Source organism: Corapipo altera, unplaced genomic scaffold, assembly GCF_003945725.1.
Source record: "Corapipo altera isolate COAL_440 unplaced genomic scaffold, ASM394572v1 69, whole genome shotgun sequence".
Lineage (NCBI taxonomy): Eukaryota > Metazoa > Chordata > Aves > Passeriformes > Pipridae > Corapipo > Corapipo altera.
In genome coordinates this window covers 1,326,112-1,451,707 of record NW_020884908.1, presented here as the reverse complement: position 1 = coordinate 1,451,707, position 125,596 = coordinate 1,326,112, and the positions used below count along the sequence as shown (strand labels likewise).

The window sequence follows — 125,596 nt, the reverse complement described above, 5'->3', positions numbered from 1 at the left end:
GTCTTTTCACTGTGGGAGGATCAGAGCTACCCCAAATAATGCCATAAAAACTGGGCTTTTAAAACCCCAGAGCCTGGATAAGTCAAGAAGTATCTTATCAAACCCAAACTGCAAACTGTGAACTCTGCCCACAGGACACTGGCTGGGAAGATGGGCAGCAAAAAGCAGTACAGCTTTACAGGTGATGTGGTCCAGCCTCATCATCAAGTGGCAGGGGACTTGCAGGTGGATTTCTTTCAGTTTATGCTCCCAACACTTCTCTTTTGCCTTCAAGGGGGAGAGGACGAATCACCAAGCCTAAGGAAAGGCAGAGGGAATAGCTCTGCAGCCTAGCAAAATTTGAGACACACTGTGATAATGGAAGAGACTAGGTTGTGTCCCAGTTGTTTATCTGGAATGACCACTGAATTATTTCCTTGGGAATGTTTCACCTGGTAGATCTGATAGACTGGTGAAGCTTCAACAGGAATGCCCAGTTTTCAAAGCCCTTCTTTACAGCTAGGTTAATGGAGATTGGGCTGTTTATTCATGGAACCTGAGATTCTCTGGGGATAATTTACAACCCTTGCCTCCCCTATGCCTTACTTACCAGGTGCAGTGAATGCTATTTGCAGGTGTGAATTGTATGGGTGGCCTGAGGTCACACTAATGTGAAGAATTTATGTGGAAGATTGCCTGTCAATATGTTTGGGTGGAGAAATCCAGAGAATGGATGCTATAGGAAGAAATATATATACATTTTCAAATTCTTTCATCATAATATCATAGCATGCACAAACTGTGCTTAAAACTTGGGCTGTACAGCTGAATGTACTGCAGGGCAGAGACTGTGTGCCTCATGCTGCTTATAGAGCCGTTTGCCATTCTTTCTAGCTGCTCATCAGTATGGACAGAAGTCTTCCCTCTGCTCTGTAAAAGGTTACTCCTGAGCAGATGGCCCATGGTTCCTAGTACCAACAGTACACATCTTTTCTCTATGGCTTCTTGATGCGTGCATCAAATAATAGATTTTGCTTGGTGGTTGCTGAGGGTATCAGAATTTTTCTCTTCTATATCTCAGTTCTCTCTTTCCTCAGAGATAGTGGAGGAATAAAGCATATAGATCTCACCTTACTACAAAAACCTGAGTTATTCTTGAGATTCTTCTTTCCTTGAAGGTTTTTTTTCCCAGCAAAAAGTGCCTGCATCTTGCTCTAACCCAGTCATTTGCCTGCCTGTGACAAAATCTCTAAACTCAGTATTGGAAAATAAGTAAGTTACAGTAAGTAATGGACTAAATTGTGAGAAAAGTTTCCAGGGAAAAGCTGAGTTTGAACTTTTAGTCCATAAATTCTCATGACTGATCAGTCTTGTGTGACAGATAGGGTTTGCTTGGTGTGTGCATTTCTTACTGTCCCTTTCCCTAACATTTGAAATTGCCTGTCATGCCTGAGATTGAAGAAGTTTATCATATTTCCCAGCCTTTTTGAATACACACATTATCTGGAAGCTATTCTGTTTTCTAAATCAAATTTCATCCTAATCTAATGGCTGAAGAGGCTCTGCATCCGCCAGATGAACTACACAAACCACAGCATGTTGTCAGTAATGACATTCAAGCTGTACTCTGCTCTCTTGTTTAGTCTGGGAAACCCATGGTACTCTTCCACAGGCCACAAGACTTCAGACTAGATAGGAGAACCACAAGGAATAAGGTAGATGGAAGCACAGCAAGCCTGGTGGAGACTTCTCTCCCAAAGACAGGGAAGGGATGTGTCTTTTTGTCTTCACAACATCACTTTACTAAGATGGTTTTATGCATCTAATTTACATTGCAGCTAGTTGTCCCATGCCTAGATTTCTGAGAGAGGTAAAGCAAAAACCAATGGTCCACATGCACCTGAAATTTAGGTAACAAGCTTGTTTGAATCCAGTTTTCTCATCCACCAAATAATTAGTGGCTGGCTCCACATAGTGGTTTCTCATGTAATTCCACTGAGTAGGGGTTTGGTATTTGGTATTTTCTCTCTCAAAATAGCATTGCATTAGTTTTTCCAGTGAGGTGCCATTTGCAAGCCTGAACGGTCTCACAACCTTTGCCTTTGCAAGCATCTGGACAGTAGAGCAGTGAAAGATGGCTGGAGTCCATCAGGCCACTGCCAGTTCCACTTGTAGCTGGAGAGATTAGGGATTAGAAAGATGGCTGTGTTCTTGTGTACATCACCCAGTGCGATATCAGGTGTCTGCAGGGATGGGGATAGCATATCAGTGAGTGAGTTTGCCCTCTATTACCTTAAAGGTCCTCTGAGATTTCTTATTAAAAAACCCAGCAAATTGCTAAATGTATGAAAACATTATACCAATCCAAGTCAGTGTCTGGCAGTTAAATAACCCTGCATATCCCACAGCCTTGGCTTAGGAGTCATATGACAGACAAACTTTTGCACATGATTATGGAAAAGTGCTCTGACAGTCAGACCTCTTACTTCATTTCCCTCTCTGGAGCCTTTTTCTTGGTAGGAAAAATCTCACAAAAGTTTTAAAACCTCCTTTCTGCTGCAGCTGCATTATTTTCCTCAACTCTCAGCTATTTAGCAGTGTCTGGAGACACATAAACTTATCCCTCATGCTCCTTCAGCCCTAAACACATAACTGATCATCTCGAGTGTTTCTGTTTGTGTTGGAGAACATACATGCTGATGGGAGTATAGCCATTGACCTGCACTTTTAGGGTGCTACGATGCCAAAGATAATCACGTGAAACATCTTTCAGATGCCAGCCTACCTATCCCCTCACTCAACTCATCATGAGCCATTTTTAAAGCAGAGGGCTAAAAGAAGAAGAAAAAGGCATATGCCCCCTTTTATTCCCAGCTTCCACCTTTGTGGGTGACCCTTTTCCTGCACAGCCCCTGCCTGTTGCTCAGCCAATGCCTGAGTTACTGACAGGGCTGCAGAGCAGCTTCAGATGCAGTTTGCTAAAGTTCAATACTGGAGCTTCACAAGAATCCTCTGGCAAAGGAAAAAGACCAAAGGGACTGTTGGACCTTACTGTTTGCTTGTTTGTTTCTACAAAGCCCTTTCCAATATTTATTTGTCCATCTGAAAGTGAGTATTAATTTTCAGCACTGACTGAGGACTTTTAAATCTGTGACAGGTCTGCTAAAATGATCTAATTTCAGTGGTTGTGATGAATAAAGTTTTACTGTAAAACCTTTGTTAGTATGTGTGTGCTGCACAGAACTGTGTGATTTTGTATCACCTCATTAAGCTATGACCTCCCTGTGCTACTCAGAGGCTTTGATTTCAGTTGTGTAAGCATCTGTGTCAGCCTGAGAGGAAGCCAAGCTGATCCACACAAATAATGCTGGGTTTGTGTACTGCAAAAAGCATAACTAAACTCAGATCAGAAACTCTCTGACACTTGTTAACAACAAGGTGGGTTCCTATCTGCTTCCAATCTGGTCTCTGCAGGATGTGCAGGGTTAAGCCTGCACAGGCTTGTAGCTTTCCATTCAAACATGATTCAATAACTGGTACCAACCGCCATTTCTGGGAACCACATGTACTTCTGGGACCAGACAGTGAGTGCTGATGCTCCTTTGAAAGTGCCAGCACATGTGACTCCAGCTGCTGAGTCTCCAGCTGACAGCACCAACAAAGTCTCTCCTGGCACTGAATGTCCTGCTGTTTCTGGTAAGCTCTGTCTCATAGTGCAGAGACCATGAAGCTGTAGATGGAGTGAGTTGGACTGTCCTTGGTCGATCTCTGCATGGACCATTTGTAAAAATAAACAAGGCATTGGACAGGTGTTTAAGAGGGCAGTGGAGGAAAGGAGAGAGGAGACAGAAATAAGATTCCTCCTTCTTGAGGATGTATGTATAATGTATAAGGGCAAACTCAGTCAAGATCTGATGGGGTAGGACAAAATCTTGTCTGATTACATAGTGTTAACAGCTTCCCCAGCTAGTGCTTGCCCTCTTGACACCCAGCTGATAGTTTGCAGTTGCACAGGAAGACCACAGTATAGAAACAGCTGCTGTTCATGTGCATGGCCATGGAGTGGGACTTCGGGCTCTGGGATGTAAGGAGTCATATCTGTCAACAGACACTGCAGCAAGCAACAGAATGGCAACCCGATGGCACACAGGATGAATAACTGACATGGTGAACGTGTACATGTGCACATGCATCTGGGTACTACTCTTTTAAGCTCTTATCTCTACCACAGGGATTTTTGATAACCTGCCTCGGTTGAGAAGCAGATGGGTACGCTTTTAACACTTGCATTTTCTATTGATAGAAGTAATATGCCAGAAGTGTGTGCACAAAACATCTCAAACATCTATTCCTACAGAAAATCAGATTTTTATAACCCCATCTTTTTGAAGACAGCTAATGATAAGAGTTGTATACTCAGTTGTGCCACTATTTAATTCTAAGTTTCACAGACTGCAAGTGTTCTGTCTTAAGCTTTTTATCTCTACGTATGTCCCTCACTTTTCATAGATTTTCAAAAGGACCACTCTTTACAGAAACTAGTCTGGCTCGCTAACAAAAGAGAAAGGAAGGTAAGGTTCACACTTTATAGAGTGTAAAACTCACTCTGTAATCACATCCTTTCAAATCATTGATGCACAGGCCATTCAGACCTCAACAGAAAAAAAAAAAAAATTTATTCCAGATACTTGTAGAGGCACAGCCAGCATTTAGAATGGTGTTGCAAGGAGAAGCTAAGAACCTGTATGTTTTCATTTAGTCTTTGGTCTACAGATCTGTATTAAGATGAACGAGGAAGTCTAATGTATGCACAAGCACTGCCATAGGGAGGTCTGACTGCAGCTGTGAATCCTCACAGTGCTCAGCTGCAGCTGTGTACACAGAGCCCATGTGGAAAGCTGGATTTGTTCTAGCCACCAGCAGGCCAGTCATGTGGAATGCCGCTTTGTCCTAACTTAAACTCTCCGTGCTGCTGTTGAAAACATGCCTCAACAACACACAATTTATTTGGCATCATATGGAAGCAGGGACTGTTAGTGCCCTCCTATTGCTCCCACTTTGAGGCAGCCAAGGTCTTGGAGCCAACTACTTCACACTGATCCGTCTTGGGCAGAGTTTTCCCTGCTGGATTTTCACTTCAGTATACACACCTTGTTTTGAAATTGCCAGGGCTGTTTTGACACTGTGCAAACCCACAGTTAATGTTAGGTCAGCTATGTCCTGCCATGGTAGAAAATTAAAGCCACTGCTGTGAAACAGCTGTGCAGAGTACTTGCTGAGAGCACTTGCTACTTCATTCTTAATAGTGGTGCTTCCCAATGTTGCTGCCAATGTAGTAGTAAATGTTTTATGCACCCATCTAGTGCTGACAGAAGGGCTGCATTCTGAGCAGTTTGCACAGGGAGGTAAGCAAAGTAAAGCCATTAAAATATGCCCTCTGTTCAGAGTACCCACATCTTGTTAGCAAGGACATCCACACATCCACCTGCACAGAGACAGTGCTCAAAATAACTCAAAATTTGGGTTAACTCTCAATTAAAAATGTAGATGGCAAATCCTTTCTTCCTATGAAATGCCAGGTTGGCAGTATCACTGGACCTAGGGGCAGACAAAATGCTCCTTTGATGAAGGATCTATTCTAGGCTGCGTGACAGACTCCCTAGAGAGCCCACTACAAGGCATTTCAGGCAACGCTTTCCATAACATTTTGCCCTGGTTTGGATCTACTTACTGGCATTGACTTCTTGTGAGAAGTAAAGCACTTTCAGGTACTCCTGAAAAGCCTGTGCTGTGGGCAGATGCACACTGAGGGAGATCCATACCTCTGCTGAGTGTTCACATGCTGCCTCTTTTATCTTGGTCTGTCCCATCCCATTAGTTGCCTGCTACCATGAGCCAACCCAAATGCTGCCCTAATACCCTCTCATTCCGAAAGCTTAGGGCCAACCTTGGTAATTCTGCTGGGCCAGTGCTTCAGGGAAAGCTGGCAGTATAACTCATCAAATGAACTGAGTCATTCTCCATGTATATCCTAAAAGGATTATGACTGATGGTAATTGCTTGTAATGAACAGGCACCCATCTTTTCCAAAAGATTAACTTCCATTGCACAGGGGTGAGGTAATCTGCACAGGTTTATATCATACTCCTTGCTTATGCCCATCTCAATTGTAAGATGGATCTCCTTCCTCAAAAACCTCATAAAATGCCTAGCTCTTGTCTTTATTTCTAAAGCCCCAGTGGATTTGTTAGACAGATGCATGGCTAAAGCAAAAGGTTATTTCATGTATAAAATGCAAAGTAACTGGCTTGATAGTCCCTGGAGCAGGGAGAGGGCTCTGTTGGCATGGAAGGAAGCTGTTCTGGAGGGTGGAGGTAAGAGTTCTATACACCACTGGAAAGGCCACAGCACAGATACAGGACACTACATACTCTGACCTTGCAGGAGGGATAAATGAATACACACCCTGATGTCCAGCTTGTTCTGGCCACCTTTCCTCTGAGCATTGCTCTGATGCACAGTAAGGAAAATGTTCTCTGATGCACATGTCTTGGGCAGTACCTTCTGCTAATATACACGAGGAAGGCTGTCATCACTTCTGAAGCTCCTGATCTCCTTGTTAGGGTGCAGAAAGTCAGCAGCTACCACACATTGCCTCTTAACCACTGGTTGCCTCTCCCCCACAGAACAGAGGCTGGAACATAACCTTTGGCATGCTTTTGCAATCCTACAAGGCTGTCACAGCTTCTTTGCTGCTGAGGAAAGAGCAGGAGAGAGTAGCAACCAGTGCTGGCTATGGGTGTGGAGAGGCTGTAGATGTACTACATGGATGTTTCATGCCAGTGGAGGCAGTTACTTAGGGCTGCAGGTCTGCATGCCCAGGAAGCTTATCAAATTATCCTTGGATCTACATCCCCCTCAGTAATCAAGGCTCCCCTGGCTGTTCTAATTACAAACTGTCTTTATCACAGGTTAATAACTAAGCTGCAAGCTCTCAGTCTATGGCAGCACACTATGGCAGCAAAGTCTTGGAGCATTTTGTTCTTAAAGCATGTGCTATTTCTGTGTGGTTTGTTTTTTGAAGAACAGAGATTTCAAGTAGTAGGAGAAGCAATTATTAAAAAAAGATACACTCAGGAGGTCACTAGGCTCATAAAATGAAAATCTGACCTGTTTTATAAAAGTTATTTCAGTATTTTTTTCCCCAACCAGTCACTGTGTGTTTCAGTGTTATTACCTGCTTCCCTATTATCACGATGGTGCAACAGTAAAGTCAGGCTAAGAAAAAAAAGAGCTAGTGGATAAGCTGTCACATGTTACCACTTCTATTGTAGGGTTCTGAAAAGTGTCCACACATTTATTAGGCAGACAGATCTTCAAATACCAGGTAAGTCGACCCATGTCCCCGCTTTGGCCTCCCTCTTGCTTCCTGGCTGCTTTGTGCCTTCACTCACAGGAGCCCTGGCAGATAGAAGTTGCACACCAGCACGTGCAAGTTGTTGTGATCATTTCAGCAACCTATTTTCCTAACAGTCTTTTGGAGCCACAGCTTTTCCATCCTGAGAGATTTAAGTGTGGAAGGTGACAACAAGGCATTTCCGCAGCCATGCAGACACACACAAGCACACAAGTGTGCTTCCCTGCAGTAAGGATCAGGACTAAAGTATTTAAGGGATCAACCTAATAAGCTTTGGAGATTCCCTAAGTTATGGTGTGTCTAGAGGGTGTTTATTTTTCAGCTCCTAGGAAGTGCTGTAGGAATTACAGTGGGAGGTTTGTGTTCCAGCCAGTGAACACAGACTTTGGTCTGTGCTAAATCTCAGTATTTGCCTGAAATTTTAATAGGAATAAAATAATATTAATGTTTTGCCACTGGATTCAGTAATAGCAGTGGCATCTAATTAGTTCCCGTCACCAGAGGGCATTGGAGGACAAGCTGATTTTTAGAAAGCACAAGCCCTATCCCTTCAGTTAAACCAGTGAATATTAATGATGCCGGCAAGCCTAAGACCTCCCTCTTGTTGGCACAAAATGAGCAACTCTGACAGAAGCAAACAGAGAATGGGGCCCTGGGTTAGCCCCGTGCAGAGCTGCAGGCTGAGGAGCATCTCCTCACTTTTCCCCCTGCAGCTACGAATGCATCTGAGCACAAATCAGGAACGTGACTTAATAGTGCTTCAGAGATTGCTGTGCAGCCAAGTCACAAGTGTGCTGGGATGGCTCTGAGGTACCAATCACTCACCAGCAAAAAAATGCCAACACTTAGCAATCAGCCTCTTGGGGTCCCCAAGTGGGTTGTTTTGGAAGGCAGAGTGCAAGAGAGGCAAACAAAGTGTCTGGTGATGCTTCTCCTGGAATCAAGGGGCTGGGGGGCAAATTTGAACTGTCATTCCATGGCTCCCTGGGCCAGCTGTCTTGTAACACACCTACAGCACACATGGAGGTTGCAAGGCTCTTCTGGGCTCCAGCAGTTTCCTTCTGGTTCCTAGGCTGATTCATTAAATTCACTTCTACGTTAAATACAGGCTCAGAGGTTTACAGCAGAAGAGGATTTGCTTAGACTGTCCCACTTGACTCAAGGGTATCTCTTCAGATTAGCAAGGGAATAAAACCAATCTGAGCCTGGAAAGAGCAATGGAAAGTACTTACTTTGTCTGGCGCCAAAATGGCAAAGATATTTCAGTTAGCACAAAGAGATACCGTGCATTAGCACCAAACAACGAGCCTTTCTGTGCATTGTGAACACTTCTAAATGGGAGGGAGCAGGCCAAGTGGCCCTGGTCTCTTATCACTGTAAAGTAGTGATGCTAATTTATAAACTACGACTGTGGCAAATTTATGCTCCATGTCAGATCCCCGAGGGTATGAGATCATTGATTTCAATTAGAGAGTGAATGCTGCTGTGTAACAGTCAAAGCCCTTTCAGTCAAAGGCAGGGGTTCCTGTGCTTTTCAAGCAGGGTCAGCTCAACACTCTAGTAATAATGTTCCAGGTTATATCAGGCAATAGTTTAATTTGGATTATATTTGACTACTGTGTTTTTTCTTTAGACATGTATTTTGTTTTAATTCCAATTTTTGTTTCACTTCATTCTTGCAATATGCTAGTCACCTACCACGGTCAAGGGAAAGAAGGAAAACAATGGGGTATGTTTATTTGCTGTTTTAAATGCAATGTCTTGTCAACTGTACAAAATACAATAATCAATGTATGGATCTTTACAGTACATCACATATTCAACAGCATGTCTGCAGTACCAAAAATGCTACCTCATTCATTTATCTTTAAAAGGCAGGTGGTCTTCAAAAAATCCTATATTCTGTATAAGTTACTTTATTCGAAGTTTATAATCTGGAAAGACACATTTTTTCATACACACTACGTCCTTAATGTTTTTGTATAAACAATAGAACAGACTCAAAAATACAAAAAGCAGGGATTTAACAAAGCAATGTGTCTACCAGGATACCAGTTTTTTGCACTGATCTTAATACTTTCACTAGTGTGCTTTTAGCAGAAAAACTATTTCAAGAAAGGCCAAAATTTATTTTTAGACTGAATTTTTCTTAATGTATCTTAAAGCACATGAAAATATTTTTTTTCTCCATGTAGAATTAGTGTTTCAATTATATTTGGAATATTAGTCTTTTTTGCCCATTAAAGAGTTAACCTCTTTCTGCTCCTCTTCAGGGAAATGTGGGATTTAAAGTGACAGGTAAAAATCTTCAAATAATACTAAGCTAGCAAAAACCAAAAATGAAATTTTGGTTAGGAAATAACACAATAATACCCATAGGAAATTAAAAACGGATGCATTTCCAAAATTATCTGAAATGCTTTCGTTTCCTTCTGAAGTAGCCTAGATCATGAACGATGCTGAAACTCTACACAGCTTGAAGTACATCTCAATATTTTCTGTCCACGGTCATGCTATGCTTATTTCAGGTTGTGGGTATTTTATAACTCTGCTTATACAATCATGCCTACGTATGGTAATGCACCCATAGCTTTATCCACCAGGGAAACTAAGCACAATTTATATGTTGATGCATTTGAAAGTTAAGATAGTTGAAATGTTGCTTCCCTACCTGCAACTCCAGATTTTGTCAGGCAGGCATTCCCCCACCATTTTATTTATTGTTCTGTTTATTTTCTCCAGTCATTTTTCTTTTAGATTACCCGAGCAAGGCTTCCTAAAGGAGCAGTTACAGTCAGAGAAAATGGACCAGAAGGCAAGTCTTGGGCCTCCTCCAGGGCAACAATGGGTCCATACGGGGTTTGTCACAAATTCTGAGAGCAGGAAGTAAATTTGCCATCGACAGACTTTCAATTCTTTCTTGCTTGGTCCTTTTTATAACACATGTTGACAAGTAAAGTGTTGTCATGTCTGAAGGTGTCGCAGTGCCTGTGTCATGGGCAAGGACTCCAAAGTGGAAGCACCAGTAAGAAGAGGAGAGCAAGGACAGGAGCAGTTTGCACATGCTATTGATTGCACAAAGAAGAACCAGGCCACTGAAATCCAAGGAATTGAAGTGTGTAAGACTGGTTAGGAATGGGAAGAAATGGGAAATATTATATTTCATATTAATGCCACATATAATGTGCAGTTTTCCACAAGCATCCACTTCCTCAGGAAAATAACTAATTTATTTTAGGAGATGAGGACTTTTTCTGTCGGAGGGGTGAGAGAGTGCTGTGGAATGGAAGGAAATACGATTGCCATGGGCAGCAGGGAAGAGTGCAACACACTCATCTCAGAGGCCCCGGATCACAATGGAAGATATTTATAACTCTGTCTCTGAAGAAGATGAAAGTAGTTCTTATGCTGAGAAACCAAAAGCATTACCTAAAAATAAATGTCCCAAGTCAATGCCACCTATTTCTACATTCCCTGTTTCAGAGCTGGCTAAATGAACACAGATATCAAGAAACATCTGTGTTGTTAAAAGAGTGATAAGGCCTTTCTGGAACTGGAATAGCTTTTGCCCTAAAATCTGCTAATTTATCAGCTGTTTTTCTGCACTCTGCAAGACCATCTCTCTCTGAGTTGAGAAAGGCAAATCAGTCAGCACAAGGATGTTAGCTGATCCAGACAGTGACTGGGGTAAGGTGACTGATGAAAGCCCATGGTAACTGCACCCTCATATTGGTTTAACTCCTTCCAGCCTCCATATAAGCATTACCAGGTTATGCATTGAGCTGACACTCCTCCACTTCTGTTTCCACCAGAAAACACAGAAGGATTTTCAAGCTGAATGAGGCTGAAAACTACCCCCAACCAGACTATCTCATTCAAGGATTTCAAAGCAACTCTCCACACGACTTCATAGAGTTTCACAAAACTCCTGATTTGTAAGCTGTTGAACCCAACTGGGGTGTCCAGAGCCACTGCTGAGTAGGTGGAGCTGGGAAACTCTATCACATCTCCGTTTGGCTATGGAGCAGTCTGTGCTTAGAAAGAGTGCAGAGTAAAAGGAATAAACAAAACCCCATAGACAATATACTTATCTCTCAGCTGCCGTAGATTCAGGACAGAAATGGCTGACAGTGGGTCACTACTGCAGATCACTTCTGTCCTGGTTTGATTTCCTAAGCAGCCAGCCTGCCTAAGCTGGTGAGCCTGATAAGTGAACCTGATTTGAAACTTGTTTTCTTTCTATGAGGAACAGCTGGGCCATAGTCTCTTGTTCCTTCTCTATTGGTGCAATCCCACAGAAATGCAAGCTGTCCCCACCTTGCAAGTATACCTCTCTGGGCCTTCATTTCTGTAAAAGTCTTCGTTTCAAGGCCTTTCAAAGGTCTTCATTCTAAAAAGACTTTTCAAAAAGGTTCCCCTTAATAATCCCTGCTGTGGGAAAACTGGATTTTAAAGTGGATTCGGAATCTCCATCTAGCTGCTTTTAGACTGAAATTTTCATCTGTCTCTACTCAGCAGGAAGATAAGTGAGCAAATGTCATGCAGGAAATATGCCTTAGAGCTGTGGTCAGAAACCATCTCTGTGTTCAATTCCAACCGATCACAAACGTACAAACAATAACTAGATAGTCTAAACAGTATAATAACAAACTCACTCTGTGTGACAGTCACCTGCAGAACAAAACCACCGATCTCTCTTGACAGCCAGATACGTGCAGGCAGCCGTAACTCCCAAAGAGGTAATTTCTTAAAGTACAGGAGAGAGGCTTCTACTCAGGAAATTCCAAGGGTTCCTGTGGCTGAACTAGAGGAAGGCACACACCAGTAGTTCTGGCATACCCCAGCAGAGGGCAATGGCAGATGTACATATGAACCTGGCGCTGCAAAGCACACCTACAGTAGAAAACTAAGATCTCCCCTGCCTGTCAGATCGTCACAAGCTCGGGAATCAGCGGTGCTAACAAATGGAATAAATCCTATCTAGAGCTGAATCAAGGCCCAGTAGAAGATCTGGCAGGGTGTAACGAGCCAGCAGCACGAACACAGCTTTCTAGATCTGTCCAGAGTGACAACAGTATGTGAAGTAAAGAAAGGCTTCAGCAGGATTTTCGTTGTAAGATCAAAACCCACATGTGGTTTGGCTTTCTCGTTGTGCTCTTTTCAAGAAGACAGATAAGTGTATGTCTTCTTTGGCACATCCTCAAATGCAAACCAGAAAGACTAAGCTGGAAGTGGTTAGTGTAGAGGAGGAAATGGCAAACAGGTAAGGTGAAGACTCAGACATCAGGAAAAACCCTGGCTGCTTTGTCGCTGTTCATGGAAGCATTTTCGTTTTGTAATCTCAGTGTTAGCCTTAGGGTTCTCCTGAAAGGGACAGAAAGCAATTCAGAGCAGACTTTGTTAGGTATATGTGTACCTAAACATGAGAGCCACAATTTGAGGCTGTTAAAGATGGACTCTCTTCTGCTGGATTTTTGCGCTTCTAAGTATAAAACCTTGTCTCAATTTGGGGCTGAAAAATAGAAGCATCCAGAACCAGCAACCACTTTAAAAAACGCAAAAAATATGGTATGTCACATGCACTAAAATGCAGTGACCATTCATTAATTATGCAGGCGTGCCACAAAAGCATGAAATAATATCTATTTTGACCAAGGAAGGATGTGAAGAGATGTTTACAAATCCTTTCACGACAATAACCTGCAATAACAAGTAAACAGCGACAGGAGCAACGGCTGCTGTAATATTGCTGTCATTTGTTGTGCCTGCATCAGCAGGTGCTGTGAGGGAAAATGACTGTCGGAGGAGAGAGAGAAGTATGTTGCCAAGCAACACGAGACCCCGGTCAGGGGACCCCCTCCCCTTCCTGGGAGCAGACAAAGCTTCCCCGTACAACTGCTCTGAAAGCTAAGCCGGCATCCATCAGGAGAGAATGGACATGCTGCAGAGTGAGCAAGCAGGAGAGGGGATGAGAGACTCTAACTGGTGAGGAGAAGCCGTGGAGACCAGGAGAAGAAATGGCAATTGTGCCAAGGAGGGATGCAGAAAGGAGCTGAGTGGATAGACAGAAGCCAAACCAGGATGGAGTGGCTGACCTGGGAGTGTGGCAGATCCGATAGCACTTGGACCAAACCCCACTCCCATGTGGAAAGGCTGGACCTGAGTGGAACTGCCCTGGCTGGAGAGATGGAGGAGCAGAGAAGAAAGATGCTCTGGAGAGGTTGTTTTTCTTTTTAAAACATGCCCATGTAAATATGGCACTCACAACGTCGGTAACTTATGTTATTTTTCTCAAGGGAGCTGACATCTCGGCCCTGCATGCTCCAGAACCTGCCAGATGAGTCTGGAATTCAAAGCTCAAGGGCTGCAGCCTTGGTTACTCTCTCTACCATTAACCTCCTCTGTTAGCACAGCCAAGTCACACAAGACTTCCAAGTGAATCTCAGGGAATCGGGCATCCCTCCTGATAGAAATCTGGGAGCAGCTGAATGTGTAACTACAGCAGGCATCTTGGAGGACTATCAGTTTTTCGGTTATGACGATGACTGGAGCTGCTACATTCCCTCAGTAGCCGGGGTCCAGCAAGCATCACTCTGACCCCAAAAGCCAAGACTTACCAAGTGTTTCAGAAAAGCTGCAGGTGCAGGCAATAAATCATGGCACACAGTTGTGACTGTCCCTAACACAAGCCATGCTGAAGAGCTGACCAGGCTGGATGGCCTGGCTGGAGGACCAGCTTCCTGAGCAAATGCTGAGATCTGCCTCATAGCCTAAAGGCATCAGATAAGGCTGAACATAAGCACAATTTACCTCCTGATTCCTAAGCACAGCTGACTTCCACAAAGATGAAGTAATACTTCTGTGTGGATGACAAGCCTGCCTCGAGTGGAAGTGGTTCACTAATTAAAATAGCTGATTGTCCAAGGTTAGGAAGTCAAAAAAAAGCAAGTGTTATATTATCAGAAATCTACTAAGTGTTGTGAATGGAGACAAGGGATGTACAGCCAACACGTCTTCAAATCTCTTGCTGAATCTCCATTAATCCCCTGCATCCCAGATATCAGAGCAGTTACGTTGGCCTGGGGATCTGCTTCCAGTTGGTCAATACCAACAGGAAAATCTTTAAACCTCCTTTTGATCCAGAGATAAGTCGTGCAGGCTCACAACTCACAGACCAGCCCTTGGTTCTCTCAAGACCACCTGCTGCAAACTGGAGGCACCATGTGCAGAGCCAGTAAGACTGTGCATTGCGGGAAGCGTTCTGACTTCTGGAAGCACCACTGCCTCCCAGCTCCCATTGCTTATTAATGAATAATTACTTGTGGCTGAAATGATGCCAATTTGTATCATACTTTATTATATATCTTGCAGTCAGGCAAATGATCATGTTGGTCCTCAGCAGCTTTAGCCTGTGAGGTGTGGAGCGTAAGCCACGCTGATTTCCATAGGGTGAAGGATCTGGGAGAGCGGCTTCTCATCCAGGCATAATTACATGAACTGGTTAAGTGTGACTTTGCCAAGCTCTCTCCTCAGACACATGACTGCAAGGCTTACCACATCCTATCTCCAGGCTGGTAGGTTTTGCAGCACACATTAAATTTCTCACAAGGAAAAGTCAAAGGAAAGAGTGGCTTTGTGTACTGCATTTCTTCCTCCTCTGCTGCTAACAGGCAAGGTTTGCAGAATTCATTTTTTGTGTTAGGCTGTACTTCTTCTCTGTAGATTTACTGCTTGTTCCAGAAACATTCAGGTTAAGAAGAGGAGAAGGTCTCAGACATGGGAGGTGAGGAATAGTCGCCCCCTACCCAGTTGCATGTCAAGGTATTCCCTGATCACCACTGCTCTTGTATAGCAGTGCAGGTGTGCCTGTATGTGCCCCATTTTCCTGAAGGGGTTCTCCCAAGCCATTGCCCTCCTGAGCTCCTCAGAGCTGAGAACAGGTGAAGGTTTTTTAGCAGAAAAGCACTGTTTCAACAAAAGACAACCCCACACTGTAATTACATAAAGGTACTTTTTATAACAATCTAAATTCTGGTTTTGCTGCTACTTTGAAAGCCTACTCTTATTACAATGGGATATTATGCAAGATTGACACAGTTTATATTTTATATACATATGCAAACCCACATTATTCTCTATCGCAGTCCAGAATTGCAACCCAGATATGTTCTTGCAATGACCAAAGTAAAAAAATGTAATGATCCCCAAAGGCCATAAGGAGATCCAAGAGGCCTGTGGGCATTCGGGAATTTATGTGCTTAAAGCACATCAATCTTTTGCACACCCAGATGAGAACAGTATGAACCAATTCTTTCCTGACTTATATTCGATATTGATGGAGGTGACTTAAGGCCGTGCAAGGTGCAGTTCAGGGAACAATTTAAACCTCTGGCTACTACTCTGTTTAATCCTTTTAAATCTGCTCTGCCACCACCATCAAAAATAGTCTGATCTCATGCCAACAGGGTCCCAAGAACAGGGATGGAAGATGAGGATCTGTTGTGGAAACACTGTCACAAACCAAGGACTCTGAACAACCAGACATTAAACAGAACTGGATAAAATGCACTATTCATCCTTCCTCTGAGACCCCCCCCCAAAGTATATATGAAATAACCCCAGACAAGGGGTTACAACTGGTATTTAGGAGGCAGAAAGAACAATTAAAGAAATAAGTATATTTTCTTCCTCTTTCACCTGTCTCATAGTTCTGATAAATTTAAAGCCTAAGTATGACCCAGTGCTACACAGGCCCATGTTCTCTGTAATATATTGTTGAAAAGCAGAGTAACTTAATAAACTGCAGAGCCCACTACTGTTCTTGCTGTAGCTAAACTGCTTTTGATACATGAGCCAGTCTCATACATTGTAATAGCATTGATTTACCCTATAAATGTTTCCAGTGAAATACATCAGAATTCAGGTATGTTTTCCCTTCCAACCATAGGGGCCTCTCTGTTCTTCAGAGCCTGTCTTCTAGGAGGTATTCTGGAATAAAAGATGCTGCACTGCCACTTGTGACTGGTCTTGAAGAAGACACACCCCACTACAGACTGAACATCGCCCTTTGCAAAGGTCTTTTCAGCTCTTCCAGAGACAAAAACTGAGCAGCTTTGACAGAGTAGCTCCACTAAAAGTGCTTATTCGATCAGCCTGGTTTCACGCTCAAAGTGCTTTTCGTCTCACTGCCCCAACCATCTGCTCTCTCGTGACAGCAGCTCTGCCACCCTGTGGGGATCTGCCTTCGCTGCTGGTCAGCAGTAGCTTCTCTCCAGAGAGAAAGAAGAGCCAGCCCCTTTGGGGAGGCCTGTCAGGGTCGCACAGGTCAGCAAGAGGGCAGGACCGCTCATTTGCTTTAAACCCCGGGACTAGGCAGACTTCCAGCTCTCACACGCAGCTGCTGGTGTGAAACTATCAAGTGCTTCCCCTACCCAATGCCTCGGTTTCTAGTGCACTGAAATACAGTTAGAGAAGCTTGTTTTCCCTGTAGGGCACACATACAAAGTATGGTGCCTCAATAAAATACCATTCTTTTAAAATAGAAAAGACCTTCATCTGCTAAGATACCACAAGGGTCACTGGCTTTTCAGTGTTTAAAACCTCTCTTCTTGTTTTGGAGAGAGTTTTGGGTAGCTGCAGAAAAAACCATGCATTTACAATATCAGAGCTAAGCAAAGCACATATGAAATACATGCAAGTGAAGAAAATGCGAAATCAGATTGCATTCAATCAGGAGCAAGCTCAGAAATCAGACACAGACAAGGTGTCAAAATGTCCTGACATAACTGGATAAATAGCTTGGTCAATCCTGGCATCTATTTACATACATCATAAAATTTTGGGCATCTGAGGCACTACTTGTATTTCCAGAATCATAAATAAGCCCAACCTTGTTTTGTGGGGGATCTGACTTCCTATTCTAGCTTACCCCAAGAGGAAGCATAACACAGGCTGTGGACTGCATATGACTAAAGGCATTATAAATCTATAGGCAACTACAAACTCTCTGCTACCAGTGGAAAATGAACACAGTGTTAAGCAGACCCTAGTTCAGCCATAATGGACATGTAACTTAGAATATTTCTCTGGATTTAACACCATGCCCTAAATTGTATCCCTGCCTACTTTTCATCACTCTTTGCTGGATTTTGCATATCCATTTCCATTTTGAAATTCACATCTTTTGTATAAAGTTAGAAAAAACCCAATAACTTCAATGTCATCTGGTCTTAAAAAGTTGTGGTTTTAAATCCTTGTGGTTTTAACTTTTCAAATGACCAGCTCTGTCAGTTTTCCTTCACATCCCTCTATCAGCAGGGTGACAATGCTTTGAGCACTTCTGAGACAGCTGCTAAAAACACAGACTGTATAGTGAGAAAGTCAAGCCCATGCTACACCAAGAACTACAAGTAAAGGGCATAAATCAGCAATTAAAGAGTTACTAAGTACAAACATCCACCTACTGTTATTACAGTATGTCTGCTCTTCCAATCTTTAGAAAGAACTATGTACTGAATTAATACCCAATAAATAACCTTGCAAAATTTGGCAAGGGAAAATAACCGATTTAAAATATTTTTGTGTGTGCGTGTGTGTGTGTTAGCCCTCAAAATTAGCAAGCTGGACAAAAGGCAATGGTATCTCCCACTTTAACCTCATCTGGAGGCAAAGTGGATAGATAATACTGAAGCCAAAACAAACATCACACTGATTTTGTTCCAGTGGTCTCATGGGACCATAAAATCTAATGACATTAAGCTTCCTGTTACTTAGCACTAGATGATGAAAAAAATCGTTCCTCGAGAGAATCTCTCCCAGTTTTAAGACTAGGCACAAGCTATAGGAAGTGTGCTCCAGGCAGTAAAACCAGGGGATATATTTCTTTCTGTCTTTCTCAGTTGTTTTACCCTTTGAACTGTCCTGAACAATTCCTTTCTGCGTGCTGACTACTCGAAAAGTTGTCGCCGTGCCACCCGGCAGAGCCTGTGCCGTACATGTCCGGCAAAACCCGTAAATCAAGCGCAGGGGCAGCACAAAGCTCCGCTCCTCCCTCGCTTCTCCTGCACCTGCTGCTTTCAAGTGGCACTGCGAGGGATGGAGGCAGCCCGCGCCGTACCAGGGGCTCTACAAACACAGAACAAAGGGGCTTCGCCCCCAAAGAGATTGCAACTGAAATCTAAGGCATAAAGGAACAGCTGAATCCACAGAGGCAGGGGAGTCTGGTTTTGTTCTCCCCGCGCTTTAACACAGGCAAGAAACAGGCAGGGCTGAACTTTTGCAGGAACAAAAAAATGGCCATAATTTTACACTCTTGTTTTAAAAACTAGGCTGTTTTGTTTCCAGGGCAGACCTTTGTCGCAGTGCTGAAAAGAACTCTAATTCTCCCACCTGTTGTTTTTCCTCATTGCTCACTCGAACTCTCCCATACATACATCCTGTTTGCACACGGAAACTGCTGGGAACATGGCTGGTGATTTAATTTTGCTTGCGGCTGTCTCTCTTCTTTCCGCCTTCCAGCAATGTAAGAAAGAGCTGTGAGTTGTATGGCTGGGGTTTGGGGAGTTTTCCACTGGTTTTTAAGTCCTGGAATTGATTTTGTGATAAATTGGTTGCTCTCTGACTTAGAACTCGTAAGATTTTTTCACAGGAGCATTGTTTACCCTCTCTGTAGTCTGAGAGGCAGTTGGCTTAGTGGGACAGATTACTTTTCCCTCGGGGAGAAACTATTTTGTTTTGAATTCTCTTTTGTTTGTTGATTTTTTGGAATCATACTATTATCAGAGCTTGTAACTGGCTGTAAAGTTACCTCAAAGCCACATTGTGTCTTGGTTTTGATTCTTATTTAAGCACCTATACAACTGAAAACCTAGTAAGTGAGAGTAAATTTGTAAAATCAAATACAACAGTGCTGGACTGAAAGCACTGCAAAAGAATGTTTCCAGAAATAGGGATATATGCCTAGTATCTGAAATGAAATAAGAAAGCAAACCTTTACACCAGGCAACAAAAACACGAGCTATTCCATATTATGTTCTCATCACTCCATTTCTTTAAGATCTAAATGGACTTATGTTATGCCCTGCAGATATGCCTCTGAGAATCAAGGAATAGGCTGCCCGGGGAAGTAGTAGAATCACCATTCCTGGAAGTGTTAAAAGGGCATGTGGATGTGGCTCTTGGGGATGTGGCTTAGTGGTGAACATGGCCGTGCTGTGTTAACAGTTGGACTGGATGAACTTAGAGATCTTTTCCTACCTTAATGATTCTCTTTTATGACTAGAAGTGGGCGAGCCTGAGATGTTGGTTTTGCTGTGTATCAACCTAAAACTGCAGTATGATTTTTAATGTTTGTCATTATTTTCTTTGAAACATGTTGATGCATATAGTTGTGTTTATACCAGGGAAAAGATACGTTTTGAAGACATTTGTGCTATGAGATTTAAAGCAAATTAAAAATAATTACCCTGCCTTTTTTCCAAATATCTATAGCACTGCCAACTTACCTAAGCAACCTATCAATGTGGCTTGATTGTTTGTTTGTTCTCAAAGCCTCAGCTACTGAAACAACATCTGTACCCAGCAGGAAGAAAAAGCTTGAGAATCTGACCCTTCCAGTTTAAAAAAACCTCAACACAACAGAAGGCAAATGTAAAGCACTGAAAATTTACATTCTCTTCCTCTGTCATCAGATCAACTACAATATACCCTGGGATCTCTTTCTATCTGTATAACCCTGTGTCTACCTGGTGGCAATATTTGTCATCAACTTTCAGGAAAGTTCAGCTTGCCTGCCTTTATTTTTAACATAAAAATGTGAAGGATTAAAACCAACAAAACAAAAAACCAGACATTATTTGGAAAAAAATTGCAGCTCGAAAACTCAAGGAGTTTGTACAGATACTGAGAATTTGAAAGGAACTGGAAAATACCTATATTCTTCCTTATGATGGATAACCCATATTAGTTAATCTTAGTTAAAATCACAGAAAAGATGATATAACCTGGGGTTTAATTTACATTGGCAGTCTGACATCAAGCCCAAAGAGAAACCTGTGCAAGACTCTGATCAGCTGACCTGATTTAAACTATCACAGCTTGGTGTACTCTCAGCATGCTTTCTAGCATGGGTAATACAACACAAATTAATTTATGGAAGTTCAAATTAATGTTGTGAAACCAGGGCTGCAAGCATGTGTTATAACCAGTTCATGCAAGGGGAGCAGCCCAGCATGTGACTGCTTGCTGTGAACTACATGTGACATACACAGCACTCAGTGCACTGTTTGCTCTTCTGTCTATTCTGCTGAACCTCCAGTCCTGAGTTAGGAGAGTGCTACTGGGCAATACCACCTCCCTGAAGCAGTGGTGGGAGTCGGGTTTCACATAGCAGCCATCAGAGGTACAAGATTTTGTGTCTCAGAACCACGAGTTATTCAAAGAATCAGGTCAGTCGAAGATTAAGTGGTGCGAGAAATGCCCCAGGGTAGAAAGAAGGAGCAGAAACAACGCAGGAAGTGGTTTCCAGTCACGAATCCAGTTTTAAGCAGTTGAGATTTGCTTGAGATATTAGTGTTTTGTAGACTGATGGGAATACAAGGGCATTCGATGAAAGGGCAGAACGAATCTCAGTCATTGATACAGAAAAGAGTCAGGGACACAGGAGTCTCACTACTCCTCTATTTTGAATCATTTCTCTGAACTAGCAACTTTTAAAATAATTTTTAGTATTTCCAGGGCCTGGCAAGACATTATTAAAAAGTATTTGATTTGTTTTTTTACGGACTGCGAGGCCAGGCCATGCAAATTAATATGAACTATCATACACTGTGATACAAGTAGCAGCTTCTCTGTAGGCTTTTTACACATATAAAATGTTTGAGAGTAATATTCCTTGAAAGCCTGCTTTGTCCCATGTTTTCAGAGTAAAACTATTAACTCAGTAACCATAAATGCCACCTGAAGATAAAAGCAAAAAAAAAAAGGCTAACAAAAGCAAGTCAAGCATACTTTGTAACTACCTCAGTCATGTAATTTCGCCTGTTAGAACTGAACAACTTGATACGGGGGAAAAAAAGGCTATGAAAATCTTTATGTACTCCTGCTGCACTGCTTTCAGGAGTCCTCATGACAGCACCTCCAGTGAGAGGGGCAGAAGAGCTCACCATTGCTTTGTTATTTACTCCAGCCCTTGTTAAACCATCATCACAAAATGTAAATTTGGAGTTACATGAAAAGCTTCCATTGACCAGGGGGGAACTAAAAGGCAAGTCCTATGCAGTTAACAAAACCCACAGTAATTATTTCTCTCCTGAGATCTTTTTGCCTCCCTGGTTGGCATCTGTCTAGTTCTGCACACCGGGCTCACCTTTTCTTGTAAGATGACAGACATGACTTTTGTTCTCCTGTTACGCAGTGCCATGGCTTGGCTTTCACTGGTGTCCATTTGAAGCCAAGTCCCCATCAATCACAGCAGAAGCCACTAAATAAGTGCCTTTTATGATGGGTGGCTGTACTAGCACACTAGCACAACCTACCTCTGCTTGCATTCAACCAGTCTCCCATGTCCCAGTCTCTGGCCCTCAAACCTTGTTGATTTGCCCAAGGGCAAATCAAATTACAGCTGAGGCCAGGGTTGTAGCACAGCCTTGATGATTTGCTTTGGTTAATTGTACTGAACAAACAAGGATGATTTGGCCTCTACAGTGCCTTAATCTTCTTATTTTCCCCAGTAAGTTTATTTTGTCCAGCATCCACTCAAGGCTTTTTTTATAAAAACTGATTTGGATGTCATGAGCTACCTTGGCTTGCCTTAGTTCCTCAGTAGAAAAAACCTAGTCCCAGACTGACTGTATGCCTAGAATGGCTCATTGCAGCCAGAAAATAAGGAGCATATTGCTGGTTAAAAATGCCATTGCACAAAACACTACAGCTCACCTACCCCTTTGACAGATAAGCCAGGCAGGATTTCCCAGCATGTAGCATTTGTCATAAAACCAGATCATTTTGAGGGCAACAAAAGTTAAAAAGCAACTTTTCAGTTGTTTTCAGGGAAAACATTTCTCAGAGGTAATTCTTATTCTTCTGTATGTTTCAATCTCCATGAAGAATGTTCCCTAAACCCTCTCCAGTGCTATTCTTCCCTTCTGAAAGGACTGCAAGGCGGCAAATAAGAAATGAAACATCAGGCATGACCACCAGGCTCTGTGGGGGCAGAGAGGGTCCTGCTGGATGCAAATACAATGAAAGGTCCTGTAAACGTGCCTTGTAGAGAGACAGCTGAGCTGCTCTGACTAGTTTCTGGAGAGAAAGGTTGAGAGGTCACTTGAGCATAGCCTGTAATTACTTATATGGGGAGAAGACAGATGGCAAAACGTTTTTTTGGGCTGAGGGCTTTGGCCACAAGGCTAAGACATAAAAGATGCATAGGATAGCACCACTAATACCTCTAACTGTATTTTAGTGCCACTGCTCCCAGAAGGGAGGATGGAAGGTATGTTCTAGGCTCTCACCATAGACAAGCCTTTTTAGTGGACTCAGGTGGGTGCCTGGTTTCTGGATCCAGATAGTTTAGGTACAAGGTAGGCAGTCAGCTTCTCAAGGTGGCTATGACACGGCCAGGAAAAATAACTTGGAGATGATAATAATAATAACAATAATAATAATGATAATAATAATAATAATAATAATAATGATAACTCCAGGTACCCAAAGAGTTTTAAAGGCAAAGAGGGTGTTGCTCAGTAGCTCTGCTGCATTCAGCAAAATGCTCTCCTTTTATCCCTACAACAGCCTCTGTTCAACTTTCGGGGGGAGACTTCTGCAATGAGAACATAAATAAAATGAAATGTATATAGATGTGGGATGGGATCCTAGAATAATGGTCAGAAGTGCAGAGATAGTGTTTGATTGCTTTGGGGTTTTTGGTAAGTAAATTATATTTAGTCACTGTACAGTAAGTAATCTCTCTTTTTCATGGCATGGCATCAGTTCTCAAAAATGCTTTTTACAAGACAGGTAAGTACTACCAGCTCGAGTCAGTGGAGGAGAAACAGCATAAGTTCCTTCAACAAGAAGCTCTCAGAGCTCTCCAGCAGATCAAGTGGAGAGCAGGGAACAGGCTACAGCCTGACCAGTTGCAACTCTCTCTGCTCTTTCCAATAGACTGAATTTTTGAGAGTCCAAGACAGATGGAAAAGCATGTGCTCTAACATATGGATAAATAACTTTAAAACGGTAGCTACCAGATTTTTGTTTCCAAAGACTGTAAGACTGCCCTGTCCTTCAGAGCTCCATAGCTGTTAGTGTCACTAAAACAAAATGACCATATGTCATTCAGACTAGTGGGGAAGTGACCTCCATCAGTGCAGTTTGGTTTGAGATGCTGCTAAGGCAAGACCCTGCTGCTGAAGTGTGACTAGACTGCTCCTGGGCTGTGTAGTTCTAGGATTCAGGTGAGGTGGAAGGATATTTAAGTCATAGCAAATGCAAATGCAAAAAGAAAACGAATGTATTTCTGAAATAACAATTTTCCCCCTTCTCATGGATGTCACTCAAAGATAAGATAGAAATTTTTGTAAGGAAAAACTGGTTTATCTAATATTGGTCTCTTTGTGCCTAATGAAATGGAGAAAGCAGAAGAACAATGGTCTCCATTAAAAAAATTAAGTTAAAAAATTGTGTGTTAAAAGTGGAACTGGTGTGAGGAACTGTGTTATTTGTGAACTCTTATTCTGGTTTGCAGGTTATTTTGCTTGGCTAGTGGGGAAATCAAGAATGAAGCACAAGGTCATGCCCCCAGCTGTCACTGGAGCTCCAGAGTTTGACAGAACGTTTCGTGCACAGTAAGTCTAGAGATCATTAAGATGGTGGCAGTGAATAACAATTCAGTTCAGAAGAGAAGCAAAAACTTTATCTTAAAAAGTCACCTTTTCTTTTCATCTTTTGCTGAAAAGAACCCAACAACAACAACAACAAAAACCAAACAAAAAAAAAAAGAAAATGAACAAATGGCTTTTCAAATGGTTCAGATGTTATTTTAATAATAATAAGGTAAGTTCAGCTCATCTCACAGTCACTGTTCAGATTCTGATCAAACTAGGCAATCAGATTACCCAAACTTAAGTAGGATCTGAGAGCTAACACTGTAACTTGGTCAGATGTTCTGGATCTAGCAAGCTGTGCTTGTCAGTTCTTGGGTTGTGGCTATCACCAAACATGTGAAAGCAGAGCAAAGAAAAACTCTGTCTTCACAGTGGATAATGGTGGAATAGCCAGTCTAAGAAGACTATTTTCCTAAAGGGCTTCAGTTTGTGATTAACTAATGATGCTGTGCAAAATTGTTTATATTTATTTCAAACAACCCTCTCTGCTGTAACTGTAGTTGTAGTGGATGACAATAATGGGACATACAATACATTAGACAAGTTATTAGTCAACATGATATGTTAGATAAAGAAGCTTGCCTAATTCCTTGAAAAGAAATTAATTTGAACAACCAAGAAAAGATATCCCAAGAAAATATTAGTGGTGATGATGTTCACAAACAAAGGTCCTCGCCATGAGAAGATCTGTCACGTGCTGTCTGTGCCTGACAGCACTTCATAAAGGCAGCTGGCCTCAGCAGAGCAATTCAAGCTGCCTGTGCACAGCTCTGTGCTTCCTCTGGCAGTCCTGGTAATACTGACCCACAAAACTTGCATACCGAGTATAGAGACAAGTAATTAACATCACACCCATGTGCTGGAATTCCCGCCTTTCTCTGCTGCACAGGCACTTGATTTAGGGTTATTTGTCCTATTTATTTCCATGTAGTTGGGATCCAGATCCTTGCTTAAGTTTAAATACCAGGAAAATATTTTAAATAGTTTGTGCTGGAGATCACAAAGGAGAGAATTTTAAGTGCATCTAATGCTACCTTGACTGTGCTTCCACTGGACTCGATAGCATTAACTTTAGTGGCAACAAAACTAAGCCAAAGCTGATCCTCCTGGAAAATCCCACCCATAGTCCTTTTCCTTTCCAAACTGATGTTCTTTCAAATTTATTCTGCAGACAAAACTGTGTGGAGTTTTACCCAATATTTCTGGTTGGCCTCTGGACTGCAGGATGGTTTTTTAATCAAGGTAAACACTTTCTGCTTTTATTTTGAACTGAGAAGTTTTGCGTAACTTTTTAAAACACTTCAGTTCCATCAGGAACTAGGCATTTTTCCCCCCTGCTTTTAATTTCATTACCTTAGCACAACCTTCTTAGAAGAATGCTCAGTGGCACTGAAATCCCCACTTAGTCACAGCATTTCATATAGGCCCCCCAGCTTCCACTTCTCTCTGCAAACCAAGGAGCCAGTACAACACATTTACCAGGCATTCAGCGGATTTTCAGGGTGCATTATTCAGAAAAGCGGCTTCAAGATGCTCCCCATTAACAATTATTTGCACATTACGGGGCAATTCTCACAGAACATCAGGCATAGCTGCTGTCCCTCGGGGAGGAGGCAGCCTGAAAAGACTCAGGTCAGAGCACTCATGCCTGTCTGATGGAGACAGAGCTCAAGCCAACAAAGCTTTTTGCTTTTACATCCCCAATGAGAGACACCACCACTGGGCTGTGACTCATTTGCTTGCTGTGGGACAGAGCCCTGAGTGCTGAAGCTCAGTCACAGCAGCAGCATCTTCAGGTATGCAGTGGGGACTCTTGAAAACCTATTGTGTTTTCTCAGGCACCCAGCAGGGGGGCATTTTTTGCCAAATGTTCTGAACTCAGACACTACAGAGCTTTCATACCCCCCACTCTGTTGGACTTTGCAAGGTTGGCCCATGGTATCTCCTAACAGTGATGGGGTGGTCTCTCATAGAACTAGAACTTGTGACAGAGCCTAACTTTTACATTTGGCTTTATTAACCCTTATCCAACTAATGTTTTAGAAGCATGTGGGCTTCTCCATTTTCTATATTTGCTCCAAAACAATCATTTTAGTTTGAAGCTCCCTTACAGAAGTCCCACCTCCATAGTAAATCCACTGTAAATCCAAAGAAGCACCACTTAAGCCAGCAAATTGGATATGAAATAATAGATGTATTCTTAGACAGACACTTGAATCAAGGAAAAATCACAGTTGCTAACGAGCAACACAAGTACTGTCACATGTAAGAAATGAAAGATGACTATAAACTCCTCTTTAAGTAAATTTTTACTTATCTCCCACAGGTATGTTTACATGAGTTAGTCCAGAACACAGCGAAAGCTGTCCTCCCTAATACCCACACACACAATTTGAAAACACAAAATTAACAGGCACTGCCTAGTGCTGGATAATACAACCTGCACTGGACCTCCATAACCTGCTCCATCTCTCAAATGGAGGTGACTTTATACTCTTCCCTCAGGGAGGTCAGAAGCTAACTTCACTACATGTCCTTGGATAAAAGATGCTATATAAATGCAAAGCAGCTTATTAACAACATAAATAAGATTCTCTTTCCAAAACAAACACTCCCCTTTAACATGGACTGCCATAACAATATGAAATAACAGCAGCAGGCCAAGCCACAGTGCTCCAAACCACTATCCCGTCTCTGGGATAACCACAAACCAGGGAGGATACAGATTCCTGTCAGTTCCTGAGTTCTCCTTTTCAGGGAATTCTTTTAGATTTTTTTGGACAGTCCTATATCCACCTTATCTGTAAACCCATACCAAGAGCCTCCTGCAGTGAGTGTTTAAGAATATATATATATATATCTTTTCAATGATTCTTTTCCAAGGTAACTTCCCAACGTATGGATAGCTATGAAAATGCCCAGAGCTATATAACCAGAAAACATATCTAAAGTGGTGAACTGCCATCCTCAATTTTAAATTGTTTTCTGTTTTTCCCACCCTATTAATCTTTCCTTTCCCAGAATTAGCTTCCTTTCTGGGTGTGTTGTACGTGTTTGCCCGCTACAAGTACTTCCACGGTTATGTCCAGTCTGTGAAAGGAAGGTAAGGAGTTACCAGCTGAATGCAGGCTACCAGCTCCAGGCAGTAGTCTGAAGCTGGGCTGAGAGCCAAGGACTGGCAGTGAAAAGTGATTATGATTGAATGCAACATGTGTAAAGTGTCAGCAATAGGTCTGAAGGAGAAACCCTTGGGGAAGAGGGATGGGTGTTGCAGCAGAAGCCTAGGTTAAGATGAGCATGTGCTACAGGTCAGGAGAAAGAAAAGGTTTGATGCTCACCTTGTGGGCACCTACTCTGGACTGGGGATAACTGACAACCAGACTCGGAGAGGTCTGAAAACAGAAGCACAGTTTTTGCATCTCATCAGAGTGGGAGGCTGCTCATGCAAGGCTTGCACCATGTCTGCCTGTCTGCTATTCGCATTTTTCCTCGGTTTGTCACAGTAAGACCTTGTCTCTAGCCATACAAGTTGCTCTAAAGGAAGCAAACAAACTGGCCTTGTAGGCTGATGAACCTTCACCAAACAGATAAGAGAACATGGCTTCAGATAAGAGTATGTTAATAAATGTTTTGTGCACAGTGCCTCCTGATATGAACTCTGCTTCAACAAACATGCACACTAGCAAGCCACCCTCCACTATAAACACCGAAACACATGGTTTATTTCTTGTTTCACTGAAGCCACTGCACCACCTTCTATGTCCTGACCTCAAGCTCTCTTCCACCACCCATTATCAGTCATAAGAAGAAAATAGCAAGATGTATGCTTGTCAAAAAATTAAAAGACTTGCAATGTCTTCTAGAGGAAGATAGAAGACAATCAGATTATTTAGCAGTGAATAATCCTGCAGCAGTAAAAGGCTGTCCTACAGAGTTATTTTCCATGGTTTGTGTACTGAAGTTACCATTCTCCTTCACTACAGCTCCACTGATCCTTTACCCACTTTTGAAGAGCTGTTGCTTGAGAGAAGGGGGAGGCTATGTTTTCCAGAGCAAATATATGGAGATAGTTTTATATCTCCCAGTAAGAGATGCAATCATTTGAATGGTGCAATGAACACCAGCCAGAAGAGTTGCAACTGCTAAGGAAGTTGGGGGAGCAGACATGTAAATAAATGAAGAAGGAGAGCATAATGGATTTTTTTTAATCAACAAACAAAAAAGTACTTTGTTCGAGAGATCTTTCCTATGTATTACTTCAGTACTCTTAAAACAATAGATTCTGCCTCTCAAGGAAGCCATAAATCAGTGGCTGGCTTCACCATTAGACAGACCTTTACATGTTGGTGAGACTGGTTTCTTTGCATCAAACAGAGGGTACTGGGAGCCAGCCTGGCAGCCCTGGGAAATGGCTTTGCTACCAAGGCCTGCCTGGTGCTAACCTCCAGCAGGAGCTTCAATTAGCAACAGGTCAGCACAAGGCAGGTATGCAGAACCTGGCCCCAAAACATACAGCAAGCCTCCAGCAGCCTTAGTAGCAAGAAATTAATTTGTCTTCACCCTGAATCTCAATCCTGATCACTGACTACAGGCCTGCTAGTTATAAAGACAAACTTGGACTGCACGCTCAAAGAAGTGATTACAACTAGGGCTAAGCAAAAGACTTCCTCCATGCTCTCTTGAAACAGAAAAAATCCCATACTTCATCATTTTCAAATCTGCACCTAGACACGTCATGCCCAGAAAGCCTACTTATATCAGGTCTTTAGGCACCAGTGGGATACTCAGACTCTTCCTTTCTGGTCCAAAAATCCATCTCCAAGTCAAAGTGATAACCAATTGCAGACTTGTCAGCTCAGCAGAGAGTATCTGCCCAATAGAAGTGGGTGTCTGCCCAACAGCAAAAGTCACATGTGTCATGTGAAAAGTCATGGTTTATTCCTAAAACACCCCAAGCTAGTGTTGCAGCAGTGATCCTTTCTGATTCCACACACCTCTTCCTAAGTCTTGTGGACAAACAGTTTCACTGTAACATACCATGTACAGCTTATAACAGTGTTTTTCTGCTTTCCACTTCTAGGTTAACAGGCTTTTATTTGAATTTGATAGTTCTAGTTTGCTTGATAGCCCTGGGTGCAGCTGGGATTGTTAGCAGCTTTCTGGATGAATACCTGGACTTCAGCATTATGAAGAAAGTCCGTAAATTGTTCTGAAGACTGACTGTCTTTTTAAGAAATAAATAAATAAATAACATGGATGCCTTCTCTGGACACCAAAAAGATGATAAGCTGCATGTGAATAAAGCATCAGAGCTCTTTACTAACAGCCTGTTGCAATGTAAAATGCATGTTTTTCCTGAGCTGTTTACACTTTCTCCTTTCCCTACACTCTTGAAAAAGTCAGTAAGACAGAATGTCATGTCACATCTACATTTGCAATTAAATGTTCTCTTTCCCTGGTATGGTATTGCAATCTCTAAACAAATTACATAAAACTAAACCCATTAATTCCCTAAGTAATTTAGTTGCAAGTGACACTACAAGCATCTTACCCAATGTCCTTCAGCTTTGCCAGAGCCTCTGTAGTCTCCCTCCACTCCTCTTCATTTCCCCCAGCAGTGCCAAATGTAGAAACATGATTCCATGCAATACGTTGCTGGGAGGTCCCTGTTTCCCAAGTAAATCCAATCCCACTGCTGTATAAGCATATATGGAAACACTGCTTTCTCAGGAAAACACTTAAAGCTGCTCTGGGCCCTGTGTTTCTGAGGAGGACTTTTGATTTTATACACATGTTTACAGTTCAACACATGCTCAAACACTCTTCTTGTAGAAGTGAGGCCTTCCCAGTCCTCACAGAAAGCCTCCTGAAGAAGACAGGCTGTAGCCACGTCACACTTCTGAAGGGGAGAGCTAGCCCAGACAAACAGAAGGCACAGGAGCTTTGTAATGGTGTACTGAGGTTGATAACCTAACCACAAAATAATTGAGAGGTGGATCAGGTCCACAGTAACCTTTCATATGAAAAAGATGGACACATACACACACATCAGAGGGGGGGTTTGGAATGAGATGGTCTTTAAGGTCCCTTCCAGCCCAAACCATTCTGTGATTCTACGAAGTTATCTCATGATAAAAAGGCACAACTTAATGCCTGCAGGTAGCAAAGGCTGAAATGGCATTTGAAACATTAAAATTAAACAAGTACAAAGGTGCGAGGCTTGGGTCCAACAATGGCTGCCAAGGGAAAAAGGACAGATGGTGATGGTGATCATGACGGTGAACAGGCTGGAGCTGACACAGCTACAGAAAGGGCAGCTCTCCATCACTTAACTCCAGGGAGAAAGTACAACAGGGCCAGATTTAACTACCACATAAATCACCAGGAATTCTTCCGTTAACTTTTCTTTTATGGGCTGAAATATGGAAAATCCACCTACCCACCTGCTGGTGATGCCTTCAGTCAGTCACAGGCTGCAAGAAGTGCTGCCTCCTGAACCAAAACAAAAACAAAGGTCCAAACCATGTAACAGACTTGAAATACAGATTAGAGGAGACCAGAGGTCATTAACTGTGTTTTAATAGGTCTTTCTTTGCTTCTGAAATTACACCATTTCAAGCTTACCTGTTGTAGTTCTTTAGTGTGTTTATAGATAGCTTCCCTCTCCTCCCCTCCACTTTCACAGAAAGAGAGAAACTGCTTTCGCACACAGGGACAATTTCATATGTCAAAAAAGACAGGTGTGAGGCTGCAAAGCATTATCTGGAAACACAGAGCCAGAGTGCAAGGGGATAAACATGAACCTAACATTTTAGGAGCTCCACCAGCTAATGAGAGGGCAGAAGTAGGCCTGGAGTTGAGGATGCCACCTGTTTTCTGAGCCACAGCTTTGTCCCCAGTAAGCCAGGGCAGAATGTCCATGATGGAAAAGTGTTAAAGACTGACTCATCTATAATTAAAATCAAAACACACCTCTAACAGATGGATGCTGGCAATATCAGTCTTTGGTATGAATGTAGTGAGAAGGAGCACACCACTTCCTGCCTGCTGGTGGAGGAGTCAGTACCAGGGTGCACATTCAGCACGCACTGTGAGTTGATGCAAATGTTCCTGTTGTAAATGTTCACTTGTTGGTCACTAACAGAAATGATGATGGTCCCCACTGCAGCCTCAAAGCCAGTCGGCACCCAGCTGAAAGCATCGGCCTCTTGCTGAAAGCATCTCTTCTCAGCAAGTACATGCTTGAGGGGTACACTCCAGCAAGCTGCTCTCCTTCTTTGGCCAGTCTCCTTCTTTGTTCTTCCTTATCCATATCTAGAATGATAAATGTCTTGGAGTGGCATTAAGGAGAGAAGGGGAACTTCACCTTTAAGGCTGTATGTGGAGTCAAGCCACACTGGCATCCTGAAGGTCCAATGTCCGAACCCTCATGACTCCCCCATAGGCTGGAAACACGCACAAAGTGGTGTCAAGCCTTGAAGTCTACATGGCATGCTTACCTTGAACATACACATTCAACAAGTCCACATCTATGTTCCAAAAGGCTTCTGACAACACCATTCTCATCCTGTCATAGCAGTAGGTGACAGGGAACTACTCTGTCTTCATGCTTCCCCAGTTTCCCTACCTCTTTTCTCCAACTTCTGCATCCAACCCCACATCTCCCTTCTTCCACCCCATCTTACCTCCTCACATTTCAGCCACAGGAATCCCAAATCCTAGGGTCTCCATCTTGTCTCCTCCAGTGAAAGCACTTCCCTACTCCCCACTTTTGCTCCTTACACACAAAACCCACAAAAGTTTGGAGCTGCCACATTTAATGGGTCCAATTACAGACCAACTGCCCCACAGCATCTGCCTGAGCACAGGCCTCACCTCAGAGCACAGGAAGTTTTGGTACCTCACCTTGCTTGAGAAAGGGGCACCATGGCCCCAAAGCACAGCAGAAGTGGTGAAGCACTCCCTGGCCAGCAGCTCATTACAGTAGTCTGTGGTTCAGCTGCCACAGGAATAGGGACAGCTGTTGGGGGCTGCCTGGCAGGGCTGCCTGGGATTCAGGGATTCACACATGCCTGCCTGCATCCAGCTTCCCTCCCCTCCTTGGAAGATCACTCATCAAGGCGCAGAAGTGGGGCAAGAGATGATCCATATACACCAGGTATATGAGTCAGATAACCATCTTTTATTTGGGTTTCTTTTTTTGTTTGTTTGGTGTTTTTTTTTTGTTTTGTTTCTTTTTCTTTAAAAGTGGTGTTAACATCAGGTCTTTCTCTACATTTTCAGAGCTCTGTACAGGTCTTAAAAGGAAATAAGCAATGCTTAATGTACAAAGTAAAACCAGAAAGCTAGAAAAATCTGAATAAAATGGAGCAAGTTGCTGTCAGGGATACAGTACAAATTAGTAATTAGACGTCATCTGAAGTGCAATACCACTGCAGTAAGGATGAGTTAAGGAATGAAATAAAAATACTCTATTTTAAACAAACAGTATATATATATATATTTATATGTATATATTTTACAGATAGTAGACCCAGTGATATCTGTAGAATTGTAAAAACATATTTACAAATAACTTTTTTTTTTTAACATTACATATACATCAGCACCATAGGAAGAAAGAAGAAAAAAAACAACCCCAAATCGAATAAAATCTACTTTCTAGCACTTGATCCCAGTATGGAGTAACTGGAGGAAGCTTTACAAAGACAACAGAGACTTGCCTTCATCACCATTTATTCACCAAAGTCTGACTCTCTCTGATGCACAGGGACTTGCATTTTGCTGCCACATGGTGGTTGTGTGTTTCTAAATCCTCCTTTCCCAGCTCTGGCACCCAAGGAAGGGATGCTGTGCCACCCCCAGCGTTGCCCCCCATCCAGCAGGCTGGAGATGGCTCCCCACCCTGTCACAACTCCATCACACAGCGCTGGACAGATGTGTGCCTGACACACACAGAGACACAGCACCTTGGTTACTGTTTCTCTCAATGTTTGCCTCTCCCATTCTGACCAAGAGGTGTTTACACTCAAGACCGACCAAAAACTTTGGCTGGTGCTCCCTTACATTGACTTAGGGGCCAACCTGGCTCCTTGTTGAAGCAGAGACAGGCAAACCTTGACAGTCTTCAACAGGAACTGGAATTGGTCCTTGTGTTTTAAAAAGGGGTTAGCTAAAAGAAATGCATCTAAAGCTGTTTTAAAAAAAAATTATCAGCCGGGGCAAGCTGGATTGACAGCTCACCTTGAGTACATTAAAAATGCAGCTTGTCCTGCTGATATCATAGCATTTAAAACAGGTAATTCCTTTCCTCTAGGAAAGCCCTGCAAGGTGATACTGTGCAAAAGGGAACCCAATGGGGCGCTGAGATGGTTCCAGGCCCATTTGCTCCCACTCTTTAATGTGATGCATATCTGTGCTCCACAGGGAAAGGCAGGATGTGAAACTGCAAAGTGCCAAGGCCCTCAGCCTCCGTGGATTTCAGTGGCTCAGCACTTCACACCGCTGGGCCCAAGGAGAGCAGCACACAAGGAGGTAATTGGTAGTTGTACACTTTTGCTGCAGAGCACAGCTGATGGCTAACAGAGGCCAGCACTACGTCAGAGGGTGCCAAAAGTTCTGGACTCTGGATCACGTTAACATTTTTTATGCACTGCTATATAACCTGATAAGCAGCTCTCAGCTGAAAACACTAAAAAGATTCGAGGTTTGGGAGAACACCTTTCCTCAGCCACTGACTGCAGCTTGGGAACTGCTGCTTTACACACATTCAGAATGGCTGGTGACTTGATATTGTGTGAGATATATCACAATTTCATTACATTGTTGGTCAGTACTGGTCCACACAGTGGAGATAGTGATACATTGCTATCACATAAAACCTTAGTTGGGCAGAGCCCATGTTTGTAATATCAATTATTTTACCCATTCTTTACAGTAGTCCTTCACTGGCTCCTGTTCTTCAAAAGCTGCATTGAATTTTATTCCAGCAAACCAGAGAGATTAGACCAAACATCAGTTTAAAACTGAACACAACCCATTAAGAGACCAGACACCCCGGGGTAATACTACCTGCTAAACTTGCACTTTTCAAGTGAGGAAGAGAAAATCCTTCTGTGTGCCAGACTCTCACTGTATGTTTTCTCATGCCTGTTTTCTCATCCCCTGCCTGCTCCTTTGTGGCTCACCTGAAAAAAATTGCAGCCAGCTCACCTTGCTTTACATTTAAGGACAGGAGGGGAGGGAAATGAACTGAGAACATACTGTGAAGGAAGGAGATGGAGGGACCTGCTCAGGACCTATGCTGGTGTCTCTTGGTACCTCTCAGCCCTTTAACACCCCCAGGCAGCAGGTATATGCCAAAGTGCTCTGTCAGGGAAGCACTATTGCAAGTCCCAAGGGGACTAAGCAGCTCATTAAGTCAACCCACCCACCTAAGCTGTCTCCAGCAGCAGTCCCATAATCAAACTGTCCTCACAACACTGACAAATTTAATGTTCTCCTGTACTTGTACTGATGTTTTATCTCTCTGCAGTGAAAATGGTGATCTCCCTGTGATTTGTTTGGGTTTATCACGTGAGTGCTGCACGTTCCCTTATGACAGCCCAGATCCCATGGCTCACCGAGACCTGCCTACCCCAGGGTTAAGCCCATTTCTGACCAGGGCTTGTGCAATTGCCCATGGACATCTGTGGGCTTTGCTCCAGGCTTTTCATCTGCTCCCCTGAAAGCTGCAGTGTTCACAGTTATATGAGGTGGGAGACATTAGGAGCACCCCATACCACTATGCAATGAAACCTCATTTGAAGAGGGGAAAGAACAAATTTTCCCAACCAGAGGCATCAGCTGGCCTTTCCAGTTTCCCCACTCTGCCTCATAAAGACACAGAGTGGGCACTGCCATACAGCAAAGGTTGCCTGGTAGAATGCCTTGAGATGCCAATGTTGTCATCGTCCCCTGAATCTTCCAAGGTTGGCTACAGATCAGCTCAGTTTGCATGATTAAAAACAACAGAAAACAAAACAACCTCAAACCAAAACAATTCAAACAAAAAAACAAAACCAACCATCCAGGGATGGGGAGAACATCCAACTCTCTCTTTTTCAAATGTAACAACCAAAGCTCCAGACTGTACAAGCCCATTCACTGGGGGTTTCCAAACAACTCATCAAGTTCTTGTATCCACTCATCCCCTGGTCCGCTCTTAATGATGGAGTCCACGAGGTCTGCGCCCTCTGCTAAACTGGAGAATGACCCCCCTGCTCCTTCATTGCTGTAGTTGTAAGGTATGTCCTGAGTGGGATTCCTCTCGTATGCTTGGCCTTGGCTGCTCTGAGCGAAGTTACCACCTGGCATTTGCTGCGTCGGGGGCTGGCTGAAGCCTGACATGGTGGGGACCCCTTGGCTGATTGCTGACATCACCATGGGCCTGGCCTGGCTGGCTGCCTGTTGCCCAGGTAGTGGTTGCAGCAACTGTCTTCCCAGAGCGGGGTTCAGGGCTCTTACTGTTCCACTTGTGTCCACAACTGTCTGATTAAGCCCCTGCGGGAAGTGCTGCTTGGACAGCCGTGGCTGCCCAGACTGCATCGCGTACGTGGTGCCGTTATTGAAGGGCCCCATTTCACCGCTAGTCCTTCCAGGGATGCCTTGCAAGCCTCGCTGTTGCCAGTTTTGTGTTCCTTGAGGGACAGTCCCCATCAGGTTCTGAAGTCGTGGTGCTTGTGGCCTTGGTAAGACCTGGCCCACAGGTCCTTTCATCTGCTGCTGATGCTGGGGAAGAGCGGAGTTTACCAGCATGTTCTGACCAAAACTGCCAACCATTCCCACTGCTTGTCCAGAGGCAGGCTGCCTTGTCCCCTGGCCTGCATTATGTGCCATGTTTATGCTGCTTTGGTTTGGGTGCTGCAACATTTGGCTCATCCCTGTGCTCATACTGTACATTCCCGGCTGGCTGGAGGAGGTGTTGCTGTAAGGAGCCATGCCCACATCCGACTGGCCCGCAGTCGTGGGCAGCGTGCTCGGGTTCTGGGAGGGACCCATTGCCATCATGCTCGCGTTCTGGGCCATCATTCGGGATGTCCTCATGTTCTGGAGTGCTGCTTGGTTTCTCACAGCTGCTATATCCTGGGGTGAACCTACGCCAAAAAGGGAGGAAGGTAAGAAAAAAGCCACAACCCCGTAAACCTTAATTAACACAAGAGAGAATCTGTAGGAGCCTTTTGCAATGCAGTAGGATTTCAGATTGCTGTGCTTTCCAAGTGAATAAAACAACCTTTCATGTGAAGGTTAGCAGAGAGCCAGAAGGTTACCCATCCTTGGGAGATGTGCTTGCTGCCTAATGTTTACTGCCTTTCAGAGGCTACATGTTCCCCACCTCACCTTGGCTGCAGCCTCTGTCCTGACCTGCCAAATTCCCTCTCCTGGAAGGTGAGAGCCAACACAGCTCCAGTGTTGTTCAGCAGAGAATTCCATTCCAACCTAATTTCCCTTCAGGCCTAACAGGAGGATGGAAAAGTTAAAAGGCCAATGATTTACTCACTAAGTAATTCTCAATTAGGACAATTTTGGGATGTGTACCCAAAGGGATTAATGACTTCAGATTCTTGAAGAATCAAGGCAACACAACTGGATGTTTAATACATGATTACAGCCAGGGTTGCCTCCCTGGTAATAACCTAATCAAGTATCTAAGCTTGATAGTCACAGGAGCCACAGGGCTAAAATGGGCTTTTCTCTTACTTTGTTAGGACCAGGGATTAAATTTTTAAAAAGTGACTTGGGAGTCAAAGTCCCTTGTAAAGAGTAAATGTGAGCCTTTCTTTTTTGTGTGTACTTTTTCTCCCCAGGATCCAATACAATGTGCACCCTGCTCTGTGAAAGAAAAAAACCAAACCTCTAAGACTTTAAAGTTGCATATGCCCTATGATTCAGTAGCACTTATCCTCTTCAGCTACACCCAGTTCAGCTTCTAGGAAGCAAATGGGAAAGACTTCATGGTCTTCTTCAGTGGCAGCAAAGCAACCGAACTTCAGTTTACCATTTAAAGCTCTCTTTTAAATATCTCCATTGTCTCTCAAAAGTAAGCCTTGAAAATGGAAATGTCAGGCTCAGAAGGCCAATCAATTTTTTAATAGCTCAGGAGGCATAAATGAATGGATTTTCTATAGCATTGCTACTGATTAAGTCTATGGAAAGAAGAAAAATTGGGGTTTTGTGGACATTTAAAGCAGAGAGAGTGTATTAGGGAATCAATACTATAAGCACATTTTACTTCACCTTAGGCCAGTGATGGGAAACCAGAAAATCCTAACCTTGTTAAATTCCACACCGTGGCAGATAACTGAACCATGTTTGCATCTCCCTTTCAAGGGTAGGGGGGAGCTATTGATTTCTGGGAAGCCAATACGCTTCTGTATTTACTATCTTTATTTAAAAACAATTACCTGGAGCTTGGATTATGCCATGTAGGTTTGAGTCACTATCATACTGAACTAAATACAATACTCTGCAGGTGAAGCTCAGAGTAGATGAGGCACACAATTGTTCCCAGCTCAAATGTTATTGAATGCAAGGCATAAACATAAAATGGTTGCTTTAAAAGTTCAGAACTGTACAACAGAATGTGAATGTTCTTAAATCAGCCCCTATTTGTTGTCCCTCAGTGGCAGACAACATATCTGAACATCCATGGAGAGTGGAGAATACTGGTCCCTGTTATTTATGTTGGCTTGGTTTCCATGAGAAATGGGTCTGGATAAAGGAAGTGCCATTTCTATAGTTTAGCACATAATGCAGAGGATACCTCTCCCTTTTACTGCAGCATGATAAGCTTCTGAAGGATGCTTTTAGCTCCAGCATATAGATAAATGAAACATTTTGTAGCATGAAGAGAGACCATCTGGATCACACTTGAACAGGGCACAAGTAGCAGCAGCTTTTACTTTAGCCTTGCTATCAAACCACTTTCTTAATGATTGGCACCAGGGTCCCCTTGATTTTTCTTAATTTAGATCATCTCCTTTGATGATTAGAAACAGTCTCTTTTTAAGATGACTCCAACAAGTGCTGAAGATACAGATCATGTTGAAATCTTAATGCATCTTTAGCTAGTTTTTAATTGAAAATGGCAGTTGAAAAGCTCCAGAGGAGACACTAACAGCAAGTGGGTTCACATACTACTTTTGTTAACTACTGTGCTTGGTGTAAGAGACAGGAGATCAGACAAGGACTAGTTAAAAGAGAGATGCAACAGATTTTAAGATTTTGGGCCACCTTCCGGCCTCATTTACACATAACCTACTGCACTGGATTACATTCGTGTGACTGAATAGGAAAAAATGGTGAACTACTTATATTAGCTCATTTATGAAAATTAATTCCTTGCTCTGTCAGATTAGCCTAAACTCCCTTCTCTGTTTCTTTTAAATAATACATATGAAGGAAAGGTTTCAAAGAAGTATTAATGCAGAAAGATTGTACATGTGCATCTCAGTGTGTGGCAGTGCACACATGCTTTCTGATTTTGCAAATGAATTATTGGGGGATAAAAATCATTTCAGACAGAACTTATACTGCCAAAGATAAAAATGAGAAGGCAATTAGAAGAAGCCACCCTGATATATATCAGCAGAAGGTGTGGCTGCCTGTTCATGTCCTGGGAACCAGAACTGTTGCAGTTACATGACACTATCATGAATATATAATGCAAGTGTGTGTTCATTTCATGTCTATTGAGAACCTATGGTTAGTGAAGAATTCAGATTATGCTTTGCACCTAAAATCTCAGAATTAACTTCTTTTCCTAAGCCAAAATTATTGTACTTACATCCTTCAGTTACCTGGGAGCACATAAAAATAGGCCTTGCTTTTTTTGAGATAATTAAAAAAAATATCTCTATTTCCATCTCAGGTATTTCACTGTTTCCCACACCTGACATTGATGAGTCACTTCTCCAGATAAGGATGCCCTCTCTGAAATTCTCAGCTCTTCAAATTAGATAAAGTGGGGAATTAAGAGGGGTAAGACCAAGATACAGTGAGAAATGCTAGCTGAAAAAAAAAAAGCATCATAAGAGTGGAGGCAAACAAGACAAATCCATTAATGAATCCATGATATCCAGATGTCAAAGAGGCATAAAAAAAATGCAGCTTTCACTGAAGGGAGCCAAAAGGAAATTATAAACCTAACTGAAGACACAAACCTGGGCATTCCCCTTTGGTAAAATATGTGGTGTGTGCAACAGTCTGTTTTCCTCTTCTGGCACACTGCTTAAACCCTGGTCTTCAAAAAATGCATGAGGTTTCACGCCCCTAGTATAGGGGCATATATTGACTCCAAATTAGGAAAAATAATTCGACTTTTACCTTGGAACTGGTTGACCTGTTGCACTGGATACGGGCTTCGCTGTTGCTGCAGATGCTGCCGAGGCAAATGTGACTGCTGCTGCAACTGCTGAAAACGAAGCAGGGAAAGAAAGCAGAAAAGAAAGAGATGATTAATTAATTAGTGAGCTGAGAACTGGACTGGTGTCAAAAGTACTGCAGCAGAACTGCAGCAGTTCTTATCTGGTGAGCTGTTCTGGAGAGACAAGTAGAGTCATCTGAAGAGTCCTTCTGAGAGCACTTGGGCTACTCGGCACGTGGACTCTTTTTGGTTCGAAAAGGAACAAGCACTGAGCTGACAACATCTCTCTTTACTTATAGCCACTTCATCCTGACCTCTACAGCATGAACTTCACTGTTGTCAGGCAGAAAGGAGAGGGAGGGATATGGACTAACTTTGCTCACCGAGATCTAAGGGCAGCTGTAGCCACACACACTTTCCTTCCCTCATTCCTGCTAAGGTCTAGAAGTTTGTGTTCCTGGTACAAGACTTTTCCTCACCTCTGCACTCAAAACAGTCAGCTGCGAGGAGTACTGCATCCTGACCTAAGCACTGCAGCCTAGGACCATTCCTGAGCCAAAACAGAAACGGCTACAAAAGCACATTTCCTCTTGTGCTTCAGTGAATGATATCTGGGGAGCGGCTGACTGCAAAATGCATCTCTCCCTTGATCCAGACCACACTGCTCCTCTGTGGTTGTTTTCTGTGAATACTCATGAATACTGTAAAACAGAATCAAGGGTGATTATAAAAGCAGAGAGAGTTTACCAGAGCTTTCAGATGCTAGGGTATGCTCAACTAAGCATTTATCAAAAGGACATGTATTGCAGCATCATCTGCAGCTGTACAAACACTGTGTCCAAAACCAAGGATGTGTAACAAAGGTAAGAGAATGGCAAAGGTGGGAAAGAAGGAAGTACTAATCCCTGCATTCATAAGCATGTGTTACAGATCCTAAGCCATGTTTTCCCAGCAAGAGAGGATAAGCCAAGCTTCAAGCGACTGCTGACCTATCAGAATATTATCTAGGTAACATTAGGGGACTGCAACTTCAGTTTTGGGTATGATCTTATAGGAACTCAACAGTGTGACTTTCCACTGACTTTCTCCTAGGCTGCTTTAAACTACAGCTGAATTAAGCATGCATCACCATTCTGACTGGGTAATTTAACTTCCATATTGCAAAGCTCAAGACCAGGTCTTCCATATTGCCACTGTGAGAGGTGGTTTTATTGCTCTCCCACTCCAGTCTCTGGCTCTCCCCTTGCTGCTATCTCTCCTTTGTGCTAACCTAACTGCTTGTACTGGCATGCAATAAACCAGATTAAGGAACTGATCTGGGTAAATACTTTTTATTTTAAAATTAACTAAGGTTACTTTTAACCCACATCCATTCTTTGTCCCACATCAATGCAGCTGTACATAGGTTTTGCCAGTGCAAGACCACACTCAGAGCTAGGGGAGAGGACCTATGCCTGTAACTGTAGCTGAGTCTGCTTCTGCTGGAGTATACTGACCATGAGATGCCAAGTTAGGAGCTAACTTTCCCCACTGCCTAAAATCCCACGCGACTGCCAAATCCACCACTGGGAACACAGGTAATATTTGCCAAACTAATGGTAGGACTGAGACAGATGCCTCTTCTTTGACAACCATTGCTGAAATACCACGATAGGAGCCACAGAGAGAGAATTACTAAAGAAAGGAATTACTGGTGTTGTCTGTAGCACTCACGCTCTCATACCAGTGAGCACTGCAGTGTTTGAGACAGATGGATACTGTACCTGCTCCGCTAGGATCTGCTGCTGCTGCCTTTGCTCTCGGAGAAACTGCTGTTTCTGCTGCTCTATTACGTGGAGCTGGGCTCTCTGCTCTATCAGCATCTGCTTCATGATGGCTGCCTGAGGCTGGTTCCCTAGGAAGGGACCCCCAGAGCTCGCACCCGTGACCACATTGCTGGAGCCTGGTGGCACAGAAGGCTGCATCGGCCCTGTGGTCCGCGACAATCCCACTTGGTGCTCCTGTGCAAAGAGAGAGAGAAGGCCTCGTTACTCGGGGTTCTCCAGAGGCAAGAGAAGTGACAGCTCTTTAAACTGAAGAAGCACCGAGTCTGTGGATGAAGTATGGAGCTTGGAGAAAGTGGAAAGATGCATATGGCTTGTGACCATGGGTTGTTCCCCACAGGGAACTGGTTCCTCTTTTCTCTTGGAGTTTAAAGCCCCTCAGGGAAAGCAAGAGCATTTTATAATTCATTTATAATGAAATAATGAAGTTGTGTGCAAAGGTTTTTTTTCCATGTAGGACATGTAACTTTCAAGTCATGTTTTTTCTAAACTTTTTCTCCCTTCTTAAGGAGACAAGTACATTTTCTCTTCCTTTCCACTTACCTCTCTCCATAATAACGATTTAAAACACTTCTCGTAACAACAATTTAAAACAGTCCTCTGGATTGAGAAGCCAAGGTGTTGGGTGCACACAATGAGCTGGCAGCATTAATTCTCCTTACACTGCTCCAGAATCTCAAGATTTCACCACATTATGTGTTTATTCGAGATTTCCCTCCCGCAGGACTGGACCAACGTGCGTGGCCGGCAGGACGCTTGACAGGCTCCTTTCCCTCTCCTGCACCCACTCCCGCTTTCTCTTCACGTTCCTCATCCAATCTGCTGCCTTTCAGGGATCGACGGAAGGCCGGGGGGAATCCCAGCCCTTGTCCCGGCGGAGGGCCGGGATCACCGGGGGACACCGGCAGGTGTCGCTGCCCGCCCGCGGCCCGGCCAAAGCGGGACCGGAGCCTCCCCGGGGCCAGCCTGGACCATTCCCTGCCTCGGGTGCTCCTGCGTGTGAAGAGCCCTCAAAACCTCTTTAATTGATGAAAAGGGATGGGTACTCGTTTAAAAACACCAACTTGACCTGTATCACTTTAGCGTCCTTTGTGCAAAGCCCGCCAGAGCGAGGTTTAGATTCACCTGCTTCACGGACGGGTTTGAGGAATGTCAATTATTGTGTGATTTGGAACGTAGGGAAAGGCGATCTTGCGGCACCTACCCCGACCCAGTCTGTGAAAGGGTTAAAATCAATGCTTGTATGTAGCTTGGGAAATTAGGGTCGGCCTTTCTGCATGAAGGTCAGGTTTTCAAGGACCCTTCTGAGGAAATAACAAAATACAATTTGTCTGCACCTCTACTTTGCACAGATATTCCCTGAAGGCAGTTCTGAAAGGCAGTTCTCCGATATTTAGGTTCTTTCCGTTTTTAATATCTGCCCTGGTTTGAAAGTTCCCTTCCTGCTCCTTTTTCCGCTTCTCCAGTCCCAACTCATGCTGCACTTTCCACTTTACAACCTGGTCAAGCACGGTCCCTGCAGCGTCCTAAGGACAAGGGCTGCGGCAGCTGCTGGGGCTCCCCCAAGCTGGGGTGAGGGAATTACAGCTGCCGAGGATCCCTCAGCTCCTCCCGCACTGAGCCCTTTCACCCACCCCTGTCACTGAGCTCCTGCTTTCTTTGCTGTGGGGGGACACACACAGACATCAGCTGTCTCCAGCAGAGCTGATGGCAAAGGCTTTTACCTACCACCCCCTGGCCCTCCCCCGACTTCTGATGAAGTCATCAAGCTACTGATTGCATAACTGATACACAGGACTATCTTGTGTTATACTGGGAGACGGGCCAACCGCTTCCATTTATAGACAAAAGCAATGCCACGCTGCCAAATAATGGAGCCTTTGCTGCAGCCAGTACCAGGGAAAAAAAAAAAAAAGGAGGGGGAGAAAACCTGGGAGCCAAAGGGCATGCTGTGAAGTGACATCCCTCAGAGCCTCCTCTTCGAGCCTCAGTGCACAGCTGCCTTTGGGGCTGCAGCCCAAGTCCTCTTTGAATTGCCTTCAAAAAAAATCTCCTTACAGAACTACTGTCCTGGCTCTTAATGCACGCACGGGTACAGTTGAGGGACACACTCACTCCACAGTAAAAGCACTCCATTCTTTGCTGGATTATGTTATAAATTAATTCCAGAGTTTAAAAAGGAAGAAAGCTTTGAAAGGAGCCCCACCAGCTGACGTGAGCCCCACGCGCTGTGCAGCAGCTGAAGGAAATACAAGGATTATCACAAAGGTGTTACTTCCAGTGCTGTGTGTTTAGTCATTTTGGGGTACACGAGTTTACCTACTCATCACGAAAACTTCATGTTTCTGGTTTTAATAACAGGTTTAAAGCCAGGCCTTCTTCATCTAGATCACCCTCCCACATGGAATATTTCTTCTCCTTTTCTTTTCTTTTTTTTTGGCAAAAGCTCTTCCTAACCGATGATGAAAAGCCCTGCTGACATCACTGGGAGCAGCCCTGGGTTGTGTGTCCTGAAAATAAGAGCATAGCCCAGGCAAAAGGTCTTTGCAGGCAGGAAAATGCTCCCTAGCACCTGGGAGCAGGGCTCTTTCCCAAGAGCTTTATCTCTGCAGCCTGGCACTGCTGCTGTTAACGTCCAAGCGTATGGAGATGAAACCTGGTGGTCGACTGTGTGGCAGGGAACTGGTGATCTACACGGCTGCCTCTTACAAGCCATGGCTGAGTTGCAGCCTCACCACTGGAGCTGAGCACTGAGGCAAGCAACTCAGGCTAAGTGCAGCACTCATACAGTTACAGAGCTTCAAAACCAAACTAATCCAAGCTTCACTGACAACGCTCTTTGCTCCTGCTCTGCCTGCCAGCTCCCTCATCCTCCTACTGCACCTCGAGCCTTCCCCGGCCCCTAGACTTCCTGCTCCTCCTCGTTACCTGCCGTTCTTTTCTCTTTCCTACACCCTCTGTCCAGCCTCTGCATTTTCCTTTCTCCATCAACTGGCACTGCTGCCTCTTCCTTCCCTCTCCAGACGCCCCCACCAGTACCTTGGCTATCCAGCCTCTGGCTGCACATCACCCCTGCCGCTGCCTGTGCTGGTCTCCAGCGGCTCATTCCCACAGCCTGACTCACCCTGTGATTTGCGGGGACCCGCAGCAGTGAGGGGACAGCCCAGCTGCTTCCCTCAGGGCCCTGTCCTTGTGTGCACATGGGTACACGGGTGCCCTGTGGGGGCACAGGCAGAGAGCGACAAGATGTCCTGGAACGGGAAACACAAGGCTGTATTCTCAGCCTGTTACATCTGGGAAGATGGTAAAGTGTGACTTCTGATTTTTCACTCTGGCTCTTTTTAACACCACCCAAAGCCACTGTGTGCTACTTGCAGGCTGCAAACAGCTCCCTGCTGATAACAGAGTTACAGGCGCTCCAGTCGGGAGCAGCGATGCCGCAGCTCCGCTGCCAGGTCCCCACCGCGGGGCAAGCGAGAGGCTGGTTACACGAGGGGGGGATGGCGCCAAGCCCCCTCGGCTGTGCCACAGAGCGACTTCAAATACACGGGCTGGCCCTGGCTAAGCCTCTTGGGAGCCCTCCTGCCCCTGCAGCCTCAGCTGCCCACTTTTAAGGCAGCCCAGGGACAGAATCAAGTTCTTGGCCCCTGGGAGCAAAATCGGGTATTGAAAGAGCCAGGGTGCTGTTCACGGAGCCAAAAAGGAGCCACAGTTTCCAAATGGTCAGCGTAACACTTCTGGCTTGTATAGCTGTATAGCACTAGGAAGATGAACTTTTGTAGGGACCTGGCTGCTTACTTAACGGCCGCATGGGAGTTGCCCCTCTGGATAATCCAATCCTTAGTTAAGCAACAGGAGAATAAATCCTGTGTCCTCCCAGTGTATTTCCAGGGCCCTACAGGAGTGACAGGATGCTCCGCAGGAGTTCAGAGTGATAAGTGTGCATGTATGTGTACGGTTATGCACAGTAAACACAAGTGACTTTAAAAAGAGAACAAAGGGGAGTGGAAAAGATCTTTTCCTCTTTGTCTCAAATCTTACATGCCTCTTCCTTACCACGCAGCAATTTATTCCTTCCACATGTCATTCAATCTCCCAGCTACAGCTAAAAGCAATCACACAATTTTCTTCCAGAACAAGCAGAGCAACCACCAGCTGATGCTCTGAGAGCTGGGCAGCTGGGTGCGGGTAAGCACACTCAGGGACAGCCAAGCCTACTCATTGGCCCTCTGTGCCTCATGGTTGGAGTCCTTGGATCTGGAGGAGGCAGCTCTGCTCCTGCTGAAGGCCAGGGGGGCAAAGTGGCGCCCTAGGGAAAAGGGGGCTGTTCCAGGCAACTACTGGCAGAAATTTCACATCTGGGAACAAAGTATTTCCCAAAATGCTGAGGGAAACACAGACTGGAAAGCAAGGTCTAAATGTGCAGAACAGACAAACAGACATAATTCCCTGTGCCATTCTGTGGTGTGTGAGTGAATGGGATCCTCAAATATACAAGGAGCAGAAGAGCAAATAGAAGCCAGGAAGGTGGTTTATCCTGCATCCTGCATTAGAAGAATGATACTAGAAAAATGTATACAATCAGGCATCTACATTTTAGAGTCAGAGCAGAAAAGAACACACAAATATGATTTGAGGCAGAAAGTGTCTGCCAGAGAGCGACTTAAAGAGCTCAATCCATTTAGCCTACCACAAAGAGAACTGAAAGATGCTTTGACCATGGTGTATAAAAATACCTTCACGAGGGAAGAAATCCCTTAAAGAGCTCTTTTATCCAGTGAGGAAGGCAAAACCAGATAGAAGGGCTGGAAGCTGAAAAGAGATTCAAATCAGAAAGAAGAATTGCATTTTTACACTATGACTCCATTACACATCAGAAATGGCAGATGTCCACATTTTGATGTCTTCAAGGACGACAGCCTTTCTGGATAAAGACAACACAGCGGTGCGAGGGAATGGCCTGTGACATACCAGATAGAACAGCACTGTCTGCCCTCACCTCTGCACAGCTCTGAGCTGCGGCAGAGGCCACTCTCCTGCTTGCACCACACTGCTGCCAGGCAGACAAGCACTGGTTCTGCTCTTAGGCACTGCGTGTGTGTCTGTGTGTGTATGTCTGTATGCTAAGAATGGAGGGTCTCCGAGCTATTAATGGGATCAAAAATATGACTCCATTTTCATACACTATGTCACAGTAAAATATCATCTCTACCCAGTGTTTTCAGGGCAGCCCAAAAGCACATTCCTATACTCCCCCAGAAATATTTCTGTTAAATTCCTGGTAATGTTGTTACTTATCGTGTCTGGCAGGATCTTAATCCTCCCTCTAAATCAGACTGCCCAGAGCAAAGCCACCTTTCTCAGAATGGTACCATCCGACAGACTAAGGTAATTACAAATCCCTTCATTTCAGACTTCTGGTTTGTTGGGTTTTTTTACCTCGAAGGAGCCAGCATACAGGATGAAGGGACAGAATATTCCGGTTCACAACTCCAGCTCCGGCAGCGGGCTCTGCAGAGCAGATTGCTTCACCTATTTCCTCTGTCATACAGCCTCAGGGAGGGGCTGCAAACCTCTCCTCTCTCCCCAAGCCCCGGTTGCCATGGTCTTTCATACAGTATCTGAGCAAACAAGATCCCTCTGATGTTTGACACCAGACCTCTGCATGCAGCCAATTTGTTTTCCTTTCACCTCCCTTCGCCTGCATCTCCCCTCCCTGTGTTTTCGATACAGTTTATTCTGGCCACAGAACAAACAGGGTCTATCAGGCTGTTTCTTCTGTGTATTTTTGTTTTCTTCTAGAAATTTTCTAATGTCTTCATTTCTGGTGATGAAGTAGGTAACAAAGGCAACAAAGGTAACAAAGATAGGCAGCTGTTTCTCTAAACCCGTTTAAGAGCTAAAGACTGGCAGAAGTTAGTCTCAAAGCCTGCGAGGCAGAAGGGGCTGTCGTTTTGGTGGCTGCCTCCCCATGCACCCACTTTTGCTCCAGCACAGGGGTTTAACTCCACAAACCCTAAGCACTGCCGATGGGATTCGGAATGCAGCGTTTCAACAGAACACCATTGAACTTCAACCAGCCTAATTAAACCAGGCTCATTTCCTCTTTTGCAAATAACAGCTCTGGCAGTTTTCTTCCTTTCCCCCGAAAAAGAAACCTTTGCAGGGGAAATCACTCCTGCTTTTCAGTTTTGTTTATCCTCAGTTTCACCAGGTAGGTCCATGGTATGGAGCATAACGATATAGCGGTTGGGTTTGTACACTGAGGGAGAAGTATTCATTTATCTCAAATAACTAGTTTTCCTGTAATTGCAATTTTTATTGGTCTTATTATTTTTAGGAGAAGACGAAAGCGAATCAGCCCAAATTCAAACCAAAATAGCCTCTCTAAATTCATATCATAGAAAAAAAAAAGGGGAGAAATAAGTGGAAGAATATAAAAATATTTGGGAAGTGTAAAATTAAGATGAGCTATTCTCATTTTCTTTAGTGAGTTACAAGTCGTGGCTCAAGCAGAGCCTCTTGCAAGGCTGTGGTTATCACCCAGTACCTGCTCTGTCCCCTACGGGATGTGAACCTCGTGCTCCTTGGCAAAGCGCCATGGATGTTCCCTATACATGCTGTGTATGGCAGGGACTAGTGACTGGGCTACCAGTTGGCCTAGAGGAGCTGAGACTCGAGTGGGCACAGAGGCTCTGTGACTCTGGCAGGTCTGTGAGGCAGCTTCTGGTGCTCCCACCCAGCCCCTGCAACAAGAATGAATCCTCCCGTTCCACACTCTCACCTGCTCTTGAGCCCTTTGCACCAGTGTTCATGGTCTAGTGAAAACAAAGCGGTACTTTACATCATTTTCTTGCAGGAGTGAACTGATGGGGTTAATCAGGCCATTAATTTGACCTGCAGAGGGAATGGCTGCACAGACAAGTTTCTGTGAGGCAAAGCCGGGTGCGGTTTTACAGCGCCTCAGTTACTCAGAGGTTACTCCCACGAGCAGCTCCCCTCCTGCAGGAGTATGGAACAGCCACCTGGCATTTCTGTTTTGGGGCAAGAGGTCTGAGGGGCTGCTGATGGGTGGCAAAGCCAGCCCCTAACTGGTCTCTTGGCACCATCTCTGCAGACATGCAGGGCTGATGGCAGGGAAGGAAGGAGGGTGGGGATTCAAAGAAACACTGAAGTGCCCAACTTCGTACTTGCGGCACATTATGGAGGTTGTAATTACTCCCCTCAAAGACTGCTGGGTGAAGCTGTGCTGTCATGGCCTTCCACAGTGTGCCCTAACACTCTGAAAGCAAGAGGCAACCTTCAGGGAGCAAAAGGTGGGAGGAGGGAGCTGAAAAAACAGCCCACACCATAGCTTTTCCATACCACATCCCTGCTGGTATGGCCCTGCCATAGCTGAGAGCTTTCAAAGGTACAAATCAGCCACTCCAGAGGAGCTGCAACTTGCCCTCTTGGTGCCAGCTCAACTCTGCCTTGGCTAATTTTCTGGGGCTCCAGAAGCTGGTCCTGGAGCAAAGTGGAGTGAAAGCTGAGCTCACAGGGGCTGCTGAGCCCTGAAGCCAGATAGAAATTGTCCTGCTAAAGGTTTTAGCTTTAATCAATGCCCCCTTCAAGCCCATCCTGGAGCATGAGGGAGGAAAGCTAATGTGAAGCGTAAGGATAATCACGGCTAGAGAGCCCCCGGGAAGAGGGAGAGAAGAAAAATGGAAGATGAAAGCAGGCAAATGGTTTAAACAAACAGTCACACAGGGCCAATGAAAAGGGGGAACAGAGGGAAAATGACACAATAAAAATAAATGCTATAAGAGAAAGAAAAGCTTCTAAGCACACACAGAGAAAAATGTGGGGCTTGGAAAAAGCAAAAGTATAAGAAATAGATGCTCTAATGGAGCTCTCTCACCATTACCAGGCAGCCCCTTTCCTTCTAATGGCCCGAGCCTGTACCACATTATCACCTTGTACCCCATGGAGTTTGCTGGTTGTTGAGGTATTTCGCAGAGCCTGGCTGTAGCTCACGCCTGGCAGAAGCTGCCTGAAGTCTCCTGTGGATGACTGCAGAGGTATTTTTTTTTTTTTTTACTCTAGGTGAAATTTTGTTAAATTTCCCCTTGGTTGTTTTGTTTGAGCATAAACAAAAGGTATTTTTTTCACACTTAAGGGCGTCTTTCAGATCCTTTTCTCTGTGCTGTGATAAATGAAACCTCCTTCAGTTTTAGAAATTCCAACTTGGCACTTATGTTGCTCCTCAGCAAGCAGCGTGTAATTTGCCAAGCCTGAAAGAATCCTGGCTGAGAAATAAACACAGTGGGCCATATGCTCTCCTTCCCATATGCAGAAGGCACCTTACCTCAAAAATTGGGAAGAGGCTGCAATCGCCCCCATGGCGTTGCTTTTGCCAAGGCGAAAAAAAAATAAATATCCACAGAAAAATTTCTGCCCGAAAAGGTTCTGGGCTCTCATAAAGTAGCCCTGTTTCTGCACAGCCTTGGGGACCTCCCGTGCACTGTCCCTGACCTTGTGGCTGGGCTCAGGCCTGGCAGAAACGCGGTGAGGGCTCAGGGACTGCGGACCGCACGTCCTCGGCGCTCGCAGCAAAGCTGCATTGTCTCCGTCGGCATTTCCCGGCGCAACCCGCTGGGCGAGGGGGCGATCTGCAGCACACAGCTGCTCCTTTAACACCGCTCTCCTCTCCCTCGTTCACACCGTGCCCTCCTGAGAGGCAGATCACACACCAGAAGGATGGGGTGAAGTGAGGACTTCTTTCTGCTCTGTGCCCGTATGAGACACAGAGGGAGAGTGTGACATGTATATGTGGTACCTGTTTTCTGGCAGGCTCCAGCAGTCTCAGTGAATGTGGCTGATAAAAGCATCGGTGCTTAGGAGGAATGGTCATCTGTACGTATTCATGCATAAATTCCGTGATCTTCCTCTGTCTGACAGCGACTTCAAAGAGCCGGAATAACTCCCTCGTCTTTGTTTGCAGGTTGCTTGTCTGTGTAGCCTCTCTGCAGGTGGGATTTCCACCTCAAATCACGAGCCAAATATTTCCATAAGGCAGCCAGCAGGGCCAAGGGAAGTGGTCTTCCACTGCAGCTGCCTAGCAAAGCCACATTATCTTTGCTGTGGTTTCACATAACTACCTGCTGATAAACTAAGTTGGTTGAGATGGCACAACAGGTGTAAGATTTCGCGAGCTAATTCTTTTAACATCCTTGAATCCAAGCAACTCAGATCACCTAGTTCCAGCACTTGAAACTCTTCTGATTTTTCTTCCACCTTGGATGTGGTCTTTGTTTTCTCATTAGCCACCTGGCCTTTACTTTGATACTCAATCTTCTTAGTCCTACTGAAAACTGAGACAAGGTATTCTAATTTGGGCTATGCCTAGCTTGTTTTAAGGTCTTCAAGCTCGACGTGCTCCTTGCTGTATGGTTTCCCCTTTCTTTATATGACTAAGGAAAACCCCACAATTGAATTAATTTCTTTTGCAAGGCCTAACTCAGTTCAGCTTTTGGCAGAACTGACTTTATCCTTAGACTTCCAGGCCTCTAAGGCCTAGCTTACTTTGCTGATCAAGCCCTTATTCCTGCCCTCTGAGCCTTTCTGGATAGCCTTGATACCTCTTCTAAGACAATGACTTATAAGCTTTAAACCTCCTCTTTCTTTTTCTTTTTTTTTTTCCTCCACACCATGAATGCTTTTTTTGCCCCCTTCTGTCATGCCATCTTCCTAATGCATACTCACGTTTGCCAGCTTAACTAGTCCTCCTAGCTGCAATCCCAGCTGCTTTTTTGCAGCCTTTGACTCACTTCTCAAACCTTGCCTTCTCCTGCCTTCACTGGAGAGAGGTCTTTGCACAGGATTGCGTTGATATGTCCTATGAGAGACTTCAAGAAAGACATGATCTTCCTCTACCCCCGCTTGCTTTCCTTCGCATCCTGCCCAGCTCTCTGCTCCTGTCGCAGAGGCAGTGGCCTCATCAGTGGACCCCAACCCTTCTGCTTGTCCTGGTAGTCTCACTGTGTCCTCTTTTCTCATCTCTTTGCCCCCATCTGCCTTCTCCTTCTTTATATCCCACTCTCCTTTCATTCCTTCCCCTTGCAGCACAAGCATACTTTATCTTCATGCTTTTAAAAAATAAAATAAAATCCAAACAGCCCTTGACTCCTAGTGACTCTCCAGCTCTCACGCTCTCTCTCTTCTCACTGTCATCTCTAAGCTTATTGCATCTGCTGCTGATGATTTATATGATTTAGACTGAATTTAGTCTCCATCTCCAGCACAGAATCTTTTCCAAACAGGCTTTCACTTCTCGCCTGTCTCAGAAACAGGATCGCAGGGTTTCTAATATCCTTTGTCTGGCTGCAGCTCTGCACTACAATGCCAGGCTCACTGTCATAGCCTGTGTGAGTCTTACAGCCTGTCAGTTCCTTCCGGAAATCTGGCCCTCCTTTCTCAATGCTCCTACTTGACTCCAACACCTTCGTTCGCTTGCTCGGTGTTACTCCGTCTAGTTCATCACTACTCACCCTCCCAAGCTGCTGCTGTTCTGTGGGTCTGTGGCCCCATCCCTCATCTCCTTTCCCTCTCTCCGATCTCAGAGCAAGCTCACCCTCCACGCACTTTCAAGGACCTTCTCTGCACCAGCAACTCACCGATCTACCTCTCTGTCCCCGGCCACTTCCCGTCTGTTCCAACTAAATTCATGCCCTGCCTCTGGGATCATCTTGTGGATATCTGTCAGCTCAAGCTCAAAGCAGGCTCTCATCCAACTCCCTAGGTCTCCTCTCTTTCCGGTTTCTCCAGTCCCCATGGGCAACACCATCGCCTGGCTGTCACTCAGCCCATAACCTGGTTGTTATCTCTGCCTCATGCTCCGTGCAGCCCCACAGCCAGGCTCTCGTCTCCTCACACCCTGACAGCTGCAATCTTACTCTGCTTGTAGACAGCCCCAGTGCTGCTGTCCAGGGCGTTTTCTTTGCCTGTCATCTTGCCTGTGCCATCCCTCTCTTTGCAGCCCTCTCTTGGATTCCCCTTCCTCTGGATTTCCACACCCTCCCTTGCTCTCAAATTCAACTGCAGTGTATGCCACCTCACGCATCATCTCTCTTTCACTGCTGAGACTTTCCATCACCCCATCACAACCCACTCTTTTCCACATGTTACATTTTAGCTAGAAGTGCCTTCAGACTTTCCTCCCTGCTGGATTTCATTCTTGGGAGGAGATTCTTCAAATCATACGAATCTGACCCTGAACTCTCTCCCCAGTGTAGTTACATTTGTAGAAGTTTGCAGAAGTTTCTGTCTCCATGATGTCCAGCAGTCTTCTGTTTCCTTGTACTCCTTGGTGTGTTTGTCTCCCTGCATTACCTCTTATCTTACACTTAGACTGGAAGTATTTGGGGGGATGGAAACATATCTACATCCTGCATCTGCAGGGAGCCCAGCACAATGAGACTCCTAAACTGGGACTAGGGCTCAGAGCTGCCATCCACCATAGCGCAAGCAGTTACAAATACAACTTCAATTTGCATACAGCTTGAATATGCTATTTTATATTCTCTAGGTGCAAAACCACCAGCATTTCACTGTGCCCTTGCTCCACTTTTTCTCCTTTTAAAAGGACGTAATATAAGGTTGAGATATCGCATGCTGGAAAAGTCAGGAAATGCTAAGTTATGGTTCCCACGGCAATTGTAACTCAGCCCCACACGGTGCAGCACAAAGGTTATCACCGTGTACAATAACAGAGGATGCTGAACACATGCAAAGTGACCAAATTACTGTCATGGCAGATAACCAGGTCTTTGAACTTCCATGCAGGTAAAAATCTTAGGCATTTACTGGGCTTTTAGCATTTAAGTCTAGAAATGCAAAGCACACAACCCTCTATAAATAAAAATCAGAATTACGCTGTATAGTGAGTAACTGGTGCCAGCAGTAGCTTGTAGCCTTCTTTGCAGAGACACAGCTAATGGCAACAAGAAATATTTCCATTACTTTATGAGCTCTGGTAGCTGTCAACTGAGAGAGGGATCTGCCGATCAGAGAAATCTGGGAAGACATCAGTGTGTCAGAACAAGTGAAAAGACTTGACACAGAGGGCACATTTTTGTTGAACAATTTGCATTAGCACTTCTGGACAAATTCTACATTTCACATGCAATTCACAAACCAACAGCAGCACAGCTAATTGGTGCAGTTGCCACTCAACTGCAGTGCCTTGTTTGAGCTATCACCAACGTGAATGAAGACTACAGGCTTTTTTTCAAAAAAATGCAGCAATTATTTTGCAGGCTTTGAGTTGGGTTCCCCCTGCCCCCACTTTCATCCTTGTAATTTCATTATCTCAATAACTTAAAAGGACATGGAATAGTAAAATGCAAACCTCAGAAAAGTCCTATTGAAGTTATTAATTAAAAAAACCACCACTGTTTGCAAAGAATGATGCCCTTCATTAATATACCTGTTAGCCCTGCCATCAATGTGAATCTGACCTTGTCTCAAGAGTGCCAATGCAAAGCTACATGTGGATCTGAAAAAAATAACAATAAGTGGCAGAGCACTGGTGACAGAAAATCCCAGCCACCAAACCAAGGCTGTGCTCTGCATGAGTCTAAAATGCTGATGGGATGATGGAATCTCTCTGCTCCCTCTTAGGTGGTATTAGAAGTTATTTAACTGAAAACAGGGCAGATCTCCCATCCATCAGTCTTTATCCTTTGTAAAGTCGAGTCTCCTGTGAAAAGGAAAGAGCATCCATGCTGCAGTTTTCTATTACTGCTGCTCAGAATGTTCAGGCAGCTGCGGCTCAGCTGAAGGAAGGCTTGGCTGACTCCTTTTCCTAAGTTAGATGGCTATTTTTAGGCAACATTTCCTTTAGGCCCCTACAGTGCAAAATCCAAAGAAGCTAATGGGATTGGCAGGTGCATAGATTATCAGTGACCTCCTCTAGCTGAGCATTCACATTTCCTTACCACATTTTTTTTCATAATGTGAAAAAGGGAACAACCTACAATTAAAGATCTTCCAAACCAGCCTCCATACCTTTTATATTCAATGAGAAACCAATGTGCAATAGAAAAAAATTGAACAGCACAAGAAAAACTATACAGATGCACCTAGAACTAAATAAATCTAATTCAGAAGAACTTAATGGGGTATTTTGGTTGCATCTCTGCAGAGGAATAAGTGTCTGTAATGTACTTTCATTCTGATCTCAGTCTTTCTGCAGCTGCAAGAATATCATCCCCTTTCCTTCTTCCCTTGAGATCTTCTTGGCCCCATCCTGCTAAGGGTCCAGCCTCGCTGTTGCAGGAGTCCCTAGCAAAAGCCATGTCTTATTCACATCTCCCAGCTGTGCTTTCTTCAGAAAGAATAAGAGAAGTTACAGCTAAGACAGTGTAACTCCCAGTCCTGATCACGAGGGGTCTGAGTCCTGGACACATGTCATTTTATGTTCTGCAATGAATGACAAAGCAGGCTGTTGGGCAAACCCCGGTAGTACATCTTTCTGGTGTAAGTAACTCTGCTTGGGCTTCCTTCTGCCACACCTTGAGTTACAGGCACAGCAGTCACTTCCCAGTGACTAAATCCTGACTTGAAGGCCCAATTATTCTGAGTATGACTGCACAGTCTTCCTCTTGGGAATTGGTGCTGTGCACAACCCCTGCTCCCCAGGATGACTCAGTTGGTATTCGGGAAAGCAGGGGCTGGCCGGGAGCTCTGTGTGTGCCCTGCCCCAAACGTGGGTCCCCCTCTGAGCATCCCACCAGTATTCACCTGGTGAGCCATGAAAAAAGGGAGCTCCTGAAATCCCCACTATGGGGGTTATGGGTTGCTTCCTTCTTTCCTTTTATTGATCCTTTTTTTATCCTTTGTCTGTATTCAGAAGGCTTTGTCTGGAGACCTGATACCTTGAACCCTTCACAAAGAAAAGCAAACAGTGACTCTGTGAAACCACAGGTTGTACTTCTCAATGATAGAGCAGGGCTCCAATTTACTAACACATGGTGTGGCCGTCAGCTGTGATTCTACAAAAACTGCAGAAGGTAGCTTTGGACCTCTTAATATCTTATTTCTGATATATGGAGGGACTGGGGAGTTTGCAGCTTCCCACCTGCTTAAATATAATTAACTACAAAACATCAAACATATGCATTCAGCCCTTTGTAGACATATCATTACCTTATGTGTTCATGTAAGGCACATCTGTAGCACATTGGCAGTACACCTAGTTAATGTGTGGGAGACTCCTAGGTTCAAAGCCTCCAGTGTTTCTTTTGTTCTCTAATGAATCCTTCTTTTGTTTAGCTCCCCCTCCCCTAAGGTTGTAGCTGTAACTCTGTCATTAGCATCTTAAAAATCTTTTCCTCCAAAACTACCTACGACACTGCAATAGGCTGGGAACATAGTAGGAAGCACCTAAATGAATCACGATTCTTTCTTCAGACAGGTTTAACAGGTCTGGGTCACTTTTCAGCAACACTGTTGCTTCATTAGCAAACTCGGCAATCAAATATTCCCCTAAAACCCACGTGAGGTGAAATTCCTGTGCCATATTCCAGCTGGTAAGCTGGGTTGGTAATGTTTCAAATAAAAGACGCATTCATGGCTACTAGGAGTGTCACAATTTTTGTGAGTATCTGTGGACTTGTGTCTGCTTCTCAGTGTCCAAAAATCAAAGCATTCGGGCACCTTCATGGTAGCCCACTTGAAATGCTGAGCTGTATCCTTTGGCAGGAAACATTTTGCTGAATTTTCACTGGATTTCAACCTAGTGACCCCAAACCTGATTTTCTAGATACTATGCACGGAAACACACATGTAACACTGAGATGCCTCTAACACAGAGACTGGCAGCTGTGGTGTCCACCAGAATCACCATCCCTCCTGGTGCTGGCATCTTTCTGGGCTTCACCAAAAGGGATCAGCTACCTACCAACAAGCTCTGGGAAACAAGTAGCCGAAGATGCTGCTAAGGAAATGTTTTCACAGATAGGCACAAAGACAGATGGACTTTACCCATTTGGTTGTGAATGAAATGCAGTGGGGGTTTTGCCTCTGGAACAAAGTGCCAAGCTCATATCCACTGAGTTACTATGCTTTCAGTGGGCTGACTCCAGTTATTTCCAAAGTTATCAGGCCTCTTCTCCAAAACATCTTAGGGACTGGCAGAGATGGCCAATGATCAGGGTGTGATTTGGGGCATTTCTTCTGTGAGAAACCCAGTGGCCAGGCAGGAAGGCCCCAGCACTGGAAGAAACATCAGGACTCAAGTGCTGTGCTGCTTACACCTCTGGGCATCTCCGGCAGCTTAACCACAGTGCTCATACTTCCATGTCCTGGTATCAGGGTAACTGTGCACCCTATTAAGGCAGTTCAGCTGCATAAAAAGGTTTGGGATTCTTTGGGATCCATGGCGTCATGGGTGTAGCTCTGTCAGACAACTCTAAATTGTAATAGAGTCATCAGACTTCAGCATTCAGTTTGTCACTACAAAAACATCAGCTCCTTAACAGGCACAACGCATTAGCAATGTGCATTGTTGCCCTATATTCATCAACTAGCATTATTGTTTTTATTTAACTGTAAGTGGCATGTTTTCTTTGCTGGCTTCCTTCCAAACTCATCTGTTACTCTGAGCTGAGATACTAGTATGTGCTTCCACTGTTTATGAGAAGACATTTCTCTCTTAAAAGACATAAACACACCACCACCTGAAAATGGCATAATGACAGCACCCAGAAAAAAAAAAAGACAACCATAAGTAAACCCTGTTCTTCCTCTCTCTGACTTTTCAGAAACAATCCTGCAGCAAATGCCAGCTCCACTGGCTAGCCACTAAAATCAGCAAAGCTGAGCCGAGGCAGAGCCGCAAGCCTTCAAAAGCTGCTGGGGGAAGTGGTACAGGGAGCTCTTGGAGTGCCCTTGTCTTCCTACTGTCCTTCCTCATAGCAGACTGGGAACATCTGTCCTGTAGCTCTGCACAGTGACTGTAAGTGCAGTGACAGCCTTAGTTAAAACTCACCGGGAAGCACCCTTCCTTTGGAAAACCAAACAGCTCCATGCTCACACAGATCAACAGCCTGAAGATGAGGAAAGCTGCTGCACTTTCAGTGGGTGCTGGGCACAGACACGGCTGCTTACAAGAGGAAATGACCGGAGATTTACAATGGCAAAATCAAGGTGTACAACCTGAAGGACTAATTAGGTGTTTCCCTTCCCCTCAAAATATTTTCCTATGGCCTAAAAATACATCCTATGTCTTACATGAAATGAAAGAGGAGCACACTGACTGTTGACAGCCCCATCATAATAACACCACCTCTAAAAATTCAAGCAGCAAAGGTATTCCCATTCCCAAGCTTGTACTTGGAAGGATCACTCTGAGCGTGTGGCACCAGTTTGGCACTAGTGTGAAAAAAGTGTGTCTCATTTATAGGTTTTTACTGTTATTATCCCTCACTAATCTTTGACTGCTTCAAAATTTATTTTCTCATCTTTCATAAAGGCTCTGGCCATTATGACTAGTACAAGTGAAAACCTAAAATATTCTTGCGCAGCCAGCCATTGCCTACAGGATGAGAACATTCACCCACAGCGGCCTCGGTAGCCCAAGCCGAGTGCAGTGCTGCAATGTAGGTCACACAGCCTTTTCTAGGGGAATACAAACAAGATTAGTACAGAGGGGTCCAAAGATTATGTAAAAACCAAAACAAACTTAATTGCCTAATTAATTGAACTAGGCCTCACCTCCTCCAGAATAACTCGACCTGTTCAGCACTGGAAAAGGCCGGTGTTGACACTGCCCTTGTTTGTTTGGCTGCGTGTCAGCCTGAGGAGGTATATTTAGCTTTAGCGCGCTTGCAGGATTGCATCTCGCAGCTCAACAGGAAATCTCTGGAGTCAGAGCTAAAGATATCGCTGCACACTCAGAAATTTACGGCCAGCTGTAGAAGTGGGGCTGCAGTGGTCAGAGTGCTCAACAGCCTCCTTTGAAATGAGCGAGGAGGCTGAATTAAACACTTCACTGTACCGGGTTCATGGCAGGCAGGGTGCACCCGCGGCGCTAAAAATAGCAATAGAGGAGGCTCTTCTCTTGCTGGGATAATACTGAATTGATACATCCCGTTCCCATTCCCAAGCTTGTGCTCATGAGAAGATGGGAGGGGGAGAAGTCTGAGGAGAGGGAACTGGGGACTAGTGCTGAAGGAGCACACAGAGATCTCCTCCTTCTCCTCCTCTGAAGCTTTCAGAAATTTTAACAGTCATCAGATCCATTTCAAGAAACATAAATCATAACAGAGATCACATATTTAACTCAGGCTTCCTTTTCCATTAAAAAAATCTACACATGGTTTGTGGCACCAATTCCAGGTCAGCTGAACGGACAGGGAATCCTGTCTTGCCTGTCCTTGACATTTTTAAGTGCCATTTTACCCGATGCTGTCATGGCTCCTGAACAATCTCTCCAGCGCTGGGTAAGCACAGGGCACCTCAGCCACAGCCTCACCTAGAGCCTCAGTCTTGGAGAATTATGTTACTCAGGGGAAGAATTTACTGAGGGTAATACTGAATTGATATGGATTTAATGCTAAAAGTTGAAATGGTTAAAAATTAACCCAAATATGGAAACTCACACTTCTCTAAGGTCTCTCTCATGGAATCAGTGGTGATGTCCTGGTGGATGTCCCACAGTGCCAGCACACTGTGTGAGTGCCTTGAAGAGCCTCTGGTACTGTAAGTTGATGACAGCTGTGTGCCCAAACCAGTCATGCCCCCTTGTTTGGTTCAGTCACCACCATGGAATACCAGGGAAGACAGGGCCTTGGAGTAAACTGTGACTGGTGGGGAGATGTTCTGCAGTGTCTCATTTGTGCGCTTCACACAGTGTTTTGTAAAACACTAGAGTGCATTAACTCAGCGAAGCTCCATGGCACACTGAAGGATCAGACCCCTCCACTTCACCGCAGTTAAGGCAGGAACATGACCCAGGACCTTTCTCTACTGAGATAATGAAAAGGCAGGATGCAAACCCAGCTCCTGTTTTCTGTTAATAAGTGCTTTCTTACTCTATCTTATCATTTTCTCTCAAGTGATATCTAGCTGACTGTTTGCATTTCATCTCAGCTTTGGGAATGCTTTGTACCCTCCAAGTAATTCGAGTCAGCCAGAGCACACCTCTCTTTGCTCAGTGGCAGTACAGCTCTGTATGTTTATGAAGCAAAATCAAAAAGGAGTAAATGTAAACAAGCTGTCCTTCTTAAGAGCTCCTCCGGATACAGAGTGTTCTGTCAATAGCAATGTAAGGAAGTACTGAGGCCTCAGGGTCCTGCATGCTGTTGATACCAAAAAAATAGGAACTTATTTCAGTCTTATTTAGATCAACCTGTTTTCTTTCAGGCAAAAAGCCTGAGGTGCCACCCTGCCTACAGCTGACTGGTCTCACAAGAACAGACAAATTTCTTTGCCTCCAGACAGGTCATTAACTGGTGGAGATGGGGTAGGTAGGTGTATGTAGCCTTAGGAAGTGTGCAGGATTTGTTTTTATCAACCCTACACAAGGGAAGACTAGTTGTAAGGCTGGTGTTTGGCAGTCTGATGCATTCACAATCCAGATTTTGGACAAACCACTCCCCTGTCTGATGCCTCAGCATCCCCAGCCCTACAGTCAGAACAGTGACAGTTCCTCTGATTCCATCAAACTGCCCCAACCCCAGCAAGGCAACAGGATCCACGGATCTACAGTGCCAGCATGCTCTAGTTACATCCTCAGATAAAACATTTTCTCCCCAAAAAAGCCCAGAATCGTATTTCTTGTCTGCATGCACCTAAACAAACCAACAGGCAAAAAATCTTCCTCAAAATAGAAGAAAATAAATTTCTCTGTCGTATTTGACTCCCACTTCCTTTGAGCAATGTCACTAAAAATACAGGTTAAGGAGCAGGCAGGAGAAAGACAGCAAGATCCTTGGCTAAAAACGAGGGATTTGCTGTGGCCCAGGCAGTGCCAGCTTTTCTGGATGCCAAGACAAGCGTCTCCTTATTTCCACCTGGGTGAGATGGAGTGGCAGAGCCCCATGAATCTATCACAGCTGTTGGGAGCTGACAGCGATGTACTCCCCCTTCAGCAAACTGCTTCCCCTTTTGTCAGGTGTCATTTGAGTGCCACACACCACCAGGCACACACTTGGCCCCTCCTTGGAGGCACCTCTGCGGTGCCGGAGCAAGGTTCGGTCGCTGTTGGAAGATTTAAGGGATGCTGCTGAGCCGTGGCTGGCTGCTTCCTGCTGCTCCCTTGGCAGTGCTGCTGGCTGGAGGAGGTGTGGTGCCTCTCGGGCATGTTACATCACCAGCTTATTGCTGGATCCATCACAGGAAGCAAAGTTCAGCAGTAAACAGGAGACACCCCTCCCCCACCCCCCAGCAGCAGGGAGTAATCCTGCAGATTTCCCACGAGTGGAAGAGCTGAGGAAGGTGTGGAGTCCTTCTGCACCAAGGATCTGGTCCAGCTGCCAGAGCATGTGCCAGGGTACAAGGCTCCTCAGCAGCTGGCTCTCCTGGGGCTGGTGACATCCTTCAGGATGGTGACAGCTCTGCAGAGCAATGTGCCGTGCTCCCAAGATCTTGCAGTGCCCAGTCATGACCTGATTGGCAGACGATGAGAGTCAAGCCACAGTCCCGTGGGTACACACCAGATGCTTCGACTGCAAAACCACTTCTTTGGTTAAGCTGTCTATTATGTGAGATACCTTGAGCTAAAAAGGCTCTCCTTGGATAATCCCAGCGTTTTAGAGCTTTATTGCCAGGAGTGCTCTCTAAGGGCACTGTTTAGAGAAGTGTCATGTACAAACGACAGAATCACAGAAGGTAGTGATGGAGAAGATCACCTTGCCCGTCTCTCAGCTCCCATGAGGACCTTTTATTCCAACACACAGGAGTCACTGTAAGGAGAGAAACTTGCAGCACATCAATGCGCCTGAACAAACAATGAAAAGCCTGGGATGAGGAGGTGATCAAGAACTTTGTGATATATGCCCATTAGCAGACAGGCCCTTCTAGAGATGGCCTGGAGAGTGTTCTTGTTAAAAGCCAATTGGATGAGTGACATTTGAAAAAAAAAAAAGGATACGTGTGTCACTTTTCCCCAGCTTCCCCCTGGCTCAGTTCAGACAATTACAGCTTAACTACCAGGGTTAAGTTGGAAGTCTTCTATGGTGTCAGAATATAAGATAGAGAGGGACACTGTCAACTTCTTCAGGTATTGAAATCTCATTTACGAGAAGGGAAGGCATTCTCTGCCAGCTCTTTCTTTCATATCTGAAAGAAGTAAGCCAAAGACAGTACAAAGGAAAAATGCAGTGGCTGTTTTTCATGGTAGCCTTACCTGTGGTCTTTCATTCACATGGCTGCTGGAAGAGGCTACTCAGAGGCTCTCTGGGGTAAAACTGCCTTGCCATTTCACAAGAGGGGAATGGTGCCTTCCTTTCATGGATGAGCTCCATTGGAAGCTTCCCAAGCAAGTTTCCATCAGAGCCATCCCCATGCCACCCACAAGCCTGCTGGCTCCCTGCCCAAGGACCACACATGCCTGTGGGTACAGGGTGCACTTGAAATCGCATCCCTGCATGTGCAGAGAGGTGCTGCTTGGCCACCCTCCCTGCATGCACCCCCTGAAGCTGCCACTTGGCACTGAGAGAGGGGACCTGAGAGCTTACCTTTAACCAAAGGTGCCCACTCACAGACACAAGATGCCTCTGAGTTTCATTCAGCTCTGAAGTGCTGTTGAGGCTTGGCAAACAACTCTCAATAGGAAGGAGACAGATAGGTAAGAAAGTGTTCTGCAAGCTTCTGCAGACAGGGAGTGAAATGCCCTTCTCACACTACTGAAGGGGCTAAGAAAGTGGTCAGGCTTCCAATGACTTGTAACGTACTGACAACACCAAGCTGTAAGTACCACTGGAAGATATGGCTCCCCAGTGATCACAGCTTCTGCAAGAAACTCTCAAAATAATGGGATGCTCCTGGTTTCTGCAGTGCTGCAAATCTCAGTGCTGCAGCTCTCTCATGTTTCAAAATCAGGAGCTGGTCTCTCCTTCCTCCACCAGGACAGAAAATACACCTGCAGTTGGTTCTGCTCCAGACGTAAAACTTCACATTCGTGGAATATGGAAAACTTGCTTAAAGAAATACAAGAGCTGTAGTGAGATACCTGACTCCAGGAATCAAAGTCTTGGGACAAAAAAACAACAGATAAAATCCCAAGATGTGACAACCCTTGTTGTGCATGGCCAGATTCTGCTTGTGCATGGCCAGATTCTGAAAGGCACAAACAGAAGAGACATTGTTTTCCGTGAAGAAGCCTGGGAAGGCAGAAACTTAAAGCAAAATCATGTGGAAAGTTATTAAATTCATTTCTAGTATTGCCAATGTAGCTAAATGTTATGATGGCATTTAGTTATGTTTAGAAATGGAAGATAGGCTTTGCTTCTTGTTTAATACCATTTCTTAGGACTTTTTTCTTAAAATGTTTAATGTGTTATCCAGAGCACTATAAGTCAAGAAATCCAAGATGCAGCCTTCACTTTCCCAGAATCCACTATCAGATCCTGAACATATCTATACAATGGGGATGACATTTCCAGTGTGTTGACACACGTGCACAGTATTATTGCTTCTTCAATATACGTTTCATTGCTTTCAGAGCAAAATTTGTTCTTGGACGCTTGCACAAAGACCATGCCAAAAACAATGGATGTGCTCGTACACTTTCAAACACCAGGCTTTGGCTTCCTAAAGGGAAAGTTTTTGTTGTTGTTTGGTTTCCAGCAAAGGCCTCTTTCCAAGGGCACAGGGAACCACCCTTCTGCAAAACAACAAATTACAAGTGTTTCCCTCAGCAACAAATGTGCTCTGTGGAAAGTTAAGAGGATTCATTTGGAAAAGCAGGGAGGGACTGCACCAAGGTCCGGGAGGAAGAGTTTATTTCTTTTTCTCATGTTTCTCATTTTTAAATGATCTATCTCTCCTCCAGACCACGGTACACATCACACAGCTTTAGCTTAAATTGCTGTCCACATGTATCTCTGCTTGTGAGGTTCACATGATTAGCTCATTTCATGAAGCAAATCCCAGTCTTCTCACCATAGGAGATGTGGCACTAAAGAGTAACCCTTCATGAAAAAACAACACTTGTGAGGAATTTTACTGCTGTGTCCACTTTCAGTGCAAAGAAAGGGAAGGGGCAGCTGGCTGAGAGAAGGGAGAACAAATTTTTACCTTCTAGGGCAGCAAAGCCACAGTAACCTTCTGTTCAAATCTTCTACATGGTACTTTGTGCTGACTACTCTCCACCCACTCCCAACAGCTCCCTGTTTTAGTGCCCTCTCCTACTTTACCTGCAGCACAGCATACAGAGCTCCAGCATTCTTAGTCTCAATGTGTTTCTTCTTTCAACTGAGACATCTGTTTTCAGGTACTTAACATGCAGATATGCACATGGCCCTCTCTTTCACAACAGCAACTTGTCTACTGACCCAAATGAAACTTGTACTGAACAAACCAGTGCAGACAAAAGTCAACAATTTAGGTACCTGAGATTGCAACCAGAATGAAGTTGGTAAATGACCCAATAACACCCAACTACTGCTGTCACCAAAAAGCCTTCACTTTCACCAAAAATACCTCTCAGAGAATCTCTACCCATTTAGATACACTGTGTAAACTGCTTAAGTAAGTTTTTGCTGCTCAGCATTTTTGCATCTTCTACACCACTGACTAACATCTTTTTCTGTAGAGGCCATTTCAGAATTTGGGGTGCTAGAAGGGGCAGGATAGTTCAAAGCCCTGTTGCGATACTGGGGTCATCTGTGACCTGCCTGTTTTGAAATAATAGTCTCACTCATAATTCAGTTTTGTGAACATCCTTAATCACTGGGTACAGTGTTAAACCTTTAAATAACTACCTGTGTCAGAAGACAGATCTGTGCATGTGGTCAGGCCAAGGCTACTGAAAGGTTCCGCAGCCAGACTGGTTATGAAAAACAAACACCAACATCTATTTACAGATCCACATACCCACCAGTCTGATTTTATTTTCATCTGCAGTGTGATCTTCCATCTATATAGCCTTTGAAATATGAACCTGAAACTTTTTGGGGGACAGAATTCAAAATCATTTGTTACAAAATGTCATGCTCTTCAGTTTATTTCAACTACTGGTCCTTAACTGTGCTAAAATAATGAATAATAAATACTGGTGGCAGCAGCAGCAATAGTGGCAGCTGCAGGGAGACATCCAAACCCAATCCATAATAAAAAAGGAAACAAGTCATATAATTTCTCTCCTTCTCCTTTACTTTCTTTTCTCATTTTTTACCATGGATTCTGCAGTCATTATTGTCCATTTTATTTTTTGCTCCCTTACTTCTTTCTACCAAGGAGTATGGAAGCCTATAAGAGGTCAGAGGATTTCACATCAGCCCTCTGCTTATTTTAGGTACCGACTGTTACTGGAATATCAGAATTCTGTTGCTGGAATAACAACTGGGTAAGAAGAAGGTGTTCCTACCAACCTTTGCTCTTACTTTTCCATAGATCTTATGCCTTTTGGACCCATATTGTATAGGTATGATAAATATCTATTCAGCTAAATGTTAGTCAGCACACCTACCCCAGCGGGCACCACTTCAGTTTATTATTCTTCCTTCTATCACCTCGGATGCTGCTGAACTGGAAAGCACAAGTTAAACAGCCCCTGAAGGAGGAACACATACGACACCATCGTATTCGTCCTCTCATGATAGCTGGGTCTGCTCTCTAAAGCTCCTGGTCTGCTGATGAGACACTTTTCCTTGGCTAGTCACACAGAAAACCACCAAGGTTGCATTGTGGTCTCTTCAGGCTGACTTATCCCTCACACCATGGCAGAACCCAATGGCTCCTACTACGCTCATAAACCCCTGTGTACATGCATGTTAGAGCTCCGAGAGAGAACTAGAGCTTGTGGATGTGAGACAAAATACTTAATAGGTCTGAAAATGCTGGTGAAAAAGCAAAGTAAAGGGTAAGAAAGATGCATCTGTCTATGACCAGAGGCTGCTCCAGTCCAGGAAAATAGCCATCTATCTGTTTGCCTCTCTCCAAATTTGACTTAAAAAGTGAGTTTCAAGAGAATGACTCAGCAGGAGCTTCTAGAGACTGAAATACTAAATGTGACTTTTGTACAAGATGCAGGAACAGTCCTGTGCGATCTGTGTGCCAGGCTGACTACTAGATATTTGTTCCCTAAAACAGCCATGGTAAGGAGTGCTACAAAGCTCACATGTTGGAGGAAAATGGGTGATTCACTCTGACCTCCTCTGCCCACTGAATGGTCACCACCACAGGGCACTAAAGAGGCCATGTGCAATCTTGTGGGCTGGGAAAACAGTGACATTATTTGCAAACCGTGGCCTCATAAAGTCCCCTTTCACAGATGGGCAGAGCTTGAGCACAGAGATTTACTTGAACACTGGGACTGGGTAAAACGTTTTTATCGAGACTTCTTTTGCCTGGAAAATTACCATTTCAACTGCATCACAACAGGTTTCTGTTTTCAGGGAGAAAAAAATTAATAAGTTTTACCAAATACTGGGGGGAAAAGTGCTTAGAAAACAGAACACTCCAAACAAATCTTCGAATTTTCAGCAAAATTCTTCTGCATTTTTCAAGAGTTTTTACAGGAGAAAAAACTTACACTCTATCCAGCAGTACTCAAAGCCAATTTTTGTCCCTTAAAGGCAACATTCCCTTAAAGGCAACCTTCTGACCAGAGTCAGATGGATGGCTTTGTTGATGAAAAGTCTACCTGAGGTATCATCTGCTGGGTAGGTAGGTGTGCATGGGCACCACTGATTTAAAATATGTTTTATCCACAGGGACTCTGCCTACTGTTAATAAAGAAAACTCTGTTTGCCACTGGCCCTGTGCTCCTATAAGGAAGCCAGACAGATTTGTGCAAACTCAGTCCAGTTGACCACAAGTTAGTATATACAGCCTATAGCCCAGTTGTAAGAGTAGGAAGGTGTCAGACACGAGTCTTGGGAAAGACAACAGCTTGACGCTCAAGCCTTGCAAGGCATACTTGAGAGAGTCCAGGAAGGGAACAGAGGATTTTCTAGCCTTGTTGCTGTTGCAAGTCTCACTTGGAAGCTTCAAGGAGTTAAATTTCATTACAGTCTTCCACTTAATAAATGTATAGAAACAGTTTGAGGGACCTGGAGTAAGGGAGACACCAGCTGCCATCAGGGGCACATCAAGGCACCAGAACGCTACCTCGGCCATCGTGCGTGGCTCTCTTTGTACATTAGGAAGGCTGATGGAGGAGGCTCCTTTCCTAGATACTTCTGAGCTGCATTTTTTACCATGACAGTACTCTGGACTCAAGTTATGATATTGCTAATTTACCCTTTGAAGCCAACCATCAGATAATGAAAATACATGTTATGCTGCCCCTTCCTCTCCCATAAGTGCTTTTCTCTATAGACACACCGAAGCATGTAAAAATAAAGCAAAAAAATTGCTCCTAAATTTGAATTTTTTAATGGTTGAGCTAGGAGACTTATCCAAGGGCACTGTGTTTATCAGATCTAGGTTCCTGAGAGGAAAATGCTGTAGCTGGTTGCTTTCTATTAAAAGAAAAAAAAAAAAAAAGAAGTAAGTAACATGCCTGTGCAGTAGAAATTATAAAGACCGTCCTTCAGAGCAGACAGCGAGAGACCTGGCAGTTCTCTCTGGCTGTGTAGCTCAGTGTGACTAACACGACCAAATGTCAACACATGCTCCCTAAACCCTCAACCAGACTAATCTAACGGGAACTGTCCTCGGAGACGAAGAGTTTCTTAAATCAAAGATCCAGGCAGCAACGTGATGGATGCGCTGCTCTAAGCGGTGTGGAGCACGGCCACGCTGGGCAAGCTGATAAACAGCCACCCAGTGCTGATTAGATCTGCCTGCTCCTCTCCCTCCGCGGGGGCAGTGTCGCATTCCCGATTCCCAGAGCAGGAACACGCTGCGGAGACTAAGCCTGTGCCCGCACCGGCTTCCTCCTGCCTGGAGCTAAGGGCTGTAAAAATCACTTTGCCTCCTCATTTGCAGTCAAGCTCTGCTTCCCCCTGCTAAACACCTACGTCCCTGCCTCCCGGCTTTCCACGGTGGGATATCCAAAATTGACAGGCTTCTCTGCGAGCAGCGCAGAGGGGAGCAGTTCTCAGCTGCCACTCGCTGCAACTGCCAGGGAGTGTTTGTCAGGGTGGCTGGTGGCAGACCCCTATATAACTGGAAGTGAATGGGGCTTCTGTGTGCCTTTCATGCCATTGTGTACAACTGAAGTGCAGGACAATGAGAATGGAAACATTTTGCCTGTTGTTGACATCCAACTGCCTCCTGGAGGATACAGTCTCCACCAGACAGATGGCTAATTTCTTTACCCTAACCTCCTCCTCCAGCACTCCAGTGTTAGTATGATGCTCTGCCCCTGGAGTGAAGCCCTAATTGCTGTCAAATGTTCAGAGACAAAAGTGGTTGTCTACATATCATTCATGCAAGTGTTGTTACGAGGGTGTGAATTAAACAGCAGAAGCCACTTGTCAATTGACTCCAACCTGAGCCATTTTGCTCAAACGCTGGCTCATGTTTTAAAGGATCAAGGTTGACGATCTTTATTTCAGTGCAGGCAGGGACTGCATGCACCAGAAGATGCAGCATCATTCACTGAAGGGACCCTCAGCCTCTCTGCCTTCATTAGGCTCACAAAGGATATGGGGTGCTCTTTCCCCTGATCATTCAGAAATCCTCTGACTGAAGAAAAATGTTCATTTTCCTTTGTCCTCCCCAGCTAAAGCCAAGTGGCTGTTCAGCATGAAATGGGCGCTGAGCACAAAGCCAAGACATAGAGTTCCTCATTTGTCTCATTCACACATAAGACGTATTTTGGGACCGACGAAGTTCTTGTTTCCCGGAGACGCGGCTGCCATTGAACAGACAGGTAATACTAATGGCCAGACGGTGACAGTCAGCTATTGGTAGGCTGATTAGATGCACATTCATTGTCAAATTATGTTGTGTGACAGCACAGGCTGCTGAACACCATTTTAACATGCAGAGTAACTCCTCAGGAGGCTCTTCATTATGCATTCAGTGGGCTATTTTCAGACTAAACAGCATGTCAGTGGCTGTGTTTATCCCTTTCCACCTGGGCAGAGGAAACAGTTCAATGTCCCTCCGGGGAATTAATATATATTACAACCCACACGTCGATTCTCCTCAACAGACAGAAATGGCCAGACATATTACATGTTTCCAGAAAATATTGAAGTCCTGACAAAGAGGGATGCGTTCAAGCAGAGATCCTCAGTTAAAAGGAAGCCAAATTCCCCAGGCTCAGCGTGAAACCTTGCCTGCTGTCCCTCTGCGCGGAAGGTGCGCACGCACGGGCAGCACGTGGACTTGCACAGCCTCTCGCCAACAGCTTCTGACAGCCCAGTGAGAGGGGCACGCTTTTCCTGGGTTTGAAATGGTGCTGGGAGTCCTGCAAGCCAAACCACATCAGTGTCCGCCCCAGGATGCTGCCGGCCGCTGCCAGGCTGAGCAGGCAGCATCTGCAGTGGGAGTCAGGGTGGCCTTCTCCTCCTCTCCGTCTCCTTCCCAGTGTGATTTACTTCCAGTTGCTGCAAACACTTCATCTCTTGCCCTTTAACAGATTCTGCTGGTGGCTTCGTGGGAGTGGATTCATGCCCATGCCTGTAACTCCACAGCAGTGACTGAAGAATGTAAAAATCAGTATTCTTCATCTCCTTTTTCTTCCCTCAACCCACATATCTTGGATAAAAAAATGGCACCTGCAAGAAGCTACTGTCCCCAAGCCTCTGGTAACACCTGGGAGTTTTCCTGGACCTAGTAAAAGGCCAACAAAGAGCAATACAAATGTTCAGGGGTGCCCATGGTTTTCTTGCTAACAGGGCGAGGGGGTGGAACGGGATGGACATGACCTGGCTAGAGATAGTGATGGTGGGGTACATGGCTGCCATGGATGGCAGGAGAAGTGGTGAGGGGAAAGGAGGTGAGAAGTGAAGCCTCATGGCAGGAGAGCAGTACTGGGGGCAGCTCATGGTCCAGCACAGGCAGGGAGCTGTAGAGAGGAACCTGAGCCCTAAAGGCAAGACCCCAGGGCTCAGCCCAGCTCGTCAGGCTCCTAGCAGGGATTCAAGCCAAGATGCTGAGGCTCTGCCATTTATTTATTCCCAGACTTTTAAATGGCTGCTCTGCAGTACTTATCAAGTTTGGCACGGTCCAGGCTCAGAGCAGTGTGTGATCCAAATGGAGCCACTGCTAATTAAACACCTCTAATTAAACACAGAGACATGGCTGGTGGTTCTCAAAGTCCCTGAGATGCAGACCACTGAAAGCTCAGAGAGTCTCTCGGGGAAAGCTCCACAGCCCTCTCACGCTCTCACATTTATCCTGAGGCACTGGCTCATGCCCATGGTCCAGGACGGGATGCCAGGGCTGTGGGCTCAGGCTGGTCACTGTCAGGTCCTTAATGTCCCCCTCACCATTTCCAGCAGTATGCACACAGGAGGGCAGCGAGGGAGGAAGCTACGTGTATTCAGTGAGCAGCTCTGACACGGGACATCGCAAGGTCAGCGGTGCCCCCTCTCCACCAGTAAAACCTAAACCGAATTTGAAATGAAAGACTGTTTATTAGAATTGACATTTCTATGGTGCCTGCCCAGTTGATTAGAAGTAACAGCTGTGAAGCCAGCAGTGAAGAGGCCTGATATCCCAGAAGCTACAAAACCACTTTCTATCCTGCTTCATTACTGATTTAACAGTCACAAGAAAAGATGTAGAGCCAAGTTTCTGCAGACTGTGAGGGCCACGCAACTCTGCTTAAAAACCTGCAGTACCCCTCTGGGGCTGGGGCACGCACCAGGGATGCTCCTGCGAGCACCCACGGGAAGATCTGCTGGCACCTGCAGAAGGTGGAGGTGATCCCCAGATGCTCCAGGCTGGGCAGCAGAGGGTGGAGGTGCTGCCAGCAGCTCTTTGGAGGCAGGGCTGTTCCTTCTCAAAGTGATGGCAAAGCACATTTGGGAAGGCTTTCTGTGGCAGATGAATATTGAATTCATTATGCTGCAGGGAAAAACTGAGAGGTTAAAATAAAATGGCAGCAGGTGCATCTAATAAGATTACAAGGTTCCTCTGGGATGTATGGGGAGAGCAGTTTCACTGTGTATTTTAAACCAGGCTACACTGTTGAAATCAACAGGATTTTAGTTGCAAAAGGCAAGCTAATTGGGAATTCAATTCGTGATCATTCAGGTATAAGGTATAACACAGCCAGAGATGTGCTCAAATAAAATCTGCTTGATCCAAGTTAGGGAGAACAAAGCGGATGTACCTCCTGAGTACAAATGTATGAGACCTGAGTAGGGAGATATAGGTGGAAGTACACCTTGCAGAGATTTCTGTATTGTCATTAAAAAGACATTCCAGTGAAAACAGAATGAAATACGTAATGCTAAAATGCTGGTTAGATTCTGTGGCTTTCTGCTTTAATACCTCTCACAGCCTCAGAGGAGGGGCTAGATGTGGTAGCATATTATCCTGAACTAACCCAGCAGTTCTCAGATCTGTAGCTTACAGATAACCTTATACAAGGAACTGAAACAAACCTTATACTTTATTTACTATATCTGTAAAAAAGTTGGAATAAACTGTAATTCTGCTGTGTTGCATCTAAACAGAACCTATACAGTCACCTTTCAGATGTGCTTATAAGACAGAACTGACAGCCTGAATGGAGGAGATGCTCTGAAGATCCTACACAACCCTTCAAATAAATCTCTGAATTTCTATTTGAGCCAATCAATCTGGCTCTCCAAGTGTCAGCTGGTAACACACACATCTGTCAGCATCCAAGAGCTGCAGTCACAGGGTAAGCTGTATTCACAGCTGGAAACTTAGCTTAGCAATTGCTTACATTTAAGTAAAAGATAACCCTGGATTATGCATTTTACACAGCAGAGGTTAAAAACAGGACTGTGGTTTGGGTTAATGCCAGTACAATGTTTCTGTGTGACCTCGAGCACATATGAGGTTGCCTGTAGTTATGTTTCCCCTCAGTTCCACCTCCTGTGCTGCCCAGGAAAAATAAGAGAGGGCTCCCACTGCAACTGGGACTCACCTGTAGAGCTTGTATATACAAAAGGAGACAGCTTTTGCTGAAGAAAGTCCTATCCTATTCTCTGTGGGCAGGTTCCAGCTTTGGCCCAGGAGCATACACTTGCTCACCTTTGTATCACTGCATTGACTTGCATGTTGGCAGCTGCTTTTAAAATCAGCACGAGGTATCTAAGTACCCTATGGGATCCTACAAGCCGTTGTGAATCTTTTAGGGCTCAGGTTTAGAGAACATCTCTGAATGTTTCACCTGAAAAGATGGCAGAGAGGTAGACATTTCAGCTGGCTGAGTAGAAATAAATGTGTTCCTCAAAACAGCTCCAGCTGAGCCATGTGCCAACTGGAGCCCTAGTAAACTCTACAGGAAGATACAAAGCAGATTATTTTAAAATCAAGCAGGTAATGAAACAACTTTTCAGAAGCACTTCAAGGGGCCACAATCAATCAGTTAATGGAGATGACCACACATTTGACTGTAACAGAGATGAAGATTCTTCTGTACTTTTAGCCAAGGTTTCCCACAGCTGTGTTCACAAAGGACTACTCACTTAACTCTCTGGGAGGTACCTGGAACACACCAGTTTCAGCAATCTGGGTCTCATGGGGGATCTCCAGGCCATCCTCCTTTCCCCTCCGACTGGGGACTCCCATGGTCCCTCACCCTCTGTCTCTTTCCCAGTGAAATTGGAACCACTCCCGTACCATCAGTCAGAGCTGGTGAGGGTCGAGGGATGCCAGTGACCAAATGGCACAGTGTGGCACTCAGTGAGGCAGGGACAGCTCACCTTCCCTTTCCTGCACGGGGGCTGCTCGCCTGTGCCAGCCCACAAGATCAATCAACCACTCTGCAGTGTGGGAGTGCGGCTCTCGAGATGACAGTCCTCACTGAGCGACACAAGGGCTTCATCACTTCCATCACAAGTGCTTCAGTGCAGGAAATCATCCTTCCCCTATCACTCCACATGGGAACTGCCATTTTTTCCACCAAGTCAGCAGCTTCCTTAGAACTAAGCCCCACTGTAAAACAGGGTACGGATGCAGATATTTTAATAACACTTTATGATTCTTAACAGCTTCCCCTCAAAGGCAAGGTGCTTTTTAATTCTGGTTCATTTTTAAACAGCAGGAAATGTAGTTTAGTATGTTTTTCAAAAGTGGTAAGAACAGAAAGGGAAAAATATAGGTAACTGAGAGAAAAAATGGAACAGGAAACTAAGTGTTGTATCTGCAAGGCAGTAGATACTTTTCATGCAGAGCTGATTAGGATGAACTAGAGGGTTTAAGAAAGCAAGAAGTGTGATACTAGAGAGAGAGCAGGATGCAGAGGTCTTTATCCCTACCTTCTTCCTCACCCTTGGCCCTTTACCTCTTCATATCCCAGTTTTCCTAAAAGGGAAATCAAGTGCTTCCTTTCCAGCAATTAAGAGGACAACCCCCCCATCACTAACTGGTGCTGTTGGCACACCTACTGCTGACCACAGAGGGGGACTGGGCCAGGAGGGCTACCCAAGCTTGGCCCAGTGTGTGTGGGAAGCAGGCTGAAATCCTTGAGTTCCCCTGCAGCACGAAAACTCCCTCATCTTCCCTCTGTCAGTCAGCTCTCAAGCACTGACGAATGAAGCTGGGGCTGTGTCCGTCCCACTGCACTTCCACAGCAGGCTACCTGTGTGGTAGGGAGAGCTTTGCTGCTGGTAAAGCCTCTCCTGAATGGCTGCAGTCCATTAAGGCAAACTGCAGTCTGTGCCAGTTCACCTTAATGTGCTGGGCTGTGAGCTATGGCAGTTCAGGAGCTGATTCAAAAATGATTAAGCGGCTCTCGCTCCAAGGGCAGCTACTTCGGGATCAGGGACGGATGACAGCCAGGCACAGCAACCTCCTCCACTGCTGCATGTTAACTCACACACATCTACAGGCCAGGGCCCCAAGAAGGAGGGAAGGTCACTGAGGGACTCCACAGGTCACAGTCTGTTTTAATAGAGACACTGTCACGTACATACATGTGTGTGGTACATACGTGTGTAAGTCCATGTACCATCTCTTTGCAGTTGTTCTCTCATACACCTTAACTCATTCCCACCCTCAGGTAAGCCCATCAACTATTTTCTCGTCACTGTTGCAAATGCTTGTGTGCTCTTAAAGAGAGAGAAGAGTGCCTGTAGAGCATGGGAGTGGCAACATGAAAAGGGAAGGATGCTGCTGGATCTGAATGCCATGCCCAGAGCCTGGCAGTTTTGGAACCTGGGAGCCAACAGCAGGAGACTGCATGGTGGGCACACATTTTTTCCCCTCTTCTCAGCCCAGAAACTGTGCTGGAAATGGTACAAGCAACTTGTCCGGGACACTGACTCCAGCTGCCAGTCAACCACGCTGGCTGCACTCCTTTGTTCCTCAGTCTTTCTCTTAGGGCCCTGCTCAGAGAGAGGCTGAAACATGCTCAGCAGCTGGGCTCCATGCCCACAAAGAAGGAACGGAAGGAGATGTCTGACACGCCAGCAGAGCAGCTTGTTTGCAGCAAGGAAAAGAGGCCATATCAGCTGTGGTGCTCCACTGGACATGGAAGTGGGCTTCCCCTGTGGAGACCAGTGGAATAAGTGGATGCCACAGAATCAAATGGCACAGACTGTATTACAAAACTAATAGCTGTTGCTGATGAACAGCAATACTCACCAGCAAGGCAGCAGGCACAGGCAAACACAGAGAGCCAGCAGCACACAGAGATGCTGAGAGCCAGCATGTTGCTGGTCCCACAACAGTGGCTCTCATGCCAGCATGCAGCTCTGCTGCCCAGCTCATGTATCCCCCACATAACCCAGGCTGCAGAGGCTGCTCCAGCTGGGTTCTGAAGGACTGTGGGTCAGAGGAGAGGAACCTGGTCCAGAATGGCCCAGTGGCAGAACAAGAACACAAGCCAGACTCCAGGCTCCCACTCTGCTCCTTGTGCCCCTCACCTTTAGTTCCCTCGTTCATACGTACTGATTCTATTTTATATGTAATTTACATATTTATTCTTAGTTGCAGCTATGTCCCCAAAACTACTCAGGCCAGTGGACTCTGACAAGAGGTTCAGAAAAGCTCATTTTGAAGCAGCAGTTACGGATTTATACTAAATACAATAACAACTGCACCCCACTGCTTCTACCCTGAAAGCGAAGGGGTGAATGAAGCAATGCCCTCTTCATGGAGTTTGCGGCTGGTGGCTGCTCCTGTAGTGCTGCTTCAGATCCCTGTTATTTTATTATCACCATCTTTTATGACTGCCCAGGGAAAGCGCAATTGCAGCTTTGCGGCTTCCCGGAGCAGTTGTCCTCCTGCACTGCTGCAGCCGTCAGGCTGACACCAGGAGCCCGGCACTCTGCTTTTTATGGCCATTCCACTCCTAATCGGAGTGACAAGGAGCATGCAGAGTCATGCTCCAACCCAAGGAGATATTAGCTAATTGAAATTGTGCCGCCGCTGCACTAAATGCTAGTCACTTAAATCAATCTCTTCCTTCTTCATCTCACCTCCATCTCATTCCCTCCACCTTCCCTGAGCCTTCATCCTTCCCTCCCCCTCTCCTCCTTCTCAGCTCCCGCTTTGCCAAATTCATCCCCCCCCCTCAAATTCTCCCCCACCGTCTGACTTCTAATCCCTCTAGGGCAATTAAAAGCAGGACCAACAACAAAGGGAAGGCGACAGGAAACCCTATTATTCATCCTCTGCAGCACATTCTCCCCTTGGGCTTGCAGCACCCATCCCTGCTGCAGGTAGCTGCCCTCAGGCCCGGGGCAGGTGGTCCCCACAACCTGGGGTACCTGGGGTGCTGTGCAGTGGCTGTGGGCGCCTTCCCCACTCCCTGCACCTAAAAAGCACTTGTCTTTCTCAGAGCAATTACCACAAATGATTTATGTGGCCAGTCAAGAGGGCCTGCCAGGGTTCTTATTTCATCTCTGAAAAAAGGAACTCTGCTGGAATTTTATCAGGGAGCTTGGATTAAATTGACAGCTGCCTTTTGTTTTGTTTTTAAAGACCTTCCCTTCAGAGCACAGCATTCTGCCTGGATCTGGGGGGGGGGGGGGGGAGAAATCTGACACCATGCAAGGGTACAAGCCCCTCCTGTAGGAGAAAAATCCAATTTCTTCTCTCCATATACGTTTTAAGTGAGGCCATTTTTAAGGAGCTGACATCTGTGAATGATCCCCACTCCCACCGACTCGAAACAGCATTTTATTTCACTTCACTGAAGCCACCAAGGCAACAGCTTTTCCTCCTTGGTACAAGTGTCTGTTAGGCTGACAGAGGGAAACGACGGAGCCTTCATCTCAACACGAGCACAGTCACTGAATTCATCTTAAAATGTTACCAGCCCCACCACAAACAAAGCCTCCCACATCCCATCCCATGTCCAGGCGTGCAGATACACCGAGGCACACGGATTCACGGGGAGAGAGATGCGCGCAGGCAGACGGGCAGACCCGCGGGGAGATCCACACGTGAAATTCGGGAGCGCACGGGGAAGGGGGCGGATGCTGGCACGCCGGCTGAGCCGGAGAGACCCCACACAGGCAGACATGCTGGGGCACACCGGAGCAGATCCTCTATGGAGAGAACACACGCCGAAGGGCGGCGCACACGCGAGAGACACGCCAGCAGGCATGCAGCTACAGACAACTCAGCCCAAAAATGTGCCGACAAAGGCACATGCAAAAGCAGAAGGCAGAGACAGACACACAGACAGAGCTGATTACAACTTCAGGCACTGCCAACAGCTAGAGGTATTAACAAGCATTTAACAAAGTCAGCTGCCTCTTGCCTTCCTTCGCTTCAGTGGCTGGTTCTCACACACCCTTTGAACAGATTTGAAAGCATTTGTTCTCTAGATAACACAATTTGGGCTTTGTATATATATTTGTGAGGCAAAGTCTAACACAAGGACATAAAATTATTGAAGATGCCAGCAGAGATCACAGCATCAGTGCTGAGAGGTCTAGATGTGCATGTATTGCCTTAAAAACAATTCTAGGTTTAATACAAAGCAGCAGTCTTTCTCTGTACCGCAGGGTGGGAGTGGGGAGGAGAAGAGTATGTTAATTTTGTATTAAAAAAAGTGAATAGGATTACAAAACAGAGATGAGCAGTCCAATAACAACGCTAAAAAGGTGACAGAAAGAGGATGCAGGGTGGTATGGTTCACACAAAGGAGAGGCGTGTCTCATGGCAAAGGACTCTGTCAACCTGAAATCCAGGCATTTCCCAGACACAAGATGAAGTATTTTCAATAAATTCACCTACCCAGCTGCCTGCTCTCACTTTTGTTTTTTTCTATTTACATTTTCATACTTTTACATGATTCTCTGCCTGTCATCACTTTGCAGAAGAGCTAAACGTGCCTTTGGGGGGACGAAAAACTACATGGAAAAAAATTCGGGCACCAACAACACATGTGTGCTTCTCTGTGCACCAAGACATTAGAAAGGAGTAAAATTAAAAACACTGGTTCTCCTCATACTTTCTCCTCTTGACATTTTAGGTTTTGCCATCAACAATAGTAACCCTAACCGATTACAGAAGAAGAAACATTTTAAAGCCAGCTGGCATCCTTTGGAATGCAAACCCTTTAAGCTACATGTGTTTCTTGCTACTCTGCCCACGCAAACTGCATTCAAAAGATGCCACTTCATTTACTAAAAAGTGGCCACATTTTCTTACTTACTCCTTCCTGCCTCCCCTCACTAATTTTCCCCTAAGTGGGCATGTTAACAGAGACTTAAGAGCTTCCAGCTCCCATACCCTAGCTTCCTTCTCCCAGTGATAGGCTTTCTGCCTGTCCCTGGGCAACCCCGGCACTGGAGAAGTGATATGGGAAAAGGACTAAGAAAGCAAAAGAGAACACAGCCTCTCTGCAAAGAGGCAGCATGCCTTTGTCAAGTCCCTGACTCAGCTCTGCTGGCTTCTCTAGCTTCCCAGTGGTACAGTAAGGAACAGTGCAGCCACAGCTGGATGGCACACCGGATGACACGCAGATGCATCTTCTTCTGCTGTTGCTGGGGAGAAATAAAGGCTATCACAGTCAGGATGTTCTTTGCACTTGTAGAGGGAAGAGCAGAATAAAATCAATGTAAGAAGCCAGGGGAAGTTGGCTGCTGTGGGTCTGTCCCTCATGGCACTCTCAGTAAATACACTCGCCACACCAGGCCCTTTGGTTGGCCATGGGAGTTGCTGGGAGCAGTGTTATCCTGGTCCAAGTGGTACACTCATCAGCAGTGCCCAAATCCCAGCCCTCCAAATGAACACAAGAGTAGTCACATCTCAGAGCCTGTAATTAAGCACCTGAGGAAAAGTGGTGAATTTTTCCAAGGTCTTAACATCTCCGACTGATAAAGATATTACTGCTCCCAGGACTCGCATCCCTGACAAATCAGGCTACTTATACACAGCTAACACCAGAGACCTGTGTTTGAAACCATGAGCGTCAGTCATCTGCTGCAGAACAGTTGCCACTAAGCCTGCAGCTGGCAGAATGCTCTCTTCTCCTGAAGTCAGGGTGAATGCTTTGGCATTCAAAGACCAAGCTAGCATCCTCACCACTGATCTCTTACAAAGATTGCACCAAGACCAGTCACTCCTCCCTGCCCCTGGTCACATCACTTGCATAAAGGAAAGCTGGGTACTCTGTTAAACAAAGAGGGTTATGTTAATTTTATGCTAATTAGGTGCATCCATACAGTCCTGCTGTAGAATTACTTCCCTCTGCCCAGGCCTTCATGCTGCAGAAAGGATGACAGAGGGAGGTGACAAGGCACAGTGAGGATGAGTGTAAAGCAGGGAGTCCAGCATCACTCAGAGAAAGAAAAAACCCCTTTACTTTTGGTGGGTTTACTCCTTTTGTGGCTCAGTTCCCTCCCAGTGCAACCCTTGGAAAGGCTGCCAAGCTCTCAGCCCCAGAAATAGCATGTCAAGGAGCAGAAAAACCAGAGGGGAGGAGGAGATGCGGATAAAAATAGAGAGAAATGTTGATTGCATTGTTACTGCTTCAATTAAGCTCAGACACTTCAGCCTGATGAGTCAACAGCAATGACAAGAGGGCACAGAAAACAAGAGCAACTGCAATGCAAAACCAGTTTACCAGTCCCATTAATGTGGAAGGCACTGAACTCCTTAAACAGTCACTTTGATAGGGAAAGGAAGAACAGCTCTGACATTGTCCCCTCCACACCAATGTGACAACAGCAGCAGAAACAACAAAAAGGCAGTGAGTTAATAATGAGGGAGAGCGGGAGGAGATTGCTTGGTACCAGAGTGGCCCTGCCCAGCCCAACAGGCAGCACTGGGGCAGTGAAAGCGGGGCACTGGAGGCCAGCTCGGCTTGTTCAAATGTAGCCATTGTATTCTCCAGGGGCTTAAATCACAATTGTGATTCTTTGTGTGTTTCAGCAGTGGTGGCAGAGATAGGGAAGTAACAGATGGGTATAATTACAGGGACCAAGGCACAGTCCCCTCTCCCCCACCCTGTGTGATGCATGTTTTCTCTACAGGAATAGACTGCTTTGCATCCCCCCATGAGTGGGGGTGATCCCACTCCCTCCCTGCACCCATCTCTGCTCCTGTGAGCTGACAAAACAGGGATTTTGGTCATGGCAGAGGTGCATATACAACATATGCTAAGTGAGAGGGAGGACTGAGAACTACAGAATGAGAGGTTTCCATGGGAGGGTCCCTCTCTCAGCGTCAGAGGACAGGCATGGGGCTGAGGCAGGAGGCAAGAGGGTGGAAGGCAGGCAAAAACTCTCAAATAAGCTTTGCTTTTGGTTGTCTGTGTCACCCACTGCGTAAAGTTGTCTCTGCAAAGAAAGGAAGAGATGCAGCTGGTCATAACTTCAAACAGTCTGTCTCTTGGCCTCACCACACCAATTCCTGGGAAATGTTTACCTCTCTCTGTGAAGTGGTTTACAACACATATAACATTAGCATTTATTGCACTGTCTGCCAGCACTCCTCCTTTGACCATCGCCTTCAAAGGGATGCTGAGGAAGTCACGTATGGAAGTGCTTATGACCAGCAGCAGCTCCATAAAGCTCTGCTCCACAGCCTGGGCTGCGCAGGTTATCCCACCATGTCCCAGTCCACGTGTTCATTCCACCCTTGTCCTGTCAGCATAATGTAATAACGTAACTGAAAGGTTTTGTTAGCCCAGTATCCCATCTCTGACAGCAGCCAGCCACAAATGCTTAGGGAAAGTGTAACAGGAAGAAGGACGGATGTGCAGCGAGCATGCCCTGGCATCTCTCCCAGCATCCAGCAATCAGGGGATTAACAGCATCCTGTGCTGGTGACTGTGTCGATCTAGCACTCTTGCTCTCAACTGCAAACCTCTCCTTTGTGCATTTATAGGATTCCTTTTAGACACAATCTCTGCAACAGCATGCAGCAGGGAATTCGGACATTAAGTAGATGCTGTGCAGAAAAACAAACAAACCAAAAGAAAACCAAAACATCCTTTTGCTTTAAACCTACTGCCCACTCCTGAGCTGCTCCAGAGACACTACATTATCATGGGTTTTTTCCTTGACAGTGGAGAGATCTCCCATTTCGGACAGTTCCCTGGGTATCCAGCTGCCTCCTGAAGTTCTACCCATGTCTCCTTTGCCGAACGACTTTTCAAGTGATTCCCACCTGTTGCTGACTAACCAGCCCTTGATTGTGGCAGGGATATACAATTTTAAGGTGACGCTATGCTTAGGTTAAAAAGGTCCCTTTTGAACCTAGAGGCCCATGACCTGCATGGTTCTGGCATGTTTTGCCCACTGGTGTTTGAGAAAGCAAAGTTCCAACCAGCATCTCCAGCTGCCTTTGGCTTATTTGCCCAGGGGAGAAGGTGCCCAGATAACAAGGGGTTTGTAGGGGTGGCATTTGGCAGGAGTCTGGAAACGGGCTTCCAGGCACAGCTTGGCACAGCCTGTCCACCAGCAGTCACTCTCACCCCAAAACTCACAGAGAACTCAGTTTAACACCAGACTTCATGGGGCTGGGGTAACACTGGTGCAGGAGAAAGGAAAAAATCCAAGCCATGGAGAGCCTGGGTGCTCCACACAAGCACACCTGCACTTTACCTTCTTAACTGGGGCAGCATCCAGCTGCTGAAAAGAAAACAGACACACCTGGGAACATGCAACAGCACCTCAGGTGAAAACCTGCCCACCTTGCTGCACCGGGGAGATACAGTTATCTGCTTCGAGACGTGTCTGTCAGAGAGGAAAGGGGCTGGCACAGGATTAGAGCAAGGAGCATTTGAAAGTCCTCAGATCCTCTGTTTAAACATGCACAGGGCCAGATCCAAGGTTCACAGTCTTTCTGGTAGCTATTCATCAAAACAGTTGCACTGCCAATTTGGACAACATTCGTTAAAAATCTATGTTCAGTTCGCAAGTCTCACACCAGACTGTCCAAATAAATGACCTGCCAAATTGATCTCTTTTCTTAATGTTATCTCCTGATATTTAGGATTACCTCATGCCAGATACCTCACTGAAGAGAGGAGAGTTGGGCTGGGGGAGGAGTAGAGTGGGGGCTGCTCAGGGGAAGAGCCCAGCCGATATTCATTCTGTTTCGCTCCCCTGTGAGATCCTTTCCATCACACTACTGAGCACAACACAATTAGTGAAAAGGGCCCGTTTTTCCTCCAGGAGCCAAGGTCCCAAAAAGGTACAGCTTCAACATCATTAGCAGTTCATCTTCTTAAACCTCCGGGCAGCCCCTAGGCAGATCCCCTCATGCAAACCCCACACCCCTCCCCCTTTTTGGTGTCTGCTTATCAAACTAATGAAGCACATCTAGACTGAAAGGTCTTGAGGTAGAAGACAGCAGCTTAACCATGATTCAGTACATGTCCTTTCCCCTCCTCCTCTTTATCAAATAAAGCAAGCAGAATTTCCTACACTTAAATGGAAGGGAGGAGGAAGGAAGGAGGGTAAGGGGAGGGAGACATTTGTCTAGTAATTCCCAGCAGAAGGAGATGTCTGTTTACTTTCTTTGACTGAGCACTTGCATATTAAAAAGGCTCGGCTCCTTAGCGGACAGGATTTATCAGTGCCACATTTTCTACTTGATAGGGCAGAGCTGGTGATGCCTGCTCCAGGTAGCTGGAGAATAAAACAACTCTGAGTGACCTTCCCCTTGCCCTTCTCCAAGTCCACTCCATGCAGGGGAGCCAGCAGAGGATGCAGAGGGAGCTGAAAGCCGAGAGCCATGCGGTGGGGAAGGATGTTTTGCGTGCCATAGCACTAAAACAAGAACACCACTGCAAAAGCAATGAAAGCACAACAAGGCTCCATTAGCTTTTTTTTTCCATTCAGTGATATCCGGAAAGGCAATTTCCAGCTTTAGGTAAAAACACATAAACATCTTTCATCGTGTCACTGACCTAAATATAGATGATAACTTCAAGGCAAAGGAAAAAAAAAAGGAGGGAAAAAAAAAAAGTCCTATTCTTATACCTTCAAAAGCTATGAAGCCCTACAAGCAGACTGCAGTAAAGAGAAGCAATAGATAACCAGTCAGATGTGAAGAGAGAGAGAGAGAGAAATGCATGTTCTTGAATGATTGTCCTGATTAACCATTATCCTGTGCCCAGCAATCATCTTCCCTGCCAACACAGGCCTCTTCCATGCCTGCCTGGGCACTCGGCTGGTTTCTGGGCTGCCTTCTCCTGGCACTCACACCCTTATCCCTGCAGCACAGCACCACAAGCAGGACCTTTGCTTTGGCATAAAGCCTCCAGAGTTCAGATTCAAACTGACAGAGGGTAAGGTTAGATTCGATATTAGGAACAAATTCATTCCTGTGAGGGTGGTGAGGGACTTGAACAGGTTGTCCAGAGAAGCTGTGGCTGCCCCACCCCTAGAAGTGTTCAAGGCCAGGTTAGACGAGGCACTGAGCAACCTGGTTTAGTGGAAAGTGCCCCTGCCAGTTGCAGGGGGATTGGAATTAGATGATCTTTAGGGTTTCTTCCAGTGCAAACCATTCTGTGATAGCTGTTTTCAGGGTTTCAACTTAGTCTTCCTTCTGCTGAGTCAGGGGAAACTTTGCCTGAGAAAGGGCTTTGGAAGCAAGAAAGCTATTGTTTACACAGTAAAAAAATAATTCTTGTCAAATAAACTGTATATTCTTTTAAAAGAATTTGGTAGAGATAGTTCTTTGTTATAAGCACTTGCTGCTGTACAGTATCTTCCCAAGTGTTGTGCAACTGCTGCTGCTGAGGGACTGACAAGCCACTGAGTTTAAGCTGCCAGAGACTGCCTTCATTTAGGCCCAAAGAGAAACTCCCTCTTTCTCCCTAAAGTGACACCATCCTGCATTTGCAGCACTACGCTTGGTTCTTCTGACACAAGGCAAAGGAAAAGCTCAATCAATCTACTGTACCTGCTTTGCAATGCTACTGTATTGGAAAGACTTAAGAAACCCTAAGTTTTGTCTCTTGAAAGGCAGGGACCAGATGAAACCAGCCAAAAATACCGGGCAAGTATCAGCCTTATCAGAGACCAACCATGCAGACCACAATGTTGACTGAAACCCAAGGAATCCACAGGACCTTTTTTTAAAAACAAATGTGAAAAATCATAACAAATGACAACTTTTTTTCTCTCTCATTAACGTGGGTCAAGAGTAATTTCCATCAATGCAGGGGAGATAAACATGTGGATTTGAGTATCAAAAGGAAAAAAAACACCAAACCAAACAAGACAAAGAAACTCAAAAGGAGAAGCTGGAAGCTCAGGGATGTCCTCCCTAGGGTACATGAGTTTTGCAGGGAACCAGCCCTGACACCACTTAGCGGAAATGTGCCGCAGACATGCACGGCTCAGCTGAAGAGTGACACCCTCGTGCTCAATCCTGTTTGCAGAGCTTTGGGTCAGCCAGTTTAGCGAGGTCACAGGCCTGAGCTGCACTCTTGTGCCTTCCTCTCGGCTGCCTAATTGCTACGCAGGAATAAGCCCTGACCAGAAATAGCAGCACAACCAAACCAACGTGTTGACAGTCAGCGAGTCACCTGCGGAGACCAGCTTGGACGTGGGCAGTGCCACAAGTGAAATTGAATCAAATGCCTTATTTTGGTTTTGTCCAAAAAGACCTCAGAAGTAATCCCCGCTGGGACTGGCACCCTTCCAACAGCCCTGGACCAAAAGCAGTCGTAGGTGTCTCCTGCTGGTCTCCCAAGTTTGCTGGGATCCCAGATCCCAAGCAGTGGCTTTCAGTTTAGCTGCCCAGAGCTGTCCTTGTCCCTGAGTTTCCTAAGTCCTGTATACAAGAATGGTAACATATTAAATAGGTCTGTGGAATTTTACAATGACACTAGAGGTTATAAAATACGCTGCACTGTAAGTGCTAGGGAGTCCTGGGAATCACTGGGTCTCTTCCATGGAGAACCCATGTTTAGCAAAGAGTCTCAGCAACCACTTCTCTTCCTGATGCCACTTTCAACCACCATTTCAATCAAGAGATGAAGGTTACAAACAGTGTCAAAATCCCATATTCCTTGTCTCACAAAATACCCACTGCTTAAACCATCAGTGGAAACTAAAAGCCACACTCTCAACTCCATAGCATAATTTGCTTTATTTTTTTCCAGTGGAAATGCACATTCTTGTGCTACAAGCTACTTCTCATGCATCACAGTATGGTCTTTGACCCAAAGGAATCCACATTATTATGTTTGTAAAATTTGCTGCCAGTCTGATATGCCTCAGAAGACTTCTCCAACACTGCCAATTCTGTGCACATACCCAGATGACCTGAAAGACCACTGAAAAAGCTCTGGTGCCCCCACAATGGGTGTTTGAGGGGCTGATAGATTCTGTGTTTCCCAGCTTATGGTTCTGGGTTTGGTCCCCGTAGGGGCCATTCACTCATGGGTCAGACTTGATGATCCTTGCAGGTCCCTCAGAATATTCTGTGATTCTGTGACTGTCAAGCCAGCATGGGAACTGCTCAGCTCATGTGTCCACACGAGTGAAAATAGCTTTATGAGCATGTGGTAGGGTAGAGAAACACAGTGCATGAGTGATTTGCTTTTGAAGGCTGGCACCAGCTGGGTTATTATTTTTCTCTCATGTTTCACTATAGCTCTTTTAAGAGGTATACATGAAGCTGCAGACCAACCCCAAATGCTTGGGTCCTTTAAAATTTTTAATCAACCATGGGCTGAAGATGGCAGCAGGTCCATACCTTGTCCACAGCCACAGGGGATTATTCTGGGTTATGATACTGTTCTCTAGGTTTAACATATCCAGCGTATTTACACTCTGCACTCCATCATCATGCTGCTTAGCCTCCTTATCATTTTTGCTCGAGGTAAAAACTTGTTCCTCCCTACACATAATACCTGCTTTTTGCCATCACTTGTGAATGTATCTCACCACTGTTAACACTCAGAAGATGTGCAATCTGAAGTTAAGCTTGCCGGGTCAAAACTAAGGGAACTAATAAGAACCTTGTCATCAGAACAGCCCTTGGGAAACAATGCAGCTCTTCAGGAAATTTGTATGAAAATAAACCATAAATGTACACAAGTACACACAGACACACACAGAGGGACTGCCTATATGATTTCACTATGAGAATTCTGAGACACAAAAAATGAAAACACCCAGAAGCATTGAGAACAAAACTGTGTATTTTCTTTAAATGCCCTTCCTGTTCGTGTCACCATTAGGTTTCTGTCACTAGTAGCTGGTGCCTGGTCATGGTGTTTAGCTCCTCCATAGCCTGGCTGAGCTGTAAACAGAGCCAAGAGCCAGCCTGCTCCAGTTGATCCCTTTGCCCCCTGCTGTGGTGTGGAACACCTGCAGGAAACCCTCAGCAGAAACAGCTAAAGCAGCACAGCTGGAGAGCTGCCAGCGTTAAGATGTACAGGGCTCAGGAGCTGCATGGATATGATGAACTAAAGGAATGGAAAACCTGCATAGATGTAGTCTGAAAATATGTCTCAAGAATATTAAGGGAGAAAATTCTATGAATTGTAGAATCATGGAATGGTTTGGGTTGAAAGAGACCTTAAATATAATCTCGTTCCAACCCACCATGGGCAGAGACACCTTTCACTAGATTAAATTAAAGTTATCCATTTTCTGTACCTGGCAGAGACAAGGTTGCTCTACAAAATGAGAATGTGGAAGTCAGGCTCTGGTTTTGCCCCTTTTATGTTTGGATTGGTGGTTGGATTGCAGTTCCTAGATGAGCCAGACAGGCACCTTTCTGCAGTGTTTGTTTTCAGCTTGTGTGCATTATCATATTGTAATCACTTCAACAGCCCCTCTCTTATCTAAAATATAAATACTAATTTGAGGGCTCAGGGAGAGCAGCTATTTTATTTTCAGTTAAAGAAAGAAGAAAAAAGAAGAAAGAAGGCTGGGCATCATAACAGTAATTTATGATTTTACTGGTGTATTATCATCGGGTAATAAGAGCAACTTGAAACTGCCTATTATCTCATAAGAGGGGTATCACCTTTTCTATTTTGAATGACTCCATCGATAAATGCAGGTTCTGCTTGCTAACAATCCGTCACATAATCAGTGGCCTTACAGCAGGAGAGACAAGTGCATGAGAAAGAGAAAAAAACAAACCCGCAAACACACAAACACTTGATGTGAGCTAAGCCCTTGGCTCGGCAACAGAGAGAGGGGAGGGGGTGAGGGGGCCAGGAGGAATCGCCCGGAGCAGTCGGCAGGTCACACACACAGAGTGTGCAACAGCAAACTCAGTTTACAAAGAGACATCTGTTCCATTACTTCGATGCATTGTGGCTAATTACATCCTGGCCCATCTGTGAAATGACAGCCACTTATTCTCCAGTGAACCGTAAAATCTGTACATGTTCGATGTGGGCAGTGGGAGTAAGAGGAGTGCAGAGGAATAGGGGAGGGGGGAGGATGGGGGGGGGAGGATGGGAGAACGGCACAGGCGGAGCACCAAGAAAACACACCGCGTCTCTCCTGCCCGTTTGGTGTCAGCCGGGAAAGGGCACTGGGGAAGAAAGGCCCTAACAAAGCACTGCCATTTTGATGCAGGGCTGCAATCCCTGCTCTAACCCGAAGCTCCTCACTCCCCATCTTTGCACGTGTACGGGGAGCGAGATGGTGCCAGCAGCAGGAATTACACACCAGATTTTCATCCCCGTGTGGATTTCTACAGCATTTCAGACATCGCTGTTTACATCATCCCTACCTGCTGGTCCCACAGCTCTGTTAGAGGCTATTCCCCTCTACATACATTTAATTTTAGACTTAGAGGAATTAAAACCAAGGACTTATCTGCCACCACCTCCCACAGATTTTTAGAAAACTGAAAGACACTGCAAGAAAATGAATCTCACCTCAACTTTTCTATGTGTAACAAAATGCACTCTGCATTCACGCATGACTGCCAGCCCCTGAGTCACGTAACACAAGGTAAATCTTATTCCCATGCCTAGAGAATATAAGCCAAGGTATGGCATTCTGCATTGTACCAGCTAACAAGGGTTAAATCCTGATCCTAGTAAGTCTGTCAGGAAATCTGCAAACTTTTCAGTAAAGCTGGGTTAAACATCAGATGAGCCAAAGGCTGCAAAGATTTGACAGTAACTTCTGTTGGGGGAATACTGGCTTTGCTTGTTGCTAGTGCAGAGCTCTCATGGCAGCAACCCTATCCACCAGCTATTAGTTGGTGACTTCTGATCCCATGTTCAGCCACAATCCTGCTGCACAGACTTCTGCAAAATTCCATGGTTTGATGGCTCTGATAAATTGGGCTGGGGGGGTGAAGTGGCCAGTTAAACTCTTAAAGACGCAATTAAAAAATGGCTGTGGGGTTAAGAGTGGGGCACAGACTAGAAAAAGAACCTGGTTGCTCGATGCCAACTGAGCAGTTCAGTAACTGAGGAACGCTGCTTTTGTTCCATGATTTTTGGTGGAAATCACTTTCCTATTAATGCAATCATACCTTGTGGATTTGCTCAGTGTGATGAACTACTCACTCCCAGAATATCAGCAAAACTAAGTGTACAAGGAAGGAGAGTAAGGAGGATTGCTCATATCATCCACAAGCCAAATCTGTGGAAATCTGATGAGGTTTAAACCCAGTATTGCAGCAGCAATAGGATGCTTTGGGATGGGATTTCTTCTTGCATTTGGCTGTGGGCTAGAAGAAGATATTAATCCATCTGAATCCCTGAGTGAACCATAACCTGCAGGTGTTACGGCCATTCAAGATGGTCAGATCTAGAGGGGAAGAAAACTACAATTAATCTAAGTTCACTTACATGGGACATGAACAGATGCAAAAAAAAGGGAAGCATTAGAGGCTGGTTTGTGTTCACAGCCTAAAGCAAAACCACCTGAGGCTGAAGCATCAGGAAAAGTAGTGTTAGCCTGATGGTTTTGCCCCAGCTTTAAAACTGGCCTCAGTAGCTGTAGACAAACTAATATAACAGGGGTAAAAAAGGATCAGGACCTAGTGTTGGGAGTAAAAGTAACTGGAAAATTTAATGTATGTTTCATTAAAACATTCACCACGTCCTCCAACTTTTGGTCTGCATTCTGTTGATTCTGCTTTAATCTTCCTTTTCTGGCAAAGGCTTCAACACTTCTTAAGGCCAGAACTCACAGTCACCTCTCTTGTGACACACAGTGTCTGACTCTGGCAGCAACCTGTGCCCAAAACTGTTTGTGGTCAAGCAGGGATCCTACAGCTCACCTTGTGCTCTGCGTGGGCAGCTCCATCTGGGGGCCTTCTACTGGACATGAGGGTGCTGGAAGAGTGGTGTCTTCCTGCCTCTCCTGGGTGGCAGCAGAACCTTAGATTTTTTGTGTGGGTTTTCTTGTAATGGATAGGATGACTGGCCAGGGTTTTGAAGGGTTTCTCTATGGGTAGGTGCAGAAACCCCTACATCTTTGAGCTCTGCTACTGGTTAGCATGTACCACAGTTTGTGAATCTCAGAGGTAAAGCACTGCTCCTCCCAAACACCTGCTTTGACTGATAGGTTTAAAGCAAGTGGCTCAGTCTCACTGTACTTGACAAAACCTGAAAGGCTATTGAAAGGCATCGGGCCAACTGAGCGGTGTCAGTCTAATTTAGAATGGATGATACATCCATTTTACCAATTTCACTGCACAACAGGCAATCAGAGAAGGCAAACCAAGGGGAAGGAGAGGGCTGAGTGAGCTGAATTCAATCTTGCAGTGGGTTCCACTGCTGGAACAGCTGGCTCTTAGTCCATGGATAAATACAGGATTTCATTTTCCATGGACATCAGGCTGCCTTTCCTCACCAGCAGTAAACTCAGCCTCACAAAAGAAAAGATTAACAGAAAAAGAAGCTCACAGTGTGTAACTCTACAAAGCGCTTACAGGAAGGATTTGAAGTAAATTAATATCACGAGCAACCATATAGTTCACTGATGCTTACAACCTTTTGGTGTAAACTGTGCTTCAGTTGGCTAACGTGTTAGGTGTAAGATCCAGCAACCTCAATTATGCTCTTCATTCCCTGCCTGCACAGGGGGACTTCCTCCCCATACTTCCTTAATGATGAACTTGGTTTCAGCCATGGTTTTGTTGTATGTATTGACCCATCACTTCTGATCATTCAGCTGGGACTGATGGTCTGCACAGAGTCTTAGCCTGCTCTTGTGTCTGAAGCCTAAATCTTTTACAGTAGGTTATCACAAGTTCAACTTAATGAGCATCAAGAAAGCATATCAGGTGCAGGCCCAGAATTGATCCTGAGTTCATTCTGATCTGAAAAGATTAAAAGAGATATTCCCCCTCTATTTTCTTTTTCACTTACCTTTTCACATTGAATAGGGACACCCAAGGTGAATTTCTCTTCTCCAGCAAAAGCTACAGCAACTGGAGTAGAGCAAATGGGTGACATCACAAAAGTCACAAGTGAAAAATGAAGCAATGGGATAAGGCAAGGTTTTTAATCATTCCATTTAAAATGCTGCTTCCCTCTGAGTTTGTGTGGTATGAATTCTTCCTCATATCTATTTCAATAAGGAATGAAAAATTTGTAACAAAGGACATCTGTTCTGTAAATGCAAAGCTTCCAGCACTTCAATAAAGATGAAAAAAATATCTTTGAGACTTTTAGGAGTTTCTCTGTCAGAAAGCAGAGATATCCTTGAGGCCGATACAGCAAAATGAAAGCTACCTGCTCCCTTTCAGAATCCGTCCCTTCTCCCCCAATTGCTGCCTGATATGAAAGTCGTTTTAAGACATTTTCCCCACCTGTAAAATGAAGGTGACCAGCACAGTGTTTCAAAGATATGGCTCTATGCTTCCTCTTAGGTAAATTCTTCTAAGGCAAGGGAGGTATGACTTTGCAAAAGCTGAAAGCATTCCCAACCAGCAGCTGGAAAGAACAAAGTGCTAAATTCCTCCCCTGAGAACTCTCCCTGTTCACAGAGAGATGGCACTGTTATGAGCCTTCCTGCTTATACCACCACCCCCCAGATTTCCTGAGCTGTTGATGCTTATCCCTAAAGTAGGGCAGATGTATGCACTGATTTTTCTTAGGGAAGAAGACAGCAAGCCAACTGCTGCTTATTCCTCCATTACCTGGTTATAGTCCTGCTACCAAGGTGATTAGACAGCAATGGACAAAGAAAACAGCTGAAAAGAATTAAGGAATTATTTTGTCTTAATGGAAAAGACTGGAAGAGGATTTTTGTCTCTAAATTTGAAGGTTGACACAAGCAGCATTTGAACTGGCTTTAAAATATTAGTCCATCACCTCTCATGGTTACACTGGTAGAGAACTGGTTAGCTTGGGCCTTTGAAATTTCAGTATAAAAGGGATAGAGGAGCAAAGAAAACTTTGGGAATATCTACTAATTAACAAGCCAACAGGGGATGAGTTTTAGGCAAATGAATGCCGTGTTCACTAAGGAAAACAAAACCTGGAAAAGGCATTAAGAATATGTGTGCACGTACACAAACTATACAACAGGGCTGCTACGTGCGTAAGTGCTTGGATCTCTGCAATCAAATGCTGGGTCTTCTGTGCACAAATGCTACCTGTAAGTAAATCTGAATAGGAACCACTTTGGAAAACAGAGAGCAAGGCAAATTACAAGTACTTTACAGCTGCACACAAAAGTGACGAGTTCCAGATGCTTCAGAAAAGCCATCCCAGGGAATAAATGAAACGCAGGCACAAGCCTCAGCAGAAAAACCACTTCACACATGAGCTCGCATGTCCCAAGTGGGAGGAAAGGGGAAGGGGGGCTATATTTTGGCAGAGGATAGGCTCAGCCTTCCTTTTCATAAGTACCCATAAAGCCAGACTTCAAATACAACACGTGACATGCAGAGCTGACTTGTGCTTGCAACCACATGGCATGAAGCGATGCCATACACTTAGATTTATTTGCCCAGCAGCAGGGCAGAGCAGGGGTGCTAAGTGGTCTAATGAGAAGAGCTTACCCACTGGGGAAAGTCAATCCTTAGAAAGGATAATTTCAAGGAATTCAGAGTGTTTAATGTTATTCAAATAAACCCAGTGTGACTGTGGTAGCTTGGAGGAAAGGGCTGTGTTTAACTGTGATGTGCACACTGGGAAGTGGTGGCACAGCTGGGTTGCCCAGGGTGTCTGAAGAAGCACTGGGAGGAAGAGATGGGAGCTCTGCCTCCCAGTCCTTCGCCACTGACCTTGGATGTTCGGCTTCCGGAGAGAAACACTCAATTACTGAAATGGTCACTGGCAGAATAAAAATCACGAGTTTAAGTCCCTCCATAACCCTGGTTGACAGTAGCTGCAAGTGCTGATTCCTGGAGGTGGAGCAATATGCAGCTGGACCCTCGTTGCCACAGGGCTGCTGACCGCCTGTTGGGTGAGGACATGGGTCCCAGTACACCAGCCCTCCAGGCCAGTCACAATTACTGGTGCTTGCTGGTGAGAGACCCCAGTCATTAGCTGGCATAGAAAGTTAATCACCTGTCCGCCATTACAAAAGGGATGGTCCCTTCAGGAGAAAGGTCAGTGGCTGGGACCACTCAGGGGACAATGTGTGTTCTCTAAATGGTGTCCTATGAATAAATCAATGTCCAAATCCCAGGGCTTCTAAACCTCTACAAACACAAACACTCAGAAAGTATATACATTAAAATATGACTCTGAATAAAAAACTCTCCCCCTGAGCCCCAGCTTTCCAATGCCATCTCCCTGGTTAACCCCTCCCTGCCCAGCCTATTCTGTCTGTGTCACAGACTCTGTTTTGTTGTTCCCATAGTACATTATTTGTTGAAATAAATATGGAGATAAGGCTGAGCAAGACAGCCAAGGCAGCCAGACTGAAATAAATTCATCACTCACAGGCTCTCAAGGGAAGAAAACCGTGCATTTTTTCTAAATGATTATTTCTGAAGCACTGAAGGAATGGCTATATCACTAATGAGGCCAGTGCTCCATGACTGCTGATTATAAATGACCTAAAAAGAGACAAGGGGATGGTGTATGTGTGTACAGGGGGATGGGAAAAGAGATGAATTGTTCTTCCTTAGGATCTGGAATCTTCTCCCCAGGCTTCTCAAAAGTCTGAGAGCATTTGTAGTTTGTCACAAAGGCAGGCCTGGCATATTTACAGCCACACGAGGAAGTTTGGGCTGCAGTGTCGAGCTATTCTAACCAGTAGGCACACAGTTCTTCTCCTCCCATGACAGGTCACCATCTATTCACTGCAATAATAATTAAAAAGGAAAATGAGCTCTCTCAGTCACCCCTGGGTCTAAATTATAGGTCCTGCAGGTTGATGCAGCCAGACTTGAGGCTAAAGCAAGGAATAAGATTCACCTATGTCTTCTCTCACTCACTAATTCCCATGGAAACAAGCAACTCCTGACAAATGACTCAAATATGCTTGCAAAAAATCTTACTCATATGTTTTGCTGGCTACCTTCCCCCACACTTTCAGGTTGAATGATTGCAGGTGCATTGCACATGCAGCAGTCCCAGAGCAGCTGATGGTGGAACAGGACAGGATGGCCACACGGAAAGGTGGGCCAGATGTGAGCCACAAGCAGCAAAATTAGTAACGTGAATTCAGAGCATAATATCGCAGTGTGGCCATAAAAAGCTGCAGCTCTCAGATTCCCAGCAGTATTATTTATATCACATGGTATGTAGAAGTGAGAGCATTCAGAAGTAAAAGAAATCTAAGGAACAGCCCCTAATGCAAAATGTGACCTGAGGGTACTGAGAAGATAGGATTTACTTATTTATTTAATGGTTTGGTTTATACACAGAAATTACCCAGGACACCTTGAAGAGCAGAGATCTGAAAATGAGCTTCTGCAGAAGCTCAGACAAAGGAGCCCTGACAGATATCAGATGGATTATAGTCACACACCACTGCCAGAGGTTTCCTAGCACTTTCTGAAGACTGTCTCTTTTTGCAGGCAGCAATGTCCTCTTTCCTGAACTGACAGAATCTGGGAGATGAAGCTTTGCTTCCACCAAAATGTTTCCAACTTGTGTGTGGACTTAGGGCAGCAAATGGGCAAATTCTTAGCACAGAGGCTCAGATCAGGGCTCCTACCATCACCTATCATCTCTATTTCAGCTGACGGGGGCAGCTCATCACTAATATTTACTGCTGTGAGGAACTCCAGAAGATTTTCTCCCCTTCACAGGAGAAGCCCTTTCCTTGGAACCTGGGATCAGTAACTGATCTCCTCACAGGTACCCATCTTTACAAAGACTGAGAGCATGCCTAGACTTAGCACAGCTGCTAAATCTAGGGGTGGAGGCGGGGAAGAAAAGTTTGACTAAGTTTTCCTTCTTCTCCCAGGTCATTTGTCACAACCCTTTAGAGCTAATAACCCCTCTGTAAAATTTATAAGCCAATTACAGAACAGGGAAATAATTCACTAATAGCCCATAGAAGGCCGTTTAGGAATCTGGTAGGAAAAAACTCCAATATATTAAATGCCACAGGTTTCAGAAGTAAATGGTGTAGTTGCCATTCTTTTTAAGCCTATTCAGTTCAGAAGGTCTGGATCTATGCAAGATCTGTTTGAGCCTAACCACTGCCACAGCTCTTGGAAACATCCCTGCTGGGAGCTGGGGCCACCAACCAGCTGCACACAATCCATGCTGGAGTCTGTTTCCTTTCCATCCTTCAGGGGTTACAGACAGAGTTCCCTTCCCTATCCCTTGTGTAAGTCAACCTACAGATAAATGAAGTACCTCATTTGCTTTTCTAAAAACTACTACTTCACCACAGAAAGTAAATCTGACAAACAAGTGAAGGCCTTCCACTGGGCTACACTGACTCTCTTCCTCTCGCTTGGAGCAGGGAGCATAAAGATGCTGTATCAGTATCATTTCTGAAGTTCTCTAATGAACCAGACCCCAGGCTGAAGCTTTAAAAGAGTATAGTGGCGTGTCAGCGTAAACAGCTAAAACTAGTGTCATGTCAAGTGGTAACAAGGCCACTGCTGTTTTTACAAGCATCATGCACTTAGCAGATAAAAATGAGCATCCTATCAAAGCTGCCACAAGTCACCCTTATCGCCAGTGAGGAGAAACAATGCCCCTACACGATTGCTGTTACTTGGGGCCACTGATAGCAAGTCCAATTTCTTACAAGCTGTCCATTAGTATGATGAAGAGACTAATAACCACCACACATGGGGTTTTATCTTTTCTTTTTCTCCTTGTTGGTCCACTGGCAACTGCTAATATGTTTCCGGGCCTCCTTTAAATAAACAGAACTAATTACTCCACACAATGATACCATGGCTTACAGACAACTAATTATGTCATGGAAGGGGTTTCTTAACATGTGCGTTTATTTGCAGAGGGCCACGTCTAACATGAAGCAAGTTGATTCAGATATGCTTTCTGCTATCAGCTGGTACAAAAATAACACTGAATACACAGCAGATCCAGATTGCAGAACTTTAGCAGGCAAGCTCTCCCAGGAGGCTGAAAAACAACACATGGAGTACCCATATTCCGGAACATGTGTAGCCGCGTCGCTCCGAGCCTCCTGCGCGCTCACTGTAGTGCCATGGCACAGACTGGAACTGTTGTGTAAATAAAGCTCTGCTTTTCTTCACTCCCATTTGCTATATGTTGAACAGGCAACCACCACTTGGTATGCCTTATGCCCCAACTACACGCCTTGCTGGAGGAATAATGGAAATCCTGGTCCAAAAAAAACCCCAAAAAACCCCAAACCAAAAAAAAAAAGCACAGATCTGAACAGATGGGCAACATGAAAGAAAAGATACATTGGGAAACTGTTCTGCCAGTAAGAGGAGAAGAAAAAGAGAAGTTAAGTGACTCACTATATGTCATGTGGCCAGCTGTGTTAGATGCTGAAATCAAATTTGGGGTTTCCTGACACCCCCTCCCTGTTTAGACAGGAGGTAGCACCAAACCAAAACTAATTTTTTATAAATAGTCTTTGCAGACAGATATCTAACTGACAAGACAGGTTCATATCAAATTATTCAAAGTGAATGTGATTGAATGCCTTTTTGAGCTCCTGAAAACCTAAAAAGTCTTTGTTCTTTAAAGTAAGTTGCTGGGTGAGAGAATTTTTTAAGGTGTGCAGCCCCCGTCTTCCCCCCTCCCTGCATAAACAGCAAATGAAACCATTTGATTTGCAAGCATTTCTGGACAGCCATGTCGTACAAAGATTAACTCCTTCTCCTCAGGGACTATATCCTGAAAGGATGAAGCAAGGACACATCTCAAATCACACTTGTAACGATCCTTAGCATTAACAAGAGTTATATGCATAAAAAGCAGCATATATCTTGCTAAGCAAGTCTGAGTGGCAGATGAACTCATGTAAGAGGGCAGAGTATCTTATTCAGAGCTATTAGCTGACTGCCTGGTCAAAATACCTGTGTAGAAATGTATGTTCAATTATATGTGTATTCAACACAGCCACATATCATGACTACCTACAACTCTGCAAAGGATATGGTCCTTAGCTTGCTGTTTAAGGCATTCAAGTTAATGGGCTTGATAAGAAAGTGATGGCCTTTACAAGTCTCATTTAAGATATGGGCCACTGTTTTCTGCAGTTCTCTAAGGCTCTAACTTCTCCCTCAAACAAGAGGATGATTTTTACAGGGAGCAAGCTGAACAACAGATTGCAAGCTCAGTGTGGAACTGTAGCAGAAACAGGAGACAGATTTCTCAGGTATCAGACTGACACTGAGAAGCAACTTCAAGATAAAGCTGCTTGGACTCAACAGTGCTTGGTCTCCCACTATGATTTTCAGGAGTGGGTCATTTCAGTTGTGTCTCTCCCTGTAGCATCAGACAGCCCTAGCAGAGATGACATACTCTCAGAGGGCTCCCTCTTTACAAAAGGAACCATTAGAAGATGATAAGATATACTCAGAAAACTCTGACATGAAAGTTGGAAGAAAAAAAATGGTGTGAATGAGACAAGGGTGCCTCATGTCCTGGGTTCCTCAACATGCCCCTGCAGCATGATGCCACGGAGACGGGATCTCCTGCTGTAGTGCAGTGGAACAGCAGAAGCCTTTAGGCAGAAAGTGGCCAAACCAACCTATTGAGAATCGTGTAATGTTGGGTACAAGGAGGTCATGTGAGGTCCTCATTCCAGGTGTTGTTTCCAACCTCAATTTTGTACTCCCCAACTTTGATAACTCAAGTGACAACAAAATGGAATCTGGACAAGTGGATTAAAGGATGGAAAAACATACCAAACCTGAAAAAGATTTTCTGCTCAGAATCATCTCCTCTTCCTTTAAGCCTCTGATTTTCAGATCAATTTAAAGGAAACTACATGTATCTTCACAGCAACAATACCCATGACCTACTTACCGATTCCCAAGGGAAACCCTCAGGCCTCTTACAGCATTTTTGTTACTCTTATGCGAGGGAGACTAAAAGACCATTGCAGAGCAGCCAACCCTGAATTTTTAAAAATCAGGAAACAAATCCCTAAAATCACAGAATCATAGACTATCCTGTGTTGGAATGAGTAATCTCTAGAAAAGTCATCCAACTCCTGGCTCTGCACAGGGTAGGCCCAAGAATCACACCATGTGCCTGAGAGCATTGTCCAAATACTTCTTGAGCTCTGTCAGGCTTGGTGCTGTGACTGGTTCCCTGGGGAGCCTGTTCCAGTGCCCAAACACCCTCTGGGCAAAAAACTTTCCTGATATCCACCTAAACCTCCCCTGACACAGCTTCATGCTGTTCTCTCGGGTCCTGCCTCTGGTCACCAGAGAGAAGAGATCAGGCCTTAATATTTCTTCTTAGTGTCATCAAGTTTTGTGTTTTTCTCCATTTGCCCATTTTTGCAGGTACCACATTCAAGCCTTCCTCTCCTAGATGACGCTTTTTTCAAAACACAAAAACTAAGACTCTCGCAGGATCTCAGGCCTTCCCAAAAAGACACCGGATAACAACTCCATGCTAAAATGTAAGCTGGAAAATATGAATTGTCCCCTGTAGCTGACAGAACAATTCTCACTCATCAACCCTTTTGAGATTCAGAAATAGGCAGAAGTCACATGTGGGTTTTGGTCTCTTCAAGTGAAACCACAATCCCCGAGTTCCCAAGGCCAGTGGTCACACATGGGAAAAAAAATGGGGGAATTAGCAATTTCATGCAGTCTAGTATTATACTCCTGCTCTTAATTTCGCTGTATTAACCTTTCCTGTTGAGGTTATTGGGGTAGCAATTCATGCAACACATTGATTTTTAGTTATTTTAAGTGAATATAGGATTTATATGTGCATTTTTCCCTCAAAGAATGGAGTTGTAGAGGGCACAGCAAGACACATTTTGTTCTGTCAAAGCAGCCTGTAACTGGAACGGAAAACCTTTGCTTCCTGATATTACAGGCTGAGGCATGAAAGGAGGACAGGCTCCTGGTGCCTCCACACATGCAGGTGCCCCTGAGTGGGTGCAGAGATCCATGCTCTGATCACAAGGCAGCACTGAAGGATGTCAAAACTGCCAAAGAACCCCGTGCCTGCAGGGAAGAAGTGATTTCCCTCTGCCTTTAAGACTCATATCTTCAAATTTATAGCCCAAACAGGAGTCCAAAGATGGGCAATGCACTAAAACTTCCTTCCGGGAGGGGAAAAGCACTTGTTCCAATAGCTTGGCTGTGTCTGACCACAGGTCACCTCCCGTGTGCAGCTGCAGCAGGGAAACAAAATTCCCCAAAAGATGCAGTTCCACATGGGTGATTGACATACGTGGTGATTGCTGACAGGCAACCTGGAACTTTGCCGTTTGTTCCACTTTTTAATTCCTCAAGCTTCAGTACTGTAGGATTCATTCCTCAGAAGCCACGATTTCTGGCGACAGCATACAATTTACAGAGGGGCTCTGCACCTTTCCTTTCCTCTGTCCCTTCTCTTCTGGATGTTTGTACATGATCTCAAATTTTTTTTCTTCCCCCCTCACTCCCGCCCCACCCCCGACTGCTTTCAATTGATATAGGAGAAAGTAGAGGTCACACGAAGACTAAAGACACATAATCTAATTTTCATTTTGTCCATTAATCATGCATGATTTCAGCCAGCCATTTAACAAGGTGGAACTCTAAAATGATCTCTCCACTGATGGGCAAAAATGCACTCTGATTCCTGTTGCTGCTTCACTCTCCTGTTGGTGCTGCATAGAGCAGCCTCTCCTCCTAATAGAGAAAAATGGATCCATGTGTCCTGAAAAATGTACACTCTCCTGGAAGTTTTCTCAAATCTTTTTACTAAATTTGAAATTGCCCAGCTGAAGCTGTTGATGCCTGATTTGTGGGTGGCTGAATTTTGGGGAGATGTGGCTCAAATAAGAAAACCTTTGCTTGTGTCTGTACCTCTTACATGCTCTCTGCTATTTTCCAGCCTCTCAGCTGCTCAGGATCAAGTCTCCCTTTCCTAAAGTGAGACAATTCTGGAAATTAGAAAGATGTGCACTCATCATGGGTAAGGTCAAGGAGACTGAAGGTATCAGGACTTGCACATTCAGAAATGAGGCAGGAAAAGGCACCTTCTTTCTCGTCTGGGGTTGGATGAGTACTGCAATATTTTCCACCTTGGAAGATGATGTCTGGTCCTTAGCTCCTTTATCTATCTCACCTTTGTTTAATTCTTTGAAAAAATGACCTCAGTGTACGGAGGGGAAGAAATCTCTCTTTGGTTTAAGAATGGTCCTTAGCAGCTGTTTCAGGAGTCAGGGCTGAGGAACCCAAGGACAACTGCAGCAAGGCACACTTCCAGTAACAATCTATCTGCTCAACAAGAGGAGAACTGATCTCCACTTTACATCCATGTGAGAACTCTGGAGATCCCAGTTACTCCATATTCAAGGAAACTTCAATATTTCATAAGGTTTCTATGCCAGTTGTGAATGCGCCCAGTCTCCCTCCATTCACCATGCTTTTGTCAGAGGAAGAGAGCAAAGACTTGCTGGGCTTCAAGGCAAGATACCCAAGGATATTTATACCTCCCTGGCTAACTTAGCTGGAAACAAAAGGGTCTTCCAAACCAAAAAGGCGATAATCCTGAGAAAAGTTGTGTCTCTCTCACAAGAAGCTTAAGGGTATCATTCAGTAGAAATTAACAATTAGCACTAGATTCCTTCACGCTTTCAAGGTTTCAAAGAGACAGTTGCATGTTTAAAGGAAGAGAAAAAAGTAGGATAAGATTTCAGTATGTCAAAGACTGAGTTGCTGACAAGAACTTGATCTATTTTGGAGAGACCCTGAGCAGTTCAGCTTGGCGATGGAAAACGCATCTGCCAAGACAGCATTGCCACTCCGGAGCCTTGTTGCTCTACTCTGATGACCAATAAGTGCACATCTGTTCTGGGGAACAAATCATGTCCTGCAGCTGGCTGCCCATCTTTCTCAAAGAAATTACTACTTTGTTTCCAAAAGTATCTATGTTTCCCTAGTAAGATCACTGACTTATGGGGCTCTGATTCCCAAGTTTTTAAGCTTCCAGAACTACAAGGATTTCCCAAAATATCAGTCCTACATCAAGCTCTGATGTGCCTACGAAGAGGTGGCACGGGGAGCAGAAGTCCTTTAGCACAACTCTGATGGAAGCCGGATGATAAACAGGTGAAATTAAATATTTATTACATTTTCTACTCATATTCTGAATTTGGGTCTGATAATCTTAAGGGCTAACAGCCAATGCCTGTGAAACCAGGATTATGGGAAGGGTAGCAGGGATTATACTTATCTGTCAGTGTTTCTGATCAAATTTACCAACTCTGGAAGATGTTTGGGCATTCTTGTCTAGTCAGATCAAAATAATAAAGATGCAGAGAGAAATTTTTTAAAAAATAAATGAGGACTGGAGAACCAACCTGCACTCACTTTCTGTGGGATGTGGGGGCATCACTGCCTTTTTGAAAACTTCCCTTTGCATGTGAAGAACACAGTCATGTGAACTGAAATACTGCACCTGCTGTCAAGAGTACGGAACAAGAATAGAAGGACTGGCTCAATTCTTATGATTCTATTACATGAATTTTTAGTGCTCCAAACAGAATTGCCATAAAGTTCAGCAATGACTATATATAATAATTAAAAGAATCTTCACAGCACCATTACTGAGCAAGCCCTTTGTATTAAAAGCAACTTTATCAGGGGCTCAGCCAAACTGTATTTCACCAGGCAAAAACCTGATCAGACCACAGCTGCAAGGTGAGTATTATGTAGTGTTTTCTGTACGTGTGCTTGATCTGAGAGTAGCAGCAGAGAGCTGAAATCTTGGCTGTTGGGTATGATTTTTGCTACGCATGTATGTTTTTAGTAAATTACATATTGAAAGCAACCCCTGGGTGTGCAATTCTATCTCTGCTAATAGACTTTTGTATTCTGACAGGGACGCTCAACAGTATGAAATAATCCTCTTCAATTTATCAAAGAAGTTCCCAGCCTCTGAGTTTTAAACTATTAGTGATCCATCACTTGCAACAAACCCCAACATAGATACTCTGTTAACAGACTGGATTTTAAATATGCACAGTGGCTGTTTGAATGTGTGTGCAGAAATGACTAACTGTACTTGGGCTTCCAGGGACACCAGCAAAAACAAGAGGGGATTTTGTAAGTGGACTATTTCCTGGTTTAAGTATTTTAATGAGTTTCCTCTTTTCCCCCATCATGCATTATTCTAAGCAAAAGAATGTAACTCTACTTGCAGGGGGGAAACAAGCAGCAGACAATGCGACAGGAAAGCAGAGACAGATACGCACAGAGGACAATTAAAAAAATATATTTTTTTAATAACACCACCATTTGAATGCAAAATGCAAACAGAAATGACAATAAACACCCAAGCTTGCTTCTAAAGGAATAAACAAGCCAAAAAAATCCTTCAAAAAGATTGTGTTCAAAAATCTGACGTGTGTCTTTTAAAGAGATAAGGCAGCTCAACTTTGGAGTGAGTGAGATACAGCAACTTTGTCATAATGTTAATTTTGTACTTGAATCCAGATACTTTGACAAGCTCATTAGAAAACATTTGATAGAAAATAGAAAAAAAATATGACAGATCCCAATTCCTGACCAGTAATGATCCAATAGAAAACACATACCTAGGCTTTTAAGAACAACAACAACAAATTCTTTAAATCCTTGTCTACCTTCTGCAACTGAGCCAGGAGATTTCTTTCCAAAATAAGCCTGAAAGTACTGTTTCTTCTTTTTAATAATATGTTGCCTTTAGGCATTCTAGATTTCTGTTTTTCTCCTGCACCCAAATTCTCCCTTTGTGGGAAAATAAAAGTAAATATAAAAAGAAATGTTATGAGTATGGTCAAGTACCATCTTTTTAGTTGACACCGGCATCATGCTGCCATTTTAAAAATCAGGCCTAAATAAATGCTGCACAGGCATCCTAAACTGCACCAAAAATGATGGTCCTACCCCTATTAATTTCTGTTTTCCAAGGATTGCTACTGATATTGTGTACTGGAAGACATGACCTATTTTCTACCAGAAACTAAGGAAGTTTTCATTGCTGAATAGATTTAAAAACAAGAAGAAAGAGGGGGACATCACAAGCAGCAGGGCAGAGAGAGGTGGGCTTGGGTAAGGTAGAAGTAGTTTGTTAGAGAATGCAAAAAATTCTTGATTTTCATTCCTGACCATAACTTTTTTTTTTTTTTTTAACAAGGGCACAGAATTTATGTAACAAGAGATTCACTCACTCAACGCCAAGCCAGGTACTGCTGGGAACTGAAATAATTCTATCACCTGTACTTCCCTCTTTCTCTGGAAGCCATTACACAGTGCTTGACCACCTGAAGCTGCCCCAAAAATCTGCCGGCCAGAGGGTTGCCTGTTATGGGACTCAAGGGAACTACGGCTCCACTGACAAGTGTCGGGACTCAGTTGCATCATTAAAGGATGTTAAACTTCCATGTGCAGAGGTGGCTCTTGTACAAGCCTCAAGCTTAGTTTGCTGTAGGATATTTTCTGGGGTCCCCATGTGAAAAAGCCCCCAAAACGTCCCTTGGGTACAAACTTCTGCAGTCTCTGCCTTCCAGTCATTTATTGTACTCTGCTCTGAAGATCAGCACTTACTCCCCGACTTCACACAGCTCTAAAGCAGCAAATGACCTGCTTCTGCTGTAACAAACATGAACTTCTCTGAACTAATTATCAGAAACAGTATACCCCTTCTCCACAAATCCATCTAAACACTGAAGCTTTACTAAACATGTTCTGTTCCCTGGTCAAACTGCCTGGGTCTGATTTTCCTACAGAGGATGAGGTAGGATCTTGCTGTGACCGAAGCGGAAAGCCCCAAATGCAACATGACTAAGAACTGAACTGCCCTGTTTCCAGAACTAAGGCAGGCTCCACATGCTAATTCTCTGCTAAGCCAAAGCATGGGGCTTTGATTTCCTAACCTCAGAATGTTATCTGGCTCCAGTATAGGATTACCATTAGCTCTGTACATCTGTCCTTACAGTAGGGTCACTGTCATACCATATGCCACTTGGACAACCTTTATTCTTTCTAGATTTTTATCTTTTTTTAAATCAGTGTTCATCTGGAAGAGCCTGGATTCCCTTGGCTTTCAAAATCTGTTTTGCATTGCTAATGAATGAGGCTGTAGGCAAAGTTGCATTAGACAGACAAAGAAACAGAGAGATACTGCTAAGACACTAAATGTTTTCAGGTTGCTCTTCTCTTCAGTATAAACACCCCCCCCAACAAACAAACAAACAAAACCAAAACAGAGGAGTTTTACTCCATTTCCATTTACCAAACAAATGACCTAGTTTTTTAAAAATGATTTCTGCATTCATTATCTTCAGTGAATATTCCTCACTTGCACCAGCGTAACTAGAGAGAGTCCAATTTAGAAAGAGCAGGTCAGGCTCCACATGGAAGCCATCACAGGGTGGTGAGTCACAGCATCAGAACACACAAGGTATCCTAATCATTTGATACAGGAGGAAAAGCCTCCCACAAAATTAATGGACAATTAATTCTCCCTCTCCTCAGTCTGATACTGTAGTAAGAGAAAGGGTCATCAGTCTCCAGATTGTCACTCTCTCAGAGGAACAACAAAGGAAAGAAATTAGGGGATCTGGATGGAGGATTGAAATGGCTCTCCCAAGATCGATGGCCAGCCTTCTGGGACATTAAGAGGATTTTATACTCATATAGTACCTTTCATGCCAAAGGAAGTCAAGCACCTTTCTAAATGATATCCTGATCTCTCACGAAGGAACCACGTCCCTGCAGGTGACCGTGTGACAGCGAGAGGCAGCTCCAGTGCCAGAAGAGCACAGGAGTACGTACAGGAGATCCAGGTCTTTGCCCCAGGGGCAGAGGCTTAATAAGCCTGGGCCTCACTGTGTAACCACAGACTTGTGAATCCCTAGAGCAGAGAGATGCAGCATCATCTCTGCTGCAGTGGGACTGCTGTAGCAGTCAGTGAGGACTGACAGCATTCCTCCCCATGCCTGGAACAAGCAATCCAGCCCAAGCAGCTCCTCAGAGGCTGTTCAACCCCCATATCAACAGCACAGCACTAAAACCTGAAGCAGAACAGCATCTCTGGTGCTGTGTTACACTCCTCCCAGTATTCCCATTTCCCCTGTCAGTGGACAAGAGCTTACTGTGTTTACAGAGGTAAATGAAGAGTGAGAATCTTTTTTGGTTGATAAAAAGGAAAAAAGAAAAAAGGAGCGAAGGCAAGAGTGAAAGGGCAACAGACAAAGATTGCAAAGGGAGGTAGGAGAAAGGAGATGGCCAAAACATAGGGAAGTCACCAGAAAAGGAAAGAGGAAAGACAGCTATAGCTTGCTTCAAAGGGGAAGAACACCAAATCAAACCACAAATATAAGAAGCAAATGGAAACACTCCACAGCCATTCAGAAACATAAGCAAGAACAGCAGAATTGTATTGAAGCTGCAAGGGAGATCCAGGGCACATTCCTGTTGTAGATGAAGGCAACAGGGCTTTTTCTACCAGCTTAAGAACGAGCAAGTCACAGCAGAGTTTGGACTCAAGATGAAGAAACCAAAAAAATGAGCTTGTCTCTCACTGAAAACCAGAAAGGTCCCCTGCCTCACTTCCATGCCTCATCTTCCACTACTTTTCCAATGCAAAAGTTCACCATGGTATGCAGAAAAAAGAACAGCATAAGCTGCATCCCTACCAGGGTATCCAGTGGATTAAAGGTGCTCCTACAGCCCTGACTCAAACTGATCAGCTCAAAAGTGTCACTGGAGAGCTGGTGCAAACAGTTTTCAAACAAATTCAGTTACACTCACATGCAAAAACACAGCAAGTATAATCTGTTGTTGTTCCACCCAGGGTAAATCTGCACCCAGGGTAAATCTTCACCTAAGCCTCAACTGCTTAAAATCAGTCTTAACAGCTCATCTTCCTGTGCCTCCTGTACTTCCCTACCCCCCTTGCATCTGGGGCATCTGGGCATGACTGTGATCTTGTCTGTGATGGGATGGTAAGATACAAATGATAAAGGAAGAGACTACAGGTTGACCTCATTGTCAGATAAAATCCATTATGCGTGATTAAAACTTAACAAAATGCAGTCACATTAAAAATTACTATCATGAAGTGCACCATGATTTACTGACTAAATGAATGAGAAATTTATCTGAATAAAATAGTCCTGACCCTCCTGCATTGGCAATTCATGATAAATTGCTGATTGTGAGAAGATCATTGCTTGCTGTTGGATGACTTACACACATTGATTTTTCCTAACAACACTAATTAGCATAATAGTATCTCCAGATATGTTACATAAAGTTTCCTCTTAGCAAGCAAAAATTATTTCAAGCCCTTCAGGTCCCAAACTGCAAAGAATAAAGATGGAAAGGAAGGATTTACAAAATGCCTCCTTGTCTTTTATTATGCAGATCAAAGGTCCAACCCACTGGATCTTACTTAATCTTGAAGAGATGGGAACAACATTCAAGAAAGCACAGGCATTGTGCAATGAAGCTGTGATCACAGTGGGTTGTTTTTTGCATAGTGGTGATCTAATTTTGTGAGGCCAAAAAAAAGTCTTTGAGAAAGAAGAATGTAATCCCAAAGAACTAGGAAAAAAAGCCCCACCATTTCTCCAATTTCATTAAGACACACAGACGCAGACTGTGCAGTCCTTACGTAAGTGCTCCCATTGACTAGGGCTGTGTAGGTGAGAAAGCTCTAAGTAAGTTGAAAAGGCAAAGCACAGTCTATTAATAGGAAAATAAAAGTGGTGGAATAGGTAAGAAAAATGGAGGACAGAGAGAGACCACGTAATTCTAAATTAATTGAAAATCAATCACAATAATCCACATTCTTTCCTTTGAGAAATCCAAGGGGTGATAAAAGACCACCCTAAAAACAAAACAGTGCCCTGCTGTTCAGTGTCGTCTGCAGTACGAGGATTTTCAAAAAGTCCATGATTTTTCCAGAGGAATGTGCTTCTCAGGAGCATTAATAAACCAACTTATTTACTGACATTAATGTTTTGGGTTTTTTCACCCAGTACACTGTACCTAGAGCAGAGAACCTGAGCCGAAGCAGAGGAAAGCAGACACGTAAGTCACCTTTGGTGAAAAAGCAATGCTGGAGTACACCCAGGGAAGCTCCCACTGTATGCTGGCAACTGTTTGCTACAGGAATCACAATGCTGGGAGCTCTGCTTAGGTTACAGCCCTGACATTTCCACTCGACTCTGACCTACTACGTTGCCCAGAAGCCACAGTGCACACACCCTCTCTGACACAAGGCTTGTGAAGTGGCTTGGGAAGCAGAGCAGGCAAGCAGAGCAGGCAAGACAGGTGAGTTGATAATAAGCCATAAGAGGTTTGGGTTCTGCTGGTCTTTGTTCAGCTTTCCCTGCCCAGCTGCAGTGGGAAACATCCTACTGACAGCAATGCAGACACACATGTGCACAGTGTGAGCAGTGCAGCTTTTCCTCCAAAGCGGGAGAGTTTAGGGGCCCCATTCTTTCCACAAACTGCTTTCTCCTGAAGGGCTACACTCGTACCCGTGCTTTTCCTCCTCCCAGTTGCCAAACTGGAGCCTTTTCCACTGCTCCATTAGCACAAAAATCCTAGGTATGCAGTGCATCTGACACTCCAGCCTTCCCCAGCCAAAGCAGGCTCCCTGCAAGTGTGCCTACAGGTGACACCTGTGTCCCTTCCAGCAGGCCCCTTGGAAAACAGCTCACCCTTTATGTAACCAGAGTCAAGGATTATTTCTTTTGCTGGCAGCTTTTGTTCCTATCCACAGCTTGGAAAGGACTGAGGATGTAATCCCAGCACTGTTTGCAAACCAGGTGCAGGAACCGGGCAAATGCAAAGGGAAGTTTCTATAGCGGCACAGCAGGTGACTTCTCTTGTGTCATGGTGTGAAATGTCTGACATCTCCAACTGACACCCTGCTTCAGACACCAAGTTTTTGGTACTGTCTCATAGAGCTTCCTCACCATGTTCTCTTCTACTGTGTAGAGTAAGGTTGGAGGATGTGAGTACGTGTGTCATGAACCACTGGTACCGCTCAAAACCACAGAGAAGCTTCTCCTTGATACTGGGCTAGCAACCCCCATGTAGTGAGATGAATGAGGTAAAAACTGCCTCAGAGTGATCACATACATTAAATTTTACTGTTAATCCATGTGCATTGTGTAGTTCATGACGTACATAGTAACTATTCCAGAAAATTTTTTAAAGGCTTCAAATATTTCTGTTCTATGCATGTCTCTGTGGGAACAGTGAAGATGTCTTCAAGCGATGAGACCAGTTTTACATTACATGAAGGGGCAACATAAGCTTAAAAGACACTCTCCCAGAAAAATCACTTAAAATTGCTTTCCCATCTGTAAGAATGCAAGGGTTTGTAACCCTAATTTACTGCCTTCCCCTGCCAGAGACAAATCCTCGAGGTGTATGAAACAATATGTCACTGGCCACCTAACAATAGAAAAGTCCTACATTTTTGTTTTGTTTTAGTCATCTGTGATAAGGGCACACTACAAACAATCTTGATCCAGTGATGATGTTTCATAGTTTGGAACATTCAAGTCCTGGTTGAGATGGATTAGGGGGCAGAATTGCAGGTGGAGTGGCCAAATTTATCACATGGATAGTGCCAGCGCATTAGTGAGATTATAGCTAAGATACTCCAGTCCTTTGTCAGTCCCGCAACTGGCTAAAAAACCATTTAATGTGACAACAAATATTTCATACTATTTCCATCTGCTGGAAATAGTATGACCACAGAAATCCATGGTGTCTACAGTAATTTCCTGTGCACTGGGACAATACCAAAAAAAGGTCATGTGCTATTAAATGGATAGGGAGGGGAGGTAGAGAAATAAAAATTGGGTGAGGGGAAACAAAGGGTAAACTTGAGCAGGGAACCTAGAAGGAGAGAAAGAAAAGCAGCTCCTGGAGTAGAGGGGGAGAGAAAAGGAACAGACAAATAATGTAGGACAGATTAAAAACAACAATAACAATGAAACAAACAAACAAACAAACCACCACCACCACCAACAAAAAAACCCCAAACCAAACCAAAAACCAAAAACCAAAACCAAAAACCAAAACCAAATCAAAACCCCCCCCCCCCCAAAAAAAAAAAAAAAACACACAAAAAATCCCCCCCTAACTTGCTGGATTCAGAGGGAAAGAAGTACACACTGGAAAAATAATTCCCTGGAAAGTGCATGTTGGGCAGTCTCAAGAACCTTGCTTCTTCTAGGCAATACCATGTACAAAAATTAATTTAAAATGCAGATTCTTTTGAGAATGTTAAGTCTCAAGCCTACAAGGAACGTCATGTCAGAAAAGGAGGAGTCATCTTCTCAGGACAGACCTTAAACTCTGTCTAGGTAGATCCTCTAAAATTATTTTCCTTCCTGTTTTTTTTAAAGACATTGACTTTCCCTCGGTTTCTCCAAATAGCATAAGGAAACAAAAGACATCTTATAAGTTTACCTGTCTTTTGAAACAGGTGATTTTTAGCTAGCAGTGAGATACCTGGCAGAAAAGATTCTACAGAAGGGTGCTAGCACGAGCAGTGAAAGACAGAGCTTCTGGAGTGAGGAATTGACTTTAATATTGCACAAAGCATGAAACAGAAGTGAAAAGGAGACAGAGAAAACATTTAAACATGATTTTGTGACAGTGCTGCTGAACTTGGACTTGCTTTCTTAAGAGGCACTTAACCCTCCCTAGACAGCTTCCACTCTTACCAAGAGGAAGAGCTGATAACAAGCTCCAACTGGGTGTAAATGAGGAAGCCACCTGTTTGGAAAATGTGTTGATACAGAATGGATGGTTTCCTCCCAATGTGTAAGATATGCTTGCGGGCTAATACATGCAAAATATCCCTCATACACATGAAAAAGGGGCTAAATACAGGGTGGGAGGACTTCAGAATACATGTATGCACCCACTACATGAGAACAAAGAACAAAGGGACCAACAGACCGGTTTCTCTCCTTAGTAACAAACTTGGCTGTCTCAGGGCAACACTAAGCTGGTGAACATTAACATAAAGAGGGCAAGTTTCCCACTGCCCATGAGGAATGAAATCTTTGCTGAGAGAGCAGAAGCCACATTCTTTAGCAAATTAGATGCATCAGCTGGGATTTGGCAGAACCTCCTGAATGCAGGACTCCAAATCTGCACTTAACCACTTACTGGGACAGTCTTTCAAGAGGTATTAAGCGTTCCTACCACGGACATTGCAGACATTAGGAAATCTTTCTGAGGGAACATACATGCCAGTAACATGCTTCTAGGTAGCACTAGGCTTTGGAAAGCACCAGATTTAGGATCCATGTAGATAAAATAAAAAACAAAATAGGAATTCAGAAGTGGAAGGCACACCTCCGTGTTGAGCTGGAACATCCTAGATGTCCAGGGAGCATAGATTGATCATCAGAGAGCACACTTTCATACTGACAGAAGTTAGGCAGAGACATAGAAAGCAGAAGATGAGCTCAAGGCTTAGAACACATGCTGACACTGGTCCTGGCATTGCAGTGCTGCTCTTGGATCGGGTGGCCAAGCCCTTTGCTGATGGCTCAGAAGCAGGCTGTAAGTCACACTGCTTTAGAGAAGGGACAGAAAAGCTCCTGGTAATTTATGTCCAAAAAGCTATAATAGCCACAAAGGAATATGTACACACAAGTTTAAAAAGGGCTGTTGGGCTCCACACCTAACTTCACAAAACACAGTGATGTTGTCAGCTCATAAGTTCAGAACACTCCTGAGCTACAGCCATGAACTGCAGTAAACAAAGGTGAGTGAAAATGAGCCCCTAAAAATGGGACTATTACTTTTCCTCTGAAAATATGAGCCTTACTTTGTCTAAGTTCCTATTTGGAACATCAGTCAGTAGTTAATGATGTTCTCCTCAAGGAAAAGAGCTGAGCTGTATTCATGCTGCTTGGGATAAACAAGCAGCCTCTTTCAGTGCCACCAAAATGCTGGGGGGGGAGGAGGGGAGTAGAGGGAAAACGTTTAAAGAACACAGGGATTACAAAAGAGCAGGGGATTTTCTCTTTCTGGCAGTGCTCAGTCTCACACAAGATGTCTGTATACTTTAGTTTCTCTCTGTGTCCTTCTTTCTCTTCTGCCATTTCTTGCACCTTCCAGAGTAGCACAGATGTGGACAACTCCAGTTGTGGCATTTCTGATTTTATTGAGCAATTCACAGTGCTACCCAAAAGGAAGCTATCGCTGCGTGTAACCTTTACTTAGCTTCAAGACCTCCGAGGTGGGCACTATCTTTTCTGACGTGGCTCCAACACCCCTCACAAAGCCCCACCACAGTAGAAATACTAAGATTTTCTTCCCTCACAACTTTTTTTTTTTTTAATCAGCTTTATCAGATGTACAGGACTGCCTCCAGGAGCAGTTGGAAAGGACTGCCATGTATTCTCCCGCTTGCAAAGGAACTAATTTCCCCATTACTGGTAACTAGTGGTGGGTACAGTGAGATGGGAACCCAGCAGTTTGCCTGGGCTGGCTCTCTACCTGCACTGAAGCTCAGCCTTGGAAATGTGGCAGCCCTTCTGGCCTGCCCCTGCCAAAAGCCAGGGTCATTCCCATCCAGCCTGCAAACAGGAAAGAGGAGATGGTGCAGGAGACAGTGAAAGAGGATGTATACAGCATGGGGAGTCAGCAAACAGCCCTCTGTGGGAAGGAGGACTCCATGCTGACTTTTCATAATTTACCCTCCTGATGGTGTCTCTTCTTCTGTTTACCTGAGTACAGAACTATAGGCAGGGAAGGAGTCACCTGCCCATCACAGAAAAAAAAAAAAAGATTGAGGAAAAATAAAGGGAAGAACAGGATGGAGCTTACTTTTAAGATAATCACAATCTATTACTAGTTCAAAATAGTATTTTTAATTAGAGGATACCCTATAACCTTTACCCTTATTGACTGATTATTTGATAGGCAGTTTTCTGCTGCAAGCTCCTTAACAGAGAGAAATCAGAGTAGAAGGAGAACTCAGGGAAAGGAAAGGGGGTCCATGGCAGAGCAGGCTGGGTGATCACTGTGGAGCAGAAACTGCATGAAACCTACTCAACTGAGTTAAACAGCAAAGATATTCCATCCTTCCCGCAGTAAAGGGAGCACAGGGGGAGGGTGCTGCTTATTCGAGAATAATTCTTGTTGCAAGAATATTTCTATATGTAAAATGCAACTCTTCCTGAAATACTACTGAAAAAAAAGCTTCACAGGTTTGCTTGGAATTAAATCTCAGCTTCTATAAGCCCCTGCTTTGGGAGAGAGATTGAAAAAGTGATGGAAAGAGTTAATTTTTAATCCATCTCCTGTCCTCTTTACAAAGGGTGGAAAAGACAATGAGACTACTCTTAAACTGGAGAATAAACTCCCTGACTACCCGGAAGAGGCTTTCCTAGCAAAGGAATTTGCTAGCAGTTTGCTCCCTGCAGAACAGAATAGTCAAAAGGCAATTTTAAATCTAATGTCTGTGGAGATACATGAAATGACACTGAGGCTTAGAAATGCTGCTGAGGGTGGAAATGCAGCCTGAAAGGAGGCAGTTTGGTTCATCTCTTACAATCAGTACAGTGAGCAGTAAGGATCCAGCTCTCAATAATCAAAAGTGCAGTTATATGCCTGATGAAGACTAATAATTCATTTATATTTGGATCTTTAAAAATTATAGGGACAACCCCCGACTTTAAATGGTTATTCTGTGGAAATGTGGTAGATCTGTGCTCAGATCCAAACCACATTATAAGCACAAGCAGAAGGCTGCTGTGAAAAGCCCCCTCCATGCTCATAGCAGATGTGCACAACACATATCTGCTGTTTCTTACAGTCAGCTGACTCAGAAGGTGTCCTCTGCAGAACTACCTGTGCCACAGGAACTGGGTGGATGGCTGCAAAGCCTTCCCCAGCCTTTCTAGACAAGCCTCTTCTCTTCCAAAATTAGTTTCAAGGCTTGCTTGACTCCCATTACTGGCAAAGGAAAGCTGACTACCAACTTCAGTGTGGTCAGCATGAAATCTGGAAGAGAAGGAAGAAGAGATCTTCCTTGTGCCTCTGAAAGACAGATGAAGTAGAGATCTCCTTGGCCCTGGATCTGTACTGTTAAATCTGGTCAGGAGCTCCTACTGATTTTATCACTGCTGTGAACTGCAAAGTGTAGTAAATCCACTGCACATACAACCTCCTTGTTGGTGGCAAATGAAGGAATTTTGATATACACTGAGCAATTACTTCACCTGTGTATTCAGTACAGATAGTAATTTGGAAACAGTGTCATTTGTTTTTCTGATGTGTCTGTTCTAAAAGGACTATGTGACACCTTAGAAATACAAGCACAACCAAAGAGAAGCTTCCAAGTAAGAGGTTTGGAGTTGCACCATAACCCTAATGGTGCAGCTGGGTGCCATAAGAACAGAACGAGACTGAAATGGGGTAAGGAAAATCCCAGTATTACACTAATTTATTATGCCATTGTAAGATTTATAATTTGACATGTTTTCCCTTCACTTTCATATTCTAGAGTCAAAGGGGTAAGGGAGAATCAAAGCTTTACTTTAAAAAGCAAACTCCTGTCCCAGATGGATAAAGAATAGCTGGAAACCAAGAATCCTAGCAGTTCAAAAAACAGGAAGATAACTACCCCCCCCCCAACATGTATTAATTTTATGAGCTCATGATTTCAAAGCAATTTTAGAATTTCTGAGTTTTTCCGACCACCAGTGTTATGGGGCATGAGTTGACATTTAAGACATTCAGACTTATATATTCATGAATTTAAACATAGGAATATAGATTCCAGTAAAGTTAAGGTCAGATTAATATTTTTGATATGCTGAGAAGCAAACTGGCAAACTTGGGAATTATGGAAGGAAAATGAATATAGGGGCAAGAAGTACTCCAAATGTCTACACTCCAGAAAAAGGTAAAGTTAAGGACAGTCATGGACTTGGAGAATTTACACAGGGAAACATTTAAAACTCTCAAGTATTATCTAAGTACAAGCTATGATTCAAACTGCATCATGGCTGGACCATGCAAGATCACAGACTGGAGAGGAAGAGATCAGACCAAGTCACACCAAAATTCTCAGATAAGTACTCTGCAAGATCTGGCATCCAGTAGTGAGGCACTAGAGGGTAAATAGACAAAGTGCTCCTGAGGATGGGAACCTTACTCTTTGTCTTTGGATTAAGTCTTCTCTCAAAATAAAAATGCAGGATAACAGTGTCCAACTCACAAGCTGAACTCACTGTCTACATCAAAATACGACAGGTTCTAGTTTGCAATAAACACTTTTCCAGATCCACAAAGCGTAGAGGTGTCAGTGGGTGACTGGGTTTGTCCTGAAGCTTTCCCACAGTGAATATGTTGATTCAGGGAGGTGACCACCCGGCTTGAGGAATTAGGACAGTGAGGAGGGCTTTTGATTTTCCAGGGAACATGAGAACACTGTTATAAGAAGAAAAGGTTATGTGGATCTTTCAGTCACTGTCTAGTGCTGAAAGCATCAGCCTTTTTGTGCTAAATTGGTTATGCTGATGCTCACAGGGCAGCACACCAGCCCACGGAAGTGCACAGCATTGGGGAGAGCATAGTGGGAACATCCCAGTATGTTCAGCAATGCTGTCGTCAGCTTACCCAACCACTGAAGCAGGGGGAAGGAAAACAGCTTTACACCATCTCTATATTAATGTTAGGAGCATATACAATGAACATGAAGAGTTAGAAAGGCTCTTGGACAATAAGAAATGGGTTATGGCTGGTATTGCTGAAAGCAGGTTGGAATGGGTCACGAGACTGGAAAGATACCCCTGAAAAACCCCACACCAGGAAAAGGTAGCACTTTATACAAAAATACACTGCTACTGGCCATAGGCATTTCAAAATCACAGTGCATCATAACTGGAGTCATAACAAATAAAACTGAAGGAGAGTTGATTGGCACACACTGAATTATCAAACTATTGGGCCTCACTAAATAACAGGACAAACTGCTCTTTATGTAGCAGTTGAGATGATGTAGGAAGGAAAAGTGTTTAAAAAAAAAGTAAAATAGGGGACATCTAGTATACACTTGGTGCAGTCAGTAATACAAATTATCTGCTTCTAAAAGTAATGTAGTGCATTTTCCTTATAGATGTGAATAACTCACACTATGGGTCTTTGAGAAACTAGAAAAGAAGAAAATCACACAACAATGTATTCTAATGAATCTTGAACAAGTGCAGAAGTTTCTATGAACCAAAGATTTGCCACTACAACAGTGTTATTTAAAGAGGAAAAGACCCATTATTCTGACATAGTCTCCAGCAAAACAATGGAAGAACTAGTTTCAGCTCTGATGACTCAGAGGGAATACTGGTCAGCACGCTTTCAGGAAAGTAGATTTCACCAAAGACATCTGTGTATGGTGTCCATAGACTCATAGAGTCATTTAGACTGGAAAAGACCTCCAAGAGCCTATAATCCAACAATGCTGAGTACACTATTAAGCCATGTCCCCAAGTGCCACATCTAAATGTCTTTTAAAATACCACCAGGGGTAGTGAATCAATCACTTCCCTGGCAGCCTATTCCTGTTTTCTTATGATAGGATGATTAGTTTGGTTGGGGCACGGGAGCAGTGCTCTTATACTTTGATTTTGCAATGTTTAGACTAGAGAAAAAAATTGGTATTGAAGAAAAACATTACCATATGAAATGAACAAAGTTTGTATTAGATTAATAAGTACTGAATCACGGGTCACAAAATGAGGAAATACCAACAAAATTGTTTTTAAGATTAAGCCACAGATTGGGATTTAGGATTATTCCATGGAGATCCGACCTTAGCTGAGTGCTGTCCAACATTTGTTTCTAGTGATTTATGCTAACATGGCCTCTTTTCAACACAATGGGCAGATGATAGCAGGAATGGTAAGAAGGCCAGGCTACTGTTTACAAATTGGCTGGTGAGATGGTCAGAATCCATCTGAACACATTCTGTTAACCCACTTGTCCTTGAAAGTCTATGGGAAACTGATTTCCAGGGAACAAATTTTGACGTTTGTAAAAGGAAGGCACTACATCTTGTGGAAAACAGTGTCTACAAGTCAAACATAGAACAGACAGGCATCCTCTACAGCTCTGTGGGCTGTTCAGCAAGTGATCCTCACTGTCTCTGTCATTATTTCCATTCCAGCCTGTCTCCCCTAAAATCTGGTAAGACAATTGTGACTCTGCCACACTTTCACGCAGTGAATACAAATCTGTAGCCTTTCTTCTTTAGTTTCAGGTAGGCTTTTAAAAAAGGCCAAATCGCAGAACATCAATGATCTCTTTTTCTCACTACCCCAAAGATAACCTTCAAAAAAAGTGTAAAATCTCTTTTACAGTTCCAGAGACAGACACACCTTTTCACTTTGAAAGGACAACGACGATTATGTTTCGAAAATGTTCTCTGGACACAGATCTCCCTTTATCTTTGTCAAGCAAAACCAGACTGAGCAGATGACACACCTTGAATTTGTAAGATTAAAATAAAAGACAGGAAAAAAAAAGTGAAGATATTCTTGCAGGATGGTGTCATTTCTCCCCTTCATTCACATCCCTTCGATTTCAAACAACATAACTAGCGGTTTCAGTAGGAACTATAATTGCAGCATCCTCACAGTCCCATGCAGGCAAAGAGTTTTATTTTTCTTACACCCACAGAGAATTCTGTTTTGTTTCGAACTCTAATTACTTGCACACTTGGCTCCAAACATCAAATTCTGTCTCAGCCATTCAATATCTATTCCATTGGGCTGCTTTTTTTCTCTTACCATTATGCATGCATACTGAACAGCTGGAACCTAGAAAAGGCACAATTAATTATTCTGATATTTCCCAAAGAATATGTTTTCACTTTTCCTCAATTTGAAATTACTCTTTGGTTTAAAGAAAAAAAGAAAGGAGTGCATCCCATAAAACCTTACATACACCTCAAAAACTTAATGGAACATTTTAGGTTAAAGAGCTCTCTAATTTTTGAGAGAAGGAGGTTGGTTCAGGCTTGCTTGCTTTAATTTCTTAAATCACATAATGAAGTCCTTGTTGCATCTTGGTGCATGAAAACTAGAAGAGCAGAGGACCTCTATCCCTCAAATACCTAACAAGTTACCAGCCCTGTGAAAATCTACTTGCTGGTTTAGCCTGTAAGCTACAGCTAAGCAAGAATGAAAGAAACACCCAGAAAAAGCAAGAGGCTAAAGGGCAACACCTGCAACGTAGTCACAAACTAACAACTGGGTTTAGGGCAGATCAGGGTATTAGGACAAGGCAAAGAGCAGGGATTTCTAAATATAAGCCTGACCCAGTGGAAAACAGTCAGGCATGAGGGAACACTCACAGGAGGACAGAGCCTTGCTGAAGGTAGATGGGTCAGGATCCACCATGGCTTTTGATGGATATAGATGGGTCTGGATCTGACCACAGTTTTAATATTCAGTCCACAAAAAAACATCAGAATTACCTTCAACTGCCACCCCTGGAAAAATCCCCGATGCAAAAATCCAAACCAGTATCTGCTTTGTGGAAAAACACCCCATCCAGTGCTCACTGAAGAGAAACAAGCTATAGAATAAGATATAGGACATAATGGTTCAGGGCATATGGATCCTTCAGCAATAGCTGTTCAGGGCTACAATTGCAGTGCCAGTACCAGCCCTGGACCTACACAAAGAAGCAAAGGACTAACACATCTGACAGGAAGAGTTTCAACACCGACAGTGCAGAGAGCCTTTAGAGAAACCCTGCTTCCGTTGGATACTAGTTCTGCTGGCTAAGCTGCTAATTTAGCACTCTGCCTGTCCAACCACTCATGGATATATTGAGCTGAAAGGCCTCCTCTCTCGCTGCTCACCTCTCTTCACAGGAGTACACAGTGATGCTCAGCATGCCCAAGACACAAACCCAGAGCACCAGCATTGGCACTTTAATAGGACAGTCACGGACAGCTGACCTCCACAGAGCATTTGCAAGGTCCCAGCTGGACTGAAAAAGTGGTGTGTCTGGCTAAAACACGCTCAACAACTGAAGCAATGAGTTCACGTAAAAATGCTGCCTATTACAACCTCAGGCACAAACGGGAATGGGTTTAATTAGTGTCTGTACATGTGCATGAAACTAAGCTATATCTAAATTTTACAGCAGTACACTGAAAATAAGACAAGGTGTTTACGTACGTGTCTGATGTTCCCTAAATCAGCTTTTGGTTCTCAAATATGCCCTTGTAAGAATAACCTGACAAAGATATATGGTCACTGTTAAACATGAGATGCAATAGGTAGATTCTTTTTCCCCTTACGTGTCATTTGTTAAATCAGCATGATAGTTTAACACACACTTTTACAATCCCATATCAAAACCCAAAACTAAAATGAAAGTAGAAACTATAAACTGTCGGAAGGATACATTCGCTTTACATTCAGAAATGTATTTCAAAATAAAGAGTGAAATCTCCTTATTTTTCATATGTGACCATCAGCATCCTGCAGTAAGCAACAGAATCAGATAATCTGCATCAGTCTGGGTTTAACTCAACAATATCAACATAACATTTTTACTACTTTTGCAAAAACAATCTGTTCCATCAAACACATCTTACAATAATAAGCTTTCCAATTTTCCAGAGAAAAATGCTTTTCAGGGAATCAGAGAGTGAAAGAAGGAAGAAATACATTACGGTTAGAAATCTATTATTTCAACCTTCCTCAGCAAACAAAATCCTTTCAGTGTAGGCAAGTGGGTTCCACAAGTAGCAAAGGAACTTTTCTACGCCTACATGAAAGGAAGAAGTCCCTCATCTCGACTGGATCAATAAATGTGAATTGCACATAATATATAATGAAGTACGGCTCTGCCTTAAGTTTCTTCTTTATATGACACAGAAATGACTTAATATCTGGACTTTTTTATGGAAGAATGTCTAGTTGTATCCAAACATCTAGTTTTTCCTACATTAAAAAAAAAAAAAGGAACTGAGTGAGATTAGCTATATGAAATCTTGGCTTCCCATTCATACTGGGGAATTACAGCGAGATATTAACATGAATTTCTCAACTCATGGAATGGAGGAGATGCCATTAACTCTTTCACACAGACAGTTCACCCTGTCAACTGTTTGCTGGGTCTTTGAGTTCAACAGATTTAAGAAAAACAAAAGAAAAAGATGATAAAGCACTAGGCACTGTGACCAAACATCCTCTGCCTCTCTATTGCAACCTGACAAATCTGTAACTCCAATTGCAGTCTGAGTTCCATGTCATTATTGCAGTATTTCTCTAGATAAGCCTTCCCAGCTATGTCTAATGCAATAGGCAAGCAGAATTAATATAAGGAGCTGTCACCACACACCCTGAACCAAAAACAGGAGGCAGATGAACATTTCTTTCTGTTTTGCAATTAATTTAAAATAATATGTGATGGGCTCTGATCTGGCAAAGCTCCTACTCCTCCCTGTTGGTAGATCCCCAAACTCCACAAGCTGAAGCACTGACAAATTTTGCTGTATTTCTACATGCATTACAGTGTGAATCACAGTTAGACCATGCTCAGAAAGAAATGTTACTTGTAGGGGTTGTGGAAACAGCTAATTTGGTGAAAAGCTGTTATGCTAAGACCATCAACCAATAATTTTATTAGTGTACTATTATATCAGGATTCCTGACATGTTTAGGTGGCACATAACTTCTGTGAAGGCATCACCTATTTGAGGAATTGATTATTAAGTTTAATTAATTAGAAAACTCTCAAAACAACATTCAGAAAATTTATTCTTGATCCTTTCTATGAAACCAGTGGGCAGATCTTTACAGGGGCTGTGCAACTAAGAATACCCAGCTGATCCAGGAGATGACAGGGCATTAGTATAATCATTATTCAAATTGGTTATTAGCTCATTACAAAGCGTTTCCCAAACCTGGCAACTGCTGCTCCAGAGGTTAGCATGGAATACATGCGAGACAGTGATGCCAAGCCACTCAAGCCAATATGGCTTTAGCCTCTTGCTTAAAGACTCACAAACAATGAAAGGATTCGCAACAATAAAATACTTGATGTTGCTAAAGACAGCTTGAAAGTGCAAGAACAAACCACCTCAACTGATCATGTTTGGAGCACCACTAAAAGGATTCAGTTGTGCTTACTTCTTCCAGTGGAAACCAAAGGCACTCAGCATCCAAAACGTCCTTCTTTTGTTCCTGGAGCCAAAATGCCAAATACACTGTTTAAAGCTGGCTTCATCTCTACCCCAAGAAGAAGGGACCTGCTGCTCCGTCTTTTTGTTACAAAGCTAACTACACTGTGGAAACTAAGCCATGCAGTGGTTTGGGATCCACAACCACCAAATCTTACATTATGAAAAAAGTGAAACAAACCTTCCAAGGCGGAGTGACTTCTGACTCAAAACTTCCCAGAGTGGCCCTAAGCACTCATCAGCAGAAACACAGGGAAAGAGTGCTAGTTCAGAAAAAAACCCCAAAACCAAAAAACCTCAGTGAATTAACAACAGGTCCAAACCATAATGCAACATCATTTCAGTTGTTTCTTAATATGATCAAGCTCCAATACCACATGAAAAGTCCAAGAAGCATCTGCAATGACATTCCATATTCTCCAGAAAAAAGAGGAGGAGGGTGGAGGAGACTGCACAAAGAGACACTAAGCCTTTGTGTCAGCCTCTTTTCGGTTGCCCACGCACCGTGAACTCACACTTACCTGTCCAAGGGCAGGAAGTGCTGCATATGCCATGGGCTGATTCATCATTCCTTTCTGCTTCATGATGAGCATGCGCTTCTGTTCCTCGCTCAGGTGCGCCATCTGAGCCTGCATCTGGGGCTGCTGGGACTGCTGCTGCTGGATGTATGGCATCATGGCATTCTTGCTGGGATTTGCCATTGGTGGGGTCATCCTCTGACTCAGCTCAGCATTGAAATGGGTCAGAGGTTTGGTGTTGCCGTAAGAAAGCATATTGGGCTGCTTGCTCAAGGAGTTTGTGACCAGGTTATTTGGCTGCTGACTGATCATGTTCATGTGATTTTGAGGGAGGTAGTTATTAATTGTGGTCTTCTGGGGATTGTTTGCCATAGGAGGCACTATTGGGTTTTGGTTGTTAAAGGCTTGAGGATACATCATTGGACTATTTGGTTTGTCTGCACTGAAGGGTCCTCCGTAGGGACTAGATGGAGGGCCCACAGGTGACCAGCTTGAGGGCTGATTTGGATGCTGCTGCTGCTTCTGCTGCATGAGCTTGGCTCTTTGCTGCTGCTGGGCTGCCATCTGCTTGAGCTGCTCAGCTGGAGACAAGTCAGCGCTCGGCATGTTCACCGGCCCAGGCCCCGGTCCCGCCACGGTGGCTGCTGCTGGGTTCATAAGGTAGCCATTTCCAGAGCGCGCCTGCGTCTGGCCTGGGGTGTGGGCCTGGCTGGGAGTCTGAGGTGACTGAACAACACAGTTTGCTGGTGAGCCGGCAGGGACTGGGGCTGGTGGGGCGCTGGACACAGAAGTTATGCTGGAGGCTGTGGAGACGTTGGAAAACGGAGGACCAGACGAAGACGGCCTCACCTGGGGAGACCCTAGTGGAACGTGAGCAAATGGAGAATGAGATGGGTCGCTTTTCACGCTTGCGCTCTCTTGAGTCTCTGTGGCAGGCCTGGGAAATTCTGGCTCCTTCTTCTCTTCGAAGTCTTCATTGAACAGATCTTGTATATCATCCTCTGGAACCGTGTTTGCCAGTTCATCTATTAGCTCCTGCCACTCTTGATCGTTCAGGTTAATGTCTGAGAAGAGCTTGTTCTGATTCGAAAGAGATGTTTCAGAAGTGTCTATGCAGTTGGAGTCATCCAAAGGCTCTTGTTTTAGCTCCTTGTTCTGCAGGATGTTAAAACTATCATCTAGCTCACTGCAGCCATTAACAGGGAGCTTTATCTCGGAAAGCCCACCATTTTCACCCAAGTCTTCTAGACCGCTACTGTGAGTTCCGCTGTTCTGCAGGGGCAGGGGAGCTTTCATGTCAAGCTGGTGAAGAGGAGAAACAGCAGGCAAAGGCAAATTATTGGGCAGGCTGTTGATTGCCTCAATGCCTGGCACATCCTTCCTTGTCCGCTTGCTGGTTGGAGAAAAGCTCCCATCGCAAACTCCATTCTGCTGTTCTCCATTGAGAGGTGAACGAGTGCCTTCTAACTTCCTTTTGACTGTCTCTTGAAGCTTAAAGAAAAACAAGAGGAAAGAAAAAAATTAACCATTTGCAGATGCAAAAAAAAGTGCTCACGAACGCTGTGACATACTCCTCATCAAGCCTACCAGTGACAATAAGTTTTAAAAGCTCTGTTTGGGATATTTCTTTGATTTCATTCTTATGCCGTAATCAATTTGAAAAGACAAAAAAAAGAAACAGCCAAACACCTCCACACCCCTCACTCCACCCCCCCCAACCTTCCCCTGAATAGGAGAGCAGAACTGTAAAAAATGTCTGTGCTTTCTAAGCTACCAGAATTTTAGGGAGCACGTTGGCTAATTCAACTTTTTGGTGCCTAACAGAGTGATGAGATTTATGCAGTGCCTAACAAAGAGAGGAATCTTATATTGGACCAAAAAAAAAAAAAAAAAGGGAATCACTAAAATTTACTATTTACTCTGAAATTTTTTTGGTGGAAGTTTCTGGAAGCTTCTTGAGAAATACCTGCAATACAATTGATTGATTACTTGTAATGTGTTGTTGACACTAAATTTCTTTTAAAAAGTTCATTATCATAGTTTCATTTGATTAGCCCACTGTTCTTGGCTACAAAACATATTGAGAATCAGTTTTAAGGGAGGAAAAAATATATCCACCCTAGAATATAAAAAGCATTTTGCATGATGTTAACTCCAAATAATGAAAAAAAGGAAATTAGGTGTGTGTTAGGAGCTAACGTGAAACATAAATAGCTAACAGAAATGATAGCGAGACAAGTCTCCAGGACAGCAAATAAATTAGAATACAAGAATTTTATAAAAAAATTAGTGTATTAACATAAGCTTTAATTCAGGTTAAAAGAAGCATAGCAAAGAACTGTAACAAGCTACAGTCCTCTCCTATCACAGCAAAGTTAAGTCCTTCACTTACGTACCAGGCTAAAAAAAGCATCCCTCTTCAGCTAAGGCAAAAAACAATAGTGGGGAGGGGAGGAAGCAAAGAGGTCACAGCTCTAGCAAACGCCTTCAGAACACACTCGCATCCTTGATACCAGAACAATAGAATACAACAAACTGAAAGATTTTATCAAATTTTAAAGTATTTTTACTGGTATGAAAGTCCCAGACATGTAGCTCCCACCCCTTCCCTAACCTAGAGGTCCTCAACCTTCTTTCTTCTCACAATCCAGATCCCATTTATTTCTCCCATCCCAAGAGGGCTGGTTCGCCTTTCATCCTATGTGTAAGACAGGCGAGCAAATCCATGTCTTGTCCTGGTTTTGGAGGGAGGGGTTCTGAGAAGGCTGTGCCCTTCTCTCTCCCTTCAGGCCCGTGTGCCTCCTTTCAGCACCCAATGCAGAGGGAGATGGCCGACTCATACGTTGCTGGAGCTACAGCTGAACCCGTATGGGACACCGAGGTACTGATGTAGCTGCTCCTCTGCAGAGATATGGTCTTTACAACAAAGCAGAAAGGCAAGTCTGTGAGTCTAAGCAGACCATCAATTCCTTGATTGGTACTGGAGCAGAAGAGCTTTACCTCGAATCTCTCCCCACCCCTGGTTTCTGGGGGTACAGAAACAGCATGGCTAGTGGTTTGCACCAAGAAGTTCCTCTCCCCTGTGCTGTAGGCTGTGATGGGGAACAAGCCTGCAGCAATCTGGGGGTCAGGAAGGCTGTGAGCTTGTTTTGGGCCTGCCCATCGTGTGTGTGAAGTCCCCACCACTGGGTTCCCACTCCTTTCCCAAACGCAGCCACTCTTGACCTCATGAGCTCCACAGATGCCTGGGAATGGGGTTCTGGCAGCAGATGCAGGCAGAAACACACACTGCACCAGCACTCTCTTGACTAAGGCCTGGCATAATCAAATTTATCAGCCATAGGCTGCAGAACATGATGTCCCACAGCAGAGCTCATCTCCCTTTGCCATGGCAGCAGAAAGCTCTACGAGCAAGAGGTGCTTGCCCAGGGGTGGTAATTGTCTGAATTTGGGCAAGTTAGCAGCCATATGGAAAGCAAGCCAACACCCAGGAGTAGTGTGAAGGATCAAAATCAGATCCCACAAGGAGACTTATGATACAGCTCTCACCTCTGCTGCTTTCCTCCCCTAAAAGCCTATGTTAAGCTGAACACCAGTGTATGGCATCACAGCTCCCTGCTGCTTTTCGACCAGTGCAAGTGGCATGCCACAGAACACTGCAGCTGAGTTTGTGTCACTGATCTTTATACAACCCTGGTTCAGACCCTGGAGATGAGGAGAGGACGATACAGAATGGCACCACTTCACAAGGATGGCAGCACAGCTCCAGGGCAAGAAAAGAAAGAGCAGGAGCTGGCCTCAAGTGCAGGTGGTCAGTTGATACAATGGGTTTAAACAGCATTTTTAAATGTTGGCCCTAATGGGCTACTCACACAATTTACAGCTGAAATCACCCATTTGAGCTCCTAAGCCATCTCACCACAAAGTCATTATCCCTGTTTGCCTTCCACATTGCAAAAACATTCATCAAATGGCAAGTGACTCAAGACCAAGTTCAATGGGCATACACACACGAAAATAGGGTTTGTAGAAATATTCAAAATTTGTCATGGCCCTCTGCCCCGAGTTCATATTGATCAAATGTTGAGCTAATGTAAGAACAGGACCTGGTGGTAGGCTTCTAGTCATGAAGTAAAGTTCATATAAGGAAAAGATGTGAAAAAAACTTGCCTTAATGACAAGGCAGGGATTAGTGAGAGTGATTATCTCCTGAGGAATACAAGTGAACTGGCTCCATACATTTTGCAACAGATTGAAGAAATCCTTCACAAAATACTGGTAAGAGTTACAGACTTTCACATGGTTTCACACCCTTTACTAATTTATCCTGAATCCATCACCTTATTTATACATGAATGTTTACCAAAAGACTCAAAACTATCTAGTGGCAAATAACCAGCCCTAAAAATATCAGTTCCTAAAGTTTCATCATATGTTGGAACTTTGATATCCCCTTGTACAGATGTGCAGTGACTTTAGTGAAAGTAAAGGCAGGATCAGTATATAAATATTAACAATCATGTTATCATGCATTACAACAAAAAGCAGCTTGACATAGCAACTATTTTGCATCCAATATGAAACACACAGAAGTGGTGCCTTGTTGCAAAAAATAAATAAATTAACTTAAACCTATTCAAAGTTTGTAGTTCCACATTATTCTTCTTCAGAGGCTTTAGGATTTGGGGGGTTAAGAGGTACTAATATATTTATTTTTTTGTTTGCTCATTGGAAAATTGTAGGTAGACAGAAACTTAGTATGAAAGGATTATTGGAAGGCAATATGCTGGGTACAACCTTTGCAGGTGGAGAAGCACCTTGGCTTCAGCGTTTTGAGGAAGTTTGGAGGCATAACAACAGATGTATCTCCTCTTTTTGCGGTGCAACACATAAATATTTTTATCAAATTATTTCAATGCAAACATTTATTTTTGTATCTTGATTTAATTCCCAATCATCATGTTAACTCTTGAATGGTTTGAATATCATACACCATATACTGCTAAAGAGTTCGCCACCACCAGGACTCCCCAGGTTCTTAGACTAAAACCCCAGCACTAGCTCTTCCCTCTATAAAAACAACCCCTGAAGTAAAATATTCTCTTGTAGAGTACTCTCTCTCCCCTTAGTACTAGTATATAGTTTGTGCATGTTTTACAGTATGCATCATGAAGATACTAGCAGGAGCTGAGAGCTTTATGTCTAGGAGCAGAAGACCGCTGATGCACAATATAAAAAGGAAAATATCAAAAGAAAAGGAAAATATTAAAATAGAACCCCTTGCAGCTTCATACGCCTTAAGCTTTATTTACACAAAATACTTGGCTGATGGATCTCCATTTTACAGCACTTTTCTACCCCAAAGCAGAAGACAGTGAAGAAGGACTTGCTATTCTTTATATGCCTTTGGAGAAACTCCAGTTGCAGAGCAAGGAAAGGTCAAACTTTGGCAGGTTGACTTTTTAAATGACTCTGGATTGGAGGAGAGGGAGGGGGACAGAGGCTGTGCACGCAACCACGCAGACACGCGCGGACCCGAATGGTCTGATCCAACCCATCCCGAAATTCTCGGCAGAGCCGCTCGGACACGCCGTGACAGACCCAGTAGATAAACAAGAGTGTGTTGAGGCTGTCGGCGGGGCTTTCATCTGTAAGGGGAATCTGCTCCGCTTCATCTCACCAGCAGCAATTCATTTTTCAAAAGAAATGAGACAGAGGTACTGTTGTTATAGCAACAGCCGAGCCACTTGCCGGCCCCTCCTCCACCGCTGAGCTGCCTTTGGTGGGCGGCTGTTCCAGTCATCCGTGGGGAGTGACTAGGGCTGTGGCAGCAGACTAGTCCTTTCATTGCTCCTTAAAGAAGAGGAAAAAAGAGGAAAGAAAAAAAAAAGAGGGGGGAGGTGGGGAAGCCGAAAGGCTAAACTCCCTCTTTGCCGGCAGAGGCTGAGCACTATTCACAGGGTGTAACACAGGTCCACTTCTACTCAGTAAGCCCACAGACAAGGAGGCTTAGGGTCCCTTTTATGGATGCTTTTGTGTACCAGCCACATAGTGGACGTGTTGCCTCTGACTTTCCTCTAACTAAGGCAGTTCCAGCCACTTCAATACAATGCAAGAGCAACAACTATGAGAGTTC

General features: G+C 44.3%; 2 protein-coding genes across 2 annotated transcripts; one reads left to right on the top strand and one right to left on the bottom strand.

The window, feature by feature from the left end:
• Positions 1-18,455: 18,455 nt before the first annotated feature.
• Positions 18,456-29,752, top strand: MGST2 (microsomal glutathione S-transferase 2). Its single transcript, XM_027652691.1, has 5 exons — positions 18,456-18,917; positions 24,138-24,237; positions 25,448-25,518; positions 27,298-27,379; positions 29,357-29,752. The coding sequence occupies exons 1-5, from the start codon at positions 18,860-18,862 to the stop codon at positions 29,487-29,489; spliced, it is 444 nt and encodes a 147-aa protein (XP_027508492.1). The 5' UTR covers positions 18,456-18,859; the 3' UTR covers positions 29,490-29,752.
• Positions 19,000-121,964, bottom strand: MAML3 (mastermind like transcriptional coactivator 3). Its single transcript, XM_027652719.1, has 6 exons — positions 121,959-121,964; positions 119,464-120,951; positions 41,443-41,679; positions 39,640-39,727; positions 33,805-36,410; positions 19,000-19,010 (listed from the first exon to the last, which is right to left on the bottom strand). Exons 1-5 carry the CDS (start codon positions 121,962-121,964, stop codon positions 35,419-35,421), a joined length of 2,811 nt encoding a protein of 936 aa, XP_027508520.1. The 3' UTR covers positions 19,000-19,010; positions 33,805-35,418.
• Between the last annotated feature and the right edge of the window lie 3,632 nt (positions 121,965-125,596).

Coding starts and splice junctions, on each gene's coding strand:
- MGST2 (XM_027652691.1), top strand. CDS start 18,860: ATGGCTGGTGATTTAATTTTGCTTGCGGCTGTCTCTCTTCTTTCCGCC. Junction 25,519..27,297: donor AGGATGGTTTTTTAATCAAG/GTAAACACTTTC, acceptor TTCCTTTCCCAG/AATTAGCTTCCTTTCTGGGT. Junction 27,380..29,356: donor GTCCAGTCTGTGAAAGGAAG/GTAAGGAGTTAC, acceptor TTCCACTTCTAG/GTTAACAGGCTTTTATTTGA.
- MAML3 (XM_027652719.1), bottom strand. Junction 41,680..119,463: donor CACTTCCTGCCCTTGGACAG/GTAAGTGTGAGT, acceptor CTCTTTGCACAG/GAGCACCAAGTGGGATTGTC. Junction 39,728..41,442: donor AGCAGATCCTAGCGGAGCAG/GTACAGTATCCA, acceptor CTTCGTTTTCAG/CAGTTGCAGCAGCAGTCACA.